Below are 144,179 nucleotides of genomic sequence, written 5' to 3' on the forward strand. Positions count from 1 at the left end.
ATGTAGGTGACCAAACAGACATCCGATGGTAACAATTTATAGACATTGCCAATCTAGCCTTGATTAGAATGGTAAATCTGGAGGTGAAAGGCCCTGGAACCCATTACTTATCCCCTGAGTCATAGAGTCCCTTAGTTATAAATAAAAACTGAGCAAAATGATAAAATAATATATAGTAAAGATCATAATATCAGTATGACATTTCTACTTAAATAAAATTTCCTCAGGGATAGTTCTGCATTCCTATGTCTTAAGTAGCTAGACAGTGCCAATATTATAATTTTGATCAGAGCATGTTTCAAAGGGTTATTAAGGATAGTTTTAAGGGAAACTATCCTTAATTTCTTTCATTTGGAGAAAGGAAGCCTCTTTATTAATAAAATGCACTTTATTTTGCTTTATTGCTTTAGTCAATGTTTTTTAATAAATGGCAATGTCTGTGGTGCCTTGGATGATAACATACATGAAGCCCCTTAGTAGAGTATTATATAAGGTACATTAGTCAGGCTTTGACAGAATGGCTGGAATTGAGCCAACAACACTGGTTTAAACATGCTTGTTGACCGAACTTACTATAATTTCTCTGTTCGGTGTGGGCACGGCATGCTAGAACTGTGCTAGAAAAATGGTGCTAGAGACTGGGGGTAGTTTTATGCCCATATGCTAGATCAGTGGTGCAAACAAGAACATTTCAGCCCTCATCTTCTCCTGTCTTGCCCTTTTACCACAAGCACAAGTAAAAATAACAAGAAGATTCAGGACACTGACTAAACACGTTCTGAGTGTGATGGGAGAGACAGACTGAGAGTGAGGTCCTCCCCCTCATTTACCTTTAAAAAGCAAAGCACTGTAAAGGGGCCTAAAAGCCCTGGTTCCAGCATGGGGAGGATCCCCCTGGTGTAGGCATTGTGAGGATATCTATAAGGCTGTCCTCTGAGGACCCCCTTGCAAGATCTGGCATAGAAAACATATCAGGGTTGGGGCATGAACCTGAGTGGGGCCTTGGCACCCAGTGCTGTGGAGATTCTGAGAAGCTCTGTAGCCCAAAGAACACTCAGGAGGCTTCTGTAACTTACACAGGCCCCCGGGGCTAAGTTAGACCTGGGGCCTCTGCAGCTTCCAGAGCAGCCCAGGCACAAGAGAGTACAAAAGTAACCTGAAATCACCATAAGATAGCTTGGTGGTTTGAGCATTGGCCTATTAAACCCAGGATTGTGAGTTTAGTCCTTGAGGGGAGCATTTAGGGAACTGAGGTAAAAATCTGTCTGGGGATTGGACCTGCTTTGAGCAAGGGATTAGACTGGATGACCTCCTGAGATCCCTTCCAACCCTGATATTCTATGATTTTTCTATAAACCCCTGTAGTAAGGGGGTATGGTCACCCTTTGGGCCTGATGGGGAGGAATCACTACCCAACCACTGGTGAGTGCAGCCAGGCCTGCCCTGCTGGAAGCAGATGGGTGGAACAGGAAGTATAAAAGTCAGGCCCTGCAGCTCATTTAGATTGGAACTGCTGAAGGAGGCAGAAGCCTCTAGTCTGCTGCTGGGGCTTGTTCCCAAGAGGGATCTCTGCCGCACCGAGAACCTGAAGCATAGGTGCTGGAACTTGGATTGTAGTGATTTCCATTGTATACAGAGTTTACAGTTTGGTTTAATGGCTCTCAGTACCGCCTCTATAAACATTGTTCCAGCACCCCTGACCTGAAAGGATTGCCAGAGCTGCCAGCTGACAAGGGCACCAAGGAGCTGCTGGGACTGCTGCTAACTGTGTACCCCAAGGAGACGGTGGATACCCATGAAGTGAAGGTACCCAGTGAGGGGCTCATAGGAAGTAGCCTGGGGACACCAGACAATAGCCCAGTGTTGTGGACAGAATACTGGCTAGTGTGTTGCTGTGGGATCCCCGCTGACCAAGTGGCAGAAACCTCCACCACTGTTAGGGCCTGGACTGGGACCCAGTGGAATAAGGTGAGCCCAAGTACCCCTGCCACCAAGCCCACCATTGGGATGGCAGCCTCCCCACTTTAGGCCTGCATTTGTCTGCCGTCTACCTGAGTTAGGACATTAGGTGAGAGACTTTTTGGTGCTTAGGGTTGCCAGGTGTCCAGTTTTGACCAGAACGCCTGGTTAAAAAGGGATCCTGGTGGCTCTGGTCAGCACCACTGACTGGGCTATTAAAAGTCTGGCTGGCGTTGCAGCGGGGCTAAGGCAGAATCCCTGCCTGCTGTGGCTCCGCACGGCTCCCGGAAGCAGCAGCATGTCCCCTCTCTGGTTCCTACATGTAGGGGCAGCCAGGGGGCTCCACACATTGCCCCCACCCCAAGTGCCGGCTCTGCAGCTCCCATCAGCTGGCCCATGCCTATGTGTAGGAGCCAGAGTGGGGACATGCTGCTGCTTCTGGGAGCTGCTTAAGGTAAGCACCACCTGGAGCCTGTACCCCAGACTCCCTCCTGCACCTAGGGTGACCAGACAGCAAGTGTGAAAAATCTGGATGGAGTGGGAGGGTAATAGGAGCCTACATAAGAAAAAGACTCAAATTTGGACTATCCCTATAAAATTGGGACATCTGGTCACCCTACCTGTGCCCCAACCCCCTGCCCCAGCCCAGATCCCCCTCCTACTCTCTGAACCCCTCAACCCCAGCCCAGAGCCCCCTCCTGCACCCTGAACCCCTTGTTTCTGACCCCACCTTGGAACCTGCACCCCCATCCCAGAGCCTGTACCCACTCCCACACCCCTGTCTGTCTAGAGCCCCCCCATAGTCTGAACCCCTTGGCTCCACCTTCAGCCCCAAGGTCCCTCCTGCACCCAAATCCCTCATCCCTTGCCCCACCCCAGAGCCTGCACCCCCACCCAGAGCCCTCACCCCCTCTCGCATCCCAACCCACTGTCTCAGCCTGGAGACCCCCCACACACACACATCCTACACGCCTTATTTCTGGCCCCACACCAGAGCCTGCACCACCAGCTGGAGCCCTCGCCCCCTCCCATACCCCAACTCCTTGAGCCAGCCCAGTGAAAGTGAGTGAGTAAGGGTGGGGAGATGGAGTGAGCAGGGGTGGGGCCTCAGAGAAGGGGTGGGGCAGGGGCTCGGGGGGGGGGCAAGGGTGTTCAGTTTTGTGCAGGTAGAAGGTTGGCAATCCTATTGTTTCTCCAACCTACCTAGAGGATCAAGGCCTCTGAGGCTGCTAATTCCCCTTTAAGGCGGTCCTGACCCAAAAAGGAGTTGGGGTGGGGGTCACAAGGTTTTTGTAGGGGTGTTTGTGGTACTGCTACTCTTACTTCTGTGCTGCTGTTGGTGACAGTGCTGCCTTCAGAGCTGGGCAGCTGGAGAGCAGCAGCTGCTGGCCAGGAGCCCAGCTCTGAAGGCAGAGCTGCTGCTAGCAGCAGCGCAGAAGAAAGGATGGCATGGTATAGTATTGCCACCCTTCCCTCTGTGCTGCTACTGACGGGTGCTGCCTTCAGAGCTCGGGGCCTGGCCAACAGCTGCTGCTCTCTGGCCACCAGCTCTGAAGGCAGCACAGAAGCAAGGGTGGAAATACCGTGACTCCCCTAAAATAACCTTGTGACCGCTCTGCAACTCCCTTTTGGGTCAGGATTCCCAATTTGAGAAACACTGGTCTCCCCTGTGAACAGGGTGAAAGTGAGCTGGTACGGGCTGGTACTCTGTACTGGTAAGAACGCACACCAGCCCATACCCAGCCCAAATTAAAGTGCTGCTGCGGCAGCGCTTTAATGTTCCTACCCCTTTTCCTCCCCTGTCGGTAGGGTCTGTACCGGCAGGGCTGCCAACATGGGGTGGGATGGGAGGGGCAGGGACATTAAAGCACTGCTGCAGCAGCACTTTAAGGACAGTCCTTTGCCGTGGCAGCACTTTAAAATTTCTGTCTCCTCCCCTCCCCAGTAGGTGGGGGTGTGGCAACGTTAAAGCACTGCTGCAGCAAAGGACCCTGCAGCTCTTTAATGTCCCTGCCCCATTGGTCCCCCCTCCCCTGCAGCCTCTGATGAGCAGGGCAAAGGGAGAAGTTGCCCTGGGACCAGCAATTTAAAAGGGCCTGGGGCTCTGGACGCTGCTACCGCTACCACAGCAGCGGCGTCCAGAGCCCCGGGCCCTTTAAATCAACACGGGAGGCCTGGGTGGCATGGGCCAGGCTGCCTGAAAGGGTTGGTTGGGGGATGCTGACCCCCAGCCCTGCCCCTTCTGCCTAAGGCCCTGCCCCTTCTGGGGGCCAGAGGCCCCCTGTACTGGAAAGGGCCTAACCTACTTTCACTCCTGCCTGTGAAATCTCTATAGTATAGAGTAAAAAAACACAAGACTAGATGTCATGGTCCATGACTCATTTTTCATGACTGTGAATTTGGTAGGGCCCTAATTATGTTGTTATGGAATAAATTGATCTTCGTGAGTGCAACTCCAGTGAGTTACACAAAAGTGAATTTGGCCTAAAGCATTTACAGGAACCTGTGGGCAACTGAAACTATCCTGTGGTAGTATTCAGTAATAATGTTGTTGCATATATTTCCAAGTAAGGACCTGATCTGGACCTCTTATCCATGTAAATAGTCTCACTGAGGTCAATAAGTAAGGCCTGTAGGATCACGCCTCAATGCTTAGAGATCCTTATGCTTAGTTTGGGGCAGAAAATATAGTAAATTATATGTGGCAACATATAGTTATGTTGTTTTTTCCTGCTGTGGAGGAAAATCTCTTGAAAGAGTTTTGCATGATCATTCTTCATTAGTTTCCATAGAAACATCTAGTATAGATGTTTTCTTTGTGGCTGACAAAACTGACATTTTCTGAAGGTGCTCTGCTGGTTTCTCTCATCTTTCTCGTGTGCTCCTTCTTCCTTTATGTCTGGATTTCTTCACTGCAAAATGACTGGCAAAGACAAATGAAAATTTTTAGCTTTGTCTTTTAATATATAGTATTACACTGCTTTGCAGAGAAGGGGAAAGTAAGGCTACAACAACATCCAGTATGTAGTGGTAATTCACTGTGAGAGAATTGTTTAAAGATAGTTATGTTCTGTCCTGCTCAAAGTCAGAAGTATGCAGTTCTGGTTTTAGGGCCTTCATTATTACTATACATTTGTTTAATTTATGTTCTGCAGTTTTCCATTACAAAATGTCAAAGAAACAAATGAAAAATATATATGCCTTATTTAGGTGAACTTTATCAACAAAATCTATCCATTGCCCATAGACTCTAGGACTGGAAGGGACCTCGAGAGGTCATCAAGTCCAGTCCCCTGCCCTCATGGCAGGACCAAATACTGTCTAGACCATCCCTAATAGACATTTATCTAACCTACGCTTAAATATCTCCAGAGATGGAGATTCCACAACTTCCCTAGGCAATCTAATCTATAAAGTGTTTAACTACCCTGACAGTTAGGAACTTTTTCCTAATGTCCAACCTAAATCTCCCTTGCTGCAGTTTAAGCCCATTGCTTCTTGTTCTATCATTGGAGGCTAAGGTGAACAAGTTTTCTCCCTCCTCCTGATAACACCCTTTTAGATACCTGAAAACTGCTCTCATGTCCCCTCTGTCTTCTCTTTTCCAAACTAAACAAACCCAATTCCTTCAGCCTTCCTTCATAGGTCATGTTCTCAAGACCTTTAATCATTCTCGTTGCTCTTCTCTGGACCCTCTCCAGTTTCTCCACATCTTTCTTGAAATGCGGTGCCCAGAACTGGACACAATACTCCAGTTGAGGCCTAACCAGCGCAGAGTAAAGCGGAAGAATGACTTCTCGTGTCTTGTTTACAACACACCTGTTAATGCATCCCAGAATCACATTTGCTTTTTTTGCAACAGTATCACACTGTTGACTCATATTAAACTTGTGGTCCACTATGACCCCTAGATCTTTCTGCCATACTCCTTCCTAGACAGTCTCCTCCCATTTTGTATGTGTGAAACTGATTGTTCCTTCCTAAGTGGAGCACTTTGCATTTATCTTTATTGAACTTCATCCTGTTTACCTCAGACCATTTCTCCAATTTGTCCAGATCATTTTGAATTTTGACCCTGTCCTCCAAAGCAGTTGCAATCCCTCCCAGTTTGGTATCATCCGCAAATTTAATAAGCATACTTTCTATGCCAACATCTAAATCGTTGATGAAGTTATTGAACAGAGCCGGTCTCAAAACAGACCCCTGCGGAACCCCACTTGTTATACCTTTCCAGCAGGATTGGGAGCCATTAATAACTACTCTCTGACTACAGTTACCCAGCCAGTTATGCACCCACCTTATAGTAGCCCCATCTAAATTGTACTTTCCTAGTTTATCTATAAGAATATCATGCGAGACCATATCAAATGCCTTACTAAAGTCTAGGTATATCACATCCACCGCTTCTCCCTTATCCACAAGGCTCGTTATCCTATCAAAGAATGCTATCAGATTAGTTTGACACGATTTGTTCTTTACAAATCCATGCTGGCTATTCCCTATCACCTTAACACCTTCCAAGTGTTTGCAGATGATTTCTTTAATTATCTGCTCCATTATCTTCCCTGGCACAGAAGTTAAACTAACTGGTCTGTAGAAATACATTTTGCTTTGTTCTGTATGATATAAAATGGCCACTACGGTCCTGATAAAATTTATTCCAATGTTTAAAAAAAGGATTACAATTGTGTATTTTTTCTGTCTTTTGGCTAAAATAAAGTTAAGGTTCAGATGAATATCTGATACGTCCTCTGTGTGACTATATTTACCGTAATAGGGAAATAAATTTGAGCTAGTAGGCCATTTCTATCCCTTTTATCCTATATTGCTCATTCTACTGTATCATGACTGCGTTGTATGTGGAATTAGAATGTGCTGTATTTGATTATATATGCATGGAACAGGCAGGTTCATGTTTACATCTCCGAATAGTTAAATTGTAGGATATTTCATTCATCCAGGAGTTCTTCTAAGTATCCCCTGGAATTTCTGCCATTTTAGCTTTAGTCTTGGCACCCTCAGCCTCAGACCATACTTCAGGCCAAAGAAGGATGGACACTGTTTTCTCCAGTACCTACTATCATCAGACTAGAGTGAGCAATAGAACAAGACCTAAAAATTTCAAAAGTGTCCACTAATCTGAGGTATCTGCATTTCTGGATGAGCATCTTGACCCTGATTTTCATAGCTGCACAGCTCAAATGGCTCCCATTGTCTTCATCTGATGTTGTAGATGTTCAACATTTCTGCAAATCAGGTCCTGGATGTCTCATGCTGGGCACCCAACATTAGTATACACTTTTTTGAAAATGATGGGTTAAAACTTCGCCTATTGTTTAAAATGAGAATAACTATATTTACCTATTTTAGAAGGATTCTGTGATAGATTAATTTATCGTTCTAAAGTATGTAATCTCAAATTAGAAGTACTATAGACATTCAAAGTAATAATTACTTAATTTCATGTATTGTCCATATTGCAAAATGAACTAGGGCTGAAACTGATTCAGAATTATACTTTAGTATCTACTTTCTGGTCTGTCTATGTCTCAGTGTTAATTAGTTCTAAAATAACCAACTATCCCCTGGTAAGAAAGTAAAACACCTGTCTTCGAGTTAATAATTAAAAACATGAGTTCCGTTTGGACAACTGAAGGTGATTCTGAAACATTCCAAGAGAATAGCCTTAAACAAAAAGAATTCATTATATAGCATATATCTTAATGATAAACAAGATGGAAAGATCAAGTTCATTATATAGGTTTTAAGTTTATAAACCATTTAGGCTTGGCCAAGAGACCCACTTTTGCTTTCTTTAAAGTGAAACCCTTGTACCGTAACAAACTTAACTGAGGGTCCAATTGTGACCCATGGTACATGCCTAGGCAATGGACTAAGGGAGAGGGCAGTAAGATTTTTCCCTTTCATTTGGTGGGCTTCCTGCATTCTGAGTCATAGTGCAGTGAGTCATCAAAGGTGACATGTGGGCCATGAAAGATAAATGGGGCACTGGACTAGAATTCCGGAGATCTTGGTTCTATTGCTGGTTTTTCCACTGACCTATTGCATGACCTTGGGAAATCTCTGGGCCTGTGTTTCCTTTCCCACCCTTACTCAGTCTTGTCTATGTAGATTAAAATCTTATTGTGCTAGGAACTGTATGTCACTATGTGCATATACAATGTGTAGCACAATAATGGTTCCAGCCTACAGGTATTCCCATAATATAAATAATATAGAAGGAGGCAAGTAAGTGGCCATGGCAAGGAATGGATGGAGCCTTGACTCTGTCTTCCCCACATGCCAGTGAACTCAGCTGTACCAGGTAAAGGATTGCCATAGTGAACCTTTCCCCCTCCCTCATCCCCCGCAGCAAAAAAGATTAGAGATCAAATTATAACTCTGAATTCCAATGCTTATTACAAAAGTTAATGTCTGAGTAAGAGCTTTTCCTTCCCAATCTCAGTTTTTAATTCTGCTTATCCATTGTGATGTAATTAGAGATGTGCCTGACCAAAATCCCATATATCAAAACATTTCTTATATTTGGAGTTTCAAAGTTGAGGTCTGAATGAGGCTCTGTTGTAAGTGACCATATGGGGGATGACTCAGGTTACTAGAAGTAGGAAATGATGTCTTTCATCTATAGAGCGCTAGTTCCAGTTTGACTAAGGTTAATAATGACCAAAAGTTACTAATACATCTGAAAAGCAAGCGTCTCAACCAGGTTATGAAGAGAGAGCAGAAAGCCTTCAAGGAATGAAAGATGGGGTGGATCTATGGCCAACTCTAGACTAAATGGCACCCTAGGTGAGGAGTGTCTTTGGCACCCTCCCCCTCCATTTGTTAAATGTTTGAATACCTTCTTTTTTTGCATTTGTAGCCTATTTCATTACTTTAATGCACAATTTGCATGCATGATTTATCCATGTCATATAAGACAATAAATTTGCATGCTAGGATCTGTAAATCTGTATTTATTCATGCCATATGTAAGCAAATAAAAAAAATTATTTTCCTCTAAGCTTATAGAAACATTTTAATTTTAAGAATAACTGAGATCTACTAACATCAAGAAATTTGAACTGTGCACCAGCATTGGATGGATCAGTATTAAATAGTGTTACAGTAGGTGATAGCCTTAGAATGTTAACCCTGGCCCTTGCAAACTGAAGCACAGCAGCAGAGATCCAAAGACTGGCCAATGGCATTTTCAAGCAATAAAATAGCTAGAGATGTCAGTCTCTCATTGGCTATTGTAGATTGAAGATATGTTTTAATGAGCCTGAGCTTCGAAAAGCTGTGCTCACCACTTGCGACTGTGACTGGGAGCAGAATCCTCAAAGCTATTCACACATTAGGAAAAGCAAGTGGAATAGAGAGGTCTACAGTCTAAATAAGGGAAATGTTATTGTGGCAAATGCAAATAGTGAGGAGATTTTTCTGGCTGGTACAATAATGAAAATGTCACACCTTTAGCATCAGAGTGTCCTGAATGGATCCACAGTGAGATAACAAGGAGGAGCCCTGAAATCCTGCCCTATTGAGGGCTGATTCAGTTATCCTCATTGAAATCAAGTAGTACCTCTAAAAATATTTGAGTAGAAGAGTGGGAAAATAAGTATGAATGGGAAAGGCATTCAGGAACTTGCTGGCTGACAGCTGCCATAATAGCCATTGGAAGGCCCTGAAAGGGGTTTTTGAAGAGGGAGGGAGGGAGGTCTCCTTTCCTTTGGCCTGGGAGATGATAAGGGCTGGTTAATGAGGCTCTCAGAACCCCTGGTGATGTGTTATTATATTCAAGATGAGGATTATATTCAGATTTGCTCCATGTCTAGCAGAACAGACTGGTGATTCAACCCACAAATCAATGAATCCCTGTGGATTTGTGCAAGGCAAGGAACTGTCATATAGAGGCCCTTGGCTTATACTCTGCCACCCTTCCTGCTTCTCCAAGGAGCTTTGCTACCAGGGGCTCCTCTGACTGACCGTTGCTGTACTTCAACCTCCTTGATGGGGTTGAGGGGATATTTCACAGTGGGCAGCTACTGCTTAGTTTTCAGCAGTCGTTTGCCCTGTGAGAGCAAATGACAAGTTTTGAGGAGGGAATATGCCGTGTGGAACAGAACACTCCTTGCCCACCTTTTCCCTACCTGTGGAAATTGATTCCTTTGGAGAATCTTCTATGGAGCTGAGGAGAATGGGAGAACATGCAGAGGAGCCACTTTTCTGCACTTTCCCTGACTAGATCCACAGGTTTCAGCACCACTCCAAATATAGTGTGCACCAGGGCTCTGAATTTTTTTATCAGGTTCAGTGAAATATGTAACTTTTAAAACTTTCCTGACTAAAAATTGATGGCAAGCAATTTCTGATTAGCAACCAGGAACACCTGAGTTCTAGTCCAAAGGCAGGCCACTAACTGACTTTGTTGCCTTGGGAAAATCAATTTATCTCTCTGGGCCTCAGTTTCCAACTCTAGAAAACATGAGCTTAATACTTACCTGCACCACAGTGGTGTATGAGGATTAATGCTGCACACATATTGACTAATTATCAATTTATGAAGAGCTACATAAGCACAAAGTATTTGTAATAAATCAGTGTGAGCTTCATATTAATTTCTTTTAAAATGGATGTAGTAACAAAAGATGATTGCAAAAAATTGGTACATTTGGTTGTACCACACACATGCTGTTAATGAGGCACATGATCTCATTGGTGTGTGCTGTGGAATAAAGACATCTGTAGTAAATTATTTGAAAAAGAGGCAGCAATCTCCCTGTGGGGGTTGCAAATGCTTATAGGGCATGGTCTTATCTAGAGAAACAATGTAGGAAGATGTGCATGTAAGAAACCAGTGTGGAGGAGTCTGTCACAAGGAGACATGTTGTATGATCCTCCTGGAAAATCATGAGAACAGTAGAACTAACTTTACAAGTTGTGTGTGAAAGAAGCATAGCGGAAGAGGGAAAAGGCCTACTCAGTCACAGCAGTGTACAACACACATCACCAAAAAAGAGGGAGCCAAGGAGAAGCTGCTGAGGAGGTCAAGTTAAGATGGTCCAGAGTTTTAGTGGTATGAGTCTTTATGTGTAGATAAGAATGGTGCTGTTGGATACAATTATGTGGCACTTTTCCACCCATACTACTTCACATTCTACATCTTTCACTAGCCAGACAATGGCTTTAAAGATTCCTATCCCATGGCATGTTGCAGCACAAGTTTCCCTTCTTTATGCCATCACAGTTTCTGTTCCATCTCACCTTCTCCCTAAGCCTTTTGCACTACTTTTTGTGGGAGAGGTCTAAATTATTATGATCCATATAAATCACAAAGACTAAAATTTCACTAAAATGGATCAACTATTTAGTTGTCCCACTTAAAGATAATAAATCACAGCAGCACCAGAAACCTTTGAAGGAATAAAAATTGTTGATTACAAAGCTATTGCTCACCTTGAGAAATCGGAAGAAATCTTCACAATGTCTACTAATGAAAAAAACTTAGAATGCAGCAGGAAATAAACAGATCAACTTGCATAATATGTGGAGTCTTTCACATTAAGTAAAGTTACAGTATGAACTTTCAACCTAATGTTATTTGTACCAGACTCAAAACAAGCATAACACATACTATATACCTATTATATGCAGTAAGCCTAATCACTAGAACAATTTTGAAAGGTTTACAAGATTACAAAGAGATAGAAATTCTCTTGAATATAAAAACACATCATGACAGGAGCCTTATTAAGACATCTTTGTTATGTCACAGGCCAAAGGAATGGAGATCCATTTCCCTGACTCTTCAAAGACCCTCTTCAGGGCTCTCCAGTTGCTACTGTGGCAGCTGTCAATCAGAAGAGCACAGATCCTCAAAAGTATTTAGGTGCCTATCTGTCTCCTTAGGAGCCTAAGCCCACTGTTTAGGCACCACTAACATTTTCAAAACTGCCACTCAGCTGCCACGTAACCCCATAGGTGCCTCAGTCTCCTAGGAGACTAAGTTTCTGCCAGTCGGCATTTGCTGTCACCTAAATCCTGACACTATCCCACAGTAATGAACAGCTCTGACCATTAGCCCATGCTAAAGCCCAGGAGATCCCTAAGTGGGATTCTCAAACTAGCCAGAGGATTGCCTCTTTTGCAAGTGGGACCTGTTCCCATAGGCATGTTCTGACCAAGCCTAAGACCTGATGTCTGTCAAATCCTGCAGCAGGAGGAATGTAGGCCACCATTACATAGGGGGACAGCACAGCACTTGCACAAAAGGTTGAGCTGGGAGCACAGGAAAACATAAGACAAGCATGAGAGAAGTACTGAGCAGGAGACTGAGAAAGAGATGGTTTTGATTACTAGGGCAAGAGCTAGCCTGACTTGGCTTAGGTGTGCAACTTCAGGAGAGGGTTTGCAGATGAGGATCCTGAGTGGAGGGAGGTGCCTATTTTTGGCCCATCAGCCAAGTGCACTGGGCAAGCTGCCTAGGAGCCTATACCCTCTCTTCTTTCTCCTCAGAATTTCACCCCAGCTAGTTTGGCTGCTCCCCATTCAGCTTGCTGGCTTCTGAGGATCTCTTTTCTAGGCACCCAACTCTCCCCATTTGTTGTATGGGGAGCCTGGGTGCCCAGCTTGGGGTTAAAGATTCCACTAGTTGGTGGGCCTTCTTGGCGTTGGGTGTTACAATGCTGAGGGGAACACCACCTAAATACATTTGAGGCTCTGGGCCAGGTTCCTGAGGAGAGCAGAATGCCTTTCCCAGTCACATTTATTTCCCTGCTCTTCTAGTCAAATCCCATTAAAATCGATACTGTACATAAAATTCTTAAAATACCAAAATGTATCCAAAATGCTTCACTAAACATAATCACAGCATCTGTGAAGAATTCTTGTCAATTCATTAGCTCAGCAAATGGTATATTTTCTTTACTTCTTCAGTCTCTCCAATTTGGCCAGATGGGCAAAAGTGTTAAAAAGAGTTGAAGTGCTTCACCTATTTCTTTATATGAAATATCAGATATCAGACCAGCTCATCATCAAACAAAAAGAAATTACTTCAGTGCATTTGAATCTTAATACCTCAAGGGCTTCTTAAAACATAATGTGGCAAATCCTTCACTTTGCCCCTGCTACTTGGTCATCACATATTTTAAGATGAGAATATGTCACTGCAACACTGCTGTGTAATTTTATTCTAATATGGCTCATGCAACTGCAGATCTCAATTTGTCATTTTTATCTGTGGTCACATATAATGCTGCTAGCCTCTAAATTTACTCAGCAGTCCACTGGACATGTTTTTAGGTCTCTAATTGTCTTTATCTATCTGCACAGGCATCGACTTTGTCCCTTCCCCAGAGGGTTCTTCTTGGCCCCCTGCTCTGCCCTTCAGACCCTGCCCCACCCCTGCTCCTTCCCATCCTGCCTCTTCCAGCCCCGCCCCTGCCTCTCCCACCCCATTTTGCCCCTGCCCTAAGTGCGCCCTGCCCTCTCTCCTCCCCTTCACCCCAGCACCTCCTGCATGCCATTAAACAGCTGATCCGCGGTGGGCGGGAGGCGCTGGGAGCAGGGCCGGCTCCAGGGGTTTTGCCACTCCAAGCAGCCAAAAAAAAAAAAAAGGCAGCCATTGCGATCTGCAGCAATTCAGCAGGAGGTCCTTCGCTCCGAGCAGGAGTGAGGGACCCTCCGCCGAATTGCCGCCGAATCCCTGAAAGTGCTGCCCCACTCCTGAGTTGCCGCCCCAAGCACCTGCTTGATAAGCTGGTGCCTGGAGCCGGCCCTGGCTGGGAGGGAGGGGGAAGTGCTGATCGGCAGGGCGTGCCAGTGGCCAGGAGCTGCTGGGGGGAAGGGGGAGAAGCTGATGGGGGACTGTTGTCAAAGTTAGAATCAGGACTCACAATTTGTCAGACCACTCTGTTTATTAGCGCAGCGCTCCGCCAATAACATTCAGAATATGTGAGTGGCCATGCAAGGCCCATACAGTCTTATTTATACAGATAAAAGAGCGGGAATTAGACAAAGGGACAAAGAAAGCAAAACAGGAAAATTCACCTGGGGCACAGCATGCATATCCTATTTCCTTACTAACTGTTATTGATTTAAGGCTAATACTTCACCAATTGCCCTTAAACGGTGCAATTGTTCTATGTTAATGTCTGTATTCCTGACACCTGGATTGCAGCATTCCAACAGTTTTGCTTAAAGGTACAGACAGCATTTCTTTAATCCTTTCTATTTTTACTATATAATTCATTCTACTTTCACAATCCCTCCTTTTGGTCAGGCGTACGCCATGACCAACCCTTACTGAGTTCCACAAATTAACCGTTCCTTATCTCTTAGTTCATCAGCGATATTCAAAATCATCATATTAGCACTCTGTTTTGGGGCAGTCATCTGGGTGACACAATTCTGGATACAACAGGAGATTAACTGAAAGCATACAAAAATCACTAAGATTCCAAACAGGATAGTTAGGGCTCCCTGAAACAACCAGTTTCCTATGCCAGAGAAATTGAACAGGTTACTTAGCCACTTCCATAAAGAACTCGACTCTTCATGGGGAAGATATGTGATTTGTTCTAAGTGGCTATAGCGATCTATTACCTCATTGGTATTGTATAAACATACAACATTGTTTTCCAGTGAGAGCACAGGTCCCTCCTTTGGCCGCCAGCACTATGTCCAATGCCTGACGGTTCTGGAGGGCCACCTGTCTGATCGCCCCTGTTTCTTTGGCCAGGGCTCTTAAACTTTCTCTGGTTTTATTTGCCATTATTTAACTACTTAGGAGCCTTTTTTGCCTGGTGTATTGCTCCCCCAAGTGGGATAAAGGAACTGCCAATAGCCTCTTCCAGGTGTCATGACTGTTCCATATTGTGTTAAACGGACAAGGTCCTCCAGTGAGGTCTGGGGAATTGAGTGGGATAGCCAGGACAGGAACACCAGTTTGAAAGTGGGCTGGGATGTGGCTGCAGACCCAGCATTTAGAAATAATAAGGGTCTGAGCTATCCACACTTGCTGCTGGATAAAAGAATTGTCATTGTGGACTCCCCAGACCTTAAGACACCAGCAGCAGAAGAACAGGCACCACCAGAGGCGCATGTTGGAGGCAGGGCCCTTCTGGTTCTTACAACCTCAACTGAGGGAACTGCAGTCACAGTTTTATGTCCACCAGGCAGCAGGCGCTAAGCTCACTACTGCTTCTTCTAGGGCCTTGCTTTATGTAGTCATCTGCTTCTGGCAACCCTTACGAGAGCGTAGATTGTAAGTTATTGCAGGCTGTTCCTCTACATCTTCTTCTGGAGTCAAAAAAATTGACTCTGCGTGGTCTTGAGGTGGTGGTTGGTTCACTGGGAGTGGTGCATTCTTACACTGCGAAGCATGTATCCACTCTGAGATGCCAGACAGTTTAACAGCTGTCCCTTGACTCTGGCTGTAACAATGGCCTTCACACCTTGTCTTTTCCTGATGCATACATTCCTCATTCACACAAATAGATTGAGAATACAAACAGTAGTATTTTATATAGAACAAAAAAGCATTGCAAATTAAACCTTGCTAAGTTTTACAATTGATAACTAAGACAATTTACATTGAGACCCAGGCCTTCAATGTTTCTCTAATTTACTTAACACAGACACAATAGAGAATCCTGTCTCTTACTACCTAAATCTTAAAACAAAGAGTTAGAGAGGGCCCGATTTGTAATGCATATGGGAAAACAGAATCTTATAGTCCCAGGGGGTCAGTTCTTTCTGGTATTTAAAAAAAGGCGGCTAGCAGGATGAAATCAAATTATACTGTAATTCTTATGGGACATTATAAAATCCTGCTCCTACATATCCCCCTTTTGACACTAAGATTATTAATCGCCAGTGTCACTTCTTATTTAGTCCATGTAATAGAAAATACTGGGAGATGATTTGGGCCTGTGGTTTTAGCTTGACATACATTTGTTTTATCCACCAGCACATTTTAAACATTTCAATTAAACACATACAATTTAAAACCAAAAACAATTAGGGGTAGTAACATTAGTATGCCAGTAGTTGTGGGAGACAATCCAGAAAATATGTTATACCAATGGTAAGCTGTTATGCTTTTCTGCAGTGGCAATTCTTAACATGTCCCCATTTGCGTGTATAATATGAATAGTCCAGTTTTCCACAATTTTTTTTTTTAGGAACCATGTTACCTTTTTACCTTTTAACAGATGATTGGTAACTGTTTGCCATTCAATGCCAAGATTGATAGAGAACTCAACTAAATCAGTGCTTACAGTAAGCTGAGACTCTTTTGGTGGTGTTGTTGTGGCAAATAGTAAATGTGATTATTGGTAAACACAGTACTTACATTACATTTACATTTGTCTTCTGGTAAGTTGCTAACAATTTTTAAACACTTTTCCCCAAGAATTAACACATACACATAGTCCATTATACAGTACTTTGGATTATCTGAAAGACAAAAATAACATTTTTCTACCCCGTTTGGGGTGGCATTGATTATTACTTAAAAGATTCCTTTCTTTTACAAATACCCTTGCTGATTGCAGGCAAAACAGAGGAATTACCCCCATATTTTCTTGTGTTTTTTTTTTTTTATAGGCAGGCCAGGTTTTAATGGCTTCTACTTTTTAAGGGTTATGCAAAAATTATTCCACTGTTTAGTTATTAAATTCATGAGGTGGTGTACCTCAAGTTTTGCCTCTTATATAGCAGACCAAGTTTGTAATGTTTTTCCTGCTGTGTTAAGCTTTAAGTTTATTCACAGGTAATAGCTGAGAAGCATCATTACCATATTATTTTAAAGGATTTTTCCAAAAATCATACACACTACAAGTTGTTACAGGGGTACTTACTAACATTAAAGTTATTTTAATGTTTAATATTAACAGTAACATTAGCATCAAATCTATTAAAGGTATCTTGTTATACCATGCCTTTTATGTAGGCAGTTTGTGTGCTGACCAGGTATGTTCTTTATTTGCAGCTTCTTTTGTGCTGGCAGTTCTCACCTTTCTTTATCAGTTAGGTAATTTGCATCAACACAGGCTAGGCTTTTGGATTCAAAGCCATCAGCGGAGCTCAGAGACTCTGTCTTAACATATAGGAATCTGAAAAAGAAAACACAGCCTATTGCGGCTCTTTTTGGAGCCCTAATAGGATTTTAATTCAGCAGCACGTTTCATTTGCATTTTTTTTTACATCCCTTTCTACAATATACACTGCACATGTCCTAGGGAAAATGCACATTCTTTCTATACTATAACTTTTCAAAAACAGTAGCCATATTAATTTTTACATAAGGTATAACTGTTTGTTTTGTTCTTACAGAGTTTTCATGTACTCTTATCAAAGTGACAGTCTGATTACACAGAGCCATTTTAAGGCTCAGTGTTTTTAACATTGTTTCTTTTTGTTTTATGCACCTCACCTCTGCTGTTGCTTCAGAGGGTCACTGTTAATTTCTTATTCTGTCATTACAGCTTTTATCTGCTATTGTTACAAAACAAACAAACAAACAGACTTCAGAATCTCTCCCTATTCTCCTGATTTTGACTGCCCTATTGCAGCCATGACTTGGTCTTTATTTAAAAACATTATAATTTTTGTAAAGAATCAAATTACCCCTTAAGGGTTAAATGCTAAATCCCAAAGCCAAACAACACTAATTACCTGTGTCTTGCAAAAAGGTCTGTCAGTTTTGCAACTTTGAATTAAAGAGTCAAATAAATTTGTAGTGGCATTAAAAACAAAAACAAAATCAATTTCTTACACCTACAAAACAGGAGTTTTACAAACCAGATATGCTGGTTTAGATTCTTAGAACTTTACATATTTTCACAGACAAATAGATACATACATTTTCTTTTCCTTAACATTCCTTTACACTGCTTTGTTTTTGCATAGCTGTATATATATATATATATATATGGATTATTTACAGGCACTCTTCTGGAAAAGGGCCCATTTCCCTTCAGAATGGCTGCAAAGAAACCAAGAATTCTCTCTCTTTAACATGGTCCTTTTTAACATTTTCCACAAAGTTTAACTGCTTAATTCTCTCCAGCCTCTATAGAGTTAACTTTTTACTCTCTTCCCTTAAATCACTTGTTTATGTCCCAAAATGACACCTTTATCACCTTAGATTTCACCATTTTAAGTATTGTTCCAGGGATTCATGCCTGCACTTACTGCTTTTCTTACTCCTGACACTATTCCCTTAGGGCTTTCAACCTATTTCTTTATCTGTTGCTTGCCTGCTTGTCTGGGCCCGATCCTGCTTTTTCCAATGAACCGTTTGTGAGTGCTATTGTGGTCACTTCACAATTTTGAAAGAAATGTTCAAGGAAAGGGACCAGGAAGGGTGGAGGCTAGTTGAGGAGCTCCCCCCGCCCCCAGCCTTGCTGAATTGGTAGTGGGACACTATAAAGAATCAGTTTCTGAGGCAGACAACAAAGGGGAACAGAACAAGGGACTTTTTGTCCTTTTTACAATGAGATGGGAGTATGAAGCGGGTTGGATCGATCCGGGGTTTGGAGAACGGGGTAAAGGGGAGCGCTCGGTCTAGTGGTGGGACAGGAGGCTTTTAATAAAACTTTTAACTTATTATTTGAATAATTGAGAGAGGCCAGTTTTGATTTTGTCCACCTATGATTTGCCTCTTGCCACCACTGCATGAAACAATTAACCTCTCCTTTAGCCAATTTAGTTTTAGGTTGGCTGAGTTTGTCCTTTAAGACGTCCACTCAGTCTTTGTTCCAAGATTTTAACAGTGGCCACTGAGTTTTGGGATCCCCCTGAGTTAGCCTAGACCATTTTCCCAGAAATTTACAGGAGTCTGGACCCTTTTTACAGGAGTCTGGACCCATCCTAAATACATAAAATGAGCCAGCGTTCATTTAGGGAACTGTCCCGACTTAGACGTCTGTTTACCAATACAGGAGGACTTCACACACCAATCACACAAGAAGGAAATTCGGGTTCGTCAGAGCGATGCCCAGTGCAACACACAAAAGGAGCCCACAGGCTACTGCCTCAATTGCCCTTGCTTTCACACCAGGGGTTTTACCCAAAGTGCGGTGCGGCTGCAATTGTGCAGATTCCACTCACTCAGACCGCGAGGACAGGAACCCCTTGGTCAGCCGATCCCCAGACAGAGACGGCACCCAGACTCAAACACTCCACAAGAGGACAGATAGACACAGAGACAGGACAGTCCTCAGTCCGGACAAAACACAGAAATAATTACCTGACCAGATTCCTGATGTCAGATCCCAGGATCCCTACCAGAACAGAGTGGGAACCAACAGGTTCGATGGCGTAGACCTCACTGTGGCTGTGCGCCTTTCCGCTCTAGTGGGGGACCGCTTGGGCCAAATGCCCAGGTGCCGGCTGCCACGGTTATCCCACAAAAACAGTCAGGAATCACACAGCCCCAGTGAAGACGGTTGCCATCTCGGTGGAACCTCCAAATTGTCAAAGTTAGAATCAGGACTCACAATTTGTCAGACCACTCTGTTTATTAGCGCAGCGCTCCGCCAATAACATTCAGAATATGTGAGTGGCCGTGCAAGGCCCATACAGTCTTATTTATACAGATAAAAGAGCGGGAATTAGACAAAGGGACAAAGAAAGCAAAACAGGAAAATTCACCTGGGGCACAGCATGCATATCCTATTTCCTTACTAACTGTTATCGATTTAAGGCTAATACTTCACCAATTGCCCTTAAACGGTGCAATTGTTCTATGTTAATGTCTGTATTCCTGACACCTGGATTGCAGCATTCCAACAGTTTTGCTTAAAGGTACAGACAGCATTTCTTTAATCCTTTCTATTTTTACTATATAATTCATTCTACTTTCACACTGTCGGTGGGTGCTGAACACCCAAATTTTTTTTCCCGTGGGTGCTCCAGCCCCAGAGCACCTACGGAGTTGGCACCTATGTCTATCTGTAAAGCCATATCTGTCAATTTTTTCCAGGTGAGGTTCTGAGCTCTTGGACGGGGTAGTGCTTCTGGAAGTTCCTATAAACAGGAAACTCTGGTATAGTTTAGATGGCCTCGAAATATTTTAGCTCTTCCACTTAATATAAAAATTCCACAAGCCGGATAGCAGTCTAGAAATGAGGCTCTAGGAGCTGAACTCTAATGCAAGTAATGATCCAAAGATAGCTATTGACACTGCAACCATTTCCTTGAATCAATTTGATAGTAATACATGTCCTCTTGCTGTAGAGAAGATCTTTGCATCAATGTCTTTAAAAATTTGTAGTGCAGCTTGAGGAACATCAACAATGAGTTTTTAGTAAGATTGTGAAAAGGAAAAAAATGAGCCTTTTTTTTTTATTGATATGCAGCATAATATACATTTGCAAGGAGCTGCTGCATGTTCAATACCTTTGAAAATCAAGTCAACCTGGCAGCTTAAATGTGGGTGTAGGATCCTAAAATTAAGCAGGTGGGTTTGAAAATCTTGGATGCTGTCTTTAACATGAAGGTGGTTTGGGCAAAAATGACAGTTACTGGTATGTGAAGTTCCATCCTGATTTGAATGGAGAATTCTTTACTTTGTGGTATTAACTTGAACCTGTCATAGCAGAGAACTATACTAATGATAGTACGGAGTATGGAGGCAGGCTGAATCAAGATGGAGCACTGCAGGCTTCTTTGTGTCATTTCCACACATGGCACTGTGCACTTGAACCTATTGTCTATGTAGCCCAGGGGCTGCAGCTGGGACAATGTGAATGAGCGAGAAACACTGTATGACTGTAATGTCTAACTGGAACATTGTGAAATTCTTCCTCCTGAGAGAAGACTGAATCTATGACAAACAATCACCTCAGAGTGAGCCCCACAGGAGGTGATCCTATCACTTGCACAAAAGGGAAGCAACTGGTCTGTGGCCAATTCCCATTCCCTATTGGGGAAGTCCGGGAAGAGGCAGGCAGAGGTGGCTCCAGGCACCAGCACGCCAAGCGCGTGCTTGGGGCGGCATGCCGCGAGGGGGCGCTCTGCTGGTTGCCAGGAGGGTAGCAGGTAGGCCGCCCTCAGCAGCATGCCTGCAGAGGGTCCGCTGGTCACGCGGCTTTGGTGCAGCTGCAGGACCAGCGGACCCTCCTCAGGCACACCTGTGGGAGGTCCACCGGAGCCGCGGGACCAGCTATCAGCCGAGTGCCCCTCGCTGCATGCTTGTGGCGGCGAAATGTCTAGAGCTACCCCTGGAGGCAGGCCTATGATAATGACTAGGCAGAGCACTAGTGAGGTATACCGTTATTTCTAATTTCCTTTAATAACATGTATTCAAAACATTAAATATCTTCAAACCAGTAAGTTCTGCATAGTTTCTTTGGTAACTTCCTACTTTACTCACCATTAACCTCCTCTTCGCTGCCCAATTTCCATTTGGTTTTTTGTTGTTGTTCTTGTTTTACGGTCTCATAGTACATTTGATGTTATTCATAAAGCCTCAACCCCTGGACACTTGTTGTTAAATGAAACTCTCGGCATTTTCTTTTTTTTTTTTTAGTTTTTCATTCTTATGGTTGCAGAGAAAGTCTTGAAAATGTGAATTTAGTATTGTCAGTCACAAACATCCAAGAATCATGAGTCTGGCCCCCCAAATTATGAAATTGTCTTAAAAATCATGTGATTTTAAAAAATGTAATAATAAATTTTAAATAAATAAATATTTTTGTGTTCTTTTTATTTGCCTTGTTTTTGAGCCTTTATTGTTCACTTGTCACACTTTCATGCTTTTCTTTGTAATCACGAGGGCTAGAAACTTACTTTTTTAATAAAAGCAGCAAAGAATCCTGAGGCACCTTATAGACTAACAGACGTTTTGGAGCATGAGCTTTCGTGGGTGAATACCCACTTCGTCAGATGCATGTAGTGGAAATTTCCAGGGGCAGGTGTATATATACATATGCAGGCAAGCTAGAGATAACGATAATCTCTAGCTTGCCTGCATATATATATATATATATATATATACACACACACACCTGCCCCTGGAAATTTCCACTACATGCATCTGAGGAAGTGGGTATTCACCCACGAAAGCTCATGCTCCAAAACGTCTGTTAGTCTATAAGGTGCCACAGGATTCTTTGCTGCTTTTACAGATCCAGACTAACACGGCTACCCCTCTGATACTTTACTTTTTTAATGAAAGTAGAAAGTCTTGCATAATCACACTTGTCTCCAGGAACATAGGGCTTAAATTAAGCAAGACTGATAATAGAACCAGGAGAGCTGGCAATACTGGGAATCCTAATGCCTCAAAAACCAGAAGACAGAAAGAAACAAAGGCCCAGATCCAATAAGGTATTTAAGCACCTAATTCCTTCTGAAATCATTGGATTTAGGCACTTAAATGCCTGTGAGGATCTGGGCCAAAATGTATCATTTTTAAAATCTTATGTTATTAAGACAAACTCATGTTTTTTTTAATGACATATGCTATGTTAGAATGGGAAAAGGTACTGAGAAGGGCAGCAAAAATGATGAGGGATATGGAACAGCTTCCATACAAGGAGACGTTAAAAAGATTGGGACAATTTAGCTCAGAAAAGAAACCATTAACAGGGGATGGTATGGAGAACAGAGAAGTGTTATTTAGCCCTTCACATAAGAACTAGGGGTCATCCTATGATATTAATAAGCATCAGATTTAAAACAAACAAAAGGAAATACTTCATACTACGTGGAATGTGGAATTCATTGCCGGGGACCTTGTCAAGGCCAAAAGTGTAACTGGGTTCAAAAAAGAGAAAGTTAAATTTATAGAGGATCTGTCCATCAATGGCTTAGCCAAGCTAGTCAGGGAGGCAAACCCCATGCTCCAGGTTTCCCTGAATTTCCAAATGCCAGATGCTGGGACTGGATGACCGGTGATGGGACGCATCACTCAAAATTGCCCTGTTCTTTACATTCCTTTGAAGCACCCGGATCATTGGTCTGATGCATAATGGCCATGCTTATGATTTTAGAATGCCTGATCATGGGCAATTTTATTCTGTCATATGGAGGTTCTTGTACCAGGCCTCATCACTGCAGTATCTGAGCACCATCCAGATGTGATGAGACTAATAGCTATCACATTTGGTTCATTTGTTCTCTCATCCCCTGGCATACTCCTCCCACCTTGTTCTTTGACTGTAAGCACCGTTATTGCAACTGAGTTCACACATGCCCATCCTAATGCCCAGGGCTCCTTGCAGACACTGGGTCCTGCCTGCGCCCAACCAGTTAAACAATTAGGACTTTAGATTCAGAGCTCTCTGGGGCAGCATCTGTCCCTGACCTGGAGTCTGGGCAGCCCTCCACCCCAATGGGGTGCCAGGCTAGGGCCTGCGAGCACTGCAGTATGATGCAGAATGCTGATTATAATGGGACGGGTCACCAATCCCACCCCTCCAAGCAGGGCCAGCTTTAGGAAGTGCGGGGACCAATTCGAACAGTTTCAACAGGACCCCAGCAAGGATAACTACATATTAAAAAAAAAAATGTAAAAAACACATGGGGCCTGTACTCACCCGGCAGTGCACCGAGTCTTCGGTGGCACTTCAGCAGCGGGTCCTTCACTCGCTCCAGGTCTTTGGTGGCACTGAAGGACCCGCTGCCGAATTGCTGCTGAAGACCTGGAGCGCCACCAGCTGAGTAAAAATTAAAAAGGTGCCTCTAGCCAGGGAAGAGATTCTCACTGGGCGCGGGGCCGATTCGGTGGAATTGGCCTAAAGCCAGCCCTGCCTCCGACAGTGGGGGACCGGTTAGTGAGCAAATCTCGAACACGCGTGGGGTGTCGCACTCCCTGACTGGTAGGGAGGGGCGGGGTGCTGAGAGAAACTCCCCGGCAGGCCTGTGTGACACAACCGCCCCCCGGCCTGGCGCGGGCTCAGGCCCATCCTCTGCAGCCAGCAGTGGTAGCTGAGGCATTAACCGGAAGTTCCCCGTCTCCTCCCGGAAGTGACGTTAGCTCCCCCTCCCCGGCGGCGGCGGCGGCTGCTCTAGACCCGGGCGCGGCGGTGACGGAGGCGGCCCGAAGAGCGGGCGGGATCATGGCGGATGGCGTGGACCACATAGATATCTACGCCGATGTGGGCGAGGAGTTCAACCAGGTACGCGCGGGCGGGACAGGTCCCTGCGCCTCTGCAGGGCCGCGCGGCGGGGAGGTGGCGCCGCCGCCGCCATTGTTGGTGTAAGCGCCCGGCCGTGGGTTTCCCGCGGAACGCTAGGCCGCTAGCGCAGGCCGCATGCGCAGGGCCTGGCAGCGGGGGAGAGGGGAGGTTGCGCCCCCAACTCCGAGGGGGGTAACGGGGCTCAGCCCGGAGGGCGAGAGCGGCCTGCACCGGGCGTCTGCCTCCCGCAGCCAGTCGGCCCGCTCCCTCATGGCAACGCCCCCCTCCGCCTTGTGGGTGCGTGCGCGGGGGAGAGACGGTAACGCACTCAGCGACAACCCCCCATCTCCGAGAGACCGTAACGCTCCCAGCAACAGCCCCCTATCTCCTCACCCGGAGGGACGGTAAGGCACCAGCAACAGCCCCCCATCTCCGAGAGACCGTAACGCTCCTAGGAACAGCCCCCTATCTCCTCACCCGGAGAGAGGGTAAGGCACCAGCAACAGCCCCCCATCTCCGAGAGACTGTAATTCACCCAGCAACAACTTCTCTATCTTCGCATCTCCCTTCCGGAGAGACCGTAACGCTCCCAGCAACAGCCCCCTATCTCCTCACCCGGAGAGACGGTAAGGCACCAGCAACAGCCCCCCATCTCCGAGAGACCGTAACGCTCCTAGCAACAGCCCCCTATCTCCTCACCCGGAGAGAGGGTAAGGCACCAGCAACAGCCCCCCATCTCCGAGAGACTGTAATTCACCCAGCAACAACTTCTCTATCTTCGCATCTCCCTTCCCGAGAGACCGTAACGCTCCCAGCAACAACCCCCCCATCTTTGCAGCCCCATCCCGAGAGATTGTAACGCACCCCACAACAACCCCCCATCTTCGCATTTCCCTCCGCGAGAGACCGTAACGCACCCAGGAACACCCCCCCCCATCTCTACATCTGCCCCGAGAGACTGTAGTGCACACACAGCAACTGTTCAATATCCCTAAAGAGAGAGACTGTATTATACACCCAGTAACAAATGTTCCGCCCCCCCCGCATCTCTGTATCTGCTGAGACACTAACCCACACAGCATCTGGGGCGGTAGGGCTCGGGCTTTGGCCCCCTGGGGCGGTGGGGCTCAGGCTGGCTCAGGCTTCAGCCCTCCCCTCTCTTTCCCTCCCCTTCCCCCCCTGGGGTAGTGTAGAATTTTTTTTGCCTTCAGAAGGGGGTTGTGGTGCAATGAAGTTTGAGAACCCCTGCTCTAGAGCAATACCCAACTCCTTGATCCCCATGAAAAGAGAGCTGGTGTAACACAGATGCAGAGCAATGTCCCATAGAGAGAGGTTGTAACACACACACATGGAGCAATGCCTCCTGTATCCACAAAGAGAGAGAGAGCACAACTGTAACACACACACAGAGCAGTGGCCTCCGGATATCCCCAGAAAGAGCAGCTTTAACACAGATATAATAGACAGAGAGAGTAATGCCCCCATATTCCTGTAGATCAGGGGTTCCCAAACTTGGTTCGCAGTTTGTTCAGCATAAGCCCCGGTGTGCCGCGAGACACTTTGTTTATCTGAGTGTCTGCAGGTATGGCAACTCCCAGTGGCCACGGTTTGCCGTTCCTGGCCAATGGGAGCTGCAAGAAGCGGGATGGGCCACTGCTTTCTGCAGCTCCCATTGGCTGGGAATGGTGAACCGCGGCCACTGAGAGCTGTGAGCAGCCGTACCTGCGGGGACACAGATAAACAGAGCGTCTCGTGGCCCGCCAGGCGCTTACCCTGAACAATCTGTGGCCCAATTTTGGAACACCTGCTGTAGAGTGATTGTAACAAACAGAGCAACAGCCTTCATGGGTTATTGAGAGCCCAACTGTAACACACAGATCAATACCCCCCATCTCAATAGAGAAAGAGACTGTAACACACAGCAACACCCCCACCAACTCAACCTAAGAGAGACTGTAATATACACATAGCAACAACTCCCATCTCCATATCCCCAGAGAGAGAGAGAGACAGACACCCACCCACCCCAAGAGAAACTGTAACACACAGCAAAATCTCTCCCATTTCCATATTGGAAATCCACTTATCCCTTGAAAGTCTATAAAACACATTCCCACCAGCACCAAAGAGAGGGGAGAGATACTATAACATATGCATGAAAATCCTTAGTCTACAAGTGGATAAAGAAACCATGAAACAAGCATGTTTTCTTGCCTTATCCAAGTTCTTCTAGTAGGAGAGACTAAAATGTGGCAAATTTATCATCCAGAGGGAAGGAAACTGTAAAATATGCACTGCATTTTCTCGCACACTGCAAAAATTAATAAATATTAGGAGAGAGACTTGCACTAAGCAAAACTTGTCCAGTGAGTCCCGGGAAAGTGAGAGTTTACCCAGTCCTGAGACACTTGGGGTATATACGTTAACAACCCTTTTTGCCTCCTAATGATAGAGCTTTGTGGAAACACATCTACTTCTTTCCTGTATTACAGCCAGTTGATTTTCAGCTGTTTACTCTTATAATTCTTGCTTTTTCTCCCCTTTCATTCATCTGAACAAGTCTATTTGCCCTTACCAAAATTCATGTCATGTTCTTAACAGGTTTGCTGTAACCTATTTACCATCTGTATTTACATCAAATGGGCTCTGGCATTACTCTAGGTCATCATACCCCAGATTGCATTGTTTCTGCCCCAGAGCATGAGAAATTAAATAAAGTGGCCACCCTCCTGCAGACACTTCCAGACCCGCAGAGTTACTGATGCTCTGCAGTTGGCATTTGAGCACATCTTTTAGCAGGGGAAGGTTGATGTGGGTCAGAGAGAGAAATAGAGAAAATGAGGGATGATGGAGCGAGAGGGAAATAGGTGATTGTGTTGGGAAGAAGTTATGGTTTATTTGGGTGGTGGATAGAAAAGGAACGGAAGAGTGATTATCACAAATGTTTAAATAAACATTTGCGATTTCTTTAGCAATTAGTCATTTTGGTGAGACTACATATTATGTAGGAGTGATATATGATAAAGTAAGCAGGCAATGGAGAAGAGTGGTTTGTTCTCTTAGGACTTGTCTACATGGAAAAGTTGCACAGGTATAACATAAGGTGTGAATTTCAACTGATGTACTGAAATCTGTGCAAAATTCTGTAGAAACACTCCAATTCCAGCCCAAGAGTGCTTTCTTTGGTATAGTTTAAGTTGGAACTGGTTTAAATTAAGCTGAAATACTCTTATGCCAAACAAAGGGTCCACACAGGGTTTGCACTTAGTTAACTAAGTCAATTTAATTAAGCCAGTGCAAGCTTGTGTGTAGAGAAGCCCTCAAAGTGGGAACACTGTGGCTACAAATATGGTGCAAATACCTCTTCCTTTCCACTGTGTGCTTCTGATCCCAATAAAGTGGCAAATGTCTAGAATACTGTTTGATTTTATTCTGTTTTTTCTGGATAGTAGTACACTTCTACCCTGATATAATGTGACATGATATAACACGAATTCAGATATAATGCGGTAAAGCAGCGCTCGGGGGGGGAAGGTGTTGGTTGCGCTCTCCGGCAGATCAAAGCAAGTTCAATATAACGCGGTTTTACCTATAATGCGGTAGGACTTTTTGGCTCCTGAGGACAGCGTTATATTGGGGTATAGGTGTACATATCCTCGCTTATGTTAGGAAAAGGTTACATACATAATTGCGTACTGCCTTTCTTTCTTAGCATCTAAATTGAGTCAACAGTGCTCTGATAGACACTAGCTACAAACAAATCTGCCAAATGAAAAGCAAAGTATTAAAAAACAAAACAACCATCTCTGTTAAGTCTGAGTTTCTTTTAATGTGGTAGTAATGCTGGAAATTTCTGCTGTGACTAATTAGATGTGGCTCTCAGGCTTCTGGCAAGCTGCCACATGGCCCAGGTTGTCTGTTTTCTCTTTGCTCCAAAATACACACAAGCCGTTGCTGCACAATTGCTCATGGGCCTACAGTAAATTCCGAAGATGTAGTGGGGTTCAGGTTGTTAATTCACAGCTTCCGAAGATAGTCCCATGCACACAACTCCCTTAGCCAGCTGATAATCCTGTTAAGGATAAAGATCTGGTAAGCAAATTAAATTGAGATAATAAAGAGGTTCTCCCCAACAATGTTTAGTCATTTTGTCTTATATTGACTACTTAGCATAATCTCACTGCAGAATACTAGGCCTTTGAATTGTCCTCTTTGTGTCATTTTTCTCTAATCCCCATTTTTGGGGCTTTGTTCATCTCATTGCAACTTTTAATTCATTCTTGTTTGCATTTTTTGACCTTGTCACAATGCTCATTTTACTTCCTCAGACCTCGCTTTTTTTTTTAATCTTTCAGACTGCCTTTCTAATAAGAGAGGTGGTGGCACTTGAACAGTAATATTTTAAATTGGAAAGTTGCAAAGGAAAATACTGATCACTTTCTTATTCACTTTTCCATTTCAATTCTTCCAGATGTGAAGTACTTGTGATCATCATTCTTACTTCTACTACAGTAGTCCCTAGGTTGTCCTAATTGGGATTGTGTCCTCATTGTGCTAGATGTTGTAGAAATGTATATGAGATGATCTCTGACTCAAAAATCATACAAGTGGCGTGATCAGGGTGATGACTGGAAAATCTGTTGCAGCCTCAAAGTGGTTAGCATTAATCAGTTGTCCTTTGTAGCAAGAATTTTACACAGGAGCCAACTGCAAAGGGAACAGCTTGCTGTTGTGTAAGTGCTCTGCTGCTGCTGTTGGTTTAGATCACCCCAATGCTACAGAAGGCGCTAGTTTAGAATGGGAACTGAGAAGTCCTGATAGGGTTTGTGAATTCATTAAGTAAAGGGCAACTCTACTTATACCCAAGTTATTTCATTACATACCTCTCATTTGTATCAGTGACAGTTTGTAGTTTTAACAAAAGGTAGCAGGTCGAGATAAACCCAAGACTCCCACATAGTTTCTACCTCAACCTGCCAACTTGTGTGAAAACTACCAACTGCCTTGTCTTCAATAGCATTTTGCCTCTGTTACCATGTGTTAGCCAACAAGAGTTAAGAACACATCTTTTCCCCTAGTGAAAATAAGGCCCTTTACTCTGCCCTCTTCTGTTCTAGTAGAACTCACTTATTAGTTCCACCTGCTGACTGAATTATTTCGTTTCTCTCAAATCCCTTTATTAGCTTACCTTTGCTATATATGCACCATACTCAAATTCCCTGCCCTTGTATTTAAGGCTCTTCCCAATATATTTTTTGATTTCTATTATCGTTACGCCTAGAAACCCCCCAGCACCCCATCCTACCGGACACTGTTCAAACACAGAAGGAGATGACAGTCGCTGACCCCAAATTGCTTAAAGTCTAAATATTAGACGAGACAGCAGATGGAAACAGACCAATTGTGGGGGACCACAAGGAAACAATGAAGATAATATTAATCAGTATGATAGGCTGTGGTCTAGCTCCCATCAGTCTTTCTGCTCTTCTCTCCTTTCACTTGGCCAAAACTGCCTACATGTGTCATTTTGTTCCAACTCAACGCATTTTCTTAAATGTTATCTTCTATGCCTGACTCCATCCACCTTCAAGTTTCTCTTGAAAACAGATTCTTCAAGAAGGCTTATAAACCCTAGCCTTCGCCTCTAAATTAAAAGTAAAAGTAATCCACAAGAAGCGTGCATTCACTTAATATAGGCTCTAAGAAAGTAGTGAATTTTTGTTGTTGTTGTTCAGAAGTTGTGGCCACAGTTTAAGTTGCGGTTTTGATGCTGTCAGTTCAAGTACCATAATAAAACAAACAGGAAGAATAAAGACCTCTCATCTGAATGCCCCCACAAGGAGTCCAGTCCTGGGTGTACACCCACACATAAGCTCCAGCCACATTTGAATGAGTGGCTTTGCCACCTGTTGCACAAGGCGCAACATCACTCAGATTTGGCCCTACTGATGAGCAGATGCAGGTTTTTGTAGAGGTGTCCACAAGGTAGCGTGTGATGGGGTTAGAAGGTAACGGTGCCATCAGGACAGAGTTGTTAGTAGTGTCCTTTACTCTCCAACATAGGTTGGATACCCCCTCCTCCCCAAGCCTTCAGTCCAGGATGTGTGTGGGGCCTGAGCCTCTGTGCCCTGAGCTGGCCACAACTTGGAGACCCTTAGAAGCCCTGTGAAGGGGCTGGCACTGCTGGGGCTCCCCTGTCCTGGCATCAAGCTCTTTGGAAGGCATAAGTCCTAGCTCCTACCTAGCTCCACTTACTGGGGCCTCCCCAAACTGGTTTCCCAGCACAACTGCTGAAGAAGGCACAGTCTTTGAGGTTGTCTTCCTCATACATCACCATAGCCCCATCTCATGCACTAGGTTGCATCGCTACTCACATGAATTTTCCTTGGTTGTTAACCAAGGTCACAATACTAGTCACTCAAATTTGCCCCAGCCGCCCCTCCACCATGATGGAGGAGGGGCACTAAAAGTTGCAGTGAGTATTAAAAGTTACAGTTTCTGCAACACAGTCACAGTCCACAATTTTCTTACTGTCTTACTTATAGTCAGCCTTATCTGACCTTCCGCGTTCCTGCAAATCTGTGGTTCGCTACCTTCTTTGATGTTAAAACTGGCCATGGGGAGAGACCTGCACTGTTAGTGAGAACTGTTGTAATGTTCTTTCCTGCAAAATTCAATTATATCTTGGGGAGTGAAGGGGACTTCTTTTGAGAGTACATGTGCTTTTTTTTTTTTCCTTCCAGTTTTGTATATACGGTAGAACCTCTGAGTTATGAACACTAGAGTTATGAACTGACTGGTCAACCACACACCTCATTTGGATCTGGAAGTGCGCAATCAGGCAGCAGCAAGGAGGAGGCAAAAACATTACAGTACTGTGTTAAACGTAAACTACTAAAAAAAGGGGAAGTTTAAAAAAAAGATTTGTACTTGTTTCATTTAAATTAATGATTAAAAGCAGCATTTTTCTTCTGCAGAGTAAAGTTTCAAAGCTGTATTAAGTCAGTGTTCAGGTGTGAACTTTTTAAAAGAACAACCATAACATTTTGTTCAGAGTTATGAATGTTTGAGTTACGAACAACCTCCATTTCCGAGGTATTTGTAACTCTGAGGTTCTACAGTACATGGACAATGCTGCTATCATCATAACCTTTTTGGTAAAATCTCCTCTAATAAGCTTTAGGTAGCCTTACTAGAATGCCATCACTTTGCCTTCAGAATGCTCTATTCAGACTCTTTCCTGTCAGCTTTGGATAAGCAAGTACACACTCATTTATACTTTCTGACATTCTTTACTGAATGTTTTCACCTTGTTTCTGCCCCTATGATTACCTTTTCAGAGTTTTTACACCCTAAAACCTGTCTTGAAAAGTTTTCTATGGTGCCGTGTATTGGGCTATATGGAAGGGAGAGTACCTATAAAACAAGGGACAACTGTGGTTGAGAGAACAAATAACCAATTGGGCACTAAACATCTGATCAGAGTTGCATATTTACTAAATAAAAAACGTTTTACAATGGCAACTAATGGTAAACTGCTGTTGGTGTGAACGTTGTTTAAAATTTTTTTGCTAAACTATGACTACAGTGGGCACATAGTAGTTTCTTTACGCTCTCAGTAGGTTAAATTCATTCTTGTTTTTATTCAGCTGACATTTTTTTTCAAAAGCTGAATTATGAAATTAAAGCAGGAAGCTGGGTTTAATCTTTGAGAGGAAGTTATGGTCCTTCCTATAGTAGAGGTGAGATTTCCAGGTAAGTTGGAGAGCATGAGGGTGAGATTGTCTTTGTGTGCTTTAGTGCCTCAAGTTGAAGGAACTGTTAAGGGGAAAAGAAAGGGAAGAAAACTTTAGTAGTCTGTGTTCTCATTTTCTCATTGACCTTGATTCTGCAGTGATTGGTGGATGCAGCAGGTCACTATCACAGTTTTTTCTACAGCAGAGCCTGGCGACATATGTACAGTTACATTGTGAATATGTACTATTTTTGCATTTTGTGTCTGAGCATATACTGATGACTCTAGTCTTTTACAGAAGTAATTAGAAGATAAACTTGAAAACAAGAAATAGTTTTGAGACATACACACAGTTGAATAATAAAAATAATTAGACAGGGTAGCTAACTTATGCTAACCATTCAAGAGCCTACTATAGTGTTATGAAGTAGGCGTTGAACCAGCTGGTATTTAAATAGTTCCAGGCCTCTTGTAGTTATGTAGTCCATGGGAACATAAACTTTTAAAAAGAAAAAACACTCTAATCTCTTCTGAAATCTATTGGCTATCATGTGACAGAGCACGATGGCTTTGCCCAGCAACCTGCTGCAAATATTTGGATGCACTGGTTATCTTTCTGGCTTCCTCCAGAGAGCACAATGGAAACTGAAATAGAGAAAATGAAGGGGGTAAATTATGTACACTTTTTAAGGATTTAGATTGGTTTACAGATAAAGATGTTAGCCTTATCTTAATATTAAAGCAATGTAAATCAAATATGGCTTATTGAAAAATAATTTCTTTGAATTTGGCAGGCAGTTCACTGTGTTAAGGTTTTGCCCTTGCTTGTAAGGTCTTGGGCAGAGACTGCCTGTTACTGAGTGTATGTAAAGCAGTTATCACAATGGGGCCTCGGTCCGTGTTGGGCCATCTAGAATAGATGCTACCATAATTCAAACAATAAAATAATATTACATATGCTCTTAGCTACAAGTCTATTTTTCTTAGTTATTCCACTTGTACATAATTTGGCCACTTTCTCAATTTTGTAACGTAATATTCTCCATATATACTAATGTTAGCTGAAACAGTTGGATGTATGATGTAAGCTGCAAGAACCTACAAGTCTTGCAGGATCCACAAAATCTTGTCCACCCTCTTGGATGGTTCTCCTTGAAGAGGGAGTTATCAACTACTGTATTTTAGTAGCATCAAAAGGCCTTTTTTTTGTTAAAGCTTATTTGAGTGTATATACACCAGTTTTAAGTGCATGAAGCTGTTTCAGAAGCTTTAACATCTGAGGATTCATTCCCTCCCTTGAAAAAAAGATTGATGACACTGTATTGGTTGTACAGGGCTATACAGATCTTTCTATCTGTGATCTTTCAGGACCCGCAAATCCTCTCCATAAAGTAACAACACTGTGTGTGCAAACTTGGGATGCCGCTTGTGTAGGGAAAGTTTCTGGCAGGCCAGGCCGGTTTGTTTACCTGCTGCATCCTCAGGTCGGGCGAATCGTGGCTCCATTGGCTTGGAGCAGCGAACCGAAGCTAATGGGAGCTGCAATCGGCTGAACCTGCAGACGTGGCAGGTAAACAAACCAACCCGGCCCACCAGGGGCTTTCCCTAAACTAGCAGCGTCCCAAGTTTGGGAAACACTATGCTAGGGTGATGGCTTCTGCAATAACAATGAGACCCCCCTGGTTACATAGCCTTGGACATCCAACAAACCATAGAGGACCTTCTGTTTGATGGTCAGTTCTTGTTTTCAGGCAAGACTAATGAAGCTACTTACATTTAAAGCCTCTTCTGCTACCCTTTATGTCAGTATATAGCCCGACAACAGTAATAACCATGTCAGTTTTTATATGTAGGCTTGATATTCACCAAGGCAACATGATTTTTTGAGAAGGAAGCACAAACATCAGAGACAGAGGTCCTTCAACTTCACTTTGAGTCATCCAGCTTGTCCTCAGTCAGCTGTGTTGAAGCAGCCCATTTGACTTGTCCTTTGAGAACAGCCATGCAGTTGTTGGCAATCTTCCTATCATCTTCTCACCCCCCCCATTTAGGGAAAGATTGTCCCATTTTCTCAGTGCTTGAGAAGCCATGATGATAGCCAACTGGATTCTAAGCACTACGAAATTGGGATATTCTATCCATTTCCTCTCCGTCCACCTAAACTTTTCAGGGACCCATCTCATGAGTTAGTGTTTCTTCAAAAAGCTTCAGACTCTGTTCACTTTAAGGGCCATACAAGAAGTTCCTTATCAACACTGGGGAAAGAAGTTTTACTCATGATACTTTCTGATCCTCAAGTTGAAGGGGAGCAGAGGTTGAGATCCATATTGGACTTCTGAAATCTCAGAAAGTTCATCATGTACATTAGACTTCACATGGTTTCCCTATCATCAATCCTAGATCACAGTTACTGGTTTGCTTTCCTTCATCTTCCATGCGATGGTAGTGCCAAGTAATGGGAAGTTTCTGAGATTTGTAGTAGCAGGTTTATGATTCTATGAATACACAGTACTTCCCTTTGGCCCATAATGTCAGTGCTACATGTGCTCACCAAGTCCATTGTAGTGCTGGTGGCCTACTTGAGGAGAACAGGGATGCACGTCTTCCCTTACCTAGGCAACTGTTAGTGTGAGGAAGATCTGAGCATCAGGTTCTCCACCACATGGTTTATCATTTTGTCTCTTTGATTGTGTGGGACTCAGCCTGAAAAAAGGGAAAATCCAGATTAATCCTGACATAGAAAATAGAATTCATCTGGGCCCTTCTCAGTTCTATAGCTCACATCTCTCCTCCACAAAGACAGTCAGGCCATTCAACTCAAGCAGCTTTATTAGCTTTTCTATGGGATGTCCCCATTTGTAGGGCTGCTACTTTGTCCTCTGTGCATACCTTCACTCCTTATGCCTGCTTCAAGATCTAAAGCAAATTTTGGGAAAACAGTATTGCAGTTCCTATTTAAATAGTCTCTGCACCCCATCTCCTAATAGTACTGTTGCGTGTCATCTGAGTACAACACACATGTGCAATCACTCAAAGATAGGGTTACTAGATAGCGACTGTGAAAAAACAGGACGGAGTGAGGGATAATAGGCGCCTATATAAGAAAAAGTCCCAAAAAACGAGACTGTTCCTTTTAAATTGGGACATCTGGTCACCCTACTCAAAGAGGAAAAAATGATTACTTACCCATATTGTAACCCCTCTGCACCGGAGTCCCGAGTCACCATATTCTGGTGCAACGGAACTCTTGGGGATCAGGGCAGCATTGCCTTTATATAGGCTTGAGATGGGCCATGAGGATGTGCAGTGTGTGTGTGCCACCTTGACAAGTACAGCTACAGAAAACACTCCGGCTCTGACTGGGTGCACTCTCCAATGTGGAATACATATGTGCAACCACATCTCAAAGAACATCAGTTACAATACAGGTAAGTAACCTTTTTCTCTGGGTAAGATCTTGAGACAACAAAGATTCATATGCCAGTAGTACATGAACAACACCCAACTGTATGTCTTCGTTATGTCAGATACAAACAGCGCCGTCCCTTAGCTGTTTTAGGGTATATCTGCACAGCAAAAGCTGTGCAAAGACCAGCCTACTAGAGCTAGCTTGAATCTAGCTAGCAGAGGTGATATAGCAGTGATGGTAGTGCACTCTGAGCTGCAGTACATGTAGTACAAGCCTGGCATGGATCCTGGGTATGTACTTGGCTTGCTAGCCCATTCAGAAGCTATTGTTGCATTGTCTTCATCACTGTTGTTACTCACACTAGCTGGATTTAAGCTAGCTAGAGTAGGCTGGCCATACACAGCACTAGCTCAGGTAGGTTAGTCAGTGCACAGCTTTTGCTGTGTGGACATACCGTTAGTGTCAGCGAAGAGCAGATGGCTGATACTAAATGTGGGCAATACAGAGTGATGCTGGTGGAGAGAAGATAAAGCTTCATAGAACTCAGAACCACATTAACACGCTCTATGGGGTGGGGCTAGCTGAAATCTTCATTGTTACTGGATGCCCAGATAAATATGGCTGCTGAAAAAGAGCTCTTCTTCCTAAAGCTGGCCAAGGAGACTGCACCCCAAGGTGTCAGTTTTGGAGTAGGCCACAATGATCCATGAGTTAATGACCTTCTGCGTTTATTGTTGCAACATATCGTACCTGATTGTGGAGCACTGATGCATGTTGGTACTTCCTAATCTCTGCCTGTGGCACATAATAGTCTAGTTTCCAGTGGGCTATAATATTTTGGTCTAATTTCAGTTGTGTTTAGTGTGCAGGTTCTGGGTAGTGTAGGTGACATGTTATGTACAGGAGGCCCCTTCTGGCCTTAAACTCTTGACTCTCCGATTGTAACACATTGTCCAATTAGTTCAAAGTGAAACAGCTTACCTACTTAATAACATAAGTTGCTGACAGTGTATCGCCCCAGTGTTCTGCTCATTTCACCGGCTACGCACTGAACCGAGTCAAACTTGGGGTTTCAGTTCTGATCCTCAAAGCCCCTCATGACATTGGCATGAGCTAGTTTAAAAGTTACTTCTCAGTAATTATAAACTCCCATGTCAGGTGCATTCCTCAGGAACTGTGGAACTACTAAAACGTGAAGACTTATAAATGCAGGTGACAGAACTGAAAGCTGCTGGCCTAGAAGTGTGAAACTTGTTTCTGCAGGAAATTAAAATGATCTTGAACCTAATTTTCAGAACAAAGTGCAAAATTCACCACTTTGATTTAACTTTCCTGCATTTAGGAGGAAAGAAACAGAGACTTTTTGACTTATAGAATTTGCAAGACCGTTAAATACTGTGATGGTGTGTGTTGCCTTCATATATTTACTGACTCAATGTGTGGGTGAAGTTGGTATTTAAAAACAAAAGTTACGATACAACAGAATTTTATATAGTAGAAAGGAGTTTATCTTGGGGAGATCTTGCTATAAAATACAGAACTTTGGTAGATGGAGATTTGTTTTGCCGAGAGAATTTTGGAGGGTCATTTCATAAGGGAGAATATGGGTTTTATAACTTGGTATTTTTAGTAGTGCACAACTGACTCCTTTACAGAGCATCGGGAAACACACTTCTCTTATAAAGAGTATGTAACCAGCTTTTCCTGCCCTGTGGTCTGGAATCCTGAAGTGGGGGAAAGCATCATGGGGAGTGGTTTAAGGGGAACAAACCTGTTATGCAAGGGTCTGAGGAGAGTTTGTTATGGCAGGGCCCTAAGGCAATGGTCTAGTCCTTGTAAAATAATAATTGTAATACAGGTAATGCCAGTGCTTTGTCACTCTGATTTTGTGGGTGAGGGACCAGTAAGACAGATGTTAACTTCATTTGCCAAGTTGTCCATTTATATGACTGTAAGTGGAGATTAAAAAATGTAAATGGCTGCATCAGGAGGAGTCTTCAATTTAGAGAAGATACTCTCGATTAAATCTTCTAATACATTTATTACTAGACATAGTTAGGAATTTTTTTATATGATACTCCCTAATTGCAAAGAAGTGTATGTTGCCCATGTTAATGTTAAAAGGTCTAAATTTTAAAAAGAACATGGACTGATAACTCAATTAAAAATTGATTTATTTTTGCTCCTATTTTAGTCATTTCCCATTCCAACTCATATTGTGATGACACGGTGGTACCAGAAAGTGGGATATAGCTTTCTTTGGAAACAGTGTTTCTCCTTTATATTAAGTGGGATCATTAGAGTATGAAGTGCTCCCTTCTTGACCCTTTATTGGAGAATCAGAGATCAAGTTTAGGATCCGATCTATGAAAAGTTTGGCTATATGTTGTGTTCATTGCCAGGACTCTCATAAAAGCTCAAACCACTTCCCCTATCAATTTCTTTTAATAGAGGAAAATATTTACTTTGTTTTGCATAAGAGCTGAAGTTTACTTGCTGCTATTTTGCTTACCAGCATCATTAATGTCAGCAACATTCTGAGAATAGGATTTGTGTTCTCTTGTTTGTTTCTATCAGTAGAACAAAATCATTGTAGGATTAAGCAGTAAATATAGGCTTTTTGTTAATTTTCTGTCAGTTTGGTGGAATTTTTTAAAAAGTAGAAACCAGAAGGCAGTAACATCAGATTTATATACATTTGAATGTAGATCAAATTGGGACGTAAACTGGGAGGGATATACTGTTGTATTTCAGTCCCAAATGTGTCTGTCTTACCTCATGTGATAATTCTCTGGAACATTTAGAGCAGTATTTGTTTTGAATAAACATTAGGAGTATTTTAGGTAATGTGTAATCTACAGCATAGCTTTTTGTATTTTAGGAAGCTGAATATGGTGGACATGATCAGATAGATTTGTATGATGATGTCATCTCTCCATCTGCAAATAATGGCGATGCCCCAGAGGACCGTGATTATATGGACTCTCTCCCACCATCAGTTGGAGATGACGTAGGTAAAGGAGCAGCACCAAATGTTGTCTATACGTATACTGGAAAGAGAATTGCATTGTACATTGGAAATCTTACTTGGGTAAGTGTTTGAATTCAGCTACACACATGCTTTTTTATTGTGGGCAGTAATCTTACACTGATCAAATATACTCATTGTAGTTGACAGAATTTTACTAAAATATTTAACTTTCTGGTACTCAATACAAGAGAAATCATGTACTGATATCTTAGAACAGAGAAGCAGGTTTTCCGAACATTTTAGTGAAAATCTTGGGGGAAGAATACAGTTTTGAGATGTTCATTAAAATGGAGGTTATTTACAATATAAAGGTTCAGTTGTGTCTTACTTGTAGAATAAGTTAAAGGTGAAAGGGGAAGCTTTCTGGGAAAGCATGGTAGGTTTGCCACTCTATTAGGGCTTAGGGGAAACTCTAAAGAGAAGGAACAGAATAAATTAATATTTTCCATGCAAAATTCTGAGTTCATGGTTGCTTCCTCTGCTAAAGCCTATACTAGTGCCAGGCATGCAGGAAAATGCTTTCATACTTTGTTTTAAGTGTTTGATGTTGTTAAGTGTTGCAGTATCCTGATTTCAGGCTCTTTCCAGGTAAGTAAAGGAGATTCTGATTTATCAAACACTTCATTTAAAAACTTATTTCTAGAGATGAGATTTTCAAAACACAATGTTGGCCTAACTCTGCTTTCATTGAAGTCAATGGCCAATTGGCCAAAGCTGAGTGTTTTTGAAAGTCCATATATAACTTTTAAATCTGTATCATTACTACTGACTTGACATCTTAGACATCTTAAACAGAACTATCTACAACATTTTGTGTTTACCATCTTAAGGATTGTCAAGGTTTTCTTTGATTTTTTTTTTTTATTTTATTTTTTAAGTGGCATGAGATTCAGCAATGTAGTTTGCTTGCTGTGAACCAGAAGGGTGTTGAGGGTTCTATACCAGAGCTGGTGGCGAGTATATAAGGAGTTTGAAAACTTGAACACCCAGTTCCCTCTCTCTCCTGAAATTTAGGGGGGTTCTGGAGTTAAAGGTTTTCTTCTTACTCCAACTCCTTCAGTACCAGTGCACACTTACAATCAGGGTGAAAGTGTTTAACTTCAGAAATGGATAATGTTCAACTTAGGTGTTTGCTTATAGGAGAGTCATTTAGATGCTGATGGATGTCACATCCATGGGCCACTGAAGTGGTTGGTAAACTCTAGTTTTCTTATTCTTTTTCTGTTTCTTTTTCTCTGCCATCAGTAAGTAAAACAAAACTTCTTAGAATCTTGCTGTCTAAAGCTTCAAAAAAAACAGTAGTTCATGGTTTGGGCTTTTTAGTAAATTAAATTTCACTTGGGCCAGTTTTGGCACTGGTATAGAGCACCATGTATAAGGGGTACAAGTGTGCTAACACATCTGAAAGTGAAACACACTATTGAAATGGTCTTGAAATCTGACCTTGTTTAGAGATGTAGGATTTTGGGCTAATAGTAACTGAGTAATAATCTATTTTAAAGAGGAAAAATTTGCAATCCTTGAGGTATAAAACAGACAGACAAAAGAAGTGACTATTGAAATTGGTCAGATTAAAGCCTTGCAGCCTTGAAAGTATGTTTTTGTTTTTCATAAAAACAAAACTTCTTCTGACATAGCTTTCTTTAAGAGAGTGCATTATGTATTAAGGGTAGTAATGCATGTTAGGTGCCGTTAGTGCCATATGTGTTGTATTACACATCATTTGTCTATTCATATATTTTAGCAATGATCTTTTTGAGAAGTAACTGTAAAGTGTCCCTTGAAATATTTTCTGGCCTTTTCTACAAACAGCCACAGAAAACATCCAGTGAGATGCACTACTACTTGATCATTTTCACAATAAAGTAAAAAGCAATAGTACAAACATACAGGATTAGACTGCTATATTCTTAGTGAAAATTGGCATTTAATGTGTTTTGACATTTGAATATAAAAATATTTTGCAGTGGACAACAGATGAAGACTTAACTGAAGCAGTGCATTCACTGGGAGTAAATGATATTTTGGAGATAAAATTTTTTGAAAACCGTGCTAATGGCCAGTCAAAGGGGTAAGCATCTGTAATCCACATTTTCTGCTATTGGTCATTGATCTGCTACAGTGAGGGTGAGTGGTCCGTGTTTTCCGCAGCTAGCAATGAGCTGTTTACTCTTGTTGGACAGCTAATGTCTAGCAGGGGTTTTGTACCTTATTGTTTTTCATTGGTGACTACTAATTCAATCACAGAAATAAGTTCTAAAGACAATACTATAGGTTTCAGTATTCCCTGAATAGGACTGTGATATTGGCATTCCTTACACATTCATTTTCCTAAATTTCAGAGCGTGTACTCTTAATTTTTTTTTACGTCTCATCAGTGTGAATGCCTTCTTATTCTACTTTTTGTCAAATCTCTTTTTTTAAAACTTGATTTGTTAGCCTTTTATTTCTCCATTTTCATTTTGCACAGCTCTGCCAGTGCCTCTCAATCCCTACTAATAACACATCTCAGAGTCCAGTACATGTTTTTTTGTTTACTATAAATTGTCAGTTGTGTGAGTTTTGTGCTGTGGAAAAACTAACTATTTCAATTGTGATTTAAACTATATTTGATTTAAGGTCTTCATGAATGCCAGGTTAACCCCTGTACCCTCCTTTTTGGGGGTGGTGGTGGGTGAAACTAAACTAACATTCAAAGTGCAGCTTTGATTAATTTATAATGAAAAGAAGAATCAGTTACCTACTGCCAGTTTTATCAAATACAGCTCAATGGCAGAAGATCACGTCCTTTGGTAAAGTACCGATTTAAAAAAAAAAAAACAAAAAAACTTTTAAGCTTGACTAAATTTGATTTAGCTTTTTACAGTCTAGTTTAGTTATCTAAAACCTAAAATAAATTTCCTTAAGAAACACTACTTTGTAGAGGAGGAAATATTCATTCTTTAATTTTGAGCTGCTTTGAAAGTCTCTATGAGAGAGACAGCTTTCCTTAATCCATTTGTTGATTTTCTCTCTGCAGTGATTCTTTCCTTAATGAGGCTTTTTAACCACTAAAAACGTGTTCAGAAATTGAAGTAAAGGGTCTAAATTTTGTGGACATGCCAGCTAAACAGGTTCATACTGTATGGTTGAGCAGAAGAAAAGTTACTTTTCCATCTCCATTCTTTTCATGGGCATTTCAAATTGAATGGTGGGAAAATTGTAATTTTTAAGTTCATATTTACATTTAGCGTTCTTTTCTCATAACTCGAGAGGTTGTGTTATGATTTTTCAAGTATCTTTAAGACTGAATTAACCAAGCTTGTGGGGGGGGGGGGGATTTTTGTCAAATGTTCTTTTGCTTGCCATGTATTTATCTTTTCTCTGGAAGGCAATCAGATTTTTCTGGTGCAAGAAATTGATGCAGCTTTTCACCCTTCTTTTTTAGGTTTGCTCTTGTAGGTGTGGGATCTGAAGCATCCTCCAAAAAGTTGATGGATCTCTTGCCTAAAAGAGAATTGCATGGGCAAAATCCTGTTGTGACGCCATGCAATAAGCAGTTCTTGAGTCAGTTTGAAATGCAGTCAAGGAAAAGTAAGTCTTCTCTTGTTAGTTGCATTGTAAATTTAAAAAGCAAAGGTCCATGATAACATGTATGGCTCCAAATAGTTATGAAATGTTTACGGTTATGGAAACTTATCAGAAGGTGTCTGGGGCTAATACCTTTATGGATCTTTTCCCTATAATTCTTTGAGAAATACTATGTGCGTGAAAGCATTCATACAACCAGAATGAACAAAATAAATACATTAACAACTTGGACATTTTACAGACAAATTGGACTAGATTCTGATATCTGACTGAGCTCTGCTTGTTGCAGGACCTGGAATGAGATGGATGTCACTGCTCTGTTCTTCGCACAGTAGTTGGGCCATGGATTAGCTTTGAGCTGCCTGAGGGCTAGTATAACTGGCTTCTGAATGCAGTGGGCCCAAGGTGCTCTTCCATAGCATGAAATACTTCTTTTGTTCTAGCCAAACCCCTTTCCTCATCTGAATTTCCTATGATAGAAAATGGGAAACAACAAGGTTTGATGTGTGGCTGACTATGCCAGTCTGATCACACCAGGGGAATTCTTGAATAAGTGAGATTTGCTGGGGCTTTTTTCTGGTGAACCAATATAATGCAACCAGAACAGGGGCCATGATTTGACCTATTAAATCCACTTCACTCCTTTTGAAAGGAAGGAAATTATCAAGAAATTAAAACTGCGCAATGGGAAACAGTTTTTTACATGTAATAAAGAAATTTTTAAAAATCGTCAATGAACTTCTGATGTGAGTAAACATACTAAGGAACTTTTTTGTATCGTACTTTTTATTCAGATTCTATGCTTGGTTCCCCTTTCCACATGCAGGAAGAAAGGGAAAAAGGAACCAAGCATAGTGGCAGAATAAAAACAGGTATGATTCGCTTTATGGTCTGAACTTGCCTCTCCCTGCTGGCTGACAGCTCAAATCCACTTGTGGCTCTGGCCCAGAAAATGGCTTCTGTTTTCTCTTCTCCTTTATTATATAGCAGCAGAGTCCCTAAATGAGTTAGTTAGGCAGGCGTCTCCATGTTTCCATGTCCTTTTGCAGGCTTCTAGGCTTTTTTTTTTTCCCTTTCCTTTTTATCTATTTAGTGAGGAGCCTAGATATCTGTTGTAAAAGCAGCTAGACATAAGAACAACACCATGTTATCATCCATTTTTCTATCTGTGGACCCCTAGTTGTCTGCATACCACATTTAGGAATCTGGTTTAGTGGCCTGAGCGTGGGGCAGATGGTTAAGAGATTGAAATACAGTTGCAAAATCTTCCATTGATTTGCTGAAAGAATTTGGACTAGTCACTTAACTTCTCTGTTACTGTTTCCCTATCTCGAAAATAGGGAGAAGGAGGCTTTATAAAGCACTTCGAGAACTGTGCATGAAAAGTTCTATATAAATATGAAGGGTTAGTACTCAGCATTGCTGTTGAAGACATACAGCAATGCTACCTCTTCACCCCCCAAAAAAACAAAACAAAAATGAACTCGGTCACGGATTGGGGAAAAAAAACAAAACAAAAATCATTCATGTTACGGAATGATAATATACTTTTGCTTCCCCATTGCAGCTACACAGTCAGGCCAGATGTCTGGAGAAGGTAAAGCTGGTCCTCCAGGAGGTGGCTCACGTGCAGCGTTTCCACCAAATAACAGAGGACGAGGCCGTTTTCCAGGTGGCATTCCAGGTGGGGACAGATTCCCTGGACCTGCAGGACCAGGAGGACCACCGCCTCCTTTTCCAGGTAGAGACACTAAAACCTTTGTTTAATTTCCTAGCTTACCACTTTCAGTTTTTAATATAGCCAAATATTAATATAGCACACTTTCTAATTTGTTTTGGGAATTACAGAGACCCAGGGAATTGGACTTGTTTACAATAAGTCTTCACTTTGTCACTGGAATGGATTTCCCTATGCTGAACAGTGACACAAAGCTGCCATAGAATTCTATAACTTCTGATATCAAAGGGGTGTTTTCAGGCTCCAGAGAAGTAGGAGCATGAGTACTAACAAACTTGATAACAATATTATAACAAAAATCCTTAAAGTGATAGATAATTTTATTTAGTGTCACAGTGTATATTTTAAAACAATAGTTACACTGACTCACCATTCTGCGCAGGCTTAACTTCGCTGATCTATTAGTTCAAGAGCAGTCACTGCAAAACAACACTCAAGCAGCACAGAGCGATTGTATTAGCAGCACGGTTCAGCGATATTCTTCGAGTGCTTGCTCATGTGCTTTCCATGCTAGGTGTATACACACTGCGTGCACCATTGCCAGAGATTTTTCCCTCAGTGGTATCCTTTGGACTGCATGCTTATATTCCAGTATAAGGGGCACTGCTACCACGCACCCTCTCAGTCCCTTCTTACCACTTGTGACGGTAGCTGGAACGACCCTATGACGGATTAGATCACAGAAACCCCCTTGGGAGCTGCCACCCGATGTGCCAGACTACTTCCATCCTTGCTTTCCCCGCCAGCTCAGGATTCCAGCACCCTGTCTGAGCCAGACACTCCCATCTGCTCCAACAAAGACCCAGGGTCTGAATTACTTGCCCCAAAGCTGCAGGTTTACCTGAAAGCAGCTAACAGAAGTGTTCCTGTCTTTAACTCTCAGATGCCCAACTCCCAGTGGGGTCTAAACCCAAATAAATCCATTTTACCCTGTATCAGCTTTATAAATAGTTTGCCCTCTATAACACTGACAAAGAGAGATGCACAGTTGTTTGCTCCCCCAGGTATTAATACATACTCTGAGTTAATTAATAAGTAAAAAGTGATTTTATTAAATACTGAAATTAGGATTTAAATGGTTCCAAGTAGTAACAGACAGAATGAACAAAGTAAGTCACCAAGCAAAATAAAATTAAATGCGCAAATCTATGTCTAATCAAACTGAATACAGATAAGATCCTCACCAGTTCCAAAATGCTCCCTTTTACAGACTAATCTCTTTTTAGCCTGGGTCCAGCAATCACTGACACCCCCTGTAGTTACTGTCATTTGTTCCAGTTTCTTTCAAGGATCCTGGGGTGCAGGAGGTGGAGAGGCTCCCTCTTTAGCCAGCTGAAGACAAAATGAAGGGGTCCCCCAGGGATTTAAATAGACTTTCTCTTGTGGATGGAGACCTCCTTCCCATGCAAAGTCCAGCTCCAGGATGGAGTTTAGGAGTCACCTGGGCAAGTCACATGTCCATGCATGACTCACAGTTTTTACAGGTAGCATCCATTGTTTACACACTACCTTGAATGTCCTCAAGTAGGCTTCTAATGTGGATTGGAGCATTCTAAGATCCATTGTCCTTTAACTGTTTCTTGATTAGGTGCTTAATTTCAACATTTCTTTCTCCAAGAACTGACCAAATGCTCTACTAAGGTTATTTAGAAATCAAGCCAGTACAGAGCCAACATTCATAACTTGGAATACAAAAATGATACATACATGCAAATAGGATTAATACATTCAGTAGATCATAACCTTTACGGAGATATGTTACATGGCATATGTAGCATAAAACACATTCTAAGCATATTTCCATAGAACCTTATGGGAGGTACTGTCACAGACCCTTCTTGCTCCAGCAAGGCTTTCTTCCCTTTGGTTTTTGGATCATAGTTCAGTGCGTATATATAGTTTTTGTAATTAGTGTTCGTGTACATAGCATAAATAGATATCTCTGTCATCGAGGGCCTCTTTTGTCCCAGGGCTGGACATGCCCCGGTCCCTGGGCTTCAAGCCTTGTGCCTCCTGTGGCAAACCTGTGCCTGTGAGTGACCTGAACTCCAGCTGCTTGAAGTGCTTGGGGGAGACTCAAGTGAAGGACAATTGCCAGATTTGTTAGGACTTCAGACCCCGCCCTAAAAAAAGACACAGACGTTAGGTTGAAGGCTGTCCTCATGGAAGCCGCTTTCAGACCAACCTCAGAGCAGAGCTGCTCTGATTTGGCACCATGCACTTCAGCGTTGGTGCAAAACCCTCCCCTGAGCTCTTCCTGGCACCCTTTGCCATCTCCAGTTCCGAGAAAGAAGGACTAAAAGCAGCTCTCTGACACAGTGCAATCGCCAGTGCAGAAATAATACAAGCAGGTAGAAGGCAACACAGTGAGATCTGTGCTGGGCCACTCTTCCATTCCTGGGCCCGTGATGGCACTGTCAACTCTGCCTGGAGTGTCGAGTCCAGTTCAGGACCTGACACCCGGAAGCCACTATAGTATCAGTGGTCTGACTGTTCCATTGACCCAGGAGGCCTTCCAAGTGGCTAGGGACCTACTTTCTCTCCCAGTCCCTCGAACTCTAGTGGGATACCTATCAGCTCTGGTGACCAGAAGCAGGAGAGAACAAGGAGCATCAGGCTCCTTCCCAACACCGTTCTTTCCCAGCACCTTCTAGGGGTAAGCTGTCCCTAATCCTGTCATCCTGATCACCTCCGGTCTGCTTCCAGTCCCAAGAATTCCAGCACCGCATGGAGGCAGAAGCAAGTACTGCTTGACCAGGGTCTCCAAGAGAAGACTCCTGAGTCTAAAGGGGAGCCTTATGTGCAACTGAAAGCCTGCCACCAGTAACTAGCCTATGTGCCACTGGACTTCAGTGCCGGCACCTGGCCAGCGGGTCACTGACCTATGCAGTGGACTTACTGGAACCGCTGGGGGTTTCCCTTGGTACCAGATCCTTCCTCCCATTCCTCCTGCTCGGTGGTTTCTGAGAGACTGGCTACTGCTCCTTCCCACTTGGCACTGGACCCCCACTCCAGTACCGACATGGAGATGGCTCCAGATCTAGCTGAAGAAGAGGAAGGAACCTCTCCTCCGGTGCGAGCCTCCTTCTCCCCAGACGAGGTTGTAGTGGGACCCTGTAGCCTGCTTCCACACAATGATTTCAGGACCCATCAGGACCTTACAGAGTGGGTAGCTGCAAACCTGGGTCTTGAAATTGAGCAGTTCAAAGAGATATTACACAGCCTTATTGGTATCCTGGCTTCAGCAGCTCCCTTCAGGGTGGCCTTAGCCATCAATGAAGTGGTGATGGGACTGGTCAAGACCCTGTGGCAAACTCCATCTCTGCCCCCCCCACCTCAGAGGACAGAGGAAAAAGTAATATGTGCCAGCGAGTGGGTTCAGATACTTGTATTTGCACACCTCTCACCCCTGGTGGTGTCTGCAGCAAATGAGAGGGACAGATAAGGCCAGTCAAGTGCAATCCTCAAACAAAAAGACGTTAAAAGACTGAACCTTTTCGGAAGAAATATTTAATTGACGGGTAACCTTCAACTACATATCTCCAACCAGCAAGCTTTGCTGGGGAGATACAGTTATAATATTTGGGACTCCTTTGCTAAGTTTAAGGAATCCCTGCCTCAAGATTCAAGGCAGGAGTTCACTGCTCGCATGGAGGAGGGTAGCAACATGGCCAGGACCTCTCTCCAGGTGGCTCTGGATGTTGCTGACTCGGCAGCCAGGACAGTGGCCTCTGCTGTCACCATGAGACATTCTTCTTGACTCCAGTCCTCCAGGCTTCCTCACGAGGTCCAACAGTCTATTGAAGACCTCCCATTGAGAAGCTTCTCTTTTCTGAGAGTTGTCTGACACGAGACTTAATGGCCTGAAGGACGCAAGGGCCACCCTATGATCCTTAGACCTTTACGTTCTGTCAGCTTCCAAGGAGCACTTCAGGCCCCATCAGCCACATCAGTTCTCAGTGCCTCCAAGACAAGAGCCGTACAAAAGAAAAGAGAGGTTAAAAACTATGCTAACCACTTCCATTTACCGTCAGCCTCCCATTCGGATTTTCAGAGATACTCTGGAGGGCCCAACCAAGCCTTTTAAAGGTGTGCCTGAGGGTGCTGTATCAGTCACCATTTCGGATCTTCTTCCCCTTTTTTGTTTTTGGACCATCTGTCCCTCTTCAGCCTAGCATGGTCATATGTAACATTGGACCGTTGGGTGCTGAGTACAATGTCTGTTATACTCTGCAGTTTTTATCCACTCATCCCTCCCATCCTCCATCCCTGCTCCTTTTCAGGGCCCTTCTTATGAGCAACTCCTTGTCTAGGAGGTACACTCCCTCCTACAAATGGGGGTTGTGGAGGAGGTTTACTCCGGTATTTCCTAATTCCAAAGGCCAAAGGGGACCTCTGGCCCATCTTGGACCTGCATCGCCTCCACAGTTATCTCAAGAAACTCAGGTTCCGCATGGTTTCTCTGGCTTCCATCATTCTCTCCCTGGATCCAGAAGACTGGTATACTGCCCTTGACTTAAAGAATCCAGACTTTCACATTTCTGTCTTCCATGTTCACAGAAGACTTACCAGGTTTTATAGTGGGTCAACACCATTAACAATTGCCCTCTGCGTTTTCACGAAGTGTATGGCGGTAGTAGCCGCCTTCTTCAGATGGTGAGGCTTCCAGGTCTACTGGAACCTCAACAACTGGCTGTTGTGTCTGTTGCAGGCTCACGTACAGATCATCATCAGGATGGTCTAAGCCACCTGGTCTCCTGATAAATGAGCAGAAGTCAACTTTTATCCTGGTTTAGAGAATAGAATTTATTGGGGCGGTTTTCGATTCAACCCAAGCCACGGCCTTCCTGCCCAAACCTGATTCCAGACCATGTCAGACCTGATATCTAGTGTCATGGTCCACCCAGTTATGACTGCTCGTGCTTGCCTCAAGGCCCTGTGGCAAACCCCTTCTCTGCCCGCTCCTGCCACCTCAGGTATGGGACCACAGCTATGGGGGCACATGGTTGCATGTACTTATGTGGTCCAGCATGCAAGACTGTGCCTCAGACCCCTTCAGATGTGGCTAGCATCAGTATATTCCCCGAGCAGACACCACTTGGACTCAGTGCTCAGGGTCCCTCTCATGGTCCTCGCCTCCCTGGACTGGTGGAAATTGGTAATGATGGGGGTGCCCTTTGTTACCCTTCAACAGTCGGTAACTTTAGTCTTGGACATGTCTGACCTAGGGTGTGGAGCCCACCTCTACAACCTCAGAACTCAGGACTTCTGGCCCCATTAAAACCTCTCCCTGCATATAAACATCAGGGAGCTCAGGGCGGTATGCTTAGCATGCCAAGTGTTCATCTCTAGATCTCAGGTGAGATGCTGCAAGTCCTGACAGAAAGTACTGTGGCCATGTTCTATATCAGTAAACAGGGAGGGGCCAGATCTTCGACCCTGTGTCAGGAGGCCATCTGTCTGTGGGACTTCTTCACGAAGCACTCTATTCATCTCGAGGTGTCACATGTCCCTGGAGAATGGAATGTACCTGTGGATCCCTTCAGCAGATCTTTTTCTCTCACAAGTGGTCCCTTCACCCAGAGGTCATCAGGTTCGTCTTCCAAAGGTGGGAGCTCCCCAGGGGGACCTGTTCACTACCAGGCAGAACAGGAAGTACCATCAGTTTTGTTCCCTGCCCTGGCACAGCCCCGGCTTCCTCTCCGACACTTTCCTGCTCCTGTGGATAGATCTCCTATTTTATGGGTTTCCCTCAATCCCCATGTCCCTCATAAAAATCAAACGGGACAAGGTGAGAGTTATTCTGATAGTCCAGAGTGGCCATGTCAACACTGGTTTGGCATGCTCCTGGATATGTCAGTAGCAACTCCTCTCTCACTCCCACTCCCATCTGGACCTAATTTCAGAAGACTGCGAACAGTTGCTTCATCCAGACCTCATCTGCCTGCACTGAACTGCATGGATACTGCATGGCTGAACCCAGGAGAACAAGCTTGCTTAGAACAGGTCTGACAGATCTTGCTAGATAGTAGAAGGCCTGCCACTAGGGCTACCTACCTGGCCAAGTGGAATTGCTTTTCAATTTGGGCTTCTCAATGTGCTCTCTCCATCTCGATCTTCCCTCCAGTCTGTCTTGGGCTGTTTGTTCCAGATAATTCAGCAGGACCTGTCCCTCTCATCTGTCAAGGTGCACTTAGCAGTCATCTCAGCCTTCTACCTTCCAGTGAACAGCAGGTAATTGTTCTCCCACAGAATGGCAGTACTGTTTCTCCAGGGGCTGGAGAGGCTCTGTCCTCAGCCCTGAACTACCATCCCCTTTCCCCCTGGGATTTAAACCTGGTTCTGTCAAGATTCATGGTTCCCTCCTCTGCTTTTTTAGCATATGCCCCCTGCTATATCTCTCTTGGAAGGAAGCCTTCCTGGTGGCGATCACCTGGGCCAGAGGGATCTCTGAAATCAAGGCCTTTATGTCAGAACTGTCTTACGTGGTGTTCTTTAAGGAAAAGTTTCAACTGCGCTCCTATCCAACCTTCCCACCAAAGGTGGTGTCACAATTCCATAACAACCAAACCATTTTCCTAATGGTCGTCTTCCTGAAACTTCACAAGAACTCTGAGGAATGGCAGCTTCACTTGTCAGACTTTAGATGTATCCTTGCTTTTTATGTTGAGAGGACCAAACCCTTCCTCAGATCCACACAACTCTTTGTTGCAGTAACAGAAAGGATGATGAGAGGGCTTCCTGTGTCAGTTCAGAGGATCTCATCCTGTACAACCACCTGTATTTGAGCTTGCTCTGGCCACCTTAACTGCTCACTCCACAAGAGCCCAGGCTTCGTAAGTAGTGTTTCTTGTGCAGGTTCCAATGCAGGACATCTGCATAGCCGCAGCCTGCTCGTTGATGCATACCTTCGCATCCCACTACACCAGGAGTAGGCAACCTACGGCATGTGTGCAGCCTTCGGCACGTGAGCTGATTTTCCAGTGGCACTCACACCGCCTGGGTCCTGGCCACCAGTCTGGGGAGGGCGCGGGCGGCTCTGCATTTTAATTTAATTTTAAATGAAGCTTCTAAAACATTTTTAAAACCTTATTTACTTTACATGCAACAATAGTTTAGTTATATAATTATAGACTTATAGAAAGAGACCTTCTCAACACGTTAAAATATATTACTGGCACACAAAACCTTAAATTATAGTGAATAAATGAAGATTCGGCACACTACTTCTGAAAGGTTGCCAGCTCCTGCACTACACCATCACCCAATGGGCCTGAGATGGTGGTAGTTTCAGAACAGCATTGTTGCAGTCAGTAAGTCTGTGAACTCCTAGCCTATCTCCTTGGGTACTGCTTGTGAGTCATCTAACATGGATTGACATGAGCAAGCACTCGAAGAAAAAACGGTTACTAACATTTTGTAATTGTTCTTCAAGATGTGTTGCTCATGTCCATTCCATGACCCGCCCCCTTATCCCTCTGTTGGAGTTAACCTGCAAGAAGGAACTCAGAAGGGTGTGTCTGCTGGCACCCCTTATACCGGCACATAAGCTCGCGGCTCTTGAGGACATTTGAACCAGCCCAATGAATATCACTGCAGGAAAAATCTCTGGCAATAGTGTACGCGGCGCACACACACCTAACGTGGAATGGACATAAGCAACACATTTTGAAGAACAACAGTTACGAAAGGTTCTTAACTATTTATTTTTTCTATTGCATATTAGCGTGAATGTCACAGCACTTGAGCTTTAACTCATGCCCTCTGACAGACTAGCTAGCTCGAGTTTAAAACCCCTCTTCACTTGAACTAGAGATTTTTGTGTGTGGATGGGAGCTGATACTGCAGTGAAGAGAAACCCTCTGTGCATTGTGGGGCAAGTTTAAGTATCTCTAATAAGTATGATCATGCAGTGAAATGAGTTATCTGTAACAATCAGATTTAAATGAATACTCAAACTGAAAATCATTAATTTAAAAAAAAGAACTGAAAGCAGATTTTGGTGCTGCACCCAGCCTTAGTTTTCCTTAACAATACTTGTGGATTTACAATCACTTTTCTTTATTTAAATGTATATATTTTCTTTCTCCATGAAAGACCCACACAAACAGCAAGGTTAGCTGACTTAAATCTTTTCCGGTATTAGTAGCCTTTGGTGTTACTTATATCAATAATAAGTGCTAGATTTCCAGACAGCAATATGACTTTAATAAGATATTAATAGTGTCCCTTTAAATGTTAATAGTCAAGTACTTGTTTGAACTTTATCAAATGATGATTTTCTTTTTCTTTTTCCAAAGGTGGGAATGCATAATCTCTCATGCACGTCAAAATTGTTCAGTGAGACTTGCAGAAGTTTGGTTAAAATCTAATTATGGAAATAACTTTATTTTCCCTTTTTTTTTTTGTTTTTTTGTTTTTTTTTTCAGCTGGACAAACTCCACCACGTCCACCTCTAGGTCCTCCTGGTCCACCAGGCCCACCAGGTCCTCCACCTCCTGGTCAAGTTCTTCCACCTCCATTAGCTGGGCCTCCTAATCGTGGTGACCGTCCACCACCACCAGTTCTGTTTCCTGGACAACCCTTTGGTCAGCCTCCACTGGGTCCACTTCCTCCTGGTCCCCCACCTCCAGTTCCAGGCTATGGCCCCCCTCCAGGTCCACCACCACCACAGCAAGGTCCACCTCCGCCTCCCGGCCCTTTTCCCCCTCGTCCACCTGGTCCGCTTGGGCCTCCCCTGACACTTGCTCCTCCTCCACATCTTCCTGGGCCACCTCCAGGTGCTCCCCCACCTGCTCCACACGTGAATCCAGCTTTCTTCCCCCCACCAGCCAATAGTGGCATACCTACTTCAGACAGTCGTGGTCCACCACCAACAGATCCATATGGCCGACCTCCGCCTTATGACAGGGGTGACTATGGTCCACCTGGCAGGTGAGTGCTTTTAGTGTAGCATGCTTGGTAGCACATTTATTCCATGTAGGAGGCATCAGATTCTTTTTGGCTTTTAAATAGCTTCTTTTCCACTTTCTTCATTAAAATATCTGTCAGAATGTTTTTCTAGGTGTGGCAGCATCCTCAGATGCAGTGTCCTTCTCCTCTTTTTCCCCCTTCAACTTAGACCTCTGTTTGCCTTCACTTTTTGTAATCTTGGTATCATTTTTGACCTTCTCCAACATTTTCTATTTCTGTCTGGCACTATGTCTGCAATGGTTTATTTGTGCTTTTGCCTCAGCTATATCTCTAGAAAACTTCACCTTCATCTTCTCTTACTCTATGTGGCAACTGTCTTCTCATGGCCTTCAAGTCCCAGGTCTGCAGACTCCATCCTATGCAAAATGCTGCTGTCCTTTTTCTTAACATTTATATAGTTCAGTATTTGTAAGTACAGTATAGTACAAAGAACCACGACTATATCACTCTCATCTTCATGCAATGCCACTGGCCCCCATTCTTGTCAGGATTGGAATCCTTGTTACAAAAGCCCTCCATGAATTTTCTCCACCTCTGGGACTTTTAATTTCTTTCCTCTCGCACCTCCATCTGCTTATCTAGTACCAATCTTGCTATAGTTGATGCAAAATCCTTCTCTGCAACTCCTGCTATCTGGAACAGTACTTCCTGATTCTCAGATCTTATCTGTAATATCTCTTCTCCTTTGCCTATAACAGGGGTTCTCAAACTGGGGGTTGGGACCCCTCAGGGGGTTGTAAGGGTATTACCTGGGGGGTCGTGAGCTGTCAGCCTCCATCCCCAAGCCCCACTTTGCCTCCAGCATTTATAATGGTGTTAAACTTATAAAAAACTGTTTTTAATTTATTGAGGGGGGTTGCATTCAGAGGCTTGCTGTGTGAAAGGGGTCACCAGTACAAAAGTTTGAGAACCACTGGCCTATACCTCTTAGTTTCTTTATACCTCCACTATTGTTTGTTATCCATTGTAAAGCATTTGGGGACAGTATGTAAGAAAGGCAATGTACAAAATGAAGTTTTATTGTATTTCCATATAGATCTTATGACTTACAAGGGTCGTACTTCCAGTGTGAGGAAGACATGCGCATTCTGTCATTTTACTTTTTTCTGTTTCTGTTTGGACATTGGTTCTGGTTCTTCCAATTATGGAATTCATAAGTAAAAATTAATTATTTATAAATGTTATATTCATATAGAAATTGTATGGAAATTTAGAGCACTTGGCATAATTACCTTATATATAATCGTAATAAACACCAGGTCTTTTCTGGTATCCAAGATTGAGGTTGTCCACAGTTTGTAGAAGGATGGGGGAGGAAAAGGGTGGGAGAACAAGACAGAATCACTGCACTTACTGTCCAGTATTTTCATTATCATAATTTCAAAATTACAATCCATAACTATTTAAATTGTCATTAATTATATATCATAGGCGTTTCACTGGAAATAACATGTCCATAAGAGAACAATTACATATTCCATTGTATTGGAGGCATACGAAAAATAATACTCAAAACTCAGGGAGGTATGAATTTTTAGACATTTCCTCTTATGCTAAACTGGCTATAGGATCTTGTTCCACTTCTTGCTCTTAAGAGGATAGCATTGCTTATCATTCTGCATTTTCTTTCTACCAGAATAACTAACACTATTTTAGTAATAATATCCAGCAGTGAGCCAGTTTAACAGTCTCATTAACATCATCCTCCAGATATTCTATGTAACAGAGACTGGCTGATAGAACACTGCAGAATGGATGGGAAATTTTTTATCCCCATTTTATATAGGTTAATTTCCATTTCTGTGGAAACCAAATACACATGATCAATAAAATATTATTTACAGCATTCAGGGAGAGTACAAAAATTCCCTTTTACAACCCTAAGTGTAAGCTTGACATTTTCTCCTTAAGATTTCTTGTTAAAGCAGTAAATTGGAGCACCTTTGAACTTGACCAAAAAAATATTGAAAATTAAAGCAGAAATATAATCTTTGAAATGTTATTCAGGAGGTGGAGCATTAATAATGCTAGACCAAATTTACTTCATCTGCTGCATAACTTAAAGTCCTAATGTTACAGTTAGAGCAGGGGACTAGGAGCCAGGAATTTGAGTTCTAATCCCATTTTTTGTACAAATTCCATCTCTGACTGTGGGCAAATCACCTGACTCCCCTGCCTCAGTTTCCCCATCTATACAATAGGGATAATACCTGCTGGTGTTATAGGGATGTTGTGAAGATTAGTTACAATTTTGTAAAGCATTTTGAAGATGGAAAGCACAATATAACTGCTTCTAAATCTTCAGTATAAATGGATGATCAAAGATAGCTTAAGCACATTTACACAGCAGATGTTTTAATGGTAATGTACTTTTTTTTGCCTGCAAGTTTTGTACCATAAAACTTTTTAAAAATCAAAAACAAACAACCCCCCCCAAAACCTGCTTTCTGTCCTGTTTGTCACTTTGCTTAAAGTTGCAAACTTGAGTTGTTGATAACTGCAATGCTATCTTCGCAAGCTTTGGGTTACTTTTTTAAACTTTAGTTTTATTAATTGCAGAGAAATGGATGCTGCAAGAACACCTTTAAGTGAAGCAGAGTTTGAAGAAATCATGAATAGAAATAGGGCTATCTCAAGCAGTGCCATTTCAAGAGCTGTGTCAGATGCCAGTGCTGGTCAGTAAATCTTTAGTGTCCCTCCTGTTCCATCCCACTAAAAGCAATTTTATGTAATTTCCCCCTGGGAATCTTGGAGATGTGATGCCACTTTGTGTTTAAAAAAAAAAAGAAGAAAGAAAAAATCAGAGTGCCATCCTGATTGTAGATATTTCTTGTGACTGACGAACTATACTCAAATTATATTTATATGGACACTTGCTGGGTACAAACATAGACTATGTTTTTAATAGCTGGTCCACAGAAGTGGCTTCAATGGCTGTTGCAGAGAAGACCAGCTGTGAAAGGATAATAGTTTTACAGAGAGATTTTTTATTACATTTTAGTCTCTTTAATCAACTAACATCAAATTTACTTTCTTCTTTTCAGGGGACTATGGAAGTGCTATAGAGACCTTAGTAACTGCTATTTCCTTAATTAAACAATCCAAAGTATCTGCTGATGATCGTTGTAAAGTACTTATTAGCTCTCTGCAGGATTGCCTTCATGGAATTGAGTCTAAGTCTTATGGTTCTGGATCAAGGTAAAGCTTTCCTGTTTCATTTACTAGCTGCACTCTAAATAAATGACCTATAAAGGATAGGAGAAAGGTGTTTTATCCTCATTTTACAGATGGGGAGCTGAGGCACAGAGTAATTAAGTGAGTTGCCTAAAGTCACATAGGAAGTCTGTGATAGAGCTAGAAATTGATCTTAGATCTCCTGAAACCCAATTGATTGTCCTAAGCACAAGGCCATCCTTCCTCCCCAAACTGACCTTTGTTACCTCATTTTAAATGTAATTTTAATTAGAATTATATTTCTTTACATGCTGCAATAATAACATGTAAACATCAAAACAAAATTAATTACAGACTTGGGAACAGATTGATATATAATCATGATTATGAATGTTATTAAAATTAATTTCTAAATTATACAAAATCAGTTTTCATTTTTATGATAGTTATCTGTATTCTTGTCTAGATAATTTTAAATGGCAAGAAAATTGGATAATGTTATCCAATCATTATAATTATGTGTTAAGGCTACTAAGAGAAGACATGAGGGAGAAAGGCAGATTGAAGTCTGTCAGTCTTCACCCAATACTAACCAGATATTCATATTTCTTCTAGAATTAACCTATGGAATTTGTACAGATATTCAGTTTGTAGTCAGTCCAAATACTGTACTAATAGTGTAACTTACTGATATTCACATTCAAACAAATGCAATACCACTGTTCCCACAAACTTTCAATACCTAAAATGGCTGCCACACTTGCAGCAGCCATTTTAGGTTGGATGCATTCCCACGAGCAGCTGTCTTGTCATCCTCTCCTCAGTTTTTTCTACCTCCTTCCTTTCTCCTTTCAGTCCCCAATATAGCACATCTCCTCAAATGGTAAGAGCAGGAAACAGAAAGTATTGTGCTTCACCTGCTGCTGGAATCCTCAAAAGTAAAGAAGAAATGGGTTTAATTTGGAAAGGTGGGAGTAGGGTACATATTCAGTATTCTCTGAATACCAAGTCTGCACTATTAAGTATTTGATGGCTGCATGAGATAAACAAACAGATTCACCTCCTCTGTGCACTATACACACATGCATCTCTGTATCAAAACAAACATGTCTTTTTTTTTTCTTCACATTCTTGCTTGAGCATTTTCATTTTATTAAACAGGCAGAACGTAACACACCTTAATTTTCTGGTGGTGTGTGTGTATTTTCAGTAAAATTTAATTAAGTAATTTCTTTTAGAAGACGTGAACGGTCAAGAGAGAGGGACCACAGCAGGTCAAGAGAAAAAAGCAGACGTCACAAGTCCCGTAGCAGAGATCGCCATGATGACTATTACCGGGAAAGAAGCCGTGAACGAGAGAGACATCGTGATCGTGACAGAGATCGTGATAGAGAACGTGACAGAGAACGAGAGTATCGCCATCGTTAGAGAAGGTGGGCATTTCAGTTTTATGTTGTGTAGGGTTGATGGGTACTTGAATTAACAGTAACTACTTTGGCTTTGGGATTATTTATGCAGTAAATATGTACACATAAGTGTAGTCCAGCAGTATGTATTGAATCCTTTCCTTCTTGTAGAATCTGAAGAGAACTTTGGTAAGTAATGACAGGTAACTATTTTGACTTGAGTGGTTTTTTTTTCTTTAGCTAATTGCATGAATATGTAATTTCTGTGGTGTGGTGTCAGTCTTTTTCAGTTTTTATGGACGGGAGGATTAAATACGTTACTGAAAAGGCAGTATAAATCAGACTAATCAAAAGGAGTCTGTTCTTGCTTATCTAAACTCTGAAGATTAGGATACCCACAACACTTAATTACATTTTGCAGTTTCATTTAAAGATTTATAAATGTTTAAATTGTGATTGTTTCATTGTAGGCAGTACTTGCATATATAAAATCCGAAGGCCCAAGTCCCATAGAGCTAGCTAAGTTCTTATACAAGTGAATTTTCTGTTGGTTGCAAAGAAAGTTTTGCTCAAGTAAGGACTGAAACAGGATGTGGCTCTTTCTTTTATAAAATGTGACCTCTTAATATTTCCTGGTCCATGAACGAGATTCAGGCGTTGTCCCCTTTCAGTTTTCTGTGCTGCACAATTGGTGATAGAATTTCTGCCTATAATCTAAAGATTGGTGAACAAATGTAAACACCGGGAATGGGTTGTTTTATTTTTGTTGTTTTACACTCACTAAATGTTTCAGACATCCACAGTCCTTTTATGGATTAAACTTTATTTAAAAAACCAACCAACCTTGTAATTAGCTGTAGAGTAGCACTTTGGGTAGACACTTAAAGAACATTGGCTAGCCACTGAAAAAATTTCAGTGTAAATACGCAATGACTATGTAACTTAGTTGTATACACAGTTTGAGGAGCTTGAATTGAAATTGCTTGATTTTTTTCTTGAATTTGACAATTGAAACCAAAACCTTTCTGTGTTTGTCATTTGGAAGTCATAATCTTTTCCTATCCTTGCATATTTAGAACAGTTCTTTAATATACTATGTTAAAAGTCCCACTCAGAAGAAATGTCTCCTGACTGTACTTTATTCTTATGTTTACCTTACAAATTTGAGAAACAAAGTTTTAATATAGCATTTAGTCATAGAAATTCATTCAAAAAACATTGATATAGTTGGAGCAAAACTGTTCTGAGAATCATGAAAATCTTAGTAAGCCTTAAGTAGAAGGAGTTATATAAGCCATTTAAAGTGAATGTCAGTTTTTCTTGGCACACCTTGTAGCATTTCTATGCACTAGAGACCCAAGTCTGACCTTAAAACATCTGATCCCACTTAATATTTGGACAATATTTATTGTCCTTGATTCATGCATTCCTTAGTGGCTGATCCCTACAGTAATGGCCTATGGAAGGGGAATCGGAGGCAGCTGAAGTGAAGTTGGCAGTCTTAATATACCTTCATTGCTTAAGTGACAGTGGCCACGGTTTTACTTTGTACAGTGTACTATTTTAGTACAAACATTTCCTGGAATTGTAAAAAAAAATTATTCACCACGGTTGCTAAGCATAAAGTGTCAGAACAAAAAGTTTCAAATTTACATGGTTGAATGTGATTTCTTTCATTAAAGCGGATTTTCCTTAGCTACCACAAATTTGTTTTTAAATGTACAGTAGAACCTCAGAGTTATGAACACCCCGGGCATGGAGGTTGTAATGCTGAACAAAACGTTGTGGTTGTTCTTCCAAAAAAGTGCAACTGATCACTGAGTTAATACAGCTTTGAAACTGTACTTTGCAGGAAAAAAATGCTACTTTCTCTCTCTTTTTTTAGTAGTTGTCGTTTAACACAATACTGTACTGTATTTGCTGCTGCTTTTTTCGGTGATCTCTGGTATTTCTGGTTCCAAATGAAGTATATGGTTAACTGATCAGTTCGTAACTCTGGTGTTCATAACTCTGAGGTTCTGCTGTATTTAAGTGCTACACGTAGGTAGTATTGTGTAGGAGGTAACCCAGATGAGCTGAATGATAGTTGCATTTCCAAGGCTTTCACTTCTTCGGTGGGAGATGAGTAAATTATATTAAATATTGTTAATTTGAAGTTCCCTAAATAAAAATTTAGGATGGGAAGTTACTTTGGATGCAGTTGATTATTGAAGCTTTATATTTTCGTATATTCAGACCAAGTGTCTGTATCATGGAACTTCTATACGAAGTATAGATATATTTTCTCCCACAAAGTGTCCAGGGGGGAACATGGTTGCATTTAGTACTTACCATAACATGGTTTTGTTTTATTTATTTATATGCTTGCACATTTTAAGCATGCGGTGTGAGATTATCTGAATTATTATTTATTCAACTCTGAGTACACATAGGATTTACATATGCAACCTCCCTTTAAATTTGTGTGTTGTGCACCAGGACTTTCATTAGAATTAAGAGGAGTTGAGTAGATATATTCCCCTTCTTCAAGAGGAAAATAGACTGCAATAACTTTATTTAAAGGACAGATTTAGTGAACTACATGCAAATGAGAAGTTGGTATTTTAAAAGATAAATTGTAAACAGTTTGTCTTGTTGTCCTTTTAAAGAAAGGCTTAATTTTTGTAGTTTTTGTTAAGTGCTTAATTTCAGTAATCTTCTGGCGTGTGTTTCATTTTCACCAGGATATATGTTTTTATACTTTTTTTGGGAGTGGAGGAGGTTTGCATTAGATTTGTTTATGAACAGTAACCAAAGGTTCCCAGACACTTACTAAAATAATAGGAATACTGAGAGGAACATCACCCTTTATGTTAGTGTTTTACCAGATAATGTGAGTTTGTCTATGCCTAAAAGATATGAATGACAGTGGTTTTCCTCTCTTTATTCCCATGTAAATTTAGTAGTGCTGTGATACCCTACTGGCATATTTTAATAAAAATGTTAAACATGCTCATTTTAGAAGGGTTTTAAAAGTTCATTGTAAAGTTTTGTATGCTGTGAAACATTAATCAGTTTTTTATTACTCATTTTGTCGTTTGTATCTACTTGCATTCATATAGCTGGATTAAATTTGAATAATGTTTTATACAGTTTTATTGAAAAAAAATCAAATGTATCATATCAAATTTTCACACTTCTGTTTGTACATTTAGAAATCAAAAACTAAGTTGTCAAGCTGGCTTATGCGCTTTCAGTTGAGCGGTTGGTCCTTATGTGCATTGCCAGTGTAATCTTGGCAAATAGTTACTTAATTTGAATGTTTTTCTGAAGTCTGTAACTTTTGCTAATATAGTGGTATAATTATTAATGTAAAAGTGCAGAACGGTGGTTGATTTTTTAAAAAAGTACAACTTTCTGATGTAAAGTAATCTAGAAAATCAAGAACCTATGTGTTTAATAATCAGAGGAATCTGATTTAGAGGAGGAGTAACACCAAAATGAACATGTACAAACAGAAAAGTAATGTAACTTCATCAACATTAGCCCCTGATTTTTAGAAAAGTTTTAGTTTAACTGGTGGTTCAGTTATGTATTTCAGCTATTACTGTCCCATCTTAATCTCACTGTCTGGATTTTAATAACTTCTGAATGTTACACATTATTTCATTTTATGTTTTTGTTATTTGGATAGCTGTTTTCTAATTGTATAATTTTTTTTGCACAATTAAACTGAATTTGGAATGAACTGCAAAGAGAAAAGTACACAAACATTGTAATATTCAATATGTATGTAGACTTTGTGCTCCATTTTTCATAACTTATTTCTCTTCCTGTTCTCAGACCACTGTAAGCAAAATCCTTAAGCCTTCTAGTGTACTTCTGGAGTATACAGTCCCAAAATAAAGTACTTGTGTCCATCTGTAGTAAAATAATTTTAAGCAGGGGTTCTCAAACTTCATTGTACCGTGATCCTCTTCTGACAACAAAAGTTACTACGTGACCCAAGAGGGGGACCCAAGCCTGAGCCTGAACCTACCACCATGGGCAAGGAGGCCAAAGCTTAAGGGTTTCAGCCCCAGGTGGGGTCCTGTGACCTGAGTCCCACTATCCAGGGCTGAAGCCCTTGGACTTTGGCTTTGGCCCTGGGTGGTGGGGCCTAGGCTTTGGCCTTGAGCCTCAGCAAGTCTAATGCCATCCCTGGCAACCCCATTAAAAAGGGGTTGTGACCCACTTGGGGGTCCCGACCCACAGTTTGAGAACTGCTGATCTTGAGTATTAGTATCGCTTTAAAAAAACCAAAAAACTCTCACAACTTGTCGTTTCTGTGTCTGTAGAAGAATATTGTACTTGATAATACATTGTTACAGGTAGATTCCTGTTTTCCATGGAAAATAAAGTTGAATGCTCATAAGATTGACAAGCACGTCACTTGTAAATGTCAGATAAATGAGCCTGTTTTTTGAGAAGTTGCAATTAATAGAAAAATATTTATTTTGCAGATTGATTGTTTTATTATTAAAATGAATAACTATTAGCGTATCTCAAACAATACAGTAGTACTGTTCAATGCCTAACTGTACTAAGCAATTTGGCATTGTTTCAGTGATAGTTAATTATTGGAGATATTGCTACCATTTTTCTCAGATACACCTAGTTTCTGATTTTAAAAAATATTGTACTTGGAGAAACATGGTGTTAATTTGGAAACTGAAAAAGATGGCAACAGCTATAGAATGTGCAATATTATGTCTTTCTATTTCCTTATACTGTGAAAACTCTTTACTTCTGTCAAAGTAATAGGCCCTTTTTTGTAGAGCTAGCATTCCTCATAAGAGGTATCATGCTTTTTTGTACATTTGATTAAATTCACGAAACTCATTCTGGAGGAGAGAGTGTAAAAGAGAAGCTGTACCTCAGTGGTATGCTCTTCCTTTTTTGCTTTATAAAATTTATTTTGTTGTATTTGCGACTGCCTCAATGCTTTATGGGAGTGGGTAGTCTATCGTTTAAAAATTTGCAGTGCCTTCGAACAATTTCTGCACTTTCATCATCTCCTTCGAGGGTGCTCTGATAAAATGTTTGAATTTTTTTTTTAAAAAAAAGCAAAACTAAAATCTTGCCTATTAACTCTTTTCAAATGTATAATGGTGTACCGTTTCTCAATCCTGTTGGTATCGGATATCTTTTTTGTCTGCACACATTGCTGCCTGGGATTCTTTATATTTCCATCTTCCCTACACCTTACATTATCTCTTTTCCCTTCAGTTGTACAGTCAATGTCTGACTGAAATTTGCACTGTGAAGCAAGCAGTTCCACAATAAATGTATCTTTAAGGTGGCTGCTTTACATCTGAAAACTGTTAAAGGGTGGACTGGATACAGTATTGTCCAATGAATGAATAAATTGGGTTAGGTTTTATCCTTTTGCTTACTGTGGTTTGAGAACTAAGTTTGTTTAAAAAATCCAACATATTTCCCTTTTTATGTTTCTCTGTGGCAGCTTGATCTGCCTTTCTGTGTCTTCCTCATACCTGAATGTGAAAGATACTTGCCTAATGGCTTTTTAATTTGTAAACTAAAACCTAGTTTCTTCTTTTCAAAGAGAGAAATTGCATTTTATTTTTTTAATGAATCCTTATGAAAATTTTCTGTATTCTGTAAAAGGGTGTATATTTCAGTATATTGATGTCATATTTTTAGTAGTCTGTTTTATTATGAGTAAAACACTGCAACATTAAAAATCTAATTTGTTAGGCAAATTGGTTAGAAAATGCAAATCTCTCTGCTGAACACATTTATGAACTAAGTTACCAGTTATTTTCAAAGAATAGACAATCTGGGATAATAGCAACATGAAACTGGAGTTTGGGAATATATTTTCCTTTCATAATAGTTATTTTTGTGGGGTACGGGTGGTTTTGGTGTCAACTTTAAAGTATACATTAAGGTTGAACAAAAGTGTAAGGTAAGTACAGTAGTAATAGATGAAGAAGCATAATATGTAAGAGTAGTGAAAGAATAGTAACGTTTACACTAATGATCAGCAGAGATGAATTCATACAATGTCTTCTGATTTAAATTCAGAGGAGCAAATGAATTTAGAGTCATGATTGAAACTGTTCTCTGCTCACTCTGTCGCGTGTAAGTGTTACTGAAAAATATAACACTTTTGGGAGGTTTGTAATATTATGGACACTAGGCTGAGTTGAGGAATGAATTTCATTCAGCCTTGAAACTGAATTTTTGTGAGATGTGACTTTTGTGTGTTAATGATTTTGTTTGTGTATAAAATAAGATAAAAGGAAAACTTTATTGCAGTACATGAACACGTTAGGAACTATTAGTATGTGGAATAAATCTGTATTTTTACCTCTTCCCCCTCCTCCCCCAAATGTGAATATACGATGATAGACTGTAACTTCCTTGAAATGGATACGTTTGGTTAGGGAATTGCATTTATTTAAAGGACATATGCACTTAAAACCTTTTAAATATAACGATAGAAGAGAGTTGTCAGACTTTCATTTCGTAGCTGTTAAAATACTTATATGGGACATGCAGAGGTTTAAAAAAAAATTTCAAGCTGCTACTGCAAGCTCCACCCAAAAAAAAACCTGTTGAGCCACGTTAAAAAATGTATATTAGAAAATGAAGATAATCTCACTTTGTATATGAAAACCAAAAAAATACCCAACGCTGGCAAATTAAATCGTTACATAAATATACCATAAGAGGTGAGCAAAGTCTTTTGAGACTACTTTTAGGTGATGTGGGGAGACGTAGACCAAGACCAAAAGATTTAGCCTTAAGCAGGCTATTCTACAAGTAAGATATTTAAAATGTGAGGGAAAAAAATCAGTTTTATTAATAGGAACACTGGAAGACTCTTTATGGAAATAAGCAGTTCTTAGACAAAGAAAGAAGTGGTATTGCCAAAAGGCATTGACTAAAAAAAACCAAAAACAATCTGTAACCTTTTGAATTTCACCCTTTTTATAAGCTGTTTTGTACTTCAGTTTTCTACAAAGTAGAATGTTGAAAATGTTGTGCATACAGATTTATTTCCTACTATAGGAAGCATTAAATCTAAGCTTGCTAATTAGCCAGAATATGTTGACAGGTTGATTTTTTTTTTTAAATGAGAATTTATACTAGTTGGGGAATTTTAGTGTTTTATGTTTTGTAATTTGTAATTTAGCTTCAGTATAATCTTGACAGTCTCTTAGAATCTGCATAGTGCCTGAAATTAAAAAGTGGTGATCCTGTACAGGTTCTTCAAAAGTACCTGTGATTCTTTATGAACTCTAGAAAATCTAGCAAACTTTCCCATTGGACTCAAACTTTTTATGTTAGTATTGTAAATCAAATTGATGCTTTTGGATCTGTTAACTGTCACTGTAACAGTGCTGAAAGATCCACTATTTCTGCACAACGTATTGCAAGAGCAGCAAATTCTGACATGCAGTCTCGCAGCTGTCATTTATTTATTTGCTCCTCTGAAACATTGAGATCCCTTGTTTGCATTAATAACTTAGCTTTCAATTGCAAATGTTTGTTTTACATGCAGGTGACACTTTAGTACTACTTTGCTATTGAAAAATCGAGTTTTAAAAGCAGCTGTGGGGATCTAGTCTCTTTTGGAGGAGAGAATCCCCAAAGGAAGTCACTAGTCAATACATTTGTCACTTGATAACAAAGTTCATGAATTTGAAAAGGTCTTCCAGGCACTAGCTCAAATTTCAGTGATTCTGCTGTATGCAGACTGTAGTATATAGATAATAAACTCTTTTTTGTTTGTTTATTTTTTTTTAAATCAAACATTAGTGGTGATTGTCGGGGAAGGAAGGACAACTAATTATCTATCATCCATACAATACAAGTTTGCTTCCTAATTATCTTGAACCATTATAGTAGCACAAGGATCTTTATGACAGCTGTGCATTGGTGTGTGTTCATGAAATTGCTTCTCTAAATGTCTGATTTTTTTTTTTTAATGACCAGTTAATGTGTTTGGTTCTTTTAAGCAACTTGATTTAAATTCTTATGAAGTTGTTGAATGTAGAAATTGTGACCTGTTGATAACGTATAATTGACTAGTTGTGTGTTGTAATGAAATTTAAATGAAGCATCAGTGAATGGAATTATACCATCCAAGTATTATGTGAGCTCTACAATTATATTTAAACGAGATGTTGTGATTCCTTTATTAGATACATTGATTGCTGAAATAATTAGTCTAACTAGGATGTAGGGTGTTTTGTTTTTGTTTTGTTCTTGTGTGGGAAACCTGAATTCTCATCTGTATTGTATTTTTTTAAACAAAGTGGGTTTTTGTAATTGTGACAGTACTCGTTTTTTAAAATCCAGAGCCCCTATTAATTTGTTAGTTTCCAAATTTTGTAACTTTGGTATCAAGCTGATAAATTGCAAAAAGTATTGTGCACTGTTAAATATATTACTAATCTAAACATTTAGTGCAGTATTGTGAAAGAACCAGTTTAGAATTGCTGTAAATGGGTGGGTAAAAATGTAAAGAACAAATCTGGTTGTAGCAGCATCATCCAAGTACTTTTCTTATTGACTCTTGCAGTATGAATACTTCAGGAAATGTTCTATATAAATGTTTCCATCATTCACAGAAACAGTAGCTATTTGTTTCTTGTGGTTTGGTACATTAATTGTTAAATTGCATTTTTTCAGCTTTCTTGTTACAACTATTAACATTTAGTAAAAATAGATTTTATAGAACAATTACACTTTGAGAATTTTCAGACAAACAGGTAGCTACTGCTTCGATAGCTTTTATTTGTGTTAGATTATATTATGATGAAGTAGGTGCACGACTTGTGTATGTATAGTTAAGCCAACATTTTTCTGTGTATTATGGGGACTAGCAAAAATCTACATCACAAATTTTGACACATTACAGCTGAAGGAAGAGGAACACCTTGCAAAGACTAGAAACATTCTTCATGGAAAGATGCTTGTCCAGCAGTTTGCTTCTTGTGATTGAACTGAGCCTGTAAGGATTCATGGATAAAATGAACAGGAATAGATCTGAATAAAGCAAATCTGCATACATGGTAACCAGTAGCTCTTTTACTTTTTTATGTTGCTTAACTGTTTTATTTGAGGGAAACCTGTGTGATTTAAAACTTATAGCTTTTGCAACTTTATTACTGGTTATATACATTTGGCAATTATAATGTGCAAGCAATTGGAAAAAAAGTCAAGTAAATCCTTGTTTTTATAGTAGTTTGTTCTTGTTAAAAATGTTCATATGATAATGTCTGTACACAGCACCACTTTGATTACAGTAGATGTAGTGTTGTAATAAACTCTTTAATGGGGCTGATGTGTAAAGCTGTTCAAGTTATTTGATGTTTACACCTCAGGGAAAGTCTTGTGTTCAGCAATATTTAAAGATAATGATTCTATGAAAACATTTATACTGTCTTTAAAAAGCATTGCAATACAGTTTTTGCATTTGCATCAACCTAATCTTGCGTTCAGTGACTTAAAAATACTAATGCCACTCTCACATTTGATTTTGATATACAAATAGATGATTACACAAAGGCTTTAATAATTTGCCTTTCCAGCAATTTTTACATAGATGGCCTGTGAATTTGCTGAAAGGCATGTAAAATTGTAAAAACTGCAGTTTGATTGACATTCTGTGATCCACATAGTCTGTCATTGTTTTGGGGAGAGGAACTCCTAGGTTGATTATTTTAGTAAACTGAAAATTGTCTCCTACAACATGCAGCTGGACTAAGACACAAGAGTTTAAATGAAAATAATGTAAACTGTAAATGTTGGGGAAATGCTGGCCTTTTTGAAATACAGCTGCAGTTGTTTACGGTTTTATGTTAATAATGCTTGTGTTTGTTTAGGTTTTCCAAGGCCATAGGCAGTCTGTACATAGCTGTATATTAGAAAAATGTGACCGATGAAACCAGTCATGATGTTTCCACTTTTTCAGATAATATGGATTCCAGTGGGCTTGGTATTTTCTTAAAACTGGGGTTTATCCACACATCTGTGTAAAAGGGGGACGGTGCACTTGTACATCCCTTGTGCACTAGTGGGGACTACCTTACTGCCTTAACAAAAAGTGAAATAGATTTAGTCATGAGGTTTTGCAAACTTGTCTAAAAACAATTTATTGGAAGTTGGAATTCAAACATTTTAATATCAGTGTATGAACTAAAGAATGAAAGCAAATTTCAAATGACTAGAATTTGTTCTAAATTTTATGAAGGATAAAAATTAGAATAATAGGAAGTGTGTATAACACTTGGCAAATTTACAATTTGCTTTTGCAGAGTGGTGTGGATGTTCATTCTTAAAATATAGTTTGAGTCACTTTAATAGATTTAGTCTGAGAAGTTTTCACTTCTTATACAGATAGCTTGCAGAGCATGTTGTAACGTTTTAAGCTAAGTTTCAAGACCTCAGTGGCTTCAAAAGGTAGTCTTTAAAACAAATCATTGGTTTATTTTATAACTTAATTTTATGTTAAATATTAAGGCCCTATTCAGGAAAACACATGCTTATGTGCTTTATTGAACTGGGGCCTATATCCTGTGCAACTGCAAAAGCTTTATATAAACACTGAGACTCTTAATTTAATTTTTGTCACCTACCATCACGCTAGATTTTCTGCAGATAGGCTGATACTATTGGACTTGCCCACATGCCTCTGCACATTTTTATTTCTTAAATTCTGTACCTCAGGTTCTCATGCACGGGATTATAGGTGTTTGTCAAACTACTTGCTTTTGACTTTCAGATGTTTAACCCTGTTTAAAAATGAAAACTGACTTTTAAAACTTTGTATACTAAACATTGTATCAAACAAGTCACATGACTTTTTCCTGTTTTTGTGAATAGGTTGGTTTTAACTAGTTCTGATGTAACTTCTTAGCTTTCTTAACAAACATTGTTTATTTTCTGTTACTTGTAATAAGTTTAAGGGAAGAAATAACCTGCATATACCTGTACATGGGAAATAGCTAATACCGAAGGGGCAGCAGGTAAGTAATGTGTCCACATGGCTAGAAAGCTTAAACCCAGAAAAGAAGTATTTTTTAATTTCATCACTAAAATTTAAAAAAATTAAGTAGGAACCAAGATTTTGTTCAATTTAGTTGTCTGAAATTGATGAATGATACTGTTACTCTTTCCACATTGGGTATCATTTCTTTTTCCCTTCCTCATCCTTCTGTAGAGACTTCCATTGCTGGCAATGGAGGCACCAAAATATCCAACGGAAAAGTTAAACTTTTAATAGAAATCTGTGTGGCTTATTGGTGAGGTCCTAATATATGAGTACCCTAATTTCTACCTTATCTCAATATGTATATAGTTTGAGTGGTTAGATAGCAATCTGATGTATCTTGTGACTAGATGGATTATCTCTTCATTGTGGGTTTACTTTTGTCAAATCTGTTCTGGTTTAAAGCGAAAAGATCATGTGTGTGTATAAAAATAATCCAAAAACCCTTACAGACGCCAAAAAGGAATATGTCCCATTATATGTTTCATGTGTGTAATTAGATCTGCAATGGAATTTGTATCATGCTTCAGTTTATTAAGCAGTACTGAAAAATTTCTGTGCCCTCTCAGGAGATGTCAGTTTGTTAGTTTACCAGCAGGTGATGCTGCACCTGGATGATGCATTAATTTTTCTTGAAATGTTCTTTGGTATCCAATTGTATTTATTCTCCTTCTGTTTGTGAAAGGACAAAACAGTCTGTTAGGAAGTACATGATAATTTGTATGTGGGCATTCATAAGTAACATTTTAAGTTAACATGATATGGCTCTTGTCCAAAGGATTAAATGGTTACCTGAAATAATGGATTTTTTTTAAAGCAACAAAAATAAGTTTACTTTTACAGTCAGGTTAGCTAAGAAAGTTAGTCTTCTTTCTAAAAAGGTGTTTTTAAAGACTGAAAAACAGTAGAATATATTGGGGAAACATGCACCTTTTGCTCTCATTCCCTCTCTGTTCTTTAATGTGCCAACACCCTAAATTCAGATTGTATTACACAAGACAGACATTTGTCAATTTAAAAAAAAAATACATAGAATTCGGCTCTCAAATAGCTATTGCATTTGTGTGTGTATGACAAAAGATACCTTATTAAATTTAGGCTTTAACTTGTTTATGAGTGGATGTTCTGATTTGGTTTCTTTGAGAGTATTGAGGTTTGTGGATTTTTTTTTAATGCTGTATTTTTTCAATCTGATTATGCTTAGTTGCATACCCAGGTCCTTGTAAATGTTTTCCCTAGCTACATGTGGTTAATTGCAGATTTAAATGTTGTAAATATTTGTCATTTATGTTTCTAGTAAAAATACATGGCATTCTTTTTAGAAATACTTTTTCTTTTTTCCTTTTCTTACTTCTGTCAATGTACAATTTACTGACTTCTTTTCTTTTTTTACTAATTTTATTTATGGAATCTTATGCCCCTTGCATAAACTGTTTATCACTGTGTTTTGTGTAAACTAGGTTATGGACTTAAAACCCTGGCTTTTTGCTAGGTGAGGTACACTGTGTCATATAGCATTATATAAAAAAAAGTATATTTAATATTTCATTTACACTTGAAAGACTTAAGACCCTAAATTCCTTTGCATTGAACTTCAAAAATAAAAACTTCATATTCTCATAGAAGAAAAGTAGTGATCAGAATATACAGATTTCCTGTAGCAGGCAGTATGTCTTTTGACTTTGGAAAGAAGCAGCATTAATTTTTAGGATGATCAAAATTATTCAGGTAGTGGGTGATATTATATGTCTTTAGTGTAGTGAAATGATTTTAGCATATAAGGCAAGACACTGCATTATTCGGAACCTCTGGTAGTATCCTACAATTTAGGTTTTTTTACAGTAGGATAACTCATGGTGAAAAGTTCCATATTAAAGATTCTGTAATGTTTACAATATTGATAAAATGGCATCTTTTTAATATAGAGATGGTCTAAAGGGTCATCTTAGATCCAGATCAATTGTAGGCTCTGCTTAGAGGCTGAACAAACACAAAGTTTGTTTTTTCGTGGAAATATCCATGGTCATATGTTCTCTCAGGATTTTTCCTGTGTTGGATCAGACACGATAAAGGGCCCCTCTAGGTTTTGAACCTTTGAGGCCTGTTGAGATTTGGAGGTTTGAGTCCTTTCCTTACCCCCAGTTGTAACTAGTTTAGTTACAGGTGCTAACTGGCAGGTAGTCAAATTTATAGTTTATCTCCTTGAAAAAAGGAGAAATTTAATTTGAAATTTCCCAACCAAACATGATAGTAACATATACAATAATCTTAAATGTACAGACTTCATCATTAATAGAATTGTAATATAACCAATTAATAGAGCTTGTTGACACCACAGCCCCTTGTTTAATGTATTTTGTGTAGAAAAGGTTTTGAACTGTTCATATTGTTGCCACGTGTTGTGTTATTTAATAACATTCCCATGACATCCTATAAAGCTGAGAAAATAAGGGGTATGCATTCTGAATACGTGATGTCTAGTTCAGTTTGCTTACTATTACTGATGTCTTGAAAAGAAAAATAGGTAGTATTAGAAAGGAGAATAAATTCCTTTTTGGGAAATTTACAAAGAGTAACTAGCACTGATGACTCCTTCAGCCTTTAAAGGTTATGTGGTCTTCCTGTACTGTTCTTCTCTCTGATCTCCATTCTACTCAAAGGTGCAATTGTTCGAGACATAATTTTAAAGTGGGACCTTGGAAATTTTTGTATTAATAGAAATGCAGACTTATTGCATTGCAAATTGTAAACTGATTGGTGTCTGTATGAATGCCTGACTCAAAAAGGTTTTTATGAATAGTAACCGCTTCCTAATACCAGCAGGCCAAAGAGTGTCATAAGGTATTGAGTTTCTGGAGACCTAGATTTCTCAGCAAGGTAAGGTGCATTTCTGAATACATTTTCAATTGAGGCACCTAGGATTCTAAATTAACTTTATTAAGACTCATTCCTTTTTCATATTATGCTTGGAATTTTACATTAATTTTCATTTTTTCATTGTTTTTCTTTTTTAATTACCTTTCTTACAGCCTTTAGAAGACTATTTAGCAATTTACTGTCCAACCTTTTTGTTGGTCTTAAACTGCAATACTAGTTTACCTTGTAATGAAGAAATAAAATTCAATATTTATTAAAAAAAAACAAAAACCTTTGTGTGTCATTTTTATTTTGTCTAACATTCTTACAGCATTCAGCATGTCACATTCTATCAAACTCAGATATTCAGATAAATATAAAAGTAATATTGTGTGCAGAAATAGTTGACTAAATTCTCTTCTAGAAATATTTTCATTCCTTGGCTAGCAGTTGCCCTTTTAATTTTGTCATCTTATTTTTAAAATAGCAAACACTTTTCTGCTCAGCTTTTGGAAGAAGAAAAGTGAGAAACTTTCATTAACCTAAGTAGGACAATTTGATATTGGTAATTTCTAATACCGGAAGGCACCCATTTTCTCACCATTTAAAAAATCTGTGGTTCACTGTGTTTCAAACTATGAAGAAAGGATAACTTTAAAGATTTGCATAGCTTGCTTTGTTGTCAGTGTATTCATTTTCTTCCTTAAATTAGTCTATATTATTCAAAAGCAAAAATGTGTGTATGTTTGGCACAAAAATCTCTGCTACCTGGCTTACACTAAACAAACTAAACCCTATCCTTTGTAATGTTGAGGATCTGTTCACCAGTTTTTCAGCCCAGGAAAGCTTGAAAGGGGAAGAATTGCTGTTCCCTGTGTATAGTTTTGCTGTTGGACAGTAAAGCTGTTGTCATTACAATTGAGATTTTGAGTCTATTGCTTGTAGTGGTTGCTCTGAAAGTGATGTGTTTGACATGGTTCAATTAACATAGCATTGTCCTAAAGTTGCACTTTGCAGTGTTGCCAACTTTCATGATTTTATTTTGAGTCTTGTGATACCGGGTATTTTTTCTTAAAGCCCCCTCTTCTGCAGTCATATGTGAGAATCTCAGCTTTCATTTAGAAAAAACAAAAATTCCAACTCTCATGGTTGCAGAGAGAAGGTTAAAAATGGGACCTGAATGTACCCCAAAGACTCAGAAGGCAAATAAAATGAGCCCCAAGGTTTTTTATTTTATTTTTTTATTTTTATTTGTAATTGAATTCCTGAGGTTGGCAATACTGTGATGCCATGTACAGGAAAGAGACATTCAGAAACGCATGAGTTATTTAACTTATGCTTACAGCTCCACATATGTAATAATGAAATGAATGAACATAACCCTTCTGACTGCAGAGGTCCAAGTATAATGGGTCATATGGTCACAAGAGGCAGATTGAAACATTCAAGCTAACTCTGCTAGGAGTAGGCTTGTGCTACTTCTGTCTATTTATATAAGAGAATCCAGTGGGAGGCAAGCAGTTCAAGGAGGATATTTCTCCAGCTAAGCTGCATCTAGAGAAACAATTAGGTTAAACCAGAGGTGTCAAACATAGGGCCCACAAGATCTTTTCCTCCTGTCTGGAGCTCACTCTTCCTCTAAGGCATCCAGCCTGGACATGCTACACTTCAAAAGAGGCAGAGCTGGGGAGGAGCGAGATTGTGCCTGACTGGTCACAGTCAACTGAGCTCTCACCAGATCTCGAACAGGAGATTCCTTCTCAACTTCTCCCCACTTGCTGCCACTGTTGAGCCATGCAGCACCAGGCCCAGAAGAGCAATTGCCTCTCACTCCCTTTTGCCTCTTCCTGCTGCTCTAAGCAGCTCAGCCTTGTGGAAGAAAGCTGCCTCCAGTGCTGTGGGGGTGGGGAGGGTCTCTTCACCCCACATCTCCTATCCTCCTGCCCAGCAGTTAATTCTCTCCCATCTAAGCCAATCCTGTCCCCCAGTCCTGCCATCAGTTCTGCCCCTGGTCCCAGCCTCATCTCTGCAGCTCCTGGGATTCTTCCCTCACCAGTCTATTTTTGGAGTGGAGGAGGGGGACTGCAGCAGGTATCCGCTCTCCCCCTTCTCAGCCCAGTGTTGCAGGAAGGGAGAGGGAAGCAGGGAAAGAATACATCATTACCATTGCTCACAAGAGGGAAAGGGGAAGTGGAGCAGCTGCCCTGAGTTGCTAGGCTCTTTCTGCTCCCTCTTGTCTTGAGATGGGTGTGAGCTCCTGAGGGGCGGGAGGGAGAGAGCTCTACCTCTGCAGCTGTCCTGTTTGGCTATTCTTTCCAAGGAGGAAGGTAAGTGGGGAAAGCAGCCAATCAGAGGGAGTTTTCCCTGAGGCATTACTAAAAAATGTGTGCCTCAGCAACTGGCTGGCTTATTTCCTGGGTCTGTGAAGCAGCTGTGTGTGGCTCAAAAGCTTGTCTCATCAATAGAAGTTGGTCCAATAAAAGATGCTACCTCACTCACCTTGTCTCTCTACTCTGTGGAATCCAGCCAAAAGGGTAAATGCCCTTCACCACAGAATAAGTTTGATACCCTTGGTTTAAACCATGAATCTTTAACCATCAGCATTGTCACACATGGAGTATTGTGGAACGAAGTTCTCACAGCAACATTGTGAGCATGAATTGCTGTATAAACACATTTGCATTCAGAAATCGATAGTACTGATATATTCTGCGAAGGGAGGAGCCCTGTAGTTTCCTTAGGTCTTTTTTCAGTGGTATGCAGACAGGGCTCTAACCTTAAGATTTGGCATGGGACAGAGCCATGAAAGGTGCATAGAGAGCAGCTGTTGCATGACTGCTGTAAGGTTAAAACTTCAGGCTTGACCCCTCACATAACTAATGTAGTTCAGAATCCAATAATTTCACAGTTAAAGGCAGAATAATACCTTCAGTAGCTCTGGGCTGCCACCCAGTTGGCTTCTGTAACTAAAATGCAGATCCTTCTCTGACACCGCCACATGGTGGAATTACTCATGGACTTTGAGGTCAGAAGGGACTGTCCGACTTTCTGCACATTGCAGGCCACAGAACCTCACCCGCCCACTCATGTAACAGAGACTCGGACTCACAGACTTTAAGGTCAGAAGGAACCATTATGATCATCTAGTCTGACCTGTACAATGCATGCCACAGAATCTCACCCACCCGCTCCTGTAACAAACCCCTAACCTATATCTGAGTTACTGAAGTCCTCAAATCATGGTTTAAAGACCTCAGATGCATGGTTCTCTTTTCTGTCCTGCCATTTGCCTTCCCAGCACTCCTTTCATTCCTTTTTTTCTGCATTGGAGCACTGCAAGACCTCCTGGAACATGTCGTCTTTGCTTTCTCTTGGGCGTTTTCTTATCTGGTGGAGATGCTTGGCTGGGATGTGTGGAGTGTTCCTGAAGGCCACATCTGGCACATCCTCAAATCATGGTTTAAAGATCTCAAGTTACAGAGAATCCACCATTTACACCAGTTTAAATCTGCAAGTGACCTATCCCCATGCTGCTGAGGAAGGCAAAAAAAAAAAAAAAAAAAAACAGACCCAGGGTCTCTATCAAACTGACCTGGGGCAAAATTCCTTCCTGACCCCAAGTATAACAATCATTTGGATGCTGAGCATGTGGGCAAGACCCACCAGATAAACACCTGGGAAAGAATTCTCTAGTAACTTGGAGCCTTCCCCATCTAGTATTCCATCACCGGCCCTTGGAGATACTGCTGCTTGCAGTCACAGATCGGCTACATGCTATAGTAGGCAGTCTCATCATACCATCCGCTTCATGCATTTATGAAGCTCAGTCTTGATGCCAATTAAGCTTAAAAAGCTGTTCCATAAGGAATTGAAGGCCTTTCAGGCAAAAGCAGAATTGAGAGAGAGAGCCCCTTGTTTTCTGATAGAATTAAAGCTTTGCTGGACATGAAGAAATTTAACTTTTACATTTCTGTACTGAATCTCATGGTTGGAATTATTACTAGAATATTATCACTACACCAATTTAACTATACATTCCTTTATTTAGTCTAAAGGCTGAATGGCATACAGTTGTGCTAAACATGTCTAAAAGCTTAAATAATAAACAGTTACTACCCCCATAACATATGTATTGGATCACTACTTATAAGAGGTTTAGACCCAGAGGTGCTCAAAGCTATGTTGGCTAGTTCCAGATAGGGGTGAAGCAGGTACTAGTAATAAACTCTTTCAGACTGTACACTTTTATACCTTTTAACAAAAAAGTGTTATTACCGATAGCTAAGAATCAGTTTGGGGAAGTTTAAGACTGGACCCTTTTTTTAGGCCTGGAGTAGACAAGATTTACAACTGGGATCCCTTTCTGCAAGGCTTTTTCTCTTATCAGTTACCTTCCACGTCCAGTTTTTACAATTAAGCCACATTCTACAAGGCTTTCCCACAACTACTAGCATAGGGGCGGGCAAACTTTTTGCCTGAGGGCCGCATCATGTTTTGGAAATTATATGGAGGGCGGGTTAGGGGAGAGGTTGTGGCCAACCTCCCCCCCCACACACACACACGCACGCACCCACGCTTCTCACCCTCTGACGTCCCCCCCCCCCGGGACCCCTGCCCCATCCTATCCCCTGACTGCCCCAACCTCTGTCCACATCCCTGCTCCCTGACCACCATCCTGAACTCCCCTGCCGTCTATCCAATCTCCCTGCTCCTTTAGCACGCTGCCTGGAGCACTGGTGGCTGGCAGCGCTACAGCCATGCACTGCACAGCACAGAGCACTGGGTCAGGACCCGGCTCTGCCTCTGAGCTAGCTGCCCCACCACCCAGAGCATTGCGCCGGCGGCGGGGTGAGCTGAGGCTGCGGGGTAGGGGGAACAGCAGGGGAGGGGCCAGGGTAAGCCTCCTAGTGAGGAGCTCGGGCTGGGCAGGAGGGTCCCGCAGGCCGGATGTGGCCTGCAGGCCGTAGTTTGCCCACCTCTGTGCTATCAGAACGTTTACCTTACACAAAGGGCAAGGCGTATTTTTTTTAACCCAAGCTATTTGACCCTTTATGTGCCTATCTAATCCTCTGTTCACTTTTCTAGAAAAAGAGGGGACTCTGTGCAGAACAGGAGAGCTTCAAGAGGGATGATGGGACTCTACTTCCTTTTAAAGTGAGAAAACTCCCTTCTTCTGCTTGTTCATATAGATTCCAATTAGGTGTGTGCACGCCGCTTGCATGTTCTTTGGAAGATTTTTACCCTAGCAACACTCAATGGGTTGGCTGGGTTGCCCCCTGGAGTGCCACCATTATGGCGCCGGATATATACCCCTGCCAACCCAATGACCCTTCAGATCCTTCTTGCCACCGTGACGGTCGTTGGAACTGTGGAGCGCGGCTTTGCTGATCTCCACGTCCCTAGCTACTCGTAGTTCTTTGCTGTTTATTGTGTGTATAGTTTGAGTTCTTGTAGTTATAGTTAATATTAGTTAGTGTATGTAGTTTAAGAGGGGATAAGCCCCTTTCCTCCACCCTGATACGGGTCCATGCCCAGGGCACTGGGATTCAAACCGTGCTCAGCGTGCCAGAAGCCGATGCCAATAGGGGAGCCCCACGACTCCTGCCTCAAGTGCCTAGGGGAATCCCACCTTACCGATAAGTGCCGCAACTGCAAGTCGTTTAAACCAAGGACGAAGAAGGAGCGAGACTTTCGATTGAAACAGCTCCTCATGGAGTCGGCACTTAGTCCTGCAGCATCAGTACCAAGCGCCCAACAGACTGCTTCTGTAAGGAGCGCCCCTTCGGCCCCGAACCGCTCCAGTACCAAGAAGGAACCCTGGCACCGACCCTTACCGGCACCGACATCTGCTCGGCACCGCTCCCTGTCCCCGAGACCCAGGAAGCAACATAGCACTCTAGCTGCTTCAGCTCCACAGAAGGAGCGCTCTTCAAAGATGGTTCGTCCAGCATCGTCCTCTGCCGCAGTTCCACTGACCACGGCACCATCGATTCTGGTCCCATAATGGCCGTTGAGTCCGGTGCCTGACAGCTCCCTGGCACATGCTGTGGTTGAGCTTGCCTTCCCTTCTGCACCGGCCACTGTCTCCACGGCAAGGGAGCTCATCGCTATGACGGAGTCGACACGGCCTCAACCGCCAGTGCGGGTCATACAATCAATCGGAAAATCGGCCCTAGTAAGGCCACCTTCCGTTGGTCCAACAGAGAGACGTTCAAGATCACGATCTCACAGACGCTCTTTATCACACCGTTCCCACTCCCGGTGCCACTCGCAGTCCTGGCACCGCTCTCCATCGCGGTACCGGTCGCACTTGCAGCACCGTTCGACATCACGTTCACCGGCTGGATACTCCTGGTACCGACCCGACTTACGGCATCGCTCTCGGCACCGTGTATCCCGCAGTCGCTCCAGACAAAGGGACTCGAGATCCCAGTCGACCTTCCGGCACCGCTACGATAGAAGGTTGCGGTCTTGCTCGCGGTACCGTCATAGCTCCCGGTACTGTCCCAGGACCGAGCATCCAGAACAGTGGCGCCCTCCCAGGGTCTATCGGCACCGCCATGGCCATCGAGACACACATCGGTGTCATCGCAGGCTGGTAGCGCATCCTATCCTCAGGAGCGTGACTCTGATGTCCCCAGCCATATATTCCCATAGAGCCAGAGCCACGAGCAAGGGCCTCATCACTGGTCCTTCTGGACACCGTGGGCGTACCACCAAGCCCAAGGTGCTCCATCAGTGGCTCTACGGTTGGCCCCGTCAGAACACCGGGTACCAGAGGTGACAGTAACCTGCCCCCCCGCACGGGCACGGATGAGGCTCCGATACCATCTGCAGACACCCAGGTTCCAGCTGACACAGATGACGCTCCTCAAGTACAGGAGCCCCCACAGGACCCCTGGTCCTGGGACTCTCCTCCTCCTCCTCGACTGGTGGGAACATCCTCCTCAGGCCATCCACCAATTGATCTCAGGGCCCATCAAGACCTTTTGAGACGAGTGGCTCAGAATATGAACTTACAGGTGGAGGAGGTTCCTGAAATAGAGGACCCTGTCGTGCACATCCTATCGGCTGATGCACCTACTAGAGTGGCACTTCTGTTTATCCGCACCATACAGGCTAATATGGACGCCATTTGGCAATCCCCAGCCTCGATTCCACCTACAGCAAGGGGAGTAGAGAGAAAATATGTGGTCCCCTCAAAGGGGTATGAATATCTCTGCATTCACCCACCTCCTTGCTCTTTAGTGGTGCAATCGGTGAACGAGAGAGAGAGTCATGGCCAGCAAGCCCCGGCTCCTAAGTCACAGGAGGCTAGGCGCATGGACCTCCTAGGCTGCAAAATATACTCGGCCGGGGACCTTCAACTTAGGGTGGCAAACCAACAAGCCCTCCTAAGTAGATATAACTTTAACACGTGGGTGTCCTTGGGGAAGTTTACGGAGCTTCTTCCCCAGGAGTCCTGTCAAGAATTTACGGCCCTACTTGAGGAAGGTAAAAAGGTAGCAAGAACCTCCCTCCAAGCCTCTCTGGATGCAGCGGACTCTGCAGCCAGAACTCTGGCGTCAGGAGTGACGATGAGGCATATCTCCTGGTTCCAGGTATCAGGCCTTCCCCCTGAATTACAAGAAACTATTCAGGATTTGCCCTTCAAAGGCCAGGGCCTGTTCTCAGATAAGACTTACCCCAGACTGCAAAGTCTAAAGGACAATCGCGTTATAATGCACTCGCTGGGTATGCACACGCCAGTGACCCAACGCAGGACCTTCCGGCCCCAGCCACACCGCCCTTACGCCCCGCCTAGGCCGCGTCAGGACTTTAGCAGAAGGCGTGGTAGAGGGAATCGTCGGAGGCAGTCTGGCCCTCGAGGTCAAAATCAGGCGCCACCTAAACCACCAGCAGGGGGCAAGCAGAACTTTTGATGGGACGTCCGAGGGCGACCCACCAGTTGCTCTACCGGATCCTTCTCCTCCCTTTTTCAACCACCTCTCCCAATTCCTCCGTGCCTGGTCCCAGCTAACTTCAGATTGTTGGGTCCTGTGCACGGTGGAAGTGGGATACTACCTCCAGTTTGTTTCAACCCCGCCTTCCCACTCTCCCTCCCCGTCCCTCTTCAGGGACCCCTCTCACGAGCAATTCCTCTTACAAGAGGTCCAGTAGCTCCTAGCCATGGGAGTCATAGAGGAGGTGCCAAAAGACATGAGGGGCAAGGGGGTTTATTTCTGCTACTTCCTAATCCCCAAGGCAAAGGGAGGTCTACGACCGACCCTAGACCTGCGAGAACTCAACAAATACATGATAAAGCTGAAGTTCCGCATGGTAACCCTGGGGACCATTATCCTGTCCCTGGATCCGGGAGACTGGTATGCCGCCCTCAATGTGAAAGACACGTATTTCCACATTGCAGTTTACCCACCACACAGACAGTACCTCCGTTTTGTGGTCAACCATCAACACTTTCAGTTCACTGTACTTCCATTTGGCCTTTCTACGGCTCCGCGTGTGTTCACAAAATGCATGGCTGTAGTCGCCGCCTCCCTCCAGCATCGTCGGGTACACGTCTACCTGTATCTTGACGATTGGCTCATTCGAGGGACTTCCCAGTTACAAGTGTCGCAGCACCTGTGCATCATCAAAGAGCTCTTTGGGAGCCTAGGCCTGATGATCAACACAGAGAAGTCTACTCTGTCACCCACGCAGAGAATAGACTTCATCGGAGCAGTTCTGGACTCCAATCTGGCCAGAGCCTGCCTCCCGCAGTCGCGTTTTCAAGCAATGGCTTCAATTATTCGAGGTCTTCAAACCTTCTCGACAATGTCAGTGCGCACCTGCCTCAGCCAAGTAGGTCACATAGACTCCTGCACCTTCATGACCAAGCACACGAGGCTACGCCTCCGTCCCTTTCAAACCTGGCTTGCGTCAATATACCAACCACGCAGAGACAGCCTGGACTCGGTGCTCACTCTTCCCCGGAAGGTTCTGGGCTCCCTAACCTGGCGGCTAAACCCCACTCTAGTCTGTGCAGGGATGCCATTCCACCCACCGCAACCCTCGATGGCCCTAACCACAGTCGCGTCATCTCTTGGTTGGGGTGCCCACCTCGAGGGCCTTCGCACTCAAGGCGTCTGGTCGCCTCAAGAGCTGGCCTTGCACATCAACGTGCGGGAGCTGAGAGCGGTCTGTCTAGCATGCCAGGTGTTTCGAGACCATCTCCAAGGCCGTTGTGCATCAGTGTTCACAGACAACACAACGGCCATTTTACATAAACAAGCAGGGCGGAGCACGCTCCTCCCTCCTTTGTCAAGAAGCCGTCCACCTCTGGGACTTTTGCATAGCCCACTCGATCGATTTGGTAGCATCTTTTCTCCCAGGAGTCCAGAACACTCTGGCGGATCACCTCAGCAGATCCTTCCTGTCTCACGAGTGGTCGATTTTGTCTGGACATCATCCATTCTGTTTTCTGGAAATGGGGGTTTCCCCACATAGACCTCTTTGCCACCCGAGAGAACAAGAAATGCCAGGTATTCTGCTCCTTCCAGGGACGCTCCCTGGGCTCCCTCTCAGACACGTTCCAGATCCCATGGAAGAGGCACCTACTCTATGCCTTCCCACCGTTTCTGCTCGTCCACAGAGTCTGTCTTAAGCTCCGCAGGGACAGCGCCCACCTGATCCTGATTGCTCCTGCGTGGCCGAGGCAGCACTGGTACACTATGTTGTTCGACCTCTCAGTGGCAGACCCAATGCCCCTGCCACTCTGGCCGGATCTCATAACACAGAACTTCGGCAGGCTTCACCATCTAAACCTGCAGTCTCTTCACCTCAGAGCATGGTTACAGCGTGATTGAGCCAGTCTGAGTTGCCTTGCTCTGCCTCTGTCCAACAGGTGCTCTTGGGCAGTAGGAAGCCTTCCACTAGGATGACATATCTGGCCAAATGGAAGCTTTTCTCTTGCTGGTGCGCTCAGTGTAACTCAGTCCCCAGGCTGGTGTCCGTTCCTGCTGTCCTGGACTACCTCTGGTCCCTGAAAGAACAGGGCCTATAGGTCTCTTCCATAAAGGTGCATCTGGCAGCCATCTCCACCTTCCACCTGGGGGAAAATGGCTGATCAGTCTTCTCTCACCCCATAGTTTCAAGGTTCCTCAAGGGATTGGAACGTTTGTACCCTCAAGTCAGACTCCCGACCCCTACCTGGGATGTCAACCTGGTGCTAGCCAAGCTTATGGGTGCTCCTTTCGAACCACTGGCCACCTGCTCGCTGCTGTACCTTTTCTGGAAGACCAGCCTTCCTTGTTGCTATTACTTCGGCAAGACAAGTATCTGAGCTTCGGGCCTTGACAGCGGATCCTCCCCCCCCCCCCCCCGTATACGGTATTCCATAAGGACAAGGTACAGCTGCGACCACACCCCTCCTTCCTCCCTAAGGTGGTGTCCACCTTTCATCAGTTACAGATGTCAATCAAGACATCTTCCTCGCAGTCTTTTTCCTGAAGCCACACCCATCGTGTCGAGAACAACAGCTGCAAACCCTAGACGTTCACAGGGCTCTCGCCTTTTTATATTGAGAGAACAAAACCCTTCCGAAGGTCACCTCAGCTCTGTGGCAGACCGGATGAAAGGCCTACCGGTCTCATTCCAACGACTTTCATCTTGGGTAACATCCTGTATCCGTACATGCTATGATTTGGCTCATATTCCGGCTAGCCACCTCACCGCCCATTCTACTGGGGCTGAAGCTTCATCTGCCACCTTCATGGCCCATGTTCCCATCCAGGAAATATGTCAGGCAGCTACCTGGTCATTGATTCACACCTTTGCCTCACATTACGCATTGGTTCAACAGTCCAGAGATGATGCAGCATTTGGCTCAGCAGTTTTGCATTCTGCAGCATCTCACTCCAACCCCAGCGCCTAGATAAGGCTTGGGAATCAACTAATTGGAATTGATATGAGCAAGCACTCCAAGAAGAAAAAATGGTTACTCACCTTTGTAACTGTTGTTCTTCGAGATGTGTTGCTCATGTCCATTCCAAACCCGCCCTCCTTCCCCTCTGTCAGAGTAACCGGCAAGAAAGAACTGAAGGGCCGTTGGGTCGTCAGGGATATATATCCGGCACCATAACAGCGCCACTCCAGGGGGCGACCCAGCCGACCCACCAAGTGTTGCTAAGGTAAAAATCTTCCGATGAACGTGCACACGGCACGCACACACCTAATTGGAATGGATATGAGCAACACATCTTGAAGAACAACAGTTACAAAGGTGAATAACCATCTTTTACCCTGCTTTAGTAGTTCTCTTAGCAGCAATGGCTGTCAGAAGCTGGCTACTGTTGAAGACAGAAAGCCGGAGTAGATGAATCATTTATCAATATAACAATTTATATGCTCTTGTGGAGATGACCTGTCACTCTGTTTTCTAACACAAATATAAGAACAGTCCCCCCACCGCCCAAATCCTCTGGCAGCCTGTGTGCAGAGGCAATATCATTGCTCCTTCTCCTGATGACCTCAGGGTCGCTTCAGTGAAACCACTTTGAGCTCCCCCTTCCAGAGCTGTTATCCTGCCTCTCTTGTCACTGGAAGAGCGGGGCAGGGAAGTCCAAGGGAGCTTCTAAACCCACTTCATAGAAGCAGGCCCTAGTTTTTATCGGAAGTTCCCTTACCTGCACCCTCTGATGCATTTGAGGCTTCTTTTTTTTCTAGGTGGTGTCCCTCAGTTTCCCAGCTGCTCCATAGAGGTGGGGGAAAGAATACTTGTGTTCCTCTGTCCACTTCCCCACAGAGCCTCTCCGGGCTCTTGATATCAGAGAGAACATGTGATGTTTGAAGCAATATTGTAGTTTGGACTTATCCACTCCACAGGACACAGGGAAACTGCAGAGGGCAAAGGCCTCAGTCTGCAAAAGGGAAGAAATGTGGAAAATCAATCAAGGACCCCAAATTGGTTTGATCTCTGGTTGAAATGATTAAAAAGGATGAGAACATGGATACTCACCAGGACCCCTGCTCTTAAAAAATGAATCCAGCCCCGTGTCTAGAGGAGGAGTCGGCAACCTTTCAGAAGTGGTGTGCCGAGTCTTCATTTATTCACTCTAATTTAAGGTTTCGCGTGCCAGTAATATGTTTAAACCTTTTTAGGAGGTCTCTTTCTATGAGTCTGTAATGTATAACTAAACTATTTTGTATGTAAAGTAAATAAGGTTTTTAAAATGTTTAAGAAGCTTCATTTAAAAATAAATTAAAATGCAGAGCCCCCCCCTGGACTGGTGGCCAGGACCTGGACAGTGTGAGTGCCACTGAAAATCAGCTCAAGTGCCACCTTCAGCACGCATGCCATAGGTTGCCTACCTCTGGTCTAGAGTACACAACTCAAGTGAGGTCTGCAATTCACATTTTTTCTTGCAAGGTAAATGAAGATGTGGTTTCTGGCAGACTACTGGAAATTTTTTCATCAAGATTGTTTTTTTTAAAGAAATGCTTTAGTGCAAGCACAACTATTGGACTTGATGCAGGAATTATATAAGAAAGTTCAATTGCCTGTGTTATGCAAGAAAGCACACTGCACTGTCACAATAGTCCCCATTTGGCCTTAAAAATCTATGAATCGGCTTTGCAAAAAGCTCTTGATCATCCATCCAAACTTTGCTATTGAAAAAGTAGGTGGGTCTTACTCATAGACTTTAAGGTCAGAAGGGACCATTATGATCATCTAGTCTGACCTTCTGCACAATTCAGGCCACAAAATCTTACCCATCCACTTCTATAACAACCCCCTAACCTATGTCTGAGTTATTGAAGTCTTCAAATTGTGGTTTTTCCAAGGCATTTGCACAGCATGATCAATTGTTTATTTCTTACATAACTTCTGTGTAGCCAAAATATATCTGAAAACATAGCTGGGGAATTTTATTTATTTTTTATTTTTTTTTAAAGAACTCGTGTTCTGTGCTGTACAAGAATCAGCTACTGGGACAGTCTTCTGAGGAGTGTTAACCCTGTGGGAGACAGACACAGAACAATACTCACTGAGGGGAAGATAATTTTGGCTGAGACACTTTGGACAGCTTGGAGGGATGGTATCAGAGTGGGAACAGAGGGGTGGTAAGAGTACCCAAAGTGGGAGATCAGATTGGGAACAAGTTTTGACTGTTGGGATGGAAAGGAAAGGTCAGGTCAGATGTCCAAAATGCGTAGAAGTGTCTTGATTTAATGACAACCTGGAGGGGCGGTGAGGAGTTGTCAGAGAAGGCACAGAATGTAAACCTGAGAGAAGATGAGGTGGATGGTTGAAGGAGGAAGAGTGGAGGGCTGAGGAGGAAAATAGAGCTCTGTTTTGATCAGGTTGAGTTGGAGCTGGCACTGAGCCATAGAAATTCCCTCTACCTCCTGCTTATACACAGCATGGTGTGTAGGAGCGGCGCCAGAGTTTCTGATGCCCTAGGCGGATGGCTATTTTGCCGCCCCCCGTGGGTCCGGTGGACCTACTGCAGGCATGCCGGCGGACGGTCCACTGCTGGAAGGGCTCCGGCGGTCCACTGGTCTAAAGGCTGTGGTGGACCTGCCGCAGGCATGACTGCGGCAGCTCCACCGGAGCCTTTCCAGCAGTGGACCATCCGCCGGCATGACTGCAGTAGGTCCACCGGACCCGCATGCTGTCCCCTTGGCAAAATAGCGCCCCCCCCCCCAAAATTCTGCCGCCCTAGGCCATTGCCTAGGTCACCTAAATGGTAGTTCTGGCCCTGATGGTGTGTGCCAGATTAGGGAAAAGAAACTGTATTAAACAGGTGTTAATCCGGGTGTGTTTATATTGGTGCAGCAAAGGGTGAGCACACCCAGACTTCCAGAATCTGCCCAAAGACGTGTTTTTCACTACACTTACAGAAAATCTCTGCTGCTGTTGGAGTAAAGCTAAAGAGTAGTTGAAGACTGTTTCCAAACATAGTTCTTCCCTTCACCCATTGATGGGAACTTACTGCCATTTGTTTGCTGGTCCTGTTCATCACTTCTGAATACGTCACAGAAAAACACTGCATTCCCTACTGCTTCCCTTCAGACTGCGTTCATTGCATGTATTGCACTTCTGCATCTGCTCAAAGGGAAACTCAAATTGGGGGAACTTGGAAGAGAGAAGCTCCCCATCAACAGGGTTTGTCTGTGTTACAGAGCATGACCTATTGCAAATGATGGATGTTAACGATGGGTGTAGCTTAACCTATGATAAGGACTATTTAGCAGCAACTGTAGACAAGATCAAACCATGTGCAGCACTGTTTCCAAAAACTGTTTGTCTCTGTTCAGCAGTGATTCTGCCATGCTAAGCACCAGGTCATTTTTGTAACAAAGATAATCCCCTAATATTCTTCAGAATTGGGGGAAAAAAAAAAAAAAAAAAGAGAGTCCAAATATCCCACACACTTTCAGACTATTTTAACTAACAGCCTCCTGCTGCCATCTAGTGGCTAAAATTTTGCTTTTAAAGAGCAATAAATAACTCCACACTGAAATTGACACTTGCTTTTATAGAATTAAGATCACTGTGGGCTGGTCCACACTACGGGGGGGAAATCGATCTTAGATACGCAACTTCAGCTACGTGAATAACGTAACTTCAGCTACGTGAATAACGTAGCTGAAGTCGAATATCTAAGATCGGATTACTCACCCATCCTCACCGCGCGGGATCGATGTTCGCAGCTCTCCCTGTCGATTCCGGAATTCTGTTGGGGTTGATGGAGTTCTGGAATCGATATAAGCGCGTTTGGGGATCGATATATCGTGTCTAGATTAGACGCGATATATCGATCCCCGAGCAATCGATTTTAACCTGCCGATATGGCGGGTAGTCTGGACGTAGCCTGTGAGTTGCAGAGGGGGAGCATTGAGCTTATACCCCCTTTTCCTCTAATGCACTCCCTTTATTTTTCTTGGGTTTTTATTATGTAGAAAGGAGACCTATATGATTTTTTGAAAACCTGCATTCACTTAAATTCAAGTCTTTTCTGCTTTAAAAGCCATTATGTTGATGAGACAATGAATGAAAATGTGGCTTCAGAAGACACTTAAAGTTGAGCGCTGAGAGGGAAGGGATTTTTTTAATTTGACTATTTGAAATTTTTAACACCTGTCAGTGTTTGGGAGAAATGTTGTCATTGTTACATGTTTGACACCCATCTGTAAGATCCCAAGAGCTACTCCAGCAAAAACCAGGCTTGGACCTGGTTTATACTTAAAAATTAGGGTGGTGAATTTCTCATACCTCTGAGCATGGTACCTGTGTCAACCTGAGTGTTGTAGTTAAACTGACTTAGATATTGCTAGGTCAATTAAAGAATTCTTCCATTGACCTAGCTACTGTGATGTGAGGGTGTGGATTACCTACAGCAGTGGAACAATCCCATTTCTCGCTGTAGGAAGCGCCTACTCTAAGGCACTATGGTGGCATAGCTGCAGTGCTGTAACTGTACCACTGTAGTGCCCATAGTGGAGACGTGGCCTTGGTACTCCTGATCTATCCCAGTTTTAAGACATCAGCCTGACAGTCACCTCCTCTTCTCTGTCCTTCCCACTTTCCTTAGAAAAGCCAAACAAATACGAGCTAAACCTTTTCATGCCTTTATACATCATACAAAGTTCTCATTTCTTAGTCTAGATTGTCAAAAGGTGACAGCTGCTTTTTATCACTGTGCTCTTTCAGGTTTATCTGCATAATGTTTGAGAGTATGTTTATAATAGTATCTTTCATGCTGGAATGATGTGCAAATTAGATACAAACAAGCATCACTTTGTCACTGAAATACGCTTTTCGAGGTACAGAACCGTATAGACAGCAGGAAATGAAATTTTTCGCTAAGGCTACTGTGGCAAACACTTACTTTTACATAAGATGATATGGATTTGGTGGACGTGTGTAGAGAAGACAGTACTTCTGTCTGAAAGAGTTGGCCCTTTAAGGATACATACTCGTGGTTCCAGAGCGTCTATGTATTTCAAACCCGATGCTTAGAACATGAGGCATCCCCTTTCTTTGTTTAACCATCTGCTTACTAGTGACAGAAACAGAACTAGCCACTATCACCCTTTACAAATTTCAGACTGTGCTTTACTCAAATGTGTGGCTTTAGCTGGATGTGTTACAACTCTTCACTCTGCAGAAAGGGGGATAAAACAGGACCATTCATGGGTCAAGCTGTACAAGTCTGAGACTCCCATCTTAGAAGGCTAATTGGTGCTTGTACATGATTAAAACTGCAGTCTCACCTTTGTAAATTGTTCTTCTTGGAATCAACACAGGAGTTGACAGCTACCCATTCATTTCAAAAGCATGTACTGTAGAGGTAACAAAAAGGGTGCTCAAGTCAAAACAGCTAACTTAGTGTCTTACAATACACTTTTGGAAATAACGTGTGAATTAATGTTTTTAAAAATGCTTTGAAATGTTTATCCTTACACGAAAGGATAAGAAGGCAAGTGTCTTATTGCTGGCATAAAAATAAATGGAATCTCCCATCTACACCAATTTTTTCTATGAACAAAGTTCTGTCTTCTCTTTCTGGATCTGGAAGCATTCCTTCCAGGGATTGGCAATAATTGTGCTGTATTTTGGAGACCAGAGAAAATCATATTGTGTATGACTGATCCCTAGTATAAGCCCTACTTTTAACAACTGGCCCCATTTAATGAAGTTACTTGGAAAACCAATTATGCTTTTTATTCTAAATGAATCTGGAAATAAGACTGAGTTACTTCCAGGTTGCTGTTTTAATTCAGCATTTATGGTCATAATACTATTAACCAGTTTGGCTTAGTATTTGTGAGTGGCTCCGATACCTCATTGAAGAGCCAGGCAAGGGTTAGGTAAAATCGCTTTATTTAAAGAGACAAGTGCATGGCACCAAAACAAACAGTTCCCCCCTCCCTAATTAAAGTAATCTGCTAAAATGTATCACAGCCTATCAGGAAAGCTGGCAGCCTGAAGTTCAGTACTGGAGCCATACTTGTGATATCTCTAGCTGTGCCTAAGCCTTGCTTTCAGAGGGCTCTGGGCCTGTTCTGATTGGTTCTCTTTCTGCGGCCCTGATCCTGCAGTGAGCTATGCAGGGATCTGCCCACATGGAGCTCATCATGCAAGACCAACACCTGGAAAATTGGTCAGAATCTCCCCACACAAACAAATTAAAATCTTCCTCCTTTATTTAAAAAAAAAAACTCCAATTACCTCCCATTAAGCAACTATGCTTGAGTTAATGTAAAAATAATTCTGAAACTCAGTCTTCAGTTTTCGTATTCATAAGCGAAGAGGCAACAAAATGATAGGCCAACTCCTGACTGTCAGAACCCAACAAGTGTAGGGTTGGGGTGGATATTGCCTCCATGGGCATGGTCTACACTGGGGGGGTGGGGAGATTGATCTAAGATACACAACTTTAGCTACGAGAATAGCGTAGCTGAAGTTGACGTATCTTAGATCAACTTACCTCCCATCCTCACGGTGCGGGATCAACGGCCGTGGCTCCCCCGTTGACTCTGCTTCTGCCTCTTGGCCTGGTGGAGTTCTGGAGTCAACGGGAGCGCATCTGAGGATCGATTTATCGTGTCTAGACGAGACACAATAAATCAATCCCCTATAGATCAATCACTACCCACCAATCCGTCAGGTAGTGTGGACGTACCCTTAGGTATAGAACATTTCAGCCTCTGAGTCTGTTACAGGGAGCTCCTAAACACAAGGAGGACTGCCAGAGCAAGAAAATTACTCTAGCTCTCAAGGACCATGCTATGATACAAACAAACATTCAGTCACTGTGTAGCAAATGACATGATACAGTAGCTTTTAATAATCAGTCTTTAGTTCACCACCCCTCGCTGTATAGTGCATAACCGACCTCTTAATATTTACTTTTCCCTAGAAATAAGTCTTTCATATTTAAAATTCCCTTTAAGAGTACAGAGCTTTAAAAATGTCCCTCTTTCCCCACTGCAGTCCCTGTCTCAGGGTAGGATGTTTTGTGATTACCCTGGGTCACAGCAAACAAAGCATGTATTGGACAACAAACAAACGGAGCCACCCACATGTTCGTACTTGTACACGGAGCAGAGTAGCCTTGTCCAGGAGAATTGCCCATTGTGATGACATATTAGTAACTGAACAGCTGAACTGCTGCTGAGCACTGTTCCATGTATCTCTACTGCTGTCCCCTGGGAGTCATTGGGCATGTTATTTACACTATGCCGTTAAATCAAACACAAAATACCAAGCCACTTGCCTGTTTGTATCTCATACTTGCTTTATACACGGAAAGGCCTATTTGATCATTAAAATCAAGGCTGAGGGTCTTGGTTTTGACATTTTACGAGTAAATGTAGATGGATGATTTCACTCAGACTATTTGCAGATCTTAGCATTTCTAATAAATCAGCTGCCAGGGGCTGGATTGTGCCTAACTGCTGTACGAGGGTGGGAGATCATGTGCTGCAGCCCGGAAGGGGCTCAGAGGAAACAAGTCCATTGGTCTGTTTTCTCCTGCCCTTCCCCCCTTGCCTGCTGATAAACTAATTTGCCCAGCTGCAGAAAGAGTATGCTGATCTTGCCTGTGGAGTGGGGCATATATTCCCCAGCATGCCAGGGAGGCCAATAGGATTGCCAGCTTTGGTTGGATGAATTCCTGGAGGTTTCATCACAAGACATTATCTTTAATTAAAGATAAATCTTTAATTCCTGGTGACTCCAGGACAATCCGGGAGAGTTGGCAATCCTTGAGGTCACACCCCACCTGCCATTCTCCCTAGTGCAGTGCTCTGTCCCACTGTCCACCATGGAGCTGTGCATATGAGACACAGTCAGTAGTGTCTGGTCCGTAGTGGTTACAGAATCACATCCTGCCGCAATGTACACCTGCCAGCAGCACTTTTCAGTCTCATTATGCAGAAGTTCTGTTTAATTAAGGCCTTGTTTCTCTACAAGTCCTTTTTTTCTCTCTCTCTTCATCAGCCCAATGCTAGTATCTCCATCGGTCCCTGACACTTATTGCTGAGCAGTCTGTCACTTTTCATGTGATCTTGCCATTTTTAATCCCAGCCCGCACTGAACATGTGTGGTTCAAATACCACATTTCAACAGCTTTTACCAGGAGTTTTCACACTGGAGGTAGCCTTCAAACTACCAATGCATCCATTTTGTGCATTGTATCTCCTAATTATCAAAGATTTGTGAGTAGTTCAAAAAAATTGAGTCTCTCTCACTAATGTTCTCCCCACACCCTCACCCCGCAGCAACGCAATAATGTGGCTGACACATGGCCTTTCTCTCTAAGGTAGAGTGCTGATGGTAGAAGGGGAGGGACTTGATCACTTTACTGTGGGGCCAAAGGAGAAGCTGAGCTGTCCCAAATTTAATACTTATTTTGCAAAAGAAGTTTGGGGAAATGACTGGTCCGTGCACTGAAGCATGGGCAAAGCCCCCTTCGCTCACAGCTGTGCATGAGGAACTGTAAGGAGAAGTGGTGCACTTTTTAACGGAAGTCTTAAATTCCTGTGTCTATTTGGAGTAACCAGGCCATGCAATATGCAAAGGCAACTGTGGGGAGAAATTCTCACCTCTCTGCTGCTTAATGGCTGCAGGAGCCTTCACTGCCTTTATATTCTCCTTGTCCCTGTTGTGGAGAGGATCCTGTGATCCACATGACAGTGGATTCTGGGGTCCTATCCCCGCAGAGCAGGGCTTTGCACTGTGCATGAAGTGCACCCCTCAAATCCCCTTTCTTCCCATGCAGTTGAACTGCATCAGTTCTGCTGCTGGAGGATCCCTCCATTGCCAGAGAAGCTAGGATTGTCCTGGACTCTGCAGAACGGGGTCTATGGACAAATCTGCTGTAATACACCACGTTGACCCTGTGGTTCAAGAATAGCCTATGGATCCAGGGTGGCTGAGGAATTTATCTGCCACTCGGTTTACGCAACAGATTTCATCTGTTACTGTGGTTATCCTGAAATTGCATGTGCACATTAAGATATTCTACTGAATGCTGCTGCAGTTCCCCCTGGGGCTGACCATCCTCCACAAAGCTGACCAAAGTGGGTTCGCCCCCATATAGATTCTTAATGGTGTGACAGTAGGTTCATGTGGCCATTGTGAGATGAATTGTTCTTCCTTACATCCTTCTTTCAGTCAATAAATGAGATCACCCTGTAGCTGAGTGGCAACATTTTTGGCACTAAGCAACAGGGAGGTGCGGTGAGCATGATGTTATTTAGACTAGGCAAGCCAGAGCAAAGAGCAATAATTTCCCCAGCAAATGCTATCCATGGTAGACTCAGATATCAGTGAAAATTATAGGGGAAAATGGAACCACAGCTGCAGCAGCAGTTTGGTGTGATGCTGCTGCTCGTTCTGTTGGGCCATCAGAGGAGTAGCCGTACTTGCACTAACGCCGTTTTTGCCCTGGAGTATGGCATAGTGTCCACCTGTAGTCTTTTCATGGGGACCAATGTTTGGTCGCCATTCCTTATCGGTGCGCGCCAGTCTATCATGATCACCCTAGGGGAGTGAGCTTATTTATGTTCAGATGAATTAACGTCAGAAGCATCCTTCTTTCCCAATTTGAAAGAAAGCATCATCTTTTATGTGCACTACCAGCCCCACTTTCTGGTTCAGAGAGCTGCCCAGATGCTTGGTCTTCCTATTAAGTTTGGTAAATTACACCTATATCTGTGGGCAGCCACACTCTGAAGTCTGGATGTGGAATGGCCATACTGGAAGGGAGCCAATGCTGAGGAATTTATCCTATAGCCCCCTAGGCCAAGCCTTCTGGCTATGGTCCGTTGGTGATAGTGCTCAGACAGAGGCACATTCTTCTTTTGGGAATGTATAATTGTCCTTGCTGCTCTTCACTTTCTTCATGTTATGAGGAATGATTCTCATGCCACATCAGATCAAGAGAGACCTTTTCAGGAGGTCATCTCTCCCCCCTCACCCCTATTGGACATCATAATCAATGTGAGTCACCAATAGCAGAAAAAAAGAAGTGTGAAAATTCTACAGGGCAGTAGCCCCAGGGCCATGCAAAGAGCAACTATGCCTCTAAAATGAGGCTTCTTTATAATCTCAACTGCTGGGGAGGAAAAAGCCGCTCCCAGGCCATGAAATTACAATCTAGAATCTCAAAACATGGCAGACTAATAGACACTAATTATTTTCTGACTATTTCAGAGAGAGAAATGAAATGCAGTCTCCTTCCAGAGAAATGTGAATTGAAATGGCTCTGATCCACGCAAGGGGTAGCTGAAGAAATACCATCTGACTATTGCCAACCAATCCACTTAAGGGGGAAAAAAAGTGCCTTGAAATGTTTGTTGCTAGCAAATACTTCAAGAAATTCACATTCTCAACTTTGACATTAACACATTTCATGTATACAGAAGTTCAGTTTAGCTTGAAAAAAGATATTTCAGGTATTATTAATTTTTGAGTTTGATATTTGATACAACTCTACAGAAAACTCAAGGTGACAGGTGGAGATAAGCCTGTTTCTTCAGGGGTCATTTATGCTTTTTTGTCTGCTTGGTTATAGCCATATTTATTATTTCTAATCCACACCTTGCTGCAGAACCATATGTCAAAATCCTGATCTTTCAGAAAACAACCAAGAAAAACAACCAAAAAAACTAATAACCCCCTTTCTAGCATTCATGGCAGTAAAAATACCTTAAAACTCTGCTCAGTGGGAATCAGTTCAGTGGTGCCTTCTGGAATCTGCACACAACCAGAAATAGTAGCTCAGAGGGGTGTGAACATCTCCATTATTCTCAATAGGATGTTAATTCTGAAGTTGACATTAAAAGTATTAACATTGTAAATTATTTTAATAGAGGATCATTTTAATAGAAACCTATTTCCTTATGCACGTTTCCAACCTGCTACTGCCCAAGCTGGAAAAAGCACCCAGCTGCCCATCCCTCCAGTTCTTTCTTGCCCGAGCCTCCTGTTTCCCTCTTGACAATTTCTACAATGCAGTTGTGATGAGCAGGAGAGGGTCTGCAGGGGCTTGTGGGTGCCCTTTGTTAAAAGCAGGTGGCTTTTCAGGTCCAGGAAGGAGAATTTGGGCTTTTATTTAAAAAAGTGATTTTTTAGGCCTTCTTATTGTACAGATAACCTGGAGACTATAAATTGATGTACAGTAATTGCTAGGGGCAGAAAGGAATAAACAGCTTGGTTCATCTCTGAAGATCCTCTCCTGCCCCCCAGACACACATTTTCATAGACTAATAATCATAGACTATTAGGGTTGGAAGGGACCTTAGGAGGTCATCTAGTCCAACCCCCTGCTCCAAGCAGGACCAATCCCCAGATTTTTACCCCAGTTCCCTTAATGGCCCCCTCAAGGATTGAACTCACAACCCTGGGTTTAGTAGGCCAATGCTCAAACCCCTGAGCTATCCCTCCCCCCTGATGTAAAATGAATAAATAAAGCATAAGTGGGTGGATGGATGGGGTGTACCTGAATAGTCATCTTACTAATTCTTCCCAAAATATTTACATCATCCTTGCTGGTGTGCTCGTACTGAAGATAACTCAGTGACCAGGAGGGCATTTTTTTCACTGGTCCTCCTCCAGAATGATACAGCTGCTTGTTAAAACGTTTAGCTGCCTTTGAAACTAGGAGCAAGCCAGCTGATTGATGATACTCAGGAAGCTCCTATACCTAAAGTTGGGTGACATTTTTTGGCCAAAACTTTTTTCAGGAAAAATGCTGATTCAGTGGCATCAAAGTGTTTTGCGAATTCGTGTGGATTTCACCAGATTGATCATTTTTAATAAATACAAACAAAATCTCAAAAACTCTAAATATCTCATTTTCAAAAGGCAACTTTGATTTTTCGTCTTGCAATGACTTTTTGTTTAAAAAATTCCTTTAATTTTATCTAAAAAAAATCCAAGAACATTTTAAAAGGGTTGAAATCAAACAAAACATTTTGTTTGATCAAAAATGAATTCTGTTTTACTTTTCAGTTTTCTGGAAATTTTCATTTTCTGTCTGACCCCAAACCAGCTTTTTTCCACTTTTCAAAATTAGCAACAAAACAAACAAATCCATTATTTACCCTGCGCTAGCCACACCCAAATGCCTGGTGTGAACACTGCTCGGGAATTCCTCTCCTACATCCTTCAGCATTTTGCTAAATCCTCATATCCCCCAATCCTTGCTTGCCACTCCCTAGTACACAAGGGTGGAGGTAAACTAGTGCAGCTGCACAGCATGGGAATCTAGAAAACCTCTCATCTCCCCTGATGCCTGCTTTCCCAGCCCCAGTTCAGAATAGGAAGAGCTGGTATGGGAAGGGACTGGAGCTTCCATCACCACACAAAGAACATCCACTCTCTAATCTGACTCCCATCACAGGCAGGAGATACCCCTTCCTGACCCCAATCAGCCACCGGAGACCCACTCCCACACCTACTCCCCCATGTCAGAGAAGAGCCATCTACTTTAAGAAACAAAAGGGATTCAATTCTCAACCAGCCATCGACACAGAAGGGACAGGCTGCAGGACATCACCCCTACCTACCAGAATTGCTGCCATCAAAGGCCACAGGACAGCCACCTGCATCATTGCTACTTCTGTCAGGAAGAGCTGCCAGGTAGGGGAACCACCTCAAGGATTTTTCTATGAAGTGGCGAGTGGGGGAAACTGTAGTGACTCAAGAGGTGGTTGGCCAGGAAAAGGGTGGTGGTGGAGTTTTGTGTTGATGAGAATTGTTTGTTGGGGGAAAGGGTGCAGAATTGAACTTTTATGTTTGGGGGCATGGGGAGGGTGTTTACCCAGGGAATGGCACACTTTTGAGGGAGCCCATTGTTAAAATATTGGGAGGACAGCTCTGCTTCTGAAGACCTAGGAAGAGTTAACTGTAATAATTTATACTCCAGTCAGATCGCAGTGGGGTGATTTCATTCTGGCTATCTATGTTCAGCTAGAACTCACAATGGACACAGAATTCTTCACTGTTGTGCTGCTGTGCAGTGTTTAAAGGTTTTCAGTGACAGCTGTGGCAGCATTCAATGGTGGATGCAGTGTTCTCTGATTACACAGTTTTATAGCTAGTCTGCTGCTTTGGCTGTTTGGAGAAAATTACTATATAAATATCTCTCACATACAAAGACTCAAAGGTTATATTATAAATGACCTCCCAAATCAACATTTAAAAACAACAGATTTGGGGTATTATCTTCATGAAGTATGAAAAATGTCAACCATGGCAATTTAGTGAAGTTAGGAATTCCTGAACAACATTGTTTAGGGCTCTCCTGTCTGGCCATACAGTGTATGGAAAAGAACTCTTCAACTTTGGGTGAGATCAGCAGCAGATGTAAATTGGTGTAGCTCCATTGAAGTCACTGATATGTTCCAGCTGAGGGTCTGGCCCTGGTCTTCAGCGTTTTGGTCAGCTTGGGAAAGGAATAGCACTGGATAGCAATGCTGTGCAGAACATGCACTTAGTCCGCACTGACAGAGACTTGAGGAAAGGGGAAGCATCTTGTACCAGTAATCCCTTTGGCTGCACTAGTGCTGATGGCCTCTGAGGAGAGGCCCCATAGATATCAATGTGAGTTAAACACCTAAGTACCTTACAGGATCTGGGCCTAGGACTCTCAAGTCTTTAGAATAGTAGGTGAGGGGGAAAATGTGAAAGGAAAGATCTTGTGGGTCCAAAAATGGCTTGAAGGGTCCTGTCCTCCTCCTGCCCAGGAATAAGCTGTGATTTGTATTGGAGACAATACTGGATCTGATATTACATTGGCACAAATGGGACTAGTGACATATATTTTTACACTCAGCTTGGCAAACTTCTGCAGTGCTCTGTTAAAATCAAACTGTTGACAGATGAATGAGGAAACGAAATAATATATGTGTTTCTTTCAGTAACGGAAACCACACATTTTTTACAGGGAGTCAGAAATACTAATCTTGGATTTCCCAAGAGGACTTTCTTCATAGTGTTGTTCTCTTCCCGGCCTGTGTTTGCACAATTCTCCTGATTAAGATGAAAAACAATACAGTGCTGTTCTGGAGTGGGTTTGTTTTCCTATCATCTATAAATGGCATGTGTAGTAAGGTACAAATCTAGGCCTGGAGGCTAAGACTGAAGTATCTTAGCTGTATTTGTTCTGTGGAAACTGAGGCCCACACCACATACAATCCATCTATGGCATTTAAATGGCTCCCAACATCGAAATGTGTGAGCATTGCCTACCACCTCCATGAGGTATGCATTGAAAGCACACAGAGACCAAACAACAGAGGAAATCTGTGGCAGAATGGGGAATTGAACCCTGGCAGCCCAAGCCAAGCCCTAACCACTGGGCCAGCATTGCTTTCGGAATAATAAAGAACAAACCCTAAGTGAAGGAGTCTCTAGTCCATTTGAATTTAGTTTTAGCTTTAGGTGTTGGGATTTTGCATCTCATCACAGTCCATAATCCCCTCATTTGGAAGGATTATTCCAGGGATAAAAAATGTTCAGGTGAAGTTAATGCTGATTGTACATATCAGCAACTCCAATGCAATAAATCCCTACAAGCACCTTATCACTAGCCAAAAGAAATGGATAAACTCCAGAAATTCAGGGAAACTCATACACTGGAAAGTATGGAAAATCAAAGTTAAGTTGCCCAAACTAGATTCAGCTCTGGATCTGTAGGCTAGTACATGATGTACTCAGTAACCTAAATGTGATCTCCAGATTTTTTTACAACACAGTGGCAAATATATATACACCCTCCCCCGAATAATGTTTTTTTTCTGAACTTCTGCTTTTATGGTGTCCAATTCATTTCAGGTTTTTAAATAAAATCTTCCCTCTCAGACCTATTTTATCAGTTTTGAAGCTGATAGTTGGGTATTCTAGCTGGAGTGGCCTGAATCAGGTTTGTAATAGAAATAGAGTGACAACATTAACTACAGAGTGGCTATTGTCATTCTACAGTGTTACAGAAACAGAAATCTCAGGGTCTGAGCCTGTAATATTTATACTGACAAAATTCCCATTCACATTTTTTAATTTACAGATCAGAGTCTCCAAAGTACTATAGGGATTTTAGATACGATGTGCAGGCCCTGTTGGTATCAGTGTAAAGAGTATTAGTGCCCTAACTTAGCACACATCCATGTAATAAAGGTGTTCTCCCACCACTGGAGAAAATGATATATTATAAACTATTCCCTTACGGTATAGAAAGCCAGTCATGAGTGAGACTTATTACTGTAAGCTGCCAGGTAGGGGAACCTGTACTGTAAGTACTGTAAGTCACAAAATAGCACTTGATCAGAATAATAATACCTAGCAATTATACAGAGCATGTCATCTGTAGCTCACAAAAGAGGTAGGTATAAATATGCCCTTTCAGTCTATGGGGAAACTGAGGTGGGGTGAAGTAACTTGCCCAAAGTCACCCTGCAGCCCAGTGGAGGAGTTTGAACTACAATGTAGATCTCCTGGATCTCAGTCCAGTTCTCTGTCCACTAGACCACACTGCAGCTCCAAATACATAACAGAATTTACAAATGCCACAGTGAACTATGAGATAACCTTTTAACCCGGCTATCAAAGTATTTGTAACTTGTCATGCAAAGCTGATGAAACAAAACATTTTGAAGGTAACAGGATTTTTAGAAACATGCAGATTATATTGGCTCTTGCCTATTCGTTTTTCCAGGAACTCCATACACTAATCCTGAATTACAAAAGCCAGTCAGAGTTAAACAGCTATGCATTTCCTTTATAAAATGCCTTAGAGTGACTCCAACAATGATGGGTAAGTCCCACAGGACAGATGCTGCCCAAGCTTCAGAGCTAGCTACAAAACTCACTTCTTCAAACTAGCCCTCCCACAATCCCAGCACCAAAACAAATACAATGGAGCAGCAAGAGAGAATTTTGCACCCTTCATAATTTGGAGAGACTTTAGACACTACTTATTGGCAGACATCATATAAGAATGAAATAGGTAGATGGTGACATTGCAAGCTTGCTCTCACTGTTGCAAGGAGCTTCGCCCCTGGAGTAGAAAAACCACCTTTCCAGAGTGAGAACATGGTTTAATTCCCATGCTAATTAAAACCTTTACCTCTGTCAAGACTGCAAAGAGTGGGTCAGTCATGATGATGGGATTTGTGCAGGGGATATGGATGAATGTCCAGCAGGTACTGGTCTCAGATCATTAGCTCTTTATAAGCTACTGTAGCAGCCATCAGATGGTAACCACGTCTGGCCTAAGCAGCAAAGAATTCTGTGGCACCTTATAGACTAACAGACATTTTGGAGCATGAGCATTTGTGGGTGAATATCCACTTCATCAGATGCATGTAGTGGAAATTTCCAGGGGCAGGTATATATATATGCAAGCAAGCTAGAGATAATGAGGTTAGTTCAATCAGGGAGGATGAGGCCCTGTTCTAGCAGTTGAGGTGTGAAAACCAAGGGAGGAGAAACTGGTTTGTAGTTGGCAAGCCATTCACAGTCTTTACAAAATGCTTTAGAGTGACTCCAACAATGTGGGTAAGTTCCACAGGACAGATGCTGCCCAAGCTCTGAAGCTTGGGCACGTCTGGCCTGTATGTCCCGAGTCAGAACTGTAAAAGGAATCTAGCAATAAAACATAGGTGAGTGAGCTAGCCAGTTCCCCATGGCTAAGTGATTTTAACCTCTGGGCAGTGACCTCAAGAGTACTGAGAAATGGCTAGGCTGCTCAAGGCCTGTTTCCACTTCGCTCAGGAAGTGGAGACTTCAAGTGTAGGAGGAGAGGAGATTACAGTCTCACCAGCATCTCTTCCCTTTTAGTCTCAGTGGTAGGAGCCTGGGTTTGCCACACTGCCAGCATGAAGATTTTGCTAATCCTGGGGCTTCTCCTGCCTCTGGCTGCTCATGGGAAGTTCTGCGGAAGGTGTGAGCTGGCAAGAGCAATGAAAAGGCTTGGGCTGGATGGATACTGAGGCTACAGCCTGGGACACTGTAAGTCTGCTGCCTTGGAGGAGATGTCCATGTGGTTCAGAGGGTGGGCAAGTGATTTACCCATTGAATGAATCCTAGGCCAGGAGTCGGCAACCTTTCAGAAGTGGTGTGCTGAGTCTTCATTTATTCAAAAGTGCCCAGCTCAAGGTCTCCATCCACTTATTTTCTTTCAGTCTCATAATTTGTTGACGCTTTTCTCCCCTCCTCCCATCATGATAAATAGAAACTGCAATCTTGCAGCTAGTATTCTCCAAACTCCCTGCTTATGCAAATTAACCCTTAACTATGTGGTGTTCTATTTTATTACTTCATGGTGGCTGAATAAACATAATATTGGTGCAATTAGCATAATCAAATTCTGGACTAACACACCTCTCAATTCTTGGGTAATACAGCCACCGGAGACCCATTCCAACACCTAACCCCCCCCATCACATAAACAAGAGTCATCAACATTAAGAAACAAAGGGGACTCAATACCCAACCAGCCATCAACACAGAAGGGACATCACCTTTACCTACCACAATTGCTGCCTGCAGAAGCCACAGGCAGCCACCTGCCATCATTTCTACTTCTGTGAGGAAGAGCTGCCATGTAGAGGAACCACCTCAAGGAGTCTTCTATGGTGGGTTGGGGGAAAACATGGTGACTCAAGATGTGCTGGGCCAGGAAAAGAGTGGTCTTGTGTCAACTAGGGTTGTTTGTTGGGGGAATGGCACACTTTTGAGTGAGCCCATTGTTAAAATATTGGCAGCACAGCCCTGCTCCTGAAGACCTAAGAAGAATTAGCAGTGATAGTTTAAACTCGAGTCAGATTCCAGTGGGGTGATTCCGTTCTGGCAATCTATGTTCAGCTAGAACTCGCAATGGACACAGAATTCTTCAATGTTGTGGTGCTTTGCAGTGTTTAAAGGTTTTCAATGTCAGAGGTAGCTGCATTCAGTGGTGGGTGGAGTGTTCTCTGCTTACAGTTTTATAGCTAGTCTTGTTCTTTGGCTTTGGCTTTTCTGGAGAAAAACACTATATAAATGTCTATCACATATGAAGACTGAAAGATCATACTACAAATACCCGCAAAATCAACATTTAAAATGACAGGCTTGGTGTGTTATCTTCACTAAATTGCCATGGTTGACATTTTTTAAACTTTCTGAAGTTAGGAATTCCTGAACAACATCGTTTCTGGCTCTCCCATTTGGGCATACATTGTATGGAAAAGAACGCTTCAGCTTTGGGCTAGATCCTCAGCTGATGTAAATTGGTGTAACTCCATTGAAGTCACTGATTTGTTCCATCTGAGGAACTAGCCCTTGCTCTTCTGCTTTTGGGCCAGCCTGGGAAAGATTTCACTGGATAGCAATGTTGTGCAGAACATGCACTTAGGCCCTGTGGACAGACACTTGAGGAAAGGGAAAAGCATCTTGTATCAGCAGTGCTTCTGGCTGCACTGGTGCTAGTGCCTTCTGGTGAGAGCAACATAGATTTAAATGGGAGTTAGGCGCCTAAATACCTTTGAGCATCTGGGCCTAGGACTCCAATATCTTTTGGTTAGCAGATAGAGAAGAAAAAGTGAAAGTAGGAAAAATCTTGTGGCTCCAAAAATGGCTTCAAAGATCCCCTCCTCTCCCCATCAAGGAAGAAGCTGTGATTTATAATGGAGCCAGTGCTATACCTGGTATTACAGTGGCACAAATGGGACTAGAGATATGTATTTACACCTCCCATTTTATAAACTTCTGCAGTGCTTTGTTAAAATCTAACTGTTGACAGATGAATGAGGAAATGAAACAAAGTATGTTTTTCTCTGAATAACAGAAAACCACACATTTCTTTGCAAGCGATTAGAAATACTAATTCGGGATTTCCCAAAAGGGCTTTCTTCATAGTGCTGTTTTCTTCCCTGCCTGTATTTGCACAATTATCCTAATTAAGATAAAAATCAATACAGTAGTGTTCTGGGGTGGAGTTTTTTTCTTTAACGTATATAAATTGCATGTGTAGTAACATAAAAATCTAGTCCTGGAGAACAAGAATGGAGCATTTTAGCTGTATTTGTTCTGGAAAAACAGAGACCCATAGCATCCATCTATGGCTTTTAAATGGCTCCCACCATCAAAGTATGTGAGCGGTGCATGCCACCTCCATGAGGTAGGGAACGAAGGCACACACAGACCAAATGACAGAGGAAATCTGTGGCAGAATGGGGAATTGTGTCCCCAAGCCAATGCCCTACCCACTGGGCCATCCTTGCTTTCATAATAGTAAAGAACAGAGTGCGGGCTTTGGGAGGGAGTTTGGGTGAGGGAGAGGTGTGGGGTCAGACTCTGGAAGGAGTTGAGGTGCGCAGTGCAGGCTCTAGGCTGGGGAAGTGTAGATAGCGCCAGGGCCCTAATTTAGCACACATCCCTGTAGTAAAGGTGTTCTTCCACCACTGGAGAAAAAGATGTAGTATAAACTGTTCTCTTAGGGTGTAGAAAGCCAGTCATTGCTGAGACTTATTAGTGTAAGTTTCAGAATAGCACTTGCTCAGCATAATAATACCTAGCAATACCTATACAGAGCATATAGGCCACAAGAGAGGTAGCATTATCCCCTTTCTGCATATGGGGAAACTGAGGCAGGGGTGAAGTAACGTGTTCAAGGTCACCCAGCCGGCCAGAGACAAAGCTTGCACTACAGTGTAGGCCTGCTGGATCCCAGTCCAGTGCTCTGTCCACTAGGGCATACTGCATCTCCAAAGACGGCAGAACTTACAGATGCCAGAGTGAACTAGATAACCTTTTAACCCACCTACCAAAGTATTTGCAGTTTATCATTCAAAGCTGGGAGCTGCATGGAGGGGCTGTTGCATTAGCTGTCCAGCATGGGAGGAGGAGCAGCTGAGAGCTGAAGGGAAGGGCGTGACTTGAACTATTCCCAGTTGTTCCTCCCCAGTATTAGCAGGCACACGTCGTCTCTAGTCTCAGTGGTAGGAGACTGGGTTTGCTACGCTGCCAGCATGAAGGCTTTGCTCATCCTGGGGCTTCTCCTCCTGCCCCTGGCCGCTCATGGGAAGATCTACGAAAGGTGTGAACTGGCAAGAGCAATGAAACGGCTTGGGCTGGACGGATACTGGGGCTACAGCTTGGGACATTGTAAGTCTGCTTCCTTGGAGGAGATGTCCATGTGGTTCAGGGGTCAGGGAGGGAAAGAGGATAAGTTGACAGGTGCTAGTTTTCCAATCAAAAAGCGGACCTGGAAGTGTCCAGTCAGATGTACTGACTGGAGACCAAAAGTCCCCTTACCACGGAGGGTGGGAGTGGGAGGGGAGGTGCTGGGTCATCAACCTTCGACAGCCCTCACTCAACCATGGTTGCCTTCTATTTGCAGACCGGAGGGAGGTAGGCTAAAAGTCCAACTGCAGCTCCTTTCCCAGCCCTGGAGCAGAGGGAGCCCAGCTGTGAGGGAGGGAGGATGAGACAATCCAGCAACAGGGAAGAGGGAGAGCAGTGAGCGATAGGGAGAGGGTGAGAGAAGAGTGAGTGGGGGCAGGGCTTTGGGGAAGAGGTGTGGCTGGGGCGGGGCCTCAGGAGTTTGATTTTCAGCAATTAGAAAGTTGGCATCCCTACCCCCAAAACACTTCCTGGTGTTTCCTTCAAAGATATTGGCCCCATGTGGTGTTCATATGACAATCAAAAATTTTACATGTAGAATGGTTTTTTTCTTACTCTTCATATTTAATAAGGATTGTGAATCTGATCAGATTAAAAGGAAGCAAAACTACCTGTGTGTACTTTGTACTAAATAATTATTTGCATCATCTACAAATTGGTGATACAGGGGCATTTAGATTCACATTTATGTAAAATATCAACCTGTGAGAAGTTTTTATCACCAGAGAAAATACATCAATCTGTGTGTGGTTATTTTTTTTAAACGGAACCTTCACAGGGGTGTGCACAGCAAGATACGAGAGCAACTTTAACACAGGTGCCACGAACTACAACCCTGGTGACCGAAGCACTGACTATGGGATTTTACAAATCAACAGCCACTGGTGGTGCAATGATGGCAAGACTCCAGGAGCCAAGAATGCATGTGTAATCCAGTGTCGTGGTAGGTGCAATATAATGTTCCCACAGGTAACACTATGAGCGGGCAATTCTGCCCTTTTACACCAGTGTGAGCCTATGGCGTTGCAAAGTTAGAACTGAAGGCAGGTTTTGTTGCTAGTAGCCCTATATTAAAAAAAGAAACAACCCCTTATTCTACAGGCAGAAGGGCGGGGTTTCAATGTGTGCGGATGTATGTATGCTACAGAAGGGGGTTCCCAAAGGATTTTTCCAAAAGGAATAGTGTTCCTTTTTTCCGATTTTCTTTTTTAGGTTTCTTTATTAAAAACAATTCCTTTTTGGAAACACATTTAGTACTTACCAGTTATGTTGATTTCAGGACACTTAACTTCGTTCTTAGAGCATGAAATTCACTGCTATGTGGAATGCTAGCACAAATGCTGGTTCCTGATCTTGCTTGGTTTTAAAAATACACATTTTAATGTTTATAGTTTAAAGAAACAATCAGCTTGAAATCTAATCCACTTTAAGAATGAATTTAAAGTAATTTCAAGTGCTGCAATTTCCCTTCACCCACCCCCTGCCATTTTTCGAACTTTTACAATTATTGTATTTTTTTGGACTAGTCTCCTCTGTTGCTGTGTTACACTCACAAAATCAACATAGGGAACTTTCTCTCTGACTACACAGAAAACCACAAAATAGCTATTCACAAAGGGTAAACCCAACCCTTTTGGAGAAAGTTAGCACAGGACATATGGTCTTACCTAAGACATATTTCACCCAAAGAGCTGTCAAGGTCACCCAGTAAAGAAGATGGAAAAAATACCAAACAATATTTTTCTTCATTTCTTTGAATTTCTAGTGGCTCTTTGGTGCTACTTGTAGTAATATTTGGTTTTAAATGTTCAGACAAGGGTATGATATTGAAGCAGATGGTGTGATATCCCTTTATAGTACTAGAACAAAATTTGCTTTGAAATAAGATCATTACAGTAACTCCCCACTTAACATCCTCTCGGTTAATGTTGTTTCGATCTTAGGTCCCTGCTCAATTACAGAACATGCTCCATTTAAAGTTGTGCAATGCTCCCCTATAACGTTGTTTGGCTGCCTGCTTTGTCCACAGCTGGCAGCCCCCCATCAGCTCACCTATGCCCCCCCAGGGCCTCCCACTTGCCAGCAGACCCCGCAGATCAGCACCTTTCCCTTCCTTCCCCCACTTCCTGCCTGCAGCAATCAACTGGCTTGCAGCATTTCGGAGGGGGGGGAGCGAGGACTTGGTGTGCAGGCTCCTCCTCCCTCCCCTGCCTCCCGAATGCCACAAATCAGCTGATTGCTGTGGGCAGGAGGGAGGGGGAGCCTCCATGCCCAGTCCTTGTTCCTCCCCCCACCCTTCCTGCCCCCTGAACGTCACAAGCCAGATGATTGCTGTGGGCAGGAGCGAGTATGCAAGCACACCTCCCGCCTTCCTCCCTTGCCTCCTACCCGTGACAATCAGCTGGTTTGTGGTGTTCAGGAGGAAGGGGGAACCTGTGCGCCATGTCCTCCCTCCTCCACCCTCCCTCCTGAATACCGCAAGCCAGCTGATTGCCGCGGGCAGGAGGCGGAGGGGAAGAGCGAGGATGTGGCGTGCAGAGTAAAGGGTGGGGGGGAAGAAGAGGTGGGTTAAGGGTGGGGGCTTGGAGGAAGGGTTGAACCCCCTACCCCTTGCGCTTGCAGAGTAGGGGAAGCTGCCGCTGCTTCTGCGCAACATGCTTCTCCTAGCCTACAGCACCTTCAGCCTCCATGCCTCCCTCCTCGTCTCCAGTGCTAGTGGGCTGTGTCTGTGCGGCGTAAGGCGGGGGCACCTCCCAACTATAGTACTGTATGGCAAAAAAAAATTCTCTGGAACCTAACCCCCCCACACACCCATTTACATTCATTCTTATGAGGAAATCGGATTCACTTAACATCGTTTCACTTAAAGTCACATTTTTCAGGAACATAACTACAACGTTAAGTGAGGAGTTACGGTATATATAAAACACAGCAAAGAAAGCCAAATGAAAATAGAACTAGATAGAAACTACAAAGAGAAGAACATAGCATTTGCCATATGGATCAGACCAGCGGTCCTGTAGTCCTGTATAATGTTTCCAATTGCACTGGCCAGTACCACATGCTTCAGAGGAGGGTACAAGACACCTTGCAGTAGCTGGCTATGGTATAACTAGCCCACAGACTGACAGCATTCTAAAGCTAGGACCCAGTTGTGAAATAACATGATGATTGATACCATCACATTGTTCACTCTGCTTGTGTGTTCTATCCCTTTCCCTGACCCTGAGTGTGTCTTTACATTCAGACTGTAAACTCTTCAGAGCAAGGACATCTGGTATTCTGTGCTTGTACAGTGCCTAACACCACTGGGCCCCATTCTTGGTTGACTTTAGATGCTACCATCATCAACTTGATTAGTAAATAATAACAATCAATAAAATCTAATTTCAATATCAATTTAGGATGACTGACTGAAAAAAATGAAGGGGAAAATGTTGATTTTTCTTCTCCCTCCTGTTACCATTGTATTTCTTTAGATTTACTGACAGAAGACATTACAGCGAGTGTAAATTGTGCAAAGAGAGTTGTTCGCGATCCCAATGGCATGGGTGCATGGTATGTTTAAAACTCTTACAACAACTAACAGTGACATACTTGCATGTATACTTAGGGGGAGGCTAGTTAAAAGAGAGAGACTACGATCTTCTTTTGGATAAACAAGCTTGTATAGAAACAATAAGAAGATAATATATTTATTAACATTTGAACTTAGAACTTGTAAGCTAAGAGTTCATAGCACAATAAATTTATGGACATTCAGGATTCTCAGTTCTAGCTATGATCAAGGTCATCAGGACATTTAGAACAGCAGTGGAGATAACACTCAGATCTTCCTCCTCCAAAAACTCCTACCACTTGGACTGAAAAAACCTCTAGGGCTTATGACATCGTTTATCAGTTCTGATTCCATTCAGTATAGGGCAGTGTCGCTGTGAATGGGAGACTTTCCTATCTGCTTTAAACAACAGTCCAGGTGAAATGGGACTGGCTTCAGCTGCTGTCCACAGGACAATTAACTCCTTCCTGCCCAGGTTCAGCCAGGCACTTGTCCATAACATTACAAGCACAGGTTTCAGAGTGGTAGCGGGGTTAGTCAGTATCAACAAAAACAACAAGGTGTCCTTATGGCACCTTAGAGACTAACAGATCTTTTTGGGCATAAGCTTTAGCCCACAAAAGTTTATGCCCAAATAAATTTGTTAATCTCTAAGGTATTACAAGCGCGCACACACTCGTCTACTTAGAGAAATATATTTGATGAGCATCTGAGGTTCCCAGGAATTCAAACACCAATGTGACAAATCCAGAACCATCAAGGAGTTCAAGATTATGTCTATGCTACACACCAGGGCCACTTGATCCTTCATATGACACTGGGGATAGAACTGAAATCAACTTTCTCCAGAAGCTGTAGCTAAAAGGCAATCGGGAGCAAGTTTAGGCACCAGCAAAGCAAGCGCCTGCTTGGGGCAGCCCATTTGCAGGGGTGGCAGGAACCAACAGGGGGCTCTGGGAGCTGTAGTTCCTTGGTTAACTCTCTGCCTATAGAGCCAGCCTTGGAGCAGGGAAAGAACTACATTTCCCAGCATTCCCTTGGTCACTACCAACTGGAAAGGAAGGAGGGGGACCTCATGCGGCAGCATGCTGTGAGTGGAGAGTTGCACTGTGGATGGTAGGGAGACCATATTTTAACATTCAAAAAACAGGACACTCCATGGGGAGGGAAGCCCCACCCTGCCACCATCCACTCCCTCTGACTGCCCCCCACAGAAACCCCAACTCATCCAACCCCGCCCCCCCCCACTAGCTGTCCCTTGATCACCCCCTCCCGGGACCCCACCCTCTATCTAAGCCTCCCTACTCCTTGTCCCCAATTGCCCCATCCTGAGACCCCCCCCAACTTCCCCTCTAGGACACCACCCCCTACCTGTCCCCTGACAAACCCCTGGAACTCCCATGCCTATCCAACCGCTGCCTGTCTGACTGCCCCCCCAAACTCCTGACCCATCTTATCCCCCCTTCTCCCTGCCCCTTACTGCCCCCTGAACCTCCACCCCATCCAAGCCCCCCCCCCCGCTCCCTGTCCCTTGACTGCTCCCCCAGAATCCCCTACCCCTTCTCCAGCCCCCAGCCCCCTTACCGTGCCACTCAGACCGGCGTGTCTGGCTTCGCGCAGCGCCAGACATGGTGCTGCATACATGCTGTCGTGCTCCCCCGCGGAGCACACAGCCCCCCCCTCCACACACACACACACAGCACCTGCCTTCCAGATTTGAACACCTCAAAATTCAGGACTGCTCGAGCTCAGTTTGGGCAGCTGTTACTTCATTTCTCCCAAATCAAATATACTGATCCACTGTAACTTGCTGTAGAAAAAGTAGGATAAAACTGAGCAAGAAATGCTTCCCAGTGGTTTTTAGGACTGGAATTGCTATTTTCAACAGCCATTGCCTTTTTGTTTGTTTAAAAGGACGACAGTAACATTGCATTGGCAAATTCCCCAGAGAAAGAGAGAGTAGAACAAAAGAATAATAAAGGCACCTCAACTTTTCCTCATTTATGGAGGACAGTCTTATAATATGCATCCAGATATCCTCCAATCACACAAGCTGAAAATTGTTCTACTTTACTGCAGCTCTGTAACCATATGGGAACCAATCCTGTCTGTGTTTTGTGCACATCCAAAATTCCTGCTTAATGACCTGCCCTGGGAGCAAGTTACCAGTGACCCAGGGCTGCGGTGGAAGGAGGGTGCAGGTGGGGGGGTAGGGAGAGCCCAGGGCTGGGGCAGTAGGAAGTGTGGGGGAGGGGCACTGGTGGGGGCGGCAGGGGGTAGCCCAGGGCTGAAGCGGCAGGGGGTGTGGGGGGGGAGAGCCCAGGGCTAGGACAGCAAGGGGGTGCAGAGGGGAGCCCAGGACTGGGACGGGGGGCAGCCAAAAAATTTTTGCTTGGGACAGCAGAAGACCTAGAACTGGCCCTGATGGCAATGAGCAGTAGTTCTGCAAATACACCAATTTTCTGTGGCTGGAATAGAAGTTGGTAAGTGGGCCTTTTGAAAATCATTCTGGCAATATTTTAGGAAGTGTTGCTATGCTTGAGATTGATTCAGGCATGATCCAGGATGCAGGATCCAGCTGGTCCATGCAGAGTAGGCAGGTGCTGTACCAGAATTGGGCCAGTGGCAAATTACTTGTTAGATTATTTTTGCTGTCTGCACAAATATTAACCATGTACATACATTTAAAGCAGTTGGTATTTTTCTTCAGAGCCTTTTCGCTAATTTATGAGTTTGCCGTAATCAATTAACATAATTTTTAACTCACACAGGGTGGCATGGAAGAAGTACTGCAAAGGAACAGATGTCTCCCAGTGGATCAGAGGTTGCCAGCTGTAAAGTGTTGGAGTTTATTTATCCCAGCTTGGTTCCCTTGCAAATTAGCAGGGATTTGCATAGAGCAAAATGTTCCCTACACTTGTTTCCATTTTACAGTTAATCATGTTCAAAATAAAACAAACTCAAGAGAGAGGTTTAGTGCAACTAACTGGTGAAATGCAAATATTTTACTCCTTGCTGGTAAGTCTGTGGATCTTTCCATGTGACCAGCTGCAGTAACTTATTTTGTGTTCTGCACAGTGTAAAATCTTTTTTTCAGCTCTATATTATATATACACATGAAGATAAATCAAATCTGTTTTTCCTGTGAGATCCTGCTACTATTTTGTTCTGCTAATTATAGTAATATGTCATCTTGCTTGCGAGCTTACATTCATTACAATCAATAAAATTACTTACTTTGCACGTAGTTTTTGTGATTATTGGTTCATGTAGAAGAGAAACTGAATATGAGATTATGAACTTGGGCCCACTGAAGTCAATGGAAGTTAGGAGCCCAAATACCTGTGAGGAGCTGGGCCTAGCACTATAAAATAAAGAGTATGAGAGAAGTGCATCATTAGGGAGTCCTAAATATTTTATCTCAACTATCATAGTTTGTAAACACATGGTGCAGAATTGAAATCTGTTATATATAATTACATTCCAAAACCATGAATTTGGGTTTAAAAAATCTGTTTAGGTACTTACTCAAATACGCTGATGTCACTCATCACATCATTTACAACAACCCAAGCATTTAAAAGCAAAGCAATGAATAGTTAGCAACACTGAACATCTTACACTGGCCACATGATGCTGGTCCCAGTTTAACACAGTATTGAAGCACATGAGTCATCCGCTGAGGTCAGTGGGAGAGGAGGAGGACTCCCAGCACTCCTGCAAACCCCAGCTAGCAGATACTCCCTTGGAGACTGTTACTAGCTGGCAGAGTTAGCTTTCCACTGTGCTGCCAGAATTCTGGTCAGCGTGTTGTGGTGGGATCCCCACTGACCACATGGTGGAACCCTCTGCCACTGTTACGGCCTTGGGCTGGGACCTGGCGGAGTAGGGTGGCCCAGGTCCCCCATCCCCTGCTGCCACCCCTACCCCTGGGGTGACAGCGTCCCCACCTTAGGCCAAGAGGCCTGCATTTGTCGGCTGTCTCCCTGAGCCAGAACATCAGGCGCTAGACTGCTTCCTGCTTCCTGCTCTGCCCTTTCCAGAGGGCCAGAGCTCTGAGACTGCTGGCTGCTCTGCCTAGAGGGTCAGAGCCCCTAGATCGTTGGTTGCTCCACGCTGCCCAAAGGGCCAGAGCCTCATGACTGCTGGCTGCACCACGCTGTATGAGGGCCTGAGCCCTGGACTTCTTGCGGCCTGGTCCCTGCCTAGGTGACCAGGACAGTGGAGACTGCTAATCCCCCTTTTAGCCCATCTTTCTAGAAACGCAGGAGCAAGGGGGCCTGTGCTCTCTCCGAGCCTGACAGGGAGGGACAGCCACAACCTCGTACATCTCTGGTGAGAGCAACTGCCAGCTCCCATAGATTTAAATGGGAGTTAGGCGCCTAAATACTTTACAGGATCTGGCCTAGGAATCCAAAGTCTTTAGGATGGCAAGTGGAGAAAAAAAATGTGAAAATAGGAAAGTTCTTGTGGCTCCAAAAATGGCTTGAAGGATTCCCTCTCCCCGAACCATCAAGGAAAAACCTGTGAGTTGTAATGGCATTAGTCACATATATTAATACACACAGCTTGGCAAACTTCTGCAGTGCTCTGTTAAAATCAAACTGTAGACAGATGAATGAGGAAATTAACATTTTTTGTCTTTACAAAGGGATAGAAATATTAACTTAGGATTTCCCAACAGGGCTTTCTTCATAGTGCTGTTCTCTTTTGTAGGGAACCGCGAAAGATTGTGTCACAGCCTAGCTAGGGTATTTGCGCTTTCTCGGCCACCGGTCACTGTAGGACACGACACGCCAGGTATAATCTGCTTCTAACTGGTTAGGACCAGTTTGCATGGCCCTCGGCCAAAGGGCGTATACCGCCTGTGAAAAGTCCCTGGCCTATGGCCCAGGGGCGAACACAGCTTGTAAAAAGTCCCTATTTGCATATGCATAAGATGCTTTTTAGACTGTATATATAGCTGCATGGTTTTGGTCCTGCCTTTGGGCTCCATACCAGGCCAAGCTTCGGTGCGCTGGGTTTCCCGCCTCCGTAACAGCAACGCCAGGAGTCCCCGTTGCGGGTGTGTCACTTTACCTTCATTAAAGCCAATCACTCACAATATGTGTGGGCCTCGTTCTTGCAAAGCACTCTGGGTAGGCCCAAAGCCTCCCAAGAACCTTACATCTTCCCTGCCTGTATTTGCACAGTTCTCCTGATTAAGATGAAAGTCAGTACAGTTCTGGGGTGGGTTTTGTTTTTAACATCTATCAATTGTATGTGTAGTAAGGTACAAATCTAGGCCTGGAGGCTAAGAATGAAGCATTTTAGCTGTGTTTGTTATGGAGAAACTGAATACCATACCACATAACAATCCATCTATTGATTTAAGAAGTGTTCCTGTCTTTAACACACAGATACCCAACTCCCAATGGGGTCTAAAACCCAAATAAATCTGTTTTACCCTATATAAAGCTTATGCAGGGTAAACACACAAATTGTTCACCCTCTATAACACTGATTGAGAGATATGCACAGCTGTTTGCCCCCTGCCAGGTATTAATACATACTCTGGGTTAATTAAAAAGTAAAAAGTGATTTTATTAAATACAGAAGGTAGAATTTAAGTGATTCCAAGTAGTAACAGACAGAACAAAGTGAATTACCAAGCAAAATAGAACAAAACATGTAAATCTAAGCCTAATACAGTAATACAATTGAGTACAGATAAAATCTCACCCTGAAAGATGTTTCAATAAGTCTCTTTCACTCTTCCTAATCTGGGCACAATCCTTTCCGCTGGTACAGCCGTTGTTCCAGCTCCGGTGGTAACTATCATGATGGCTCTCCCTTTTCTCTGTTCCACTCACTTACATATCTTTTGCATAAGGCAGGAATCTTTTGTCCCTCTGGGAACCACCACCCCCACCTACCCATCCCCTGCTTCTCAAAGGAAAAGCACCAGGTTAAAGATGGATTCCATTTTAGGTGACATGATCACGTGTCACTGTACGACTTCATTACCTACTTGCCAGCACACACATATACAGGTAAAACAGAACCATCTGCAGTAAATTTTCCTGGTTAATGGGAGTCATCAAGATTCCAAACCACCATTAATGGCCCACACTGCATAATTACAATAGGCCCTCAGAGTTATATTTCATATTTCTAGTTTCAGATACAAGAGTGGTACATTTATACAAATAGGATGATCACACTCAGTAGATTATAAGCTTTGTAATGATACCTTACAAGAGACCTTTTGCATGAAGCGTTTTCCAGTTATATTAGCATATTTTCATAAAATCATACAGAGTGCAACGTCACAGTCGCATAGCCGGAAATTCATGTAGAGCTGAGATATTGTGAGTTTGATACATGTCAAATGGTCATTTTAACACACGCCACAGGTAGATGGTTAAGAATTGATTGAATACTGTGGAAAATTATGTTTCTTGGTGCCAAAGAATAAAGAATAAAGTCTTTCAGCATTATAAATCCAAAATGTGAGTGTCTTTAAGCGTTATTAAACCTTAGCGTTATTATCGGGCTGTATAATTATGAACTTTTTTTGTTATAACTGGTTCACATGTAATAAATAAGGTCCATGAAAGAAAAGTAACAGTGTTAACTCTTAATAGACTAGAAAAGTGATGACGTCACACTCCAAGCAGATAACTGTGAGGAAGGGGATTACTTTCCAAACAACCGGTGTCAGGTTATAACGTCGAAAAAGGTCATTTTGTTTCCATGTAAACACTGTAACTAAGTGTTTTAATAGGTAAGCGAGTGTATGTTACTAATCATTGAACCTTTAAGCAGTGAAAAGACGTGTTGCGATGGCTGCAATGTGCTTTAAATCACCAACCATGTGGTGTGTCAGCCATCCTTAATGCTATAATGCTTGCAGTCAGGAGCACAGTATATAACAATATTCAAATGCCCCATGGCAGAAAGATGGAAAAGAAAACTCTCAGGAGCTGAGTATCGTAAACAAAAGGCTGAGAAGGAAAAGGACCAAGCAAAACAGCAGGGATCCTTCCTGAAATATCTTCTCTTTAATCCAAATAAAGATGGAAGCAGTTCACAGCATCCAGATGAAGGAATTTTACTTGGAGAGGAGGTTAGCTCATATCCGCATGAAAGCAGTTTGTAACATCAAGATGAAGGTATATTACTTCAAGATGAGGATAGCTCACATCCACAAAAAAGCAGTTTGGAAACTCAAGATGATGGAAATTTATTTCTAGATGAAGGCAGCTCACAGCATCAGACTGATATGGAAGTGGAGAAAATGTATTCACCTTCAGAGAGACATGCAGAAATTGAAGAAAATGAAGTAGAAGGAAGAAAGGATGAGGAAGTTACAAACAAGTTACATGTATCAGAGGGGTAACCATGTTAGTCTGGATCTGTAAAAGCAGCAAAGAGTCCTGTGGCACCTTATAGACTAACAGATGTATTGGAGCATGAGCTTTTGTGGGTGAATACGATGAATACGTCATGCTCCAATATGTCTGTTAGTCTATAAGGTGCCACAGGACTCTTTGCTGCTTAAACAAGTTACAGTATGGGACCCAGCTACATGGCCCAGATGTGATGACAGTGTGCGGCAAATTCTCGTGGAGCATGGTCCCAAACAAGTTCATGAATTTCCTTTCCCTGAGGATGGAAATAAAAGAAAATTCTCTGCTCAGCATTACAAGAGAAAACTCATTAATGGGGAAGAAATTAATTGAAACTGACAAAGTATCAAAGGACTCTGTGTTTTGCTTTTACTGCAAGTTGTTTAGAAATCAAGCAATTGGTTCATTGTTTACTGAAAATGGTTCAAAGGACTGGAAAAACGTATGTTCAATTATCTCTTCACATGAAAGAGATACAGAACATTTGGAATGTTTTCAGAATTGGATAAAACTTGAATTACGATTGAAAAAAGGATAAACTATCGATGAAGAAAATGTATGTGTGATCAAGGAAAAAGAAGAATATTGGCAACAAATATTAGAGCATCTGATTGCTTTAGTGAGAGTTCTCAGTCGGCATAATTTAGCATTCTGCGGCTGTGGTAGAAATGAAAAATTTCCAAGTAATGAAACTTTTTAAAATTTGTTGCATACCTAATTTTGTTTGATCCAGTCATGAAAGAGCATCTATGTAAAATAACTGATCATGAAAGACAGCTTCATTACTTAGGAAAAAATATGCAAAATGAACTGATTCAAATCCTAGCAAATGCCATTTAAAAAAAAATTGTAGAAGCTGCCCTGTACAAGAGTTCGCTGGGGCTCGACCCTCTCTGGAGCAGTGGGGAGCCACACCGGGCCACTACACACCGTTGGTTCCGGGGAATTAGTCCGGCCAGGGGGTCTCCCTCGGTAGCCCTTGCTGTAGCTGGCCAAAATGCGGTTAGCCCGGCCCTGGCTCAGGGGAGGACAACACCGCTAAGTCTGGGTTCAGGCCCTCAGTCAGGGCTGAACAGTAACAACAGTATTAGGCTCAGGCCCTGGGTCAAGGCAGGGCAACAAATGCTGAGTCAGGGTGCTCAGGCCCTCAGGTAGGGCTGAGCAGTAACAACAGGCTCCAGCCTCCTCAGGCCATGGAGAGGAGGAGTCTGACATCCAGGAGTTGGGTGGCAGGGGGGACGCAGGCCCTCCCACTCCACTGCTCCCAGCCCAGGGCCCTAGCAGTAGCCAAAGATCCGCGGCTTAGTCAGTGGGGATCCTGGACGCAACACACCGACATAGGCTCTGGTAGTGCTGCAGCCAGACTGGGTTCTGCTGCCCCCAGGCTACTTCCACACTCCCCCTCAGGCCCTACCTGGGTCCTGGTGTTGGCCTCTGGGGGATCCAGGAGCATGGGTTCTTCGGGGCAGGGGTTGAGATCCGTATAGCAGGCGCAGGGCAGGTCCGGCAACTCCTCCGGATAGCGGGTGCAGGGCAGGCCAGGCCAATCTGGGCGGCCACCTTGGGCCGCGGGCCTCTCCCAGTCGTGGGCTCCACTAGGGATGTCTGCTCTCTCCGGCGGCTGGGCTCCTACTGAGCTCTGAAGGCTGGCCTTTATAGTTCCGGGTCACCGCCTGACCCTCTGAGGGGTGGGATCAGAGCTCCCTAGCTCTGCCCATTCCAGCCTCCAGATGGCTCTTCCCCCCTGGGATGGTGGGGAGCCACACTGCCTCACTACATGGCCATTTTTCAAAATACTTTTCAATAATACTGTACTGTACGACAGATGTGAGCCATGTCGAACAAATGACAATGATCATTCGTTTTGTGGATATGGAAGAGTCTGCAGATGAAGATAATGTTGAAGTGCTCATAAAGTAATATTTTTTGGGTTTCATACCACTGAAGGAGACGACGGGAGCATTTATGACTGAAACTTTTCAACAAGAGCTTGAAACAATGTCATTATCTGTTGAAAACTTACGTGGCCAAGGCTATGATAATGGGAGTAATATGAAGCGTAAAGACAGTGGTGTGCAAAGGAGAATGATGGAAATCAATCTTACGGCCTTTTTCATTCCTTGCAGTATGCATTCTCTGAATTTGGTTGTCAATGATGCTGCTAGATGTTGTTTGGAGGCAAGCAGTTTCTTTGACCTGGTGAAATGTGTTTATGTGTTTTTCTCAGGCTCAACATGCCGTTGGAAAATTCTGACTTTCCATGTGAATTCTCCAACTGTGAAACCACTTAGTCAGACAAGATGGGAGAGTTGCATTGATGCTTTGAAGCCTCTTCGCTATGTACTTGGAAACATGTATGATGCCGTAATTGAAATTTCTGATGATACTACCTTTACTGGATCATCTGGCAATACGGTACGTTCAGATGCAGAAGCTCTTGCAAATGGCCTTTCCAAGTTCAAATTTGTGACTTCACTCATTTTGTGGTATAATATCCTTTTCAAGATTAACCTCACTAGTAAGCCTCTTCAGGAAAATAACTTGAACATACATTCTGCTCTTCAAAAACCTGCAGCAAACTAAAAATATTCTGAAGGAATTCAGAAGTGATGAAAGGTTCAAAAGAACACTGGTAGATTCTCTTGAGCCTGCTGAAGAAATACACTTTCTGACAGAATTTGAATCAGAGACAGTTTGCATTCGGCAAAGGAAACAGTAGTTTTAGTTGAAGGACGAGACGCATCCATTCAGAACTCAAAACAAAGGTTCAAAGTAAATTTCTACTTTGCAGTCCTTGATACTCCTATTTACTCGGTTGACAAAAGATTTCAACAGATGCAGCAGCAGCTAGAGTCATTATTTGGCTTTCTATATAATATCAAGAGATTGGAAAAGAAAACAGCAAAACAGATAAGAGAATTTTGTATAAAACTGGAGTTGGCATTGACTCATGAAAATTCAGAAGACATTGATGCTACGGATTTGCATAGTGCCCTTCAGGTTTTTTCAAGACAACTTAAGAAACATTCCACTCCTGAAGAAGTACTGAAGTTTGTGAAAATAAACTCACAGACAGTTTTCCAAACATTTTTATAGTTCTATGCATTCTTTCAACTTTGCCAGTTTCCATAGCTAGTGGGGAACATAGCTTCTCAACGTTAAAATTGATAAAAATATATCTGTGTTCAACAATGGTGCAAGATAGACTTGTTGGACTTGCCACAATGTCAATAGAGCAGAGGTCAGCAACCTTTCAGAAGTGGTGTGCCAAGTCTTCATTTCTTCACTCTAATTTAAGGTTTTGCCTGCCAGTAATACATTTTAACATATTTATAAGGTCTCTCTCTATAAGTCTATATAACTAAACCAGGGGTAGGCAACCTATGGCATGAGTGCCGAAGGCGGCACACGAGCTGATTTTCAGTGGCACTCACGCTGCTCGGGTCCTGGCCACCGGTCCGGGGGGCTCTGCATTTTAATTTAATTTTAAATGAAACTTCTTAAACATTTTTAAAACCTTATTTACTTTACATACAACAATAGTTTAGTTATATATTATAGACTTATAGAAAGAGACCTACAAATGTTAAAATGTATCACTCGCACAGGAAACCTTAAATTAGAGTAAATAAATGAAGATTCGGCACACCACTTCTGAAAGGTTGCTGACCCCTGAACTAAACTATTGTTGTATGTAAAGTAAACAAGGTTTTTAAAATGTTTAAGAAGATTCATTCAAAATTAAATTAAAATACAGATCTTATCAGTTTAGTAGGAATGTGCTACTTATGGTGCACTACTTAGAGCTGCCAGTCCTGAGGCTCTGAGTGGCATGGTAGAGGGACAGGGAACCGGGGGGTTGTATAGCCATGGGAGTCCTGGGAGCCGGTCAGGGGTGTGGATAAGGATTGGGGCAGTCAGGGGATGGGGGGCTTGGATGGGTGAAGGGTTCTGAAGGGGGCAGGCAGGGGGCAGGGGGTCCCGGGAGGGGGTGGTCAGGGGACAAGGAGCAGGGGGGGTTGGATGAGGTGTGCGGTTCTGAGGGGGGCAGTTGGGACAAGGAGCAGGAGGGTTGGATGGGTCAGAGGTTATGAGGGGGGCAGTCAGGGGGCGGGAAGTGGGAAGGGGCAGATAGGGGACAGGCTGTTTGGGGAGTCACAACCTTCCATACCCAGGTGTAGTGTATTAAATTTCTCCCTGTAGGAATGTGCTACTTACAGTGTACTACTTATGGCTGCCAGTCCTGGTGCTCCACAAGTAGCACATTCCTACGGGGAGAAATTTAATCCACTACACTCGCAGACAGAACCCCGGACCAGCAGCAAGCTCCTGCCAGCTGGGGTCCCAGCCGCCAGCCTCGCTCAGCCCACTGCTGGGAAGGAAGAAGGAGGCCCCACCCGGGAAAGTTCTCCTCTGTGAGGTTGAAAGGGGGCTCCAAACTTGTTGGGCCTGGGGGGAACTGGGACACAGGAAGAGGGAGTGCCCTGAGTGGACTTGCAGGGCCCAGGCTAGCCCTGAGGTGGTCAAGAGTGGACTCTGACTGTGCCTCCTCTGCCACAAGGGGAGCCAGGGAAAGCGGCATAGCCCACAGAGAAGGAGGGGGAGGCCAGAGGACCAGGCCGGGTCCGAGACTGCCCCAAAGGAAGGGGTGGTGATGACCAGGGCCCAAAAGAGGGGATTGTCAGAGGCAGAGAGGCTCCAGACAAACCTGGGATCCCATGGGGGAGCTAGAAGGCCTACCGTGGGAAACCAAACTATGGAGGAAGGGAGCCAGCTGTGCCTCGCACTGGAGAATGTGCGGCCGGAAAGGGATATCCTGCGGGCCCACCTGAGGAAGAAGCTGGGGAGATAGACTCCCCTCCATTGGATCTTAAGGGGGAGGGAGTGTAGCAGAGTGGTTACCCTACTCCTGCCCTGAAGGGCTTAAAAAAACCCTGGGACAGGGTTGTGGCAGGGAAAGCAGCTAATAGGCTTATTGAGGAAGCAGCTGCAGCTGGGCCATGCCCCAATCAGGCCTCAGCTGGCCCTATATAAGAGGTTGGGAGCCAGGAGCACAGCTGTCTCCTTCTAGCTGTAGAGGGAGATGGACTTGGCTGCAGGGACCTAAGTGGAGCAGGGCTGGGGAAAGGGAGAGGAGCTTTGGGGGAGGGAGGCTCCAGCCTGGAAAGCCCCAGGCTGCGGCCTATCAGAGGGCCATGGGGGTAGGCAAAGGCTGCAGGTCCAAAACCCCTTGCCTGTTATGAGTGGCTTAAACTGCAGTCAGCCCCAGGGAGCAGGGGCTAGTTGGTGACCGGCAGTAGCCTACGACTGAGGGGAGGAGGGGATAAGGGGTGGGACTGAGGAGTGTAATGACAGGGGGAAGTACCGCAGATATCAGGGCACTGGAGTCCAGGGAGGAATGTGGGGGCCCAGCGGCAGTGGGACACTGGCCTGCAGGGGGTGCTCCAGATTCTGGATGAGCTAATTCCAGAGATGACCAGTGGGAGGTGCCACAGGGGTGAGTCCTACATTGGTACAAGCACACAATAGCTGGAAAACTGGATCTAGAGGAACTAGTGACTGAATTTTCAAAACTTAAAGCAAGAAAAGTCATGTTTTAAGAGCACAGAGTGTTTTTTATTCAGAGTGTTTTGTAAATAAAGGTTAAAGTTCATTGAAGAGTTTTCCTATTTTTTTCTATATTGGATGTGGTAGTAATGGCAGTTAAAGCAGGACAGTGTAATGGATGATTTTGGATTTGTAAGAATAAAATTGATAATTAATGCTTTTAATGCATTTTTATTTGAAATTGGAGTGATATATCATCTAGCTGTCGCAGGGCCGACTCCAGGCACCAGCAGAGGAAGCATGTGCCTGGAGTGGCACATGCTAAGGGGTGGCATTCCATCCATTCTTGGGGTGGCACAGTCTGAGCGGCTTTTTTATTATTATTATTTTATTTTTCTTAGGGTGGCAAAAATGGTAGCGCTGGCCCTGAGCTGTCCTGTACAAATCTATTCTGAAAATTTAGTGCATCTATTTTATCTGATCTCAGAAACATTGGTTGGACAGATGGACAAACCAAGCAAATAATTAACCCTCTGTTTTCTTTTAAAAAAAAATGCTTAAAAAACATTAAAAGGAAGAAGGGGGCAAAATGTTTCCCATTTGCCAAAAACATCAGCCTAGATCTGCCCTTGGAGTTTGGGGGTTGGGCATTGATTGCATGGTTCGCCTAGGGTGCCAGTTGCTGGCAGCTAGTCTAGGGCCAGCCCTGCCTATGCATAGGAGCTGGAGGGGAGACATGCCCCTGCTTCCAGAAGCTGTGCAGAGTGGGGCAAGATCCCAACCCCCCTCCCCGGCTGGAGAGCCAGAGCGGGACAAGCCCTGGACCCCACTTCCCAGCGGGAGCTCAAGGGCCGGATTAAAAGGTCTGGAGGGCTAGTTGTTGCTGCTGGCTGTAGTTTGCCTACCACTGGCTTAGAGTCTCCAATTCATTTCAGGTTCTTTAGTAAAGTCTTCCCTCTCCCTCAGGCCTCTCCTATCAGTTTTGAAGCTGACATTCCTGTGGTTGGGCATTTTAGATGGAGTGGCCCAACTCAGGCTTGTAATGGAAAGCGGTCACAACATTAACTACAGAGTGGCTATTGTCATTCTACAGTGTTACAGAAACAGAAATCTTAGGGTCTGAGCCTGTGGATTTTATACTGACAAAATTCACATTCACATTAATTTTTTTTTAAATTTACAGATAACAGGAAGTAACATGTGAGGGTCTGCAAAGTGCTATTACAATTTTAGGTTTGATGAGCAGGCCCTATGGGTATCAGTGTAGCAAGCATCAGGACCCTAATTTGGCACACATCTCTGTAACAAAGGTGTTCTTCCACCACCGGAGACAAAGATATAGCATAGACTCCTCTCTTAGGGTGTAGAAATCCAGTCATTATTGAGACTTAGTAGTGTAAATTACAAAATAGCACTTGATCAGAATAATACCTACCAGTCATAGAATGCATATAGGTCAAAAGAGAGGTATCAGTGTCTCCTTTCTGCATATATGAAACTTGAGGCAGGGATGAAGTAACTTGTCCAAGGTCACCCTGCAGCCCAATGGCAAAGCTTGGACTAGAATGTAGGTCTGCTGAATCCCCGTCCTTTAGGACACACTGCATCTTCAAAGACGCAGCAGAACTTACAGATGCCACAGTGAACTAGACAACCTTTTAGCCCACCTATGAAAGTATTTACAGGGAGGGGCAGGAGTGGCAGGAGGAAGATCTGGGAGCTACAGGGAAGGAATGCTGCTTTCTGGGAGGGGTGTGACTCAAGCTGTTCTGGGTTGTGCCTCCCCACTATTAGTAGGCACATGTCATCTCTAGTCTCCTGGGTTTGCTACGCTGCCAGCATGAAGGCTTTGCTAATCCTGGGGCTTTCCTCCTACTTCTGGCTGTTCATGGGAAGATCTACAAAAGGTGTGAGCTGGCAAGAGCAATGAAAAGGCTTGGGCTGGATGGATACCGGGGCTACAGCCTGGGACACTGTCAGTCTGCTTTCTTGGAGGCAATGTCCATGTGGTTCAGGGGCCAGAGAGGGAGGGCCCATCTATGCTGGCAAGTTTATGCGCAGTTGCAGCGCTGTAAAACAACCACCCTGATGAGAGGCATAGAGCTTTCTGCACTGGGGCTATGGTGCTGCGGTGCCAGTGTAGACACCATGGTGATTACAGCGCTGCAATTGGCCTCTGGGAGGTGTCTCACAATGCCTGTTCTCACCACTCTGGTCATTGGTTTGAACTCTACTGCCCTGCCTTCAGGTGACCAATCGTCATCCCCACCTCATACATTCCTTTGCAAATTTGAAAGTTCCCTTCCTGTTTGCTCGGTGATGTCTGCAGTGGTCTCAGCGCATCTTTCCAGGTGGCCATGCCTGCTCCACGTACCAGGCGATCCTCTGCTTGGAGCAATACTGGAGCTGCTGGACCTCATCGGCATTTGGGGAGAGGAGGTTGTCCAGTCCCAGCTGAGCTCTAGCCGTAGGAATTATACTTATGGACAGATTTCATGATGCATGATAGAAAGGGGCCTGGACTGGGACACACTGCAGTGTAGGGAAAAAGTGAAGGAGCTGCAGAATGCCTATCACAAGGCACAAGAGGCAAACCACCACTCAGGTGCTGCACCCACGAGCTACAGGTTCTGCAAAGAGCTGGACGTGACACTTGGTGGTGACCCCACCTCCACTGTGAAGGCCCCTGTGGATACTACGTTGGCTTGCGTGCCAGTCGAGAGTGGACTGAGCCAGAAGGAGGAAATCTTGGATGAAGAGGGGGAGGGGGACCCAGAGGCTGAGGATGGCTTGGAGGCCAGAGAAGCATGCAGTCAGGAGCCTAGCCAGTCACTGTAGTTGGATCTTGGTGAAGGGCAAACAGGAGAGGAGGCCCCTGGTAAGTAGATCTGATTTGGAGAATTGCTGAAGTGATTTGCTAGGGGCAGGAGTGTTTCAGAAATGGGACTTGTCTCCCACCGCATCATAGGCGCCAACTCTGTGGATTCTCCAGGGCTGGAGTACCCACAGGGAAAAATTGGCAGGTGCTCTGCACCCACTGGCAGCTCCCTGCCCTGCCCCAGCTCACCTCCACCTCTGCCTCCTCCCAAGCTCTCAGCTTGCTGCTGCAAGACAGCTGCACCATTGCTGCACACAGACAAGCCGCATAGGGGCCAGGAGGGAAGCCACAGGCTTGGAGAAGACCCTCCCTTGATTCCCTGCTCACCTTCAGCAGTGAGATATCTTCCATAATGATCACATCTTGTGGAAAGTGTGGGGACAGGAATGATTATCAAGCCCTCCCCACAGTGCTAGCTCACCCCAAGAGCCACGTGCCCAGTGTACAGCAGGGTCCTGGAAGAGTGATTCACCCTGCAGCTACTCACCATTTTGAGGGCTCGTGGCTCATGTGTGCTTGCCTGGGGTCAGCCAGTTAGTGACACATGTGTGAGTACTTGCTGTGTTTTAAAGCACAGAATCAGTGTTGTCTGTGTTGCAAACAATACCACTTCTGTAAAATGTTGCATTTCAATTTCACAGAGATGACCTTGGGAGACCAGCCTCCGTTATTGGCAGCAGAACGGCTGTGCAGAATTAGAAAGCTGCCACAAAGAACTAAGGAGGACGTTCTCCATGAGGTTCTGATGGACTCCATCACTGAGAAATAGGAATTGAAGGAGTGGCAGGACAACAAGAATAGGGACCGAAAGAAAAACGCGGCACACCAGAAAAAAGCCATGGAGCGGCTCTTAAACATTATGAATCGCCAAGTGGACACGCTCCAGGCGATACTAGCTCTTCAAACCGAGCAGCTCCGTGCCTGCCCTCCCCTGCAGCCGCTGTCACAAAACTCTTTCCCATGCGCCTCCCACACACTGCCAACACACTCTTATCAACCTCCTGGCTCCACTCTCTATCTGCAATATTCCACTTCTTCCTTCTCACAGTCCAGCACTGTGGACACCCACTGCATTCAACACCTATCCCTCTGCAGTTTGGCCATGCTGAAGTACAGCACCCGCTGCATTGTACCCCAGAGAAGAAGGTTGGGTATGGTCTCTGGACATACACAAATCTGTAGCCGTTCCAGGAATCCTCCTCCTCTCGAGACCTTCCTTTTTCCCATCCCCCTCCCTGCTGATGCATTTTTTCATTTGACTCCTCCAGTTGTTGTCTTTTAATAAAAGAATTATGTTTGTTTGAAAGCCATCTTTATTCTATTAAGTGAAAGCAAAAAGAGCACTGTAAAGCAACACACAATTATGTAAAGGCCCCTTCTTGCATCATGTGCACCAATCACCTACTAGCATTACAAGCACTGCACTTCCAAGCACAGCAACAAATAATAATGGCTTTCACGCTCAAAATGCTGCCTCAAGGCATCCCTGATCCTTATGTCCCTGTGCTGTCTCCCTCTGATAGCCCTGGTCTCTGACTGTTCAAACTCAGCCTCCAGGCGCTGAGCCTCTGCGGTCCAGCCCTGAGTGAAACTTTCACCCTTCCCCTCTCAAATGTTATGAAGCATACAGCACATGGCTATAAGCATAGGAATATTGTCATTGGCCATGTCCAGCTTCCCATACAGGCACTGCCGCGGGCTTTTAAACAGCCAAATGCACACTCAGCAGTCATTCTGCGCTTGCTCGACCTCTTACTGAACCGCTCCTTGCTGCTGTCAAGTTGCCCCATGTATGGCTTCATAAGCCATGTCATTAAGGAGTAGGTGGGTCTCCAAGGATCACAAGGGCATTTCAACTTCCCCTACGGTGAGCTTCTGGTCCAGAAAGCCCCTGCTTGCAGCTTCTTGAACAGGTCTGTGTTCCAAAAGATGCATGTGTCATGCACCTTTCCAGACCAGCCTGCATTAATGTCTGTGAAACGCCCATGGTGATCCACAAGCGCCTGGAGAACCATAGAGAAATACCCCTTGCAATTAATGTACTTGGTAGCTAGGTGATCTGGTGCCAGAATTGGAATGTGTGTGCCATCTATCGCCCCTCCACAGTTAGGGAAGCCCATTTATGCAAAGCCATCCACAACATCACGCACGTTGCCCAGAGTTACAGTCCTTTGGAGCAGGATGCAATTAATGGCCCTGCACACTTCCATCAACACAACCCCAAAGGTCGACTTTCCCACTCCAAACTGGTTAGCGACTGATCGGTAGCAGTCTGGAGTAGCCAAGTTCCACAGGCAATCGCCACGCACTTCTCCAATGACAAGGCAGCTCTCATTCTCTTGTCCTTGCGCAGCAGGGCTGGGGCAAGCTCATCACACAGTCCCATGAATGTGGCTTTCCTCATGCGAAGCAATGCATCACAGGGCATTGGGACTGGACTCCGCAACCCCCTCCACCTTCCCGTAAGTCTTAGCGGCAAATGAGAAAGAGGTGCTCTGTGGGATAGCTGCCCAGAGTGCACCGCTCCAAATAGCGCTGCAAGGGCTGCAAGTGTGAACACACTATTGTGCAGGCAGCTGTCAGTGTGCGGTTTTCCTTCTGCGCTCTCTGAGTGCCACTGTAACTGCTGGCGCTGTAACTTTGCTAGTGTAGATGTGCCCCAAGTGTAGCAACAACACCCACCACAACCAGGGCCGCTGCTACCATTTAGGCCAACTAGGCGGTTGCCTAGAGCGCCAACATTTGGGGGAACCAAAAAGCGGTGCCCCCAATTTTTTTTTAAAAGCCTGTCAGTGGCCACTGCGCTGGGAGGGAGAGGGAGTATGAGCTGCCGGCAGCCAGCCCAGGGGTTCCCAACAGCAGGGCTTTTGGAACAGAGGTGAGCTGGGGTGGGGAGGTGCCAGACGGCTCCCCGGGGGAGGGAGGGGAGATGCCACGGGGAGGGCGCCTCAGGGCGGGGAGTGGGGAGCTGCCACAGGGGGCGCCTCAGGGCGGAGCTGCCACAGGGCTGGGGGGGAAGGGGCGCAAGGTGGCAGTTTCGCCTAGGGCACGAAACTTTCTTGCACCGGCCCTGACCACAACAGCCTTGCTCATATGGAAGGCATACTTCACATTTTTAAATCCAGTCATCCTCCCTAGAGCTGGAACACGCTGCTCCACAGAGGCAGGGTCTGGAGGCAAAATCCACAGCCCCCAGCCACAGATTAAACCCTTAGAATCCACAATAAACTGCAGTCTCTGTCCCACTGGACTGGCCAGAGGACAGACAAAAGCCTGCTAAAACAAACAAAATCCTGAAATCTACCCCACAACAAACAAAAACCCCAAAACCCATTTCCCAACAAACAGAAATGCAGAGAGAACAGCAAACCACACACACTCTCAGCCTCCCTCCCAAACATCCCATCCCAACAGTCCTCTCAGAGAGAGAGAGATTGAAGGAACAGCTGAAAGCATGCGGTGGCTGACCTGGAAGAAACCTAAGGGAGGTTTTTGGGTCAAAGGTGCAGAGTCCTCTTGGTGCTGTAGGCAAAAGAACCTGTTTCCTGCTATTTGATTTCTTCTGCATTTGAAGATACAGGGCTTTGTGCATTTTTTGTAAATAAACTGCCTCAGAGAAATACATGACTATCCGCAATTTTTTCCCAACCAGAGCACCGACAGGGCCCAAGACTTTGACTAGCTGCTTGGGTCAAAAGGGGCAACAATATGTACAGACGATTTTCAGTGATCCTCCTTTACTTGCACATAATGTACATTTTAAACTGTTACAATATGAAAAAAGTAATGGCATACAATGACTATTTTTCCTACAAAATGTGGCCAATTTTCATGAAAATTTAAACAAAATTCAGACACACTAATTTCAAGCATTTCCTATTATGCTGTGAACATTTCACAAACTGCTAATATACAGCCCTCTTCATTATAGAAACTATAGGTGACATCCTGGGCCTACTGAAGTCAATAGGAGTTTGCTATTGATGTCAGTGGAAATGGGATTTCATCCTGTGGAATTAATTCAGGCCTGCCAGTGTAAGCCAGGGCACAGGATCCGTCATGTGAGAAAATCCTGGGCTAGGAGTTGCAGCTACATAGTGACAAGCCCTGGCCATGCAGAATTGAAAAATACATTATCCCCTTTCCACCATTATTGCCATATCTACTCCAGCTTGTTTGATCCTAAGTAGGGTGACCAGACAGCAAATGTGAAAAATCAGGACAAGGGATGGGGGGTAATAGGAGCCTATATAAGAAAAAGACCTGAAAATTGGGACTGTCCCTACAAAATCGGGACATCTGGCCACCCTAATCCTAAAAAGAGTTAAAGTATGTCTACTCAGCATTTAAACACCTGCGAGTGGTTTGTGTCAGGTAACCTGAGCTTGTAGGACTCAGGCTGTGGGGCTGTAAAATTGCAGTGTAGAAGTTCAGACATGGGCTCCAGCCAAAGCCCACATGTCTCCACTGCAATTTTACATCTCCGCATCCTGAATTCCATGAGCCTGAGTTAGCTGACATAGTCCAGCCATGCAGACATACCCTTTGATTTTATGCGGCAGAGGGACAGAGGGGCTCCTTGCGCACTTTATGTTCTGGACGTGCACAGCTGCTATGTGAAAGAGAAGGGAGATTCGCTTCTTGCAAAGTTGGTAAGGCATTTGATATGCCCAGTGTCATCCACAACATCATCCCCCAAGTCCTAGGTGGCGCAAATGCATAGACTTCACAGCTGAACAGTTAGTAAAATGGGGTTAGATTAGCACAAGGTGCTGTCACAACACAAATAAATAATAATAAATAAAGCATCAGCAATTCAGAATTGCAGAGAAAGAGATTTGTTTTAAAATAATTATTTTATAATTATAATAATTTATAATAATCATAAATATAAAAATAAATAAACAATTTGAATCTATTTTGTTGGATTATTTCTCAAGTAGGAATATATAAATGACATTTAATCAGGTGATTATTGTAATAGTGTGGGGAGAATCAAACAGTTGTTACCAGATTTGGCCGTTACTTTGGGGTACACTTATTTATTCGTGTTACTCTTTGGGGGGAGGAGGGGGTCTGTAATTCTATCAATGTACTGCTTGTGTCACGGGTGTTTTCATATGGAGCTCTGCTTCTCCCTTCTGTAAGTCCCCTCCCAATGGAGCTATCCTGCAGGACCTAGGTTCCCGAGGGCTGGGTTTCTCCAGCCCCAGAACTAAATGAACACGCACACACACACAGAGCAAGTCTGAGCGGACCGGGTCAATCAGCACTGTCAAGCTGACCCCTTACATGTCTCTGGACTCACTGGGCTGGATGAAGCAGCACTTTCAAGCTGCCTCTCCTTACATGCTCCAGGGACTGGGTCAAGCAGCACTTTCAAGCTGTTACCCTTATGCATCCCAGATTCAGCACGTCCCTCTCCTCACTCTCACATCACAATTGTACTGGCAGTAACCTACTTGATGAGCAAACCCCACAGTAGTTTGGGCGCTGCAGGGATCTTTAGCTTAGGTAAAAGAAGCATTGTTGTAGAGTGAATGGGGGAAGCTAAAACCACAAAAGAGTAAAGTTCAACAAGAGAGAGAGAAGCAACCAGCTTAACCATAAAAGTTATTTATTGAATAATAGCGATAATTACACAAGGAGAGCTAAACCAACATAACATACATTATTAAAGGTTAATACCTAAGGTAGAAAGGAAAAGAGAGAGAGAGAAAGAAGGTGGATCTCACCGCTCCCTGAAGCTTGAACTGGTCGGGGTTCCTAGCTGATGGTGGTAGCTCAGGGTCCTGAGGGTAGGAGACAAGCAGAGTCGCCAGCACGATCAGTCAGGAGAATATGGAGTCCCAGTGGAACTGATGCATAGTTTGGATCTAAGCATCAGAACACTGACTGGAGGGTGAGTAGGAATTTTTGTAGAGAAAATACAATGGTTCAAGGGAGAACAATAGATTTGTTTATGGGTAAACTGATGACTCAACGGTTTTCTTTAGGCTAAACAATAAGAGCTGATCACTCTTGGCTATGGGTGGTGTTTTCTTCCAGGGAGCTCACAATGCAACTAGGCTTCTTCAGTATTTTGGATATCAATCAAGGATTCATTAGTAGAATTGGTCTGAAAACTGCTGAGCTGGGTGTGTGCAGCTGTAGGTTCATTAGCATCTGGAGCAGAGAGTCCCATGATGCAGTGCTTCCCTGCTTTTTCTGGTCCCAGAGTTCAGTGTGGTTCTCTGTTCTCCATGCTAATGGAGATGTCTTAATCTTGTCACCCTTGTCAGGAGGGGTTTAGGTGTGTCTCCCAATGCCCTTCACTGCTCTCTGCAAGTTTTTTCCTCTGATGGGTTTTGGTTTATGTAGAGGCTGGGGGGGCGTCTTTCATGAGATGGGCTGGATACTGCACCCTGGTCCCCCAAGGACACAGACCTGACTGGCATCACAGTATTGTTTAGTTCCTTAAAGAAAGCAACAGTTGAAACATTGCAATGTTTTGCTAAGTACATTTCACTTAACTATGTTGTAAGGCAGGCGTGTTAAACAGACTTGCCTACAAATCAACAAGACAAATATTTAGCAATCACACTGTTTCAACAGCTCTGTGATTACTTGCATATTTATATAACTGACACATAATATATTGGGACTTGATGGTAAAACTGATTCATCCGCTTTCAAGTATGATATTAAAATTGTCAATCCACCCAATGATACCCATTTTCATTTTTTCATTAAAGCAGGTTTGGCATCACTCCCAGTTGTTTCACATGAACAAGGACAGGCTTGATTTTCTGTGCTTATCTTCAAGTGAACTTTTGATTCTACTGTAAGAAAAGGACTTTAGCACGTTTTCATTGTTATCATGAACAGGTTTTCTTTTAGTTTGACTATTTCATGTGAACAATATTGCCAAGTTAACTATTTTATAATTGTGTATGACTATACAACAAGAGTAATAATTAATGTGAAACCTGTTTTGCAACCATCAATGGCACAAGTATATATTGGTTGCCTACCAGAGGCTAGTTTAATTAAAGGGCAAACAATATTGCACTATAAATCTTTAACATATTCTGAAGCAGTCACTCAGATGAGGTAATTCTTAGAGCATCTTTCACTTTACAAAAAGAACAGGAGTACTTGTGGCACCCTAGAGACTAACAAATTTATTTGAGCATAGGCTTTCGTGGGCTACAGTCCACTTCTTCGGATGCTCAGATAAACTTGTTAGTCTCTAAGGTGCCACAAGTACTCCTGTTCTTTTTGCGGATACAGACTAACATGGCTGCTACTCTGAAACCTTTCACTTTACAGTAACTCCTCGCTTAACGTTGTAGTTATCTTTCTGAAAAATGCGACTTTAAGCGAAACGATGTTAAGCGAATCCAATTTCCCCATAAGAATTAATGTAAATGGGGGGATTAGGTTGCAGGGAAATTTTTTTCACCAGACAAAAGACTATATTTTATATATATATACACACACAATATAAGTTTTAAACAAACAATTTAATACTGGTATATAGCGATGATGATTGTGATGCTTGGTTGAGGTGGTGAAGTCAGAGGATGGGATATTTCCCAGGGAATGCCTTACTGCTAAATGATGAACCAGCAATTGGCTGAGCCCTCAAAGGTTAACTCGTTGTTAATGTAGCCTCACACTCTACAAGGCAGCACAAATGGAGGGAGGGGAGACAGCATGGCAGACAGAGACAGAGATACACATCCTATGTGTGAGAGAGAGATGTGCATTGCTCCTTTAAATATGCTGACTCCCACTCTAAGTACACTGCCTTTTGAAGTAGATCAGCAAGCTGAGATGGCAGCTGCTGCCAGGAAGCTCTCTCCGTCCTGAGCCCTCTCGTACATCCCCCCTGCTCTATGGAAGATGGGGTAAGTGGGGTGCAGGAGCACGGGGGAGAGGGACACCCTGATATTAGCTCCCCTTGCCTCTCCACCTGCACAGTAAGCAGGAGGCTACCGGGAGCAGCTCCAAGGCAGAGAGCAGAAGCAACACATGGGAGTGGGGGGAGGGACAGCTGAACTGCCAGCAATTAATAGCCTGCTGGGCAGCTGCCACACAGGGAATTTAGGGGAACGGGGAGCTGATGGGGGGCTGCCGGTCCACCCTAGTTCAAAGCCCCCACCAGCTAGCTGCAACGGGCTGCTCTTCCTGAAAGCAGTGGACAAAGCAGGCAGCTGCCAAACAGTTATAATGGAGCATTGCGTAAGTTTAAACGAGCATGTTCCCTAATTGATCTGCAATGTAACAACGAAACAATATTAACCAGGATGACTTTAACTGAGGAGTTACTGTATTTATTTATCTATCTAATTGAGGGGTTAACATGCTAGTGAATCATTTTATTCTGTACCCTATCATTTTGTGGTATGTGTGTGAACATTTTCCACAGATCTTTAACAACTGGTTGTCTCTAAGGGCCACGCAAATTGCTGAAAATTATCTTTGTTCTCCTATCCCTGCTCTTGCACCATCAGCTTGCACAATAAAAAAAATCTTCCTTTAGTATGAGTAAAGAAACTAGACATTTCCTTTTCTGCATATTTTGGACTGCCTGTGAGTCTGTCCAATTGCTATTACATCTTGGTGTCACTTTCCAGTTGTGAGGGGGAAAAGAAATAAGAGCATACCCCATCTCCCCAAAAACACATACACTCCATTCATTCTATACAAAACTAAAAAGAAAAAAGCCTGCAGGTTCACAACATAGACTGTTCTCTTGTCCCAACTTGGCTGCATGATAGTGTGAAAGTAGAATGAATTATATTGTAAAAATAAGACTGGATTAAAGAAATGTTGTATGTTCCTTTAAGCAGAAATAAGGAATGTTGAAATATAGTTGTCAGGAAGAGAAACATTAAGGTAGGAAACAATGGGTCCACTTAAGCTAATAATGGGACATTAACAGGAGATCCGTAATAGTTAGTAAGGAAATAAGATATGCATGTCTAGCCCAGGAAAACTTATCAGATTCTGCTTCCTTTGTTATCTTGTTAAGTTCAAGCCCCTTTATCTGTATAAATAAGACAGTTTGTGTCTTGTGTGGTACTCACATTATCTGGGTGTATTACAGAGGTGAAAGTAAGCCGGTACAGTCCAGTACGGTGTACCGGCAAGAGCCAGTACGCCGTGCCAGACCACATCGGGTTTGGCGGTGGGGGTTTAAAGGGCTCTGGGCTGCCCGCAGCTGCAGACAGCCCAGAGTCCTTTAAATCTTGGCCCCGGCTCCAGCAGCCGGGCTGTGGCCGGATTTAAAGGGCTTGGGGCTCCCCGCGGCTGTGGGCAGCCCAGAGCCGTTTGAATCCCGCCCGCAGGTCTGGCGGCTGGGCTGGAGCCGGGATTTAAAGGGCTCAGAGCTTCCTGAGGCTGCGGGCAACCGAGAGCCCTTTGAAGCCCGCCCATGGCTCAGGCAGCCAGGCTCTGGCCGGATTTAAAGGGTCCGGGGCTCCCCGCGGCTGTGGGCAGCATAGAGCCCTTTAAATCTCAGCCGCGACTCCGGCGGACAGGCTGGGGTCAGGATTTAAAGGGCTCAGAGCTCCCCGCGACTGCGGGCAGCCCAGAGCCCTTTAAATCCTGCCCGCACCTCCAGCGGCCGGTTGGGGCCAGATTTAAAGGGCTCAGGCCCTTTAATTTGCCCCTGAGCCCCAGAGGGCTCCCAGCCACCTCTTCTGCTGGGAGCCCCAGGTTGATTTAAAGGCCATGGGGCTCCCAGCAACAACCGGTGCCCCAGGGCCTTTAAATCTTGAGAGGTCCCACCTCTTCTGGATGAGGCCACGCCCTCCTCAGGACTCCGGCAGTACCGGTAAATCCTGTAAGTTAACTCTCACCCCTGGTGTATTAGTAGAGCACTTTGCTAATAAAACAGAGTGGTCTGACAAATTGTGAGTCCTGAGTCTAATTTTGACAATAGGAAGCTTGGTTATCCCTTCTGCATTTGAGAGGGGGCTCTCTTTCGCTTCATTTGTAAGACACAAAGATGCATGTGTTTTTTCTGTGCCTTTGAAAGGAGTCAGAAGAGAGAAGCACCCTGTGCTTGGCACTTAGATTGCACTAAAACCAGGAAAATTGCTGATTACTGGTGCTGAAGTAGCATACCTGTGGCCTGGGAGCAACATATTGCAGCATTCCCAGATAAGGGAACATATAAAAATGGGGAGTGAAAGCTATGCATGCACTTAATGGGACTTCTGTTAGAGTTGCCCTATCTTCTATAAACAAAAGATCATTGGAGTCTACACTCCAGCTCCTCGTGAATGCAGGCAATACAGGTGACCTGAAGAACTCTGTGTATGCTCTCTCACCAACAGAAGTTGGTCCAATAAAAGACATTATCTCATCCACCTTACCTATCTGTGCAGGCAATGGTAGCTAAATTCCAGTGTCATTCCATTATCAGGCACCAGGATACTGCAACATGATGCTCCCTAATTATTTTGGGTCCTGCTAATCTCCTACGTCTGAGCAATAACTCATTGAACATCCCTTATTTGTTGGCTAATATCCTGTGAGATGTATCACATAATGAGCTATTAATAAGCAACAGATCGAATTGAAAGGTTTTCAAGGATCATCTAGTGCAGGGGTTGTCAATTTTTTCTTTCTGAGTCCCCTCAAACTTGTGCCACAACAACTTGTTTTCTGCATATAAAAGCCAGGGCCGGCATTAAGGGGTAGCAAGCAGGGCATTGCCCAGGATCCCATGCCACAGGGGGCACTGTGAAGCCAAGCTGATCAGGACTGCAGACTTCAGCCCCCTGCAGTGGGACTTTGGCTTTCTGCGCTGGGCCCCAGCAACTCTAACACTGGTCCTGCTTGGCAGACCTCCTGAAACTTGTTCGCAGCCCCCCAGGGGGCCCTGAATCCATGGCTGAGAACCACTGATCTAGTTAGCGTGTGAGATTTTTGTATCCTGAATGACATGTGTCGAGTCTTACATAGCAGCCTCTCCTGTATTTATTCAAATACTTTATTCATTATTTCCTGGACATGTCTGTTTTAGTCTAAACAGGTTTCTATTCTGCACTCATCACCATACTATCTAAGCACCTTCTAGCAGTGCATTAAGCAACATGGCTAACATTTCATGTTTGTTCCCTTGGCCTCCTCACAGGAGTAGAAATGTGTGCCATGGAGTATTTTGTTTCTGATTTTTTTCATATGTATGTGGAAACCTATACCCCCATAACTATCTGTTTATGTTAGAGAAGGCAGGTCAAAGAAATGCACTTTTCACTTAGAGCCAAAGGTGGTGAGGTTTACTCTGGTCCTTAGTTTCTGGGGGAATTCACTGCAGTCTTGGGCCAGCCCCTGAGAAAGCTGTTTCCTGCACAGGCGAGTTTTATCCTTATTGTAGAAAGTGCCATTGTGCCAGAAGTGAAGAAATTCACCATGGTCTTTATCCTGAAACCGTCCCTACACTACAGCACACATCAGTACCTCCAAATCTGGGCTCAGAGGGGAAACAGCAGAATGGCAGCACATGGGTGCCAAAACCAATCCTACCCAAGCACTTTCCTTGCCAAAGCCTGCACTACCGGGAGGGTAGCCACTCTGCATTCCCAGAACGTGAGACTTTCTGGGTACTTCTGGGAACGGCGTGGGCCCGGCCTGAGCTCCCATGCATCACACCACATGGACACCATTTTGAAGAGCATACGCTGCTGCACTCTCTGAAGCGGCTTCCCCAGCTGATACTCCACAACCCCAGGCCTGGCACAGCCTCAGGCCTGCATGGGGGCGGGGGCAAGCCTCCCACAATGAGGGTCCTGGGCTTTAAAAACAGACCAATGTCCTGCCTAATTATCCCTCATCAGCTTCCTGCCTCCATCCACTCACTGCCCCCACCCTGCCCTCCTAGGGGACCAGCCGCTTCTCCTTCCCCTCTCCACTCACTGCTCTTCCCCTCGCGCATGACCCCGCCTAGGCTCCCGCCCAGCCCACCGCCCTTTTCCCCCGCTCCTCGTTCCCGCCCCCGTCTCCTAGTGGGTGGGGCAAGGTGACATCACGGATCCCGTGACACATGACTACTGTTGGCCGCGGCTTCTTGCAGGGGGGAGGCGTGGTGATCTCGCGCCGCACGCGGGCTGCCGGTCTGGTGACGTAGCAGCATTAGCGTCACCCGACAGGGGCCGGGCGGGTAACTCCCCCCTCCGGTCTGGCGGCGGGACGGAAGGCGCGAGCCGTGGCCGGAGCTGCGCCTGGGCCTGGCCTCGCTGCCGCGGAGCAGGGGGCTGAGCGCGAGCGGCCGGCGCGGCCCCGGGCGGTTCCCTGCGGTGCAATATGTTCAAGAGAATGGCTGAGTTCGGGCCTGACTCCGGGGGAAGAGTGAAGGTGCCGCCCGCGGCCGGGGGCGGGGCCCGGGGGCGGGTTCCTCTCTCGCCAGGGGGCCGCCTGTCCCTTCCTCCAGCGGGCGCTCTGGGCTAGCTGGGGGCTCCGCTGTGCCCGCGGGCAGCCACCAGTGCAGCGCGCAGTGCCCGCCGCGGGGGGTGGCGGCACCGGCCCCGTCACCGCTTAGCAACTCCCCGCCCCCCGCACAAAGAGCCAGTGCCCCGGTAGGAGCGCGGGCCAAGCCAGCGTCTCCCCCGGGGCCGGCCAGGGTGAGCAGCAGCCATGCCTCGGGGGCCGGGGGAAGCGCCTCTCGCAGCACGCGGTGATCGGGACTAGCCTTAACTCCCGCGCTGGGCACCGTGACCCGCAGAGCGGGTGCCACAGGGCAGTGCCGCCACGCCTGCTCTGCGAGGGGAGCGCGTCGCTCTCCAGGGCTGGGCGGCTTGAGCTGGAGGGTAACTCGGGCTCCCAACTTCATCTGACTCTTGGTTCAGGAGACTGCAGACTCCTCCTCCCCCAGCAGAGCAGTTATGAAATACGCTTTTCACCCCTTTGTTCTCCTTACCACCGATAGCCTCGATACTGAAAAGGGTATTTAGGCAGCTCAGAAACGTTAATTTCTCTGTCAGATGGAGTCTCATGGCTCTCATGATAAAATACGTGGAAAAATACTAGTTTTAAACAAAAGAAAATATAAATGGCAGAATAGCTTAAATTGAAGTAAAAATAGCAGCTGTTGTTATATATCATGTGGCTTCTCAACATAATTAGTTTCCAATGATCATTTTTCTTTTTTAAAGGGAGTTACTATTGTGAAACCTATAGTTTATGGAAATGTTGCACGTTATTTTGGAAAGAAGAGAGAGGAAGATGGACACACACATCAGTGGACAGTTTATGTAAAGCCTTACAGAAATGAGGTAGCGAATAAGTTGATTATTGACCAAAATATGTGTAACTGAACTAGAAATGTCATCTGTCTAGATCTGAGCCTTAATTCTGTAAACACTTACATTCATATTTAAATTTAAACATGTGAGTGGTCCCATTGACTTCAAAGTTAAGCACGCACAATTGCAAGATTGGAGACTTACCTGTTAAAATATAGGAAACGTTGTAATGACAGCGATGTCACTTGAGAAATGGCAGAAAGGTCCTTAGCGTGTGTTGGGATCAGAAGAAAATATAGGCACAATTAGAATAGCTTCTTCATCTCTAGTATATCACATTAGAAAGAATTAACTATACGTACAAATATAGAGCAGGCTTTAGGGAAAAAGTCTGCAGATAAGTGTTTGGTAGTTAAAAATAATCTCTCTTTCTTCAAGGATCATATAGAAAATAAATTAGATTGATGTCATCAGAGAGAAATGTAGCAAGAGATTATGTGGATTTTTTTAATCCCGGAGTTTAGCCTGGTTTTGTCAGGTAGTTAAAGTTTAACATATTAGTAAATACGATAGGTATGTGGAGGGGAAGAAACAATGGGAGAAACTCTTCAGTGTGCTTTAATATCTGGAAATAATTGGCCACATTGTTTACTTTTTAGGATATGTCTGCTTATGTGAAGAAAATTCAATTTAAACTACATGAAAGCTATGGTAATCCTTTAAGAGGTAAGCTTGTTTGTTTGTTTGTTTTTATGGTTTGTACATAGCTTCCACATAATGAGAGTGTAAGTCATCTGTATTCCTACCACTGTTTTTCCACTGCAGTTGTTACCAAACCACCATATGAAATCACTGAAACGGGTTGGGGTGAATTTGAAATCATCATCAAGATATTTTTTATTGATCCCAATGAAAGACCTGTAAGTAAATTTTTTTTGGCTTTTAATAAACCTTTTATTTATGTGTAGCATATTGTGCATTTATAAGACTTTGCCATGGGATGCAGCTGACCAGAAAAAGTTCTAGTACTAAGTCTCATCATGTTTAATGTTTTCATTACTATATGCCTAACTATCACTTTTGGATGCATCTTGAAGATGTGATTAGGTAAAAGCTGAGTAATAGTACACACATCAGCCACGCCATCAGGGGCTCGTTCACCTGCACATTTACCAACGTGATATATGCCATCATGTACATTGCAGAGGGGCCTTGCTGGCACATTGGCCAAACCGAACAGTCTCTACGCAAAAGAATAAATGGACACGAATCTGACATCAGGAATCATAACACTCAAAAACCAGTGGGAGAACACTTCAACCTTTCTAACCACTCAGTGACAGACTTGAAGGTGGCAATTTTGCAACAAAAAAACTTCAAAAACAGACTCCAAAGAGAGACTGCTAAACTTGAATTAATATGCAAATTAGATACAGTTAACTCAGGCTTAAGCAGGAGACTGGGAATGGTTGGGTCATTACAATAATTGAATCTATTTCCCTATGTTAAGTTCTCCTCACACCTTCTATGGGTCATCTTAATTATCACTTGAAAAGGTTTTTTTCTCCTGCTGGTGATAGCTCATCTCAATTGATTAGACTCTTCTTGTTGGTATGCATACTTTCGCCTTTTCGTATTCTCTGTATGTATAAATATCCCCTGTCTGTGTGTTCCGTTCTATGCATCCGAAGAAGTGAGCTGTAACTCACGAAAGCTCATGCTGAAATAAATTTGTTAGTCTCTAAGGTGCCACAAGTACTCCTGTTCTTTCAGCTTTTGTAGTCATTTTTTGTAATGCATTGAATCCCAGTGCATAGCTGGCTTTCACACTTTTAAACTAAGTTTAAATAGGGAAAGCATATGTCAAGTAGCAGTGTGGTGCCTGAAGGTGGAAAGGGAATGCCTACTTCTTGAAAACAGAGCTTGTAAATTACTGTGATCACAAGTGCTTAGTTAGTCCTTTCCCCTTGTCCAAAACACTCAAAAAGTTCTTCATGCTTTCCTTGACCTGATTAACACTAAGGAGGAATATGATAGGTTACACACACTTGAATGGTGTTGAAGGAAGGAAAAGAACTGTAAGGTGTTCCAAAGAGGTATCAGGAGTAATAGGATCAAAGTAGATAAAATAGCCTGGATTATCTCTCTTCCTTCCTGGCCCTCTGTTATGTACAGTTCTTCCAGCTGGAAGCAGGGATCAGCCATCTCTATGGCACTTAACAGGTTTGCTTAAGGGAAGGAGTGGAAAGGGCAGAGTTGTTGGGATTTGTTGATTAGAGCCAGAACTAGTGTGAATCCATGTTGCTTCCAGGTGGATGGCCCTGGCCTCCCATGAATAACCAGGGGTTTGTAGATAGACTCACAGCCTATTCCAGTATCTGTCAACTCCCACAGAATAATAAAAAAGGAACTCTTGAAGAAGAACTTCACCGAGGGGTGAACTAAATCTAGATTAGTATTGAGGAGCGCTTCCTAACTGTGTTTTGTTAGGCATCAGTATGCACAGGGTTCCACATGAACCAGGTGATCTTTTCTGTGCTCAGAACTTGTCTACATGGTGAGCTGGGGCACAGAAAGCTAATGTGACTCTGTAGCCACCTACATCATGCTTGCAAAGTTCTGTAGTGTGCTTTTACTTACTGCTGTTAGTGCTTTAGCTGTGTCCACACGGGATGATGATATGTGGCTAGCTAGTGTTCTGCAGATGCACTTCCTGGCTTGTTGTGCACCAGCTCGTTGAATGTTTTTAAAAAAGGTAATTATTATAATAGCATTTATAGATCAATCTTGGTTTATCTTATTTTCTATTTTACTTTCCCTAGACCCTTTTCAAATCCAGCCAAACGTTTGCTTCAGGATGCTTAAGTTGTTTAACAATTAATATTAAATTCAGTTATTCTGTTGAAGTTTAAATGGTATCAGGAGATCAGTTTAGTTCTTGTATTCTTACAGGTTTTTTAAAATCCTATATGCTTGCACAGCAAAAACAGCAATGAATGTTTTAATTCCATTCGGGTGTATCACTTATTTTTTTCTTAAAGTGATCATATTACATTTATTCAGGTCTATCTGTTTTCCTTGCACAGGTAACTTTATATCATTTGCTGAAGCTGTTTCAATCCGACACCAGTGCAATACTAGGGAAGAAGACTGTAGTATCCGAGTTTTATGATGAGATGGTAAGAAAAGAGAACATGTTAAAGGTTTTGTTTTCAAATAGTGAGATTGATAACAGGTGTGTATTTTTCTCCTCTTAGATATTTCAAGATCCTACTGCTATGATGCAGCAGCTTTTGACAACATCTCGTCAGCTAACGCTAGGAGCTTATAAGCATGAAACAGAGTGTAAGTGCCAAGTGATAACAATTCTAATATTACACCTGAATTTAGAAGTTATGATTAACCGTTAATGTTTAATTATCATTGTTTGCTGCTGTAAAGTGAAATGTGTGGAAAGAGCTCTGTTTTTGAAAAACATCTTGTATCTCTACAGACATCTCTATTAATGTACAAGAGTAAACTAATTTTATGATCTAAAGGTTTCAGAGTTGTACATTTTTCACAGTTGTTTACTTCTGAATAATTCTTTGTGAAGGCTGATAGAAATATTTATCCTTCATGTAATTCCAGTGAAGTCAGAGAGTAACACAAGGAATGAAGTTGCCTTATAGATTTGAGGTGTGAATGTCTCCTGTTCATCTAAATAGGATATTAACTAAACTCAGTGATTAAAGTTGAAATAGTAACATGAAATATTGCAATACTAACACCTTTAGCTGAAGCCAGCAACTATTTTGGGTTGGAGTGAATAGTTACCATTACTTGTTTTTCTAAATGAAGTTCTCAGACTTTCATACTGTAGGCCATTTCTTAAGATAACAGACTCTTTTTTGAGTCACCTCCCTATCCAACCTCTTTCCTAATAGTTTTCTTTGCAACTATAGTGCTTTATTTATGTTAACTAAGTGTTGAGGCTATTAAGGAGATAAAATGAAAATAAACTTTATTAATATTGACTGGTGGGGCTGTTTGGCTTATATTCCCCTCCTTCAGATTTTGAATCGGTTTTCTGATTTCCTATACCCAGAGCATGGATTTAATATATATATTCATTATAAATCTCACCTTGCTGTTTACAACTTTACTGCTCTAATCTCTCCAGGCCACTTACACTTTGGTTCTGTCCTCCTGTCTGTCTGTTACCCCTCTCGTTTAAGTATTGTCAGCAAAGTTATATTACTTAAGATACTTTAGAGATACCTAAAACTGAGGACTAAGGGAGTACGTACAGCTTTGAAACCCAGAAAATGCTGGATTCTGATCTCAGTGTTCCACTGTAGTGCTGTCTCGACTTTGGTAAATCACTTGACTTTCCTGCCTTAGACATTCTTTCCAGGGCACAGATGATAAAAATATCAGTTTCCTCATTTGTAAATACTTATCTCACAAAAGTACTGAGGATTATTTTCTGTATTTGTAGCTTTTGTTAATTGGACAATAGAAAATGTTTTATGACTTTACTTTTGAGCATGTCAAATTTTCACATTTTAACTAAGAAGTAGCTACATGTTTCTACTAGGCATGGATAGAAGTGATTTATTGCTCTACAGCCAGAGTATTAGAGGTGTTTCCTTATTCTCATTTCTCATAAATACTCTTGTAGAAGCAGATATAGAGTAGGACCTTCCTGGAGCATGGGCTGTTTAATATCCCACAAATGGGAGGGGTGATGTGTTTGCGGTGGAGCGGAGTGCCAGTGTTCTGGTCAGATTTCTGTTGCCTTGCCAGCCCAAAAAGGGAGAAGTGGGGAAAGTAACAATCTCACAGTGTTCTTGCGCATAAGCTAAAAAGCTGGAATGTACGGTATTCAATACTGCAGTTTCTGTAGGATACTTGCAAAGACAGCCACTGTATATCTGAGACATGTAGAATAACTATTGTGGCAAGGCATAGAGGGCAAGGTGCTTTTTTTTTTTTTACACCTGGTAGGGAATAGGAGCCCAACTTCCAACCATGCAAACTCCAAAATGGGATCTGAAGGTCCTTCTGGATTCTTTTGGGGCCCATGCATTACCAGCAGTGAAGATTCTGTGAAACAGATTCTGCCCTCCATTACCTCTTTTTTGAATTTTTGAATATTATATTCAGTAATTGCAGTTTTGCATTGCACTAAAAATATTTTTTTCTTTGTCCCCATCCCAGTTGCAGATCTTGAAGTAAAAACCCGGGAAAAGCTGGAAGCTGCCAAAAAGAAAACCAGTTTTGAAATTGCTGAGCTTAAAGAGAGATTAAAAGCAAGTCGTGAAACTATCAACTGTTTAAAGAGTGAAATCAGGAAACTTGAAGAAGACGACCAGTCTAAAGATATCTAACAAGTATCAATTTGATAGAGACTTAGCTGTAAATAAAGGGACTTGGATCATGGAACAATGTTAACATAGTCTCCTCTGTGAAATTTGAGGGACTATGTACAGTTTCATCCATGAATTTCATTTCAAAAGATTGTTGTATGTGAGGCTAGCTTTACAGATGAAAACTGTCCAGTGTTTAAACTATAGAAGTATGTGACATCATCATTTTTAAAGAATGTAATTCTTTGAAATCAGACTTTTTAAAAATTTCATTGAGTGCAACATGGTAACTTCATATTAAATCTCAGGTTACTATGATTTACAACATGTAATCAGTTTTCATACTCCATTTACTCTTCCTAAATGATTAGAGACAAACCTTTAAAACTGAACATTAAAATTGTAGTAGCTTTTTCACTGTTAGGAATCTGAAATTCCTCTGCTTAGTTGTTGGCTTCACATCCAGTATGATGAGTAAACTTGAAGGGAGAGGTTAAAATCTTTGGTATGCAGGTAGATTAGGCCTGTCAGTTTAAAATTACATCTGCGCTTCTGTTTTCTGGTATTGGTATTAGGAAAAAGTGAGCTGGTAAAGATTCAGGAAGATGAGATTCTTTTAACTAGCAGTTCTACTTTACAAATGGTACAGAGACAAACTATACAAATGTAGATCAAACTTGTATAAATGCAGCAACCACATACCGTACATCTTGGAATATAAGTAGACTTGTCATGTTTTGCAACCTCATATATTAGTATTATACTGTGTTATTTGTTACCAACTCAGTAACTCTAGCATACATCCTTACTGAAAAAGCAGTACATGTTCCCTTTGTCAGCTCTGACTTTATTCCGAGGAATAGAAGAGCCTGGCAGTGATGGAGCAACTTGTGATCTTTGAATAAAAGGGTTATCTTCCCAGCTATTTTTTAAAGTACCACTTTACGATAAAATCACTTGTTAAATACACACACAAACCCCAGGAATTAATGTGAGACTATGACGATTCAAAGCATTGGGATTGCTTTAAATTTGAGATGAATGTGAACTGTCTGACCATGACTTTAGTAAACTAAATACATTTAAAACAGTTTAATAGAAGTGTAACGTACTTCAAATAATGCAGTTTTTTGATATCTGCACTTAATACAGAATTGGAAGGATTTTTCCTTTATTCTCTGGCCCCACAATGCAGCTAAGATATGTGGGGAATCAACTGAGAAGGCACAAGCCAAGACCCTTTGTTAAAAGGTGTTTTCAAAGAGTTATAACTTTCCCATGGAACCAACTACTATCTGATGTTTAAATAAAGCTGGCTGACTCCTAAAAGATGGTCCAAATGGCTACCTTGGACAAATTGTTGCCTGTCTGATGCCTTGCAAGACTCATGAGAGGAGAACAGGGGTGAAAACGTACTAAATTGACAGGGAAATAAATAGATATCTGTATTCCAGAAACAGCAGCTCCTCTGATTTCTTGCAGCTGCTACTCTGGGCTTGAGAGCGGGCTCAGGTTGGAGGGATAGGGTTTATATAGAAGCCAATGGCTTACCCAAACCCCACCAGCTCAGATGATTCCTTGTCACTTTCCCAACCTCTGACTGAGGTAAAAGAGTCAGTATCCAATCAAGGAAGGCCCAGTGGGTAGGAAACTAGTTTAGGACTGGGGAAACTGTGGTACAGTTTCTTGCTCTCCCACAGTGATAGACTTGAACAAGTCACTTAGCCTCTCTCTGTGCCTCAGTATCCCTTGTGATATGGGGATAATAGTACACTCCTACCCCATTAAGGATTGAGATGCTCAGACACTACAGTGATGTGGATCATATAAGCACCCTAGGTAACTTCTCCTTACAGTGATTGAAGAGGCTTCCTGGAGCTACTTGCTAGAGTTGAAGCTGTGAGGTGTCACTAGAATTTCAGGAGTACTATCACACAAGATTTAGGGGAATCGCATTCCATTTCCTGAGGTAGCTTTTGAGATCCTGGATTTTTTTTTTTCTATTTTGGGAATAGGATATAGATGGGGAGGTAAAGGAAACCTGGGAATTTGCAGTAGCAGGTGGGACAAAAATTGGTCTGGAACTCAAATTGTACCAATATTTACTCCTGCACAGCCCTGCAACATGAGATTATGGGGAAATGAGGAAATCATCTCAATGTTTTTAATCTTCACACTGAGCCAACGTATGTGACAAGAATGCCTCTCCTGGTTTGGGAGTTGAAGTTGTGAATCCTAATTCTAGAGTATGTGAGTCAAAATGAGATTAATGGGAATATGAGTAACTTATAATCAAAATTCTAGAGCCTCCAAAGTGTTGAAACAGATCTTGAAAGGCTGTATCATAAATAGCTTAGCAGAATTCAATTTTTATTTTTTATAATTTTGACATACTGATGTTTAGTTTTAAACATTTTTTTAAACTTAAATTTTCAGTTGCAGGAAATTGGGGCAGGGAGGAGGGGTCAGGCAATAGTTGAGATCAGACCATAATTCTTTAATGTCAGTAGATGTTGAGATTTCAAAAAGTTAAAGCTTTATTGTCATTAATACACAAATTGTCCACATCACGTCAAAATATACAAAATAAATATTCTAAATCAATCTCTTCACAAGCAGCATGTTTCTTATTTTGCCTATCTGTAAACTTTGGTTGTTAGGGATCTTATTTCTTCACCCTCTCACTTCCCTGGTCCTCCTCGCATGAACAGAGAGCAACAATACCTGAAGTCCAAAGACGCAAACAATTCGATGTTTATTAGGATGAACTTCCAGCAAGCATGATTCCAGTTTCCTTCCTTAGTGTCCCCCTTCCCAGCTCTGACACCACAGAGCCTTGCCTGTGTCCCTGTTCCTGTTCCCATCCCCTGTTCCCATTTTCCCCTTTAGCAAGACATGATTTTAATTCCCCCAGTCCCTGTTCCCATTTCCCACCCCCTTCCTGATTGACTGCAGACTATATAGTAAAACCTGCATTTTGCTTAGCTATTCCTTAACCAATCATTTTACTGAAATTTAACTAACCAATCCTAACATATTGTAACATGATTATTTAACCAATTATACCCCACCACCTTAATTGGTTTACACCCAACAAAATTAATTATACAGTAGACAGAAACAATTACAGAACCAGACAGAGACCATGCAAATAAACATACAAAACAATACAGAAGTGAGGATTTCACAACTACATCTATACAGACATAAGGGTTTTCCAGCTGTGTCTATTGATAAGTGAGTTCTTGCCAAACAGGATGCTATTAAACTAAGTTTCCTTTTATATCTTCTAGGCTCTACCCTTCCTCTGGAGGTGATAGGAATATCAGGACAGGATTGTATTCCTAATAGCCCAATAGCACCTTATTTCAATGTGACTAGTTTGGAAAGTGAGGATGTGACCATACACTTTCCAGCTTATGGCTGCCTAACTACATCTTAGCTGACGGCCTTAGCCTGTCACAATAAGAGAAGGCCATTACAGAGACAGACTGATTTTTGATTCTTTCTTTTATACCTCTATAACTAGCTAAGTAAGAATTTAGGTGTATTCGTATCAAAGTATAGGCCTTTGCAGACAGGCCTGAATATCTATATCCTAACATTGGTTATTATAGATGTAAATTTATGTTAATGTTTGTTTATGGTGAAATGAACATCTACTGTCACTTACTGATAATCTAATCCTCTCAAGCCTAATGAAAAGAAATATCTGAATTATAGCTTTTCATAACCTAAAAACTCTTTCCAGCTGTATTTTTATACCATCGTTATCATCACCATAGTATTAGAATACTTTAAGTGCAGAACTCAGCCTTAAAAATGGACCCAAGACTGTTGTTTCCATTATAGATAGCATTCCCATAATAGACCAGTGATCTTTTTTCCCCCGCTCCTTACTTCTCCTGAGGAAATCAAGATTTTTTTTTCTTGTCCCTATTCCCTCAATTTCACTTTTTATGCTTTTCCTTCCTTCCTTACTATTCCTATAGGAAGAGGGGAGAGAAATAATACCTATTACTTGGAGGGAA

At 43.2% G+C, this 144,179-nt stretch overlaps 3 protein-coding genes and 2 long non-coding RNA genes across 10 annotated transcripts; 4 read left to right on the forward strand and 1 right to left on the reverse strand.

Moving 5' to 3' along the window:
- The first annotated feature begins 23,957 nt into the window (after positions 1-23,957).
- Positions 23,958-71,319, forward strand: CPSF6 (cleavage and polyadenylation specific factor 6). 6 transcript variants are annotated; one of them, XM_050935524.1, is made up of 12 exons: positions 23,958-24,092; positions 38,118-38,327; positions 40,235-40,338; positions 41,695-41,840; positions 43,405-43,578; positions 52,005-52,509; positions 53,980-54,072; positions 55,108-55,223; positions 55,593-55,746; positions 56,961-57,155; positions 57,300-57,317; positions 71,202-71,319. In XM_050935524.1, exons 1-10 carry the CDS (start codon positions 24,033-24,035, stop codon positions 57,148-57,150), a joined length of 1,752 nt encoding a protein of 583 aa, XP_050791481.1. In that variant the 5' UTR covers positions 23,958-24,032; the 3' UTR covers positions 57,151-57,155; positions 57,300-57,317; positions 71,202-71,319. The 6 variants fall into 6 exon arrangements, with proteins under 6 accessions (XP_050791481.1, XP_050791482.1, XP_050791480.1 ...); XM_050935525.1 differs by lacking the exon at positions 57,300-57,317; XM_050935523.1 differs by lacking the exons at positions 57,300-57,317; positions 71,202-71,319 and adding an exon at positions 66,040-69,283 and having other exon boundaries at positions 23,959-24,092.
- LOC127042730 (uncharacterized) lies at positions 24,319-25,018 on the reverse strand. Its single transcript, XR_007772032.1, has 3 exons — positions 24,850-25,018; positions 24,628-24,765; positions 24,319-24,543 (listed from the first exon to the last, which is right to left on the reverse strand). It is a non-coding gene; the product is annotated as an uncharacterized LOC127042730 (long non-coding RNA).
- An 8,971-nt stretch (positions 71,320-80,290) lies between the features above and the next one.
- Positions 80,291-83,240, forward strand: LOC127042723 (uncharacterized). The gene is made up of 2 exons (XR_007772025.1): positions 80,291-82,288; positions 82,732-83,240. It is a non-coding gene; the product is annotated as an uncharacterized LOC127042723 (long non-coding RNA).
- An 18,664-nt stretch (positions 83,241-101,904) lies between these two features.
- Positions 101,905-108,990, forward strand: LYZ (lysozyme). The gene is made up of 4 exons (XM_050935960.1): positions 101,905-102,166; positions 102,963-103,127; positions 105,664-105,742; positions 108,515-108,990. Exons 1-4 carry the CDS (start codon positions 102,031-102,033, stop codon positions 108,579-108,581), a joined length of 447 nt encoding a protein of 148 aa, XP_050791917.1. The 5' UTR covers positions 101,905-102,030; the 3' UTR covers positions 108,582-108,990.
- Positions 108,991-133,722: 24,732 nt separating this feature from the next.
- YEATS4 (YEATS domain containing 4) lies at positions 133,723-142,752 on the forward strand. The gene is made up of 7 exons (XM_050935906.1): positions 133,723-133,910; positions 134,708-134,827; positions 135,457-135,523; positions 135,623-135,717; positions 137,884-137,976; positions 138,055-138,142; positions 140,000-142,752. The coding sequence occupies exons 1-7, from the start codon at positions 133,860-133,862 to the stop codon at positions 140,167-140,169; spliced, it is 684 nt and encodes a 227-aa protein (XP_050791863.1). The 5' UTR covers positions 133,723-133,859; the 3' UTR covers positions 140,170-142,752.
- The last annotated feature ends 1,427 nt before the right edge of the window (positions 142,753-144,179 follow it).

This window comes from Gopherus flavomarginatus, chromosome 1 (assembly GCF_025201925.1).
Source record: "Gopherus flavomarginatus isolate rGopFla2 chromosome 1, rGopFla2.mat.asm, whole genome shotgun sequence".
Classification (NCBI taxonomy): domain Eukaryota; kingdom Metazoa; phylum Chordata; order Testudines; family Testudinidae; genus Gopherus; species Gopherus flavomarginatus.

Bases quoted from the DNA above. Each gene is read 5' to 3' on its own strand.
- CPSF6 (XM_050935524.1), top strand. From the start codon at position 24,033: ATGGCGGATGGCGTGGACCACATAGATATCTACGCCGATGTGGGCGAG. The intron at 41,841-43,404 runs GTAAGTCTTCTC...TCCCCATTGCAG, and splicing joins TGAAATGCAGTCAAGGAAAA to CTACACAGTCAGGCCAGATG. The intron at 52,510-53,979 runs GTGAGTGCTTTT...TATATATCATAG, and splicing joins GACTATGGTCCACCTGGCAG to GCGTTTCACTGGAAATAACA.
- LYZ (XM_050935960.1), top strand. From the start codon at position 102,031: ATGAAGGCTTTGCTCATCCTGGGGCTTCTCCTCCTGCCCCTGGCCGCT. The intron at 102,167-102,962 runs GTAAGTCTGCTT...GAACCTTCACAG, and splicing joins GGGCTACAGCTTGGGACATT to GGGTGTGCACAGCAAGATAC. The intron at 103,128-105,663 runs GTAGGTGCAATA...GTATTTCTTTAG, and splicing joins ATGTGTAATCCAGTGTCGTG to ATTTACTGACAGAAGACATT.
- YEATS4 (XM_050935906.1), top strand. From the start codon at position 133,860: ATGTTCAAGAGAATGGCTGAGTTCGGGCCTGACTCCGGGGGAAGAGTG. The intron at 135,524-135,622 runs GTAAGCTTGTTT...TTTCCACTGCAG, and splicing joins CTATGGTAATCCTTTAAGAG to TTGTTACCAAACCACCATAT. The intron at 137,977-138,054 runs GTAAGAAAAGAG...TTCTCCTCTTAG, and splicing joins CCGAGTTTTATGATGAGATG to ATATTTCAAGATCCTACTGC.